The 138,487-nt window shown below is 51.7% G+C and overlaps 6 protein-coding genes across 10 annotated transcripts; 5 read left to right on the top strand and 1 right to left on the bottom strand.

Moving 5' to 3' along the window:
• The first annotated feature begins 29,997 nt into the window (after nt 1–29,997).
• SMARCD3 (SWI/SNF related, matrix associated, actin dependent regulator of chromatin, subfamily d, member 3) lies at nt 29,998–68,256 on the top strand. Of its 3 annotated transcripts, XM_030932492.1 has the most exons (14): nt 29,998–30,103; nt 31,917–32,054; nt 61,559–61,770; nt 63,526–63,568; nt 64,387–64,509; nt 64,627–64,749; nt 65,001–65,096; nt 65,255–65,356; nt 65,580–65,741; nt 66,704–66,801; nt 66,980–67,115; nt 67,481–67,603; nt 67,730–67,831; nt 68,073–68,256. In XM_030932492.1, the coding sequence occupies exons 2-14, from the start codon at nt 32,016–32,018 to the stop codon at nt 68,124–68,126; spliced, it is 1,413 nt and encodes a 470-aa protein (XP_030788352.1). In that variant the 5' UTR covers nt 29,998–30,103; nt 31,917–32,015; the 3' UTR covers nt 68,127–68,256. The 3 variants fall into 3 exon arrangements, with proteins under 3 accessions (XP_030788352.1, XP_030788353.1, XP_030788351.1); XM_030932493.1 differs by lacking the exons at nt 29,998–30,103; nt 31,917–32,054 and adding an exon at nt 54,956–55,264; XM_030932491.1 differs by lacking the exons at nt 29,998–30,103; nt 31,917–32,054 and adding an exon at nt 58,260–58,743.
• A 174-nt stretch (nt 68,257–68,430) lies between these two features.
• CHPF2 (chondroitin polymerizing factor 2) lies at nt 68,431–74,727 on the bottom strand. Of its 2 annotated transcripts, XM_030932489.1 has the most exons (5): nt 74,353–74,724; nt 72,969–73,529; nt 71,610–72,174; nt 70,644–70,826; nt 68,431–69,879 (listed from the first exon to the last, which is right to left on the bottom strand). In XM_030932489.1, exons 2-5 carry the CDS (start codon nt 73,229–73,231, stop codon nt 68,572–68,574), a joined length of 2,319 nt encoding a protein of 772 aa, XP_030788349.1. In that variant the 5' UTR covers nt 73,232–73,529; nt 74,353–74,724; the 3' UTR covers nt 68,431–68,571. The 2 variants fall into 2 exon arrangements, with proteins under 2 accessions (XP_030788349.1, XP_030788350.1); XM_030932490.1 differs by lacking the exon at nt 70,644–70,826 and having other exon boundaries at nt 72,969–74,727.
• Nucleotides 74,728–79,870: 5,143 nt separating this feature from the next.
• On the top strand, nt 79,871–96,385 carry LOC104675406 (ATP-binding cassette sub-family F member 2). The gene is made up of 15 exons (XM_010379954.1): nt 79,871–80,085; nt 80,748–80,947; nt 82,583–82,795; nt 83,469–83,651; nt 83,734–83,905; nt 84,979–85,074; nt 85,892–85,994; nt 88,707–88,802; nt 88,993–89,112; nt 89,202–89,291; nt 89,664–89,774; nt 91,828–91,890; nt 92,125–92,253; nt 92,785–92,988; nt 93,678–96,385. The coding sequence occupies exons 2-15, from the start codon at nt 80,791–80,793 to the stop codon at nt 93,813–93,815; spliced, it is 1,875 nt and encodes a 624-aa protein (XP_010378256.1). The 5' UTR covers nt 79,871–80,085; nt 80,748–80,790; the 3' UTR covers nt 93,816–96,385.
• Nucleotides 96,386–97,391: 1,006 nt separating this feature from the next.
• On the top strand, nt 97,392–100,337 carry LOC104675411 (late histone H2B.L4). Its single transcript, XM_030932921.1, has 2 exons — nt 97,392–97,688; nt 100,067–100,337. Exons 1-2 carry the CDS (start codon nt 97,470–97,472, stop codon nt 100,301–100,303), a joined length of 456 nt encoding a protein of 151 aa, XP_030788781.1. The 5' UTR covers nt 97,392–97,469; the 3' UTR covers nt 100,304–100,337.
• Nucleotides 100,338–102,728: 2,391 nt separating this feature from the next.
• Nucleotides 102,729–117,541, top strand: IQCA1L (IQ motif containing with AAA domain 1 like). Its single transcript, XM_030933282.1, has 19 exons — nt 102,729–102,775; nt 103,389–103,716; nt 104,708–104,827; nt 105,125–105,310; nt 107,745–107,816; nt 109,202–109,407; nt 110,446–110,530; nt 111,025–111,150; nt 111,304–111,379; nt 111,805–111,911; nt 112,696–112,779; nt 112,870–112,925; nt 113,748–113,830; nt 113,983–114,090; nt 114,888–115,087; nt 115,549–115,635; nt 115,925–116,102; nt 116,502–116,740; nt 117,283–117,541. The coding sequence occupies exons 1-19, from the start codon at nt 102,765–102,767 to the stop codon at nt 117,388–117,390; spliced, it is 2,460 nt and encodes an 819-aa protein (XP_030789142.1). The 5' UTR covers nt 102,729–102,764; the 3' UTR covers nt 117,391–117,541.
• A 2,961-nt stretch (nt 117,542–120,502) lies between these two features.
• ASB10 (ankyrin repeat and SOCS box containing 10) lies at nt 120,503–132,329 on the top strand. Of its 2 annotated transcripts, none has more exons than XM_010379952.2 (6): nt 120,503–120,883; nt 121,674–121,941; nt 126,577–127,096; nt 131,353–131,466; nt 131,735–131,920; nt 132,066–132,329. In XM_010379952.2, the coding sequence occupies exons 1-5, from the start codon at nt 120,613–120,615 to the stop codon at nt 131,918–131,920; spliced, it is 1,359 nt and encodes a 452-aa protein (XP_010378254.1). In that variant the 5' UTR covers nt 120,503–120,612; the 3' UTR covers nt 132,066–132,329. The 2 variants fall into 2 exon arrangements, with proteins under 2 accessions (XP_010378254.1, XP_010378253.1); XM_010379951.2 differs by lacking the exon at nt 120,503–120,883 and adding an exon at nt 121,077–121,519.
• The last annotated feature ends 6,158 nt before the right edge of the window (nt 132,330–138,487 follow it).

The following is a 138,487-nucleotide window of genomic DNA, read 5'->3' as shown; positions in this document are numbered from 1 at the left end:
CTAAACCCAGCCCTGTCACCGATGAGCAGTAGTACCTTGGGCCAATCCCACCCCCTCTGGCCTCTGCTCGGAGGTTGGGTGGCTCTAAGGTCCCTTCTGGTGCCGTGATTCTGGCTCTTTGGGGAACACAGGGAGGGGCTTGGTAACTCCCCACAAGGGGACCTATACAGCAGGACCCTCTGCCCTTCGGTTCCCTGGAGGAAGCAGGGTGTGGCCCTACCTTTACCTGCTTATTGGTCTTTCGATCTTTACCTGGTGGGCCTCAGCTGCTCAAGCCTCTTGGCTGACATTGGGCTCAGCTGAATACAGTGAGGCCATTGTTTTCTCCAAGGGACGTCTCAGATTAGGAGCAGAGGCTGGCTCAACCAGCCTTCACTACAGGGATACCTTCCCTACGTCAGCCCTTATCTCGAGTATTGGGCCAGCCCCATCACCTGACCCAGGGCACAGTCACCCACACACCTCGGGGGTCATTACAAGCTCAGTGTTTCTTGCCTCTGAAAGATTCCAGCCCTGCTGTCTCCATCTTTTACAAACCAGATGAAGTTTCATCTCCTCCCTGAAGCCTCCTGGATACTTTTTTTTTTTTTTTTTTTTTGGCAGGGTCTTGCTCTATCACCCAGACTGCTGTAGTGCAGTGGTGCGATCTCAGCTCAAGTGATCTTCCCACCTCAGCCTCCCGAGTAGCTGAAATGGCAGATGCGTATCATTACGCCTGGATAATTTTTTTTTTTTTTTTTTTTTTTTTTTTTTTTATAGAGACAAGGTTTCACCATGATGTCCAGGCTGGTCTCGAACTCCTGGGCTCAAGTGATCTGCCTGCCTCGACCTCCTCAAGTATTGGGATTACAGGCATGAGCCACTGCACCCAGCACTCCTGGATATATCTTGATGCAGCCAAACAGTATCAACTTCTCCTCCATCTCAGCCACAGTACTTATTGCCTGGACTGTATATTGAAGTTCAAATCATATTCTATGTGATATTTGAACACAGCTTCAAACATACAAACCACGAAATGCCACCACCACGTGCCTTGCTGTGGGTCTCATTTCACTCATCGTGTTAAATGATACCAGACTTTTCAATTTGCAGACAGGATATTCAGTTCTGGGAAATTTTCATGTATGTTTACAAATAACTTCCTTCCTATTATATACTCGTTTTCCCAAAACTCCAACTTGGACATCCTGGATTTATCTTCTACTTCTAATTTCTCTCCTGAATTCTCAGAGTTGAAAGTCAGGAAATACATATTGAAAGAATGCCCCAAAATACTCTGTACAATGTAAAATTAGGCCCATTCAAAGCACTTTGTCATGAACTCTGGGGATGCTGAGGGCACAGAGAAGACTCTACAGGCTTCCAATCCTACATATAGATAGATGTAATAGGAAGGCTGAAGGATAAGAGTGGCCTCAGACTTCTCATCTACAACACTAGAAGGTAGCCATGTCTTCGACACTCTGAGAGGGCTAAGTGAAGTGGCTCACGCCTGTAATCCCAATGCTTTGGGAGGCCAAGGCGGGAGGATCACTTGAAGCCAGGAGTTCAAGACTGGCTTGGGAAGCAAAGTAAGGCCCCCAATCTCAAAAAAAAAAAAAAAAAAAAAAAACAGACAGACAAAAAAAGGTTTAGAAAATTAGGCAGGTGTGCTAGTGCACACCTGTGGTCCCAGCTTCTTGGGAGGCTGAGGTGGGAGGATGGCTTGAGCCCAGGAGTTCAAGATTACAGAGCTGTGGGCAACACTGCACTCCATCCTGGGCAACAGAGTGAGATCTTGTCTCTGAAAACAAAAACCAAAACTGAGGGAAAATGATACCTGGATAACAATTACATACCCAGCTAAGATACCAAACAAGTGTTAGGGTAAAATAAAAACAGGGTCAGATATACAAGGTCTCAAAAGTTTACCTCTCAAGCATCTTCTTTCAGGAAGCTATGAAGGATGTACTCAATTAAAATGGGAGAATAAAGCAAGAAACAAGAAAAAAGATCCAGGAACCAGGGGCTGCCATCCAAGACGGAGGCAAGGGCCTCTCTGGGCTGCAGGGCAGAAGCCCCGGGAAAGAGCTCTTCAAAACACTGAAATGAACAGACTATTGGACAGGATTTTACCAAAAGGAGAGTTACACAGCTGGGGAAGAATTTGGTGATAAAATAGCCATAGACATCTGGATGACTAAGTGAAAGAAAGTCCAAGACAATCATGAAATCCAGAGAAAAGAAAAGGGGGTGGCAGAAAGGAAAAATAGTCCTAATATGTAGTCCATGGCTCATTTGCGAACAGTAGTTGCCTAACCCATTAACATCCATCTGACCCCAAGGTAAGAATTCATTGGAGGATGAGGAAGTAGGAGGTGTAGGGGAGGGTGTGAGGAGGAGGTAAGTCCTCCTCTTCCGTAGCCGGTAGGAAACACTAAGGATGGAAATCTGTAGTTTAGAAACATGGAGGCAAAAAATAAGAGCATCAGCTGAAAGAGCTAAGAGCCCCGCTGTGGAGGACAGGAAGTGGGAGAGGAACTGCTTTTTTTCAGACATCTCCCGTAACAACGTGATTCTAAACTGTGTAACTTGTTTGTTTGTTTGTTTACGGGAACACCGATTTGATTTTTTTTTTTTTTTTTTTTTTTTTTTGAGGCAGAGTCTCGCCCTGTCGCCCAGGCTGGAGTGCAGCGGCCTAATTTCAGCTCACTGCAAGCTCTGCCTCCCGGGTTCACGCCGTTCTCCTGCCTCAGCCTCCCGAGTAGCTGGGACTACAGGCGCCCACCACCACGCCCGGCTAATTTTTACATATTTTTAGTAGAGACAGGGGGTTTCACAGTGTGAGCCAGGATGGTCTCGATCTCCTGACCTCGTGATCCGCCCTCCTCGGCCTCCCAAAGTGCTGGGATTACAGGCATGAGCCACTGCGCCCGGTCTTGATGTTTTAATAAAAATACAATTCTACAAAAGGTGCTTAACACAGCCCAGGACAGGGTTCTCAAGTGGAGTCAGCCCTAGGACCCCTTAAGGACGCACACAGACAGAGCCTGCTCCCACCACGCTCCTGCCAGCACCGGGATCCACTGAGAGCCACTGCCGGGTGTCCTTCATTGAAAAGAAAAAAAAAAAGGCCGGGCGCAGTAGCTCACGCCTGTAATCCCAGCACTTTGGGAGGCCGAGGCAGGCAGATCACCTGAGGTCAGGAGTTTGAGGCCAGGCTGGCCAATATGGAGAAACCCTGTCTCTACTAAAATTACACAAATTAGTTGGGCGTGGTGGTGGGCCCCTGTAATCCCAGCTACTCGGGAGGCTGAGGCAGGAGAATCATTTGAACCCAGGAGCTGGAGGTTGCAGTGAGCCGAGATCCCTCCATTGCACTCCAGCCTGGGCGACAGAGCGAGACCCCGTCTCAAAAAACAATAAAAAACAAACAAATAAATAAAAATAAATAAAAAAAGAAAAGAAAAGAAAAAAGAAACATTACACAAAGCTCTTGTTGAAACTGTGTAACTTGGTTTAAATTACAAAAAGCAGGGCCCTAGCGAGTTGCTTGGCCGCGCCGTACGCGCAGGCGCGCGCACTTGCACCCAGCGGGAGGACCCGGCCATCGCCAGGTTGTGACCTGTCATCCACACAGAGCACTTGTTGGGGCCAAGTGGCCTCCAACGGGAGTGGGGGGTGAAAATCCGAGGTGGACTTGGGAGAGCGCAGTTGGCTGGGGTGCTGCGCTGAAGGGGTTTCCAGGGTCAGGGCAGCAGGCGTGGGCCCGTACCTGGCGTGGAGTGGGGCTCCCTCGCCCCTTCCCGGCTGCTGCTCAGCTGCTGATTCCGAGGGCCCCCCGGGGAGCTCCACGGGGCGTCGGTCCCGCGACGGCCACCAGGTGGCGCCAGAGCCCGCCCAGCCGCAGCCCCTGCGCCTCTCAGCCCCGGTGCTCTCCAGCCAAACCCAACCCAGCCCGGGTCCCGGGTCCTGGGTCTCCCGCCCCTCCCTCGGAGTCTCCGAGGGGCGGGAAATGGTTTCCAAAAAGAAGAATTCAAATACATTCAAAAACAGACCGGATATAACGAAGAAGTCAGTCCAATTCCCTTATACCTCCAGCGGAGCCCCGCCACCTGTTTCTCTCTAAAAGCAAATCCCAGACGATCCATCATTGCATCTGAAAATATCTCAGTTCCGAACTCTATAAAATAAGGACTCTAAAAAAATTATAGTCACGGCGAAGCGCAGTGGCTTACGCCTGTAATCCCAACACTTTGGGAGGCTGAGCTGTGTAGATCACCTGAGGTCAGGAGTTCGAGACAAGCCTGGCCATTATGGATAAACCCTGTCTCTACTAAAAATACAAAAATTAGCCGGGCGTGGTGGCGGGAGCCTGTAATCCCAGCTACTCGGGAGGCTGAGGCAGGAGAATCACTTGAGCCCAGGAGGCGGAAGTTGCCCTGAGCAGAGATCACATCACTGCACTCCAGGCTGGGCAAGAGAGGGAGATTCCGTCTCAAAAAAAAAAAAAAAAAAAAAAAAAAAAAAAAAAAAGAGAGAGAGAAAGAAAAAAAAAAATTATAGTCCTTATGTCGTGACCACACACATTGAACAAATGCGGATTCCCAGATCAGGAGTCTGAGCCTGAGACAGGACTAGAATCTGAGCTTTGTGACAAGTTTTCCTTGCAAAGTCTTAGGGTGCTGTGTGCAGAGAAACAGGAGAGACTCCCCCTGAGCTCTGCCCCAGTACTGCTGCAGGGTCAGGTGGAGAGCTGGCATAGCACATGTGGGCATCAGGATGGCATATTTGGGGGAACAGGGGTTTGGGAAGAGCCAGGTCAGATGGAGGGGGCAGGGACAGGCTGGGGAGCCCTGATCCCACCCACACCCTCCCCACTTGAGGACCTCTCTCTCTTGCCTCCAAACATTACTCAGTCAGCTGGACCGTGAGTGGCACCCTGGATAACAGGTCCCTTCTTGGGCTGCTGTGTCTAGTCCCTTGACTTCAATGCCCTTTTTAAGGCTTAAACCTTAGGTCATTGCTCTGTTCCAATAGTTACAAGTGCTCGAAGAACTGACCTGCTCTTTTGGCCCTCAGCTGCCACCCCAGGGCTCCCTCCTGGAGCTATTCCTCCCTGGACTGGCCACAGGGGAGGGCCCCAAGCAGCATGGCTCCTCCAGTCCTGCCCCCTCTCTCATGCCACCTGGGTTTCCCAGCCAGTCCCTCCAAGGAAACAGACAAGGTGGCCATGAGCATGAGTACAGCAGTGCCCACATTCCGGACCACTCTCGCTGTATTTGTCCCCGTCTCCATCAGAAGACTCCACTGAACTCCAAGGCAGGTGGGGACACAGGCTGAGGCTGAGAACCAGCCACATGTGAAAAGCCAGCCAGTCTTGGGCAGAGGATCTCACCTTTCTTGGACACAGATCTTGGAGCCAGGACAGCGGCACCAAGGGCAGGTCTGAGGATTCAAGGTGACATGACAATCTTGAACGCTGAACCCAATGCCTCCCTAAGTGACGTTCTTGTCAAACCAGCTTCTGTCAGACGCTCTCCTCAGACTGTCCATTCTCACTCCGGATCTCTTTTTGTTCACTCATTTATCCTCTTGGCAAATACGTATTGCGCACCTACCATGTGCGAGGTGCTGGGGATGCCTCAGCAATCCAACTGGCACCAATCTCCCCTCACAGAGAAGATGCACTCCAAAGAGGGAAGGGGCCTCACCGTGATGACAGGCAGTGCAGGTGTAGACCATGATCTTGGGCAGGGGTTCCAGGTGAGACGTGTTGCAGGTCCTGAGGCAGGCTCACCTAACTTGCCTAGCGCCTGCCTGGGGAACCATGGCACCTCTCCCAGCCCCTCCAGGTCACATCTCAGGGGAAGGGCGCACTGCCTGTTTCCTGGCCCTTTTTTCAGCGTCATCTCCCCCTCTCTCTCCCTTTGCTGGTTTCCCCACGCCTCTGGCCCACATGGCATAAAACACGGTGTCTTTGGAAGGCTGAGGAGGCTTGCTGCAGGCCTGGCCACCTGGGGAGACACCAAGTCAATCAGATGAACTCTGACTTACCTCCTCGGACCATCAACCATGGCCAGGAAGGTGGGTCACATTGTACCAAAGGCCACTGGGACAAAACTTGCAACTGTGAGGGTGAAGAGAGGAGGTGGGCAAGTTGGGAGCGCTGGGCTCCTGCTAGCTACCACCTCCTAGCCTCCCACCAGATTTTCTCCCCCACCATAGGGGGCCTCTATACATTCTGCAGAGGAGGAAACTGAGGCATACAGCATGAGTGTTTCCCGTGGCTGTTGTAACACATTACCACAACCTTGGTGGCTTAGAAGAGCAGAAGTGTATTCTCTCCCAGTTCTGGAGAACTCTGAAATCAGGGATCCAGGGGCTCTAGAGAGGAGTTTTGCTTCTTCCAGCTCCTGTGGCTGCCAGCTTACCTTGGCTTGTTGCTGCATCACTCCAATCTGCATGGCCAGCATCTTTCAATCTTCTTCCGCTCTGTCTTCACGTGGTCTTCTCCTTGTGTAAAATGTCCCTCTGCCTTTCTTATGAGGACATTTCCCACCACATTTAGGGCCCACCTGGACCATCTGGAACATTCCCCATGTCAAAAGCTTTAACTTAATCGCATCTGCAAAGACCCTTTTCCAATAACGTAATGTTGACAGGTACCAGCAATGGGGACCTGGTGTCTCTGGGGGGCATTATCAGCCTGTGACAGGGACATCCTCAATGGCACACAGCTGATTAGGTGGTGCAGTTGGTGTCTGGACCTGGGTCTGCCTGAGGAACCATGCTCTCACTCAACACATCCTTGTTCCCTTGTGCCCCAGAAGTCTCTATTCAGGGGCCACCATCAGGATGGTTTGTTCCATCCTCAACTCCTGTCACCAAGCAGTCAGGCCACCTGAGTTGAGGATGCTGAGAAAGTTTCACTGCCTTAAGGCGTTTCCCCTCCTGGCCTGACCCAGCACCTGGGCTGTTACCTGGAAGGATGAGATGGCAGCTGCTGTCTCATCAATTTCCTCATTCTTCATTCCGCAGGGATGGACCCACCAAAAGTGGGGCCCTGAGGGCTGGGGCAGAAAAGCCCCATTCTGATTGCACCCCTTGGGACAGGTCTGAAGAAGCCACAGTGGAGTTTTGGGAGAGAGAATAAGAGGACACAGGAGCCTGCCTTGCCCGTCTCCTGTATGTCCAAGAGGAAGCTTTTCAGGCCCACTAGTGTAGGATCAAATGCTGAATTAATGAATCTATTGTTGATCACCTATTGCACTTAATATCACAGGGAGAGACAACCCCACAGGGTGCCCCTCCTGGTGGAAAAGCACAGTAACCCCCACAGAGGTGCAACCAGTGAGGTCCAGGCCTTGGAAACCCTGAAGGACAAATGGCCTGCTTCCTCACACATGCACACACATTCACACATGCACAGGCACACACGTGCACTTACCCTCACACATTCACACATGCACATGCACACATGCACACACACATTCATGCATGCACATGCACACACTTGCACATACACTCACACATTCACACATGCACATGTATACACATGTACATACCTCACACATTCACACATGCACATGCACACATGCACACATGCATTCATGCATGCACATGCACACACGTGCACATACACTCACACATTCACACATGCACATGCACACACACACATTGACACATGCACATGCACACATGAGCACACACATGCATGCACATGCACACACATTCACACATGCACATGCACACACAGGCACACACACATTCACACATGCACATGTGCACACACTTTCAGCATGGACACGCACACATGCACACACACATTCTTGTGTGCATATGCACACATGTGCACATTCACGCATGCACACACATTCACACATGCACATGCACACGCGTGCACATACACTCACACGTTCATACATGCACATGAACACATGCACACACACATTCATGCATGCATATGCACACACACTCACATGCACACACATTCACACATGCATATGCACACACATTCATGCATGCATATACACACACTCACGCAAATGCTCACGTTCACACACACACACATACATGCACACCTACAAGCACACATGCATGCTCACACAGATGCAAGAAATAGGGTAAAAGGAGCTTAAAAGACGGATCAAATTATCTCAATGTGTAAATCCTATTTGAATCTTGATTCAAATAAGCAAGCTATAGTTTAAAAGATAGTTTAAAGTGTATAAGACAACTGGAGACTTAAATACTTCCTGGATATTTGATGAAATGAAGGTATTTTTAATTTTTTAGGTGTGATGATGGTTTTATGGTTATATGTAGGTTACATACATTGATTTTATGGTTGTGTGTATAGAAAACCATAATACATTAGCTATTAATATGATAATAATATCTAATATTGACATATTACGTATTATGGCTTTATATATATTTACACATATATAAAAGGAAGTCTTATCATTTAGGGAGACACACTGAAGTATTTACAAATGAAATAATATGACGTCTAGGACTTTCTTTAAGATAATACAAGAAGGAGGAAGTGCGTAGGAGCATAGATGAAACGAAACTGGCAGTGCCTTGTTGAAGCTGGGTGATGGGTACATGGGGGCTCATTAGACTACCCAGTTAGCTTGTGTATGCATTTCATTTTTTCACAAGAAAAAGTTAAAAATATTAAACAACAAAGGACATAGGATCTATTCCAGGGTTACTAACAACCCGAAGGAAATGCTCCCGTTCCTGTCTTTTCCTCGAGACTTCCTGCTCTGCCTGCTCCCCCAGGAGTGTAAGGTCACCTTCTCACAGGAGCCACTAGGGGGAGAGTGACCCTGAGCAAGGCTCACTAAGGCAGCGCTATAAGTGACACTAGAATCCTGAGGTCCCGCTCATCCTGCTTATGAAAGGATCATTCTAGACTGCAGGGGTAGGGGTGGGGGGTGAAGTCCCTCAGTCACCATTCTTCCATCAGCATACCTCTTCCCCTTCCCTGCTGCTTTTGGCGCCTCCCTGGTAGGAGTATTACTTTTGGAAGAGCACGAAGATCCCAGATAGAGATAGGACTCACTTCACACCTCTCCCTACCTGCTTGGACTGGAAATGATCTGACAGGATCCATTCCACCTCCATGGGTGCTTCTGAGACTCCTGGGACCTTAGACCTGAGGAATTATACAGATTCACCAGGAGCCACCATGAATCTCACTGGGTTGTGATATCCTCAAGATCCTGGAGCTGAGGGGCTCTGGCTGTGGCCATACCCATGATGGCTCTTCAGTCTCCTTGGCCTTCCAGAACAAGGGGCAAGAAATCAAACAGCAAGCACCTGGTTAGAGGCTGAAACACAGTCATTCCGTGGTGTCAAGATGGGGAGGAGACAGAATATGGGGTTCAGTGTCTTCCAGGAGAGAAAGAACATGAAAAAACAACCTATCACCTGAGGATACTGAAGGGCTATGCTGCAAGTGAATAGAGAAGCCAGGGAGGCCAGCCTGAGCAAAGCCGGCAGCCCACCCTTAACTGCACCAAAGTGATTTGCCCGTCTTCCATCTGCCTGCCAATATAAAGTAGGAATACATATCATCCAGAGCCTCTTTTTCACATGCAATGTCCCAAATTCAATCAAAATTACCATCGAGACACATCCTCGAAAAAAATTAGCAAACGATCTGAACACTTGACCAAAGAAAATATATAGACGGCAAATAAACACATGAAGAGATGCTCAAAATCATTAGTCACTAAGAACAATAAAATTTATTTATTTATTTACTTATTTAGTTTTGAGACAGAGTCTTGCTCTGTTCCCAGAGCTGGAGTGCAAAGGCGCCCTCTCAGCTCACTGCAACCTCTGCATCCCAAGCTCAAATGATCCTCCTGCCTCAGCCTCCCGAGTAGCTGGGACCATAGGCATGTGCCACCATGCCTGGCTATTTTTTGTATATTTTATAGAAATGGGGTTTCACCATGTTACCCAGGCTGTTCTCAAACTCCTGGACTCAGACAATCCGCCTGCCTCGGCCTCCCAAAGTGCTGGGATTACAGGTGTGAGCCACCATGCCCAGCCAAAATGAAATTTAAATGAGATATCACTACACACCCACTGAAGTAGCTAATATTAAAAAGACTGACTGCAAATATAGAGCAAATGGAACTCTCATACACTGCTGGTGGTATAATCACATTGCAAGACAGCTTAGCAGCTTGTTAAAAGATAAAACATACACCTACAATATGACCCAGTCATTCCTCATCTAGGTATTTATCCAAGAGAAATAAAAACATATGAAATGAAAACGGAACGGGCATCGTGATTCATGCCTGTAATCCCAGCACTTTGGCAGGCTGAGATGGGAGGACTGTTTGAGGTCAGGAGTTCAAGACCAGCCTGGACAACACAACAAGACCCTGCCTGTACCAAAAAAAAAAAAAAATGTAAAAATTAGCCAGGACTTGTGTGTTGCACCTGTAGTCCTAGCTACTTGGGAGGCTGAGGCAGGAGGATCGCTTGAGCACAGGAAGTTGAGGCTGCAGTGAGCTATGATTAGGCCACTACACTGTAGCCTGTGTAACAAAGCAAGACACTGTCTAAAATAACAATAACAACATAGTTTCACAAAAAGATTAGTACAAGAATGTTGTAGCATTTTGTTTCTTTAATAGCCCCAAACTGGAAACAATCCACACATTCATCAGAAGATAAATGGACAAATTGTGGTATATCCACACAATGGAATACTATTCAGCAATAAAAAAGAATAAGCTATTGATATATACAATTACACAATAAGTCTCAAAATAATTATTCTGAGTGAAAGAAGCCATACCAAAAACAAATGCAGTGTGATTTGATTTATATAAAATTCTAGAAAATGCAAATGAATCTATAGTGATAGTTCAGTGGTTGCTTGGGGATGGTGGGGGAGGACATAGAAAGCAATGGATTACCAAGGGACACAGGGAAACTTCTGTGGGTAGTGGATACATTCATTATCTTGATTGTGGTGATGGTTTCACAATAAATACATATGCCAAAATTTATCAAATTGTATATTTTAAATGTGTGCGGTTTATTACATATCAATCATACCTCAGTAAAGCTGTAAAAAAATGACTAGGCATACCAAAAATCAAGACCAAATGAGAGAGAACAAAGGGGAGAATAGAAATAGAAACAGGTTCACAGATGATCTAGATATTGGGGTTATTAGATGTAGATTTTTAAAATAAATACGTTGACATGGTTTGGGTCTGTGTCCCCACCCAAATCTTACGTCAAATTGTAATCCCCAAGGTTGGAGGTGGAACCTGATACGAGGTGATTGGATCATAGGGATGGTTTCTCGTGGTTTAACACCATCCCCCTTGGTGTTGTCACGGTGAGAGTGAGTTATCATGAGATCTGGTTGTTTAAAAGTGTGTAGCACCTTCCCACTCCCTCCCTGGCCTTGTGAAGACATGCCAGCTTCCCCTTCACTTTCCACCATGATTATGTCTCCTGAGGCCTCTCCAGCCATGCTTCCTGTAAAGCCTGCAGAACCATGAGCCAATTAAGCCTCTTTTCTTTATAAGTTACCCAGTCTCAAGTTTTTGTTTTGTTTTGTTTTGTTTTGTTTTGTTTTTTGAGATAGAGTCTCGCTCTGTCACCCAACCTGGAGTACAGTGGCACAATCTCAGCTCACTGTAACCTCTGTCTCCCAGGTTCAAGTGATTCTCTCACCTCAGCCTCCCGAGTAGCTGGGATTACAGGCGTGTGCCACCATACCTGGCTAATTTTTGTATTCTTAGTAGAAACGGGGTTTCACCACGTTGGCCAGGCTGGTCTCAAACTCCTGACCTCAGGTGATCCACCTGCCTCAGCTGGTCTCAAACTCCTGACCTCAGGTGATCCACCTGCCTCAGCCTCCCCAAAGTGCTGGGATTATAGGCGTGAGCCACCGTGCCTGGCCAAGTATTTCTTTATAGCAATGTGAGAATGAACTAATACATACGTTCAAGAAGACAAATAATTATTAAATAATATTTAAAAATAATATTTTCAAGAAAATGGGAAGGAAAAGGTGGGGAGTACTATTAGAAACCTCAAATCTAAAAAAGGAGAATTTAAAAAACCATAAACTGAAAAACAAAATAGCTAAATTCAAGACTCTAGTAGATGAATTCAACAGCAGACGAGAACTGCAGATAAGAGGCTTTGTTAACTAAAAGTTAGCTCTGTAGAAAATATTCATATTGAAGCACACAGACAAGGGAGAAAAAAGTAAGATACGGAAAACAGTATAACAGACATATGAGACCCAGTGAAACAGCCTAATATACATTATTCTGGTGTCCCAGAAAGACAGGAGAGACAATGAAGCAGGAGTAACATATGAAGGGATAGTGGTCAAGAATGTTCAAAAAATGATGAAAGATTTCAGCCACAGATTTAAGAAGTCCCATATGACCTGTAAGCAGGATAAATACAAAGAAAACCATGCTTGGTTCCACTGTAGTAAAACTGCAAAAAGCCAGAGTCAAAGAGTAAATCTTAAAAAAACAGCCAACAGAAAAAGATATATTACCTTCAAAAATAAAGGCAAAATAGCGTTTTTTTTTTTTAATAGGCATGCCAACAGAATTTGTACCAGGAGACTTGCACTAGAGCAAATAATAAAGCAATTTATTTGGGAAGAAGGAAAATGATACCAGATGGAAGCACAGTAATGCAATAAAGAATAATGATCCCAGGAAAGGATAAATAGGTGGAAAAATCTAAATCTAGATCCTGTAAGGACTAAATGCCTGTCCTTGGGGTACCAAGTAACAGTGGGGCATGAGCTGTTCATTATGGGCTGAGTTTGTCTAATCCACCAAATCATAAAGCTGAATACGTGCAGCTTGCATTGCATAGCAGCTATAAGAATAAGCTCGCTCAGGTCCAGAAGGTACAAAAAATTGCCTGGGTCAGCGGCTCAAACTCTAATGGTATCCACTCCTACTTTTTTGCTACCTCTCCCTCAACTCACAACTATGGCTTCATAGTGAGCTCCCTCTGCTTACTTAATAGACGATGAAGAAAAATCAATCTACTGTTTACAAAAGAGTCATCAGATGGAAGTGTATGACCACTGCACTAAGTTCAACCCAGAAATGGGCCCAGAAGACAGTAGTGAAGGGAAAACCTCGCAGTAGACAAATTTTAGCCAATCTAGTTGTCTGCTTTGCTTTGGAGGCAAGATGACTTAGGGTATGACTCTACACTGACTAATGGGTAATGGGTAATAGATTGTGTGGTTGGTCAGGAACTTTGGTCAAAGCCGGAAGACTGGTGACCAGGAAGTCTGGGAAAGAGGTAATGTGGACAGAAGTCCCAGAATGGGTGCCACGTGAAGGCACTCATGTATCATGCATATTCCCATTAGAGTCACCCACTGCAGAGGAGCTTTCGATGATCTGGCTGATGAAATGATAAATTCCTCCTGTGAATATCAGCCAGTTTGTTTTCCCCCTACCCAATCCTTCCTCAGTATGTACCTACCACTAGGGCTTATATGGATGCCATTACCATTGGTTCCCAAACTGCTAAATACTAGCAATAACCAACATTGAATTCCTGACATTGCAGCATCCACAGGAACCAGCCAGCCCCCTGGAAATAGGTTGATGCTAACTTTGTATCACTCCTTCATGAGGAGGCTATCAATTTGTCGTCTTAAGAAAGGAATCCTTTGGAGTAACTAACAGGATTGTATTATTAAAACAAACAAACAACAACAACAAACAAACAAGCAAAAAGAGTGGAGTCCTATTCCAGATACAGACTTGTTTTCCCTACTTGCACTACTTCTGCCAGTCCCACTGTTTGAAGATTTCCAGAATGCCCTATTTATTGTCATGGTAACCCCCACAACATCATCTCCAACCAAGGAACTCATAATAACAAAAGGCCTGTGGCACTGAGTTTATGTCCAGAGAATCCACTGGTCTTATGCTGTGCCAATCGCTCAGTTGCAACTGTGTGGGTGGATCTGGGAAATGGCCCCCTGAAAGCTCAGTTATGGCACTGACTGGAGGACAGAACTCCGTGAGGCTGGGGTGCTCCCCTAGAGGATGTGGTAGATACTTTAAGCCAATGGCCAATATATGGTGCTGTTTCCCCTATAGTCAGAATACACAGATTCCTGTTCTTTGATAGGGTATTCCTGGAGACTCAATTTATTTGCTCTGATGGCGATGTCGGAGATTTGAAGAGAGTGGAGAAGGCAGGAAACAATCGTTTAGGAGTAGAATGGCTGGGTCATATGGGAGACATATGTCAAGAAGCTGCCAAGCCTTTTTCAGTATTCGCTCTGCATTCCTGCCAGTGCTTGGGTTGGTCAGTCTTCTTGATTTTAGCCAACATAATGGGTGTGGGTTGGGTCCTTTTTTCCAATATTTTTATTGTAGTAAAATACAGATAACATAAAATTTATCATCTTAACCGTTTTTTAAGGCAAAGTCTCACTCTATCTCCCAGACTGGGGTGAGGTGGTGCAATCATAGCTCACTACAACCTTGAACTCCTGGGGTCAAGGAATCCTCCCACCTCAACCTCCTGAGTAGTTAGGACTACAGGTGTGTGCCACCAGGCTTGGCTAACTTTTAAAAAATGTTCTTAGAGACAGAGTGTCACTCTGTTGCCTAGGTTGGTGTCCAACTCCTGGCCCCGAGAGATCTTTCCACCAAGGCCTCCCAAAGTGCTGGGATTACAGGCAGGAGCCATGGTAATTGTTTTCTCTCAACCACTTTTTCTTTTTTCTTTTTTTGAGACAGAGTCTTGCTCTGTCGGCTAGGCTGGAGTGTAGTGGCATGATCTCGGCTCACTGCAACCTCCGTCTCCCGGCCTAAACAATTCTTCTGCCTCAGCCTCCCAAGTAGCTGGGATTACAGGCATGTGCCACCATGCCTGGCTAATTTTTGTATTTTTAGTAGAGTCGGGGTTTCTCCATGTTGGCCAGGCTGGTCTTGAACTCCTGAGCTCAGGTAATCTGCCCACTTCGGCCTCCCAATGTGTGGAATTACAGGCATGAGCCACCATGCCCGGCCTCCATCACTTTTAAGAGAGAACACACCTTGATTTCACTCCATTGTAAGCTGAAGCATCCTACTGGCCAGGTTGGGCTTCTCATGCTGCTGAATCCATAGGTGTCTAAGGGGGTCACTGTACTGCTCAGGTTGATTGATCCCAGTTACCAAGGGGAATTAGCTGCTGCTGTGGAATAGGGGTAAAGAGGGTTCTATCTGGACCAGAGGACTTGCTGGGGTGCCTCACAGTTCTTCCTGTCCAATAGTGATGGCCACAGTGGTAACCCCATAAAGATAGGGCTGCTAAGGGCCAGGTGCGGTGGCTCATGCCTATAATCCCAGCACTTTGGGAGGCCGAGGTGGGCAGATCGTGAGGTCAGGAGATCAAGACCATCCTGGCTAACATGATGAAACCCCGTCTCTACTAAAAATACAAAAGAGATTGCAGCACTGCACTCCAGCCTGGGCAACAGAGCAAGACCATCTAAAAAAAAAAGAAAGAAAGAAAGAAAGAGAGAGAGAGAGAGAGAGAGAGAGAGAGAGAGAGAGAGAGAGAGAGAGAGAAAGAAAGAAAGAAAGAAAGAAAGAAAGAAAGAAAGAAAGAAAGAAAGAAAGAAAGAAAGAAAGAAAGAAAGAAAGGAGGAAAGAAAGAAAGAAAGAGAAAGAAGGGAAGGAAGTGTATAGGGAGAGTGATCAATTATGAGAAGCTTTGGATGCTGTGATAATGTCAGCTATACGAGGCATTGGGCAAGTTACCTAACCTCCCTTACCCTCAGTGTCATCACCTATGGAATAAGGGCAATTATCAGACATACCTTTTTATTGGTAGATAAAAAGCCTCCAATATTTCAATGTAGGTTCTTTCTATTTTCCCTAAGTGTTGGCTGGTCTGAGAAATAAAGAGAAAGAGTACAAAGAGAGAAATTTTACAGCTGGACCTCCCAGGGTGTCATCACATATTGGTAGGATTGTGATGGCAACCCCAAGCTGCAAAACCAGCAAGTTTTTATTAGGGATTTTAAAAGGGGAGGGGATGTATGAACAGGGAGTAGGTCACAAGGATCACATGCTTCAAAGGGCAATAAAGATCACAAGGCAAGGCAAGATTAGAATTACTGATGAGGGTCTATATCCCACTGTGCATGCATTGTCTTGATAAACATCTTAACAGGAAACAGGGTTTGAGAGCAGACAACCAGTCTGACTAGAATTTACCAGGCTGGAATTTCCCAATCCTGAGGGTACTGCAGGAGACCAGCGCATATTTCAGTCCTTATCTCAACCACATAAGACAGACACTCCCAGAGCGGCCGTCTATAGACCTATCCCTAGGAATGCATTCCTTCCCCAGGGTCTCAATTATTAATATTCCTTGCTGGGAAAAGAATTCAGCAATATTTCTCCTACTCACTTTCTGCAAGAAGAAAAATATGGCTCGATTCTGCCCGATCCCACAGGCAGTCAGACCTTATGGTTATCTTTCCTTGTTCCCTGAAAATCGCTGTTATTCTGTCCTTTTTCAGGGTGCACTGATTTCATACTGTTCAAACATACATGTTTTACAAACAATTTGTACAGTTAACACAATCATCACAGGGTCCTGAGGTGACATACATCCTCAGCTTACAAAAATGATGGGATTAAGAGATTAAAGTAAGACAGGTGTAAGAAATTATAAAAGTATTAATTTTGGAAACTGATAAATGTCCATGAAATCTTCACAATTTATGTTCTTCTGCCATGGCTTCAGCCGGTCCCTCTGTTCGGGGTCCCTGACTTCCCACAACACTTTTTGGAGTGCCTGTGAGGATCAACGTAAAGAATACAAATAAAGCACTCAACACAGTGATGGCCACAGCCAGGGACTGACAAATGTGAGCTGATTATTGTTAGGGATGGTGGCTCACAGCAGGATTTTAAGCAAGGAAGTGATCAGGGCCGATTTGGTAGTTCAAGAAGTTACACTGGAGGAAATGTAGAGAAGCGATGAGGTTTGTCAGAGGCCACATGAAGTGCAGCAAGACTAGAGACAGGAATACCAGTAAGAAGACTACTGCACCAGTCTTAGCAAAATAATAATAAATAAATAAAATACAATTATGAGGATCACCCCAATAAGGAATTAAACTAAAAAAGAGGAAGACGGGGAATACAAGAAACAAGAGTTCTGACACAACATCTGGGGCCTATAGATAGTTGTGTTTTGCTGAAGCATCGAATGTGAGGCTGCCCCTCCCCAGTTCCACCCTTCCATTGACTGAGATCCACAGAGAATCCTCCTACATCTCTCTCTCTGCTACCTCCCCCACCTTAATTCCTGATCATATGGCTTTTTATTTTTTGTTTTTTTGTTTGTTTGTTTGTTTTTTTGTTTTGTTTTGTTTTGTTTTGTTTTTGAGACAGAGTCTTATTCTGTTGCCCAGGCTGGAGTATAGAGTCGTGATCCTGGCTCATTGCAACCTCTGCCTCCCAAGTTCAAATGATTCTCCTGCCTCAGCCTCCCGAGTAACTGGGATTATAGGCACACACCATAACACCCAGCTAATTTTTGTATTTTTAGTAGAGACAGGGTTTCATCATGTTAGCCAGACTGGTCTTGAACTTCTGATCTCAAGTGATCTGCCCGCCTCAGCCTCCCAAAGTGCTGGGATTGTAGGCGTTAGTTACCACACCTGGCCAATTCCTGATAATTTGAATGTCCATGTAGAGGATCCTTCCAGGACCCTGGTCTCTCAATTCCTACCCTCCTCTCATCCAATGAGCCTGCACTTTATTCTCCCTTTGCATCTCATCTCCCTAGCCTTACCCTAGACCTCATCATTACTGATGACTGCAGCCTTTCCACACCAAAATCACCATTTCACGCCTGCTCTTCTCCTCAAACCTCCAAAATCTCCTCCCCTATCATCACACTCAGTTGATAATTTTGCTTCCTATTTCACTAAAGAAATAGCAGCTGTCAGAAGAGAACTTCCACACACTCCCACAACTACACCTCACACCCACCTGTTTGGTGCCCATATATAGTTCCTTCCCCATGTTCTCTGTCAAGTCGTCTCCACAGACCCTGATTTCATGAGTCTGAGGTCTACCCGTGGTGATTTTTAAGTGCTCTCCAGGTGATTTTTAATATACATCCAAAGTTCAAAACTGCTGCTATAGATGAATGGCCCCTGCTTTTGTCTCCAGCTTACTCAAGAAAACTGCCCCAGCTATTGTCTTCTCCCTCCCCAGTATCATCAACATTTCCCTCTACTGGCTCATTCCCAACAGCTCACAAACATGCTGTTAATTTCCCCACTTTAAAGAAACCTTTGCAACCCCATTTCTCCCTCCAACTCTTCTTCACAATAAAACTGCCCTAAAGGGCTGTCTCTAGTTGTTGTCTATAATTCCTCTTCTCCCCTTCTGGCTTTGCCCTACAGACCCATCAAAACTTTCACCAAGGTCAACAAATGACCTCCTCATTGCTACAGGCAACAGCCAAGTCTCAGTCTTCAACTAGCTTGGCCACCTGCAACACGTGAAACGGTTGATCACTCTTCTCCCTAAAATGCTTCCTCTAGAGTTGGTTTCTAAGATGCCATGTTCTTCTCTTGGGTCCTTCTCAGCCTTCTTTCCTGGCTTTTCCCTGTATCTGACCTCTTAATGTTGAAATGCCCTAGGACTCAGGCTTTGGGCCTCTTTTCTTTCAATGTTCATTCCCTTGGTGAACTCACCCAGTCTCATGGCATAAACTACCAGCTAAATGTTGACTCCTAAAAGTGGATTTCCAGCTTAAGCTCCAGCCTCCTACATCCAAGTACCAGCTTGACATCTCTTTTGGATGTCCAATAAGCATGTCAAACTTATCCTCTCAACCTTCCTCATGTGAGTAACAGCAGCCCCATGCTTCCAGCTGGGATCAGGCCACATCTTTAGGGCCATCCTACCTTCTGTCTTTCTTTCACACCCATGGGCAATCTGAGAGCAAATCCCACTGGCTCTACTTTGAAAATATACTCAGAATCCAACCTTCTATTCAAAACATACTCAGAATCCAATCCATCTTATTCAAACCAGCCATTGCCTCCTACCTGATTGATGGCACTGTCCTCCTAACTGGTCTCCCTGCCTTGAGTTAAGGGCCATAGACTGTGTCCCTCATAGTCTGTGCTCAGTATGGCAGCAGATTGGCCCACTTACATGAATATCAGATCGTGTCTATCCTTGCTCAAAATCCTGCAATGGCTTCCTATCTGATTCAGAGTGAAGGACAAAGTTTTTTTTTTTTTTTTTTTTTTTTTTTTTGAGACAGATTCTTGCTCTGTCATCCAGGCTAGAGTGCAGTGGCATGATCTCGGCTCACTGCAAGCTCCACCTCCTGGGTTCACGCCATTCTCCTGCCTCAGCCTCCCCAGCAGCTGAAACTACAAGCGCACACTGGCACACTGGGCTAATTTTTTTGTATATTTAGTAGAGATGGGATTTCACCGTGTTAGCCAGGATGGTCTCAATTTCCTGACCTTGTGATCCGCCCACCTCGGCCTCCCAAAGTGCTGGGATTACAGGCGTGAGCCACCGTGCTCGGCCAGGACAAAGTCTTTAAATACCCCCACAAAGCCCTGCACAACCCATCCTCTTCACTGTCCCCTACACATTGAGGCCATTATCTCTCTGACCTCACAGTCCATCAGTCACATTGTTATTCCTTTAACACAGATCCTGAAAATCAAGGGACCTTGTACTTAGTTCCCCTCCTCCCCCTATACTGAACTTTTCAGCTCCCATCCTTTGGTTAAATTTTTTATGTGGGGATAACTGTAGATTCACATGCAGTTGTAAGAAATAATGCAGAGATGTGTATCTTTTGTCCAGTGTCCCTAACAGTAACATCTTGCAAAACTATAGCACAATATCACAAGGAGGAGAGTTGTGTCGGTTTCCTATGGCTGCTATAACAAATTACCACAAACTGGGTGGCTGAAAACAAGATAAATCTATGCTGTCATAGTTCTGGAGGTAAGAAGCTTGAAGTCAAGGTATAGGCAGGGCTGTGCTTCCTCCAGAGACTCCAAAGGGAATCTGTTCCTTGCTCTTCTAGCATCTGGCAGCTGATCTAATCCATCTTTCTGTGCTCCACCTTCCCATTTACCTTTTCCCGTGGGTCAGGGTGTGTGTGTGTGTGTGTGTGTGTGTGTGTGTGTGTGTGTGTGAAATCCCTCACAACACTGGTGATGCCATTTAGTGCCCACCCAGATAATCCAGGATAATCTCCTCTCCAGATCCTTAAGTTAATTATATCTGCAAAGACCTTTTTTCCAGATAAAGTAACATTTAGATGTTCTGGGGATTAGGATGTGGACATATTTTTGGGAGCCATTATCAGCTTGGCACAAGAGTGAAGATTCTGGATGTTTCCATCGCCATGAGAGCTCCTTAGACTGCCCTCTCATAGCCACACCCACTTCCCTCCTACCCCATCCCCTCCTTAACTCCTGGCAAGCATTAATGCGGTCTCCATCTCTCTAGTTTTGCCATTTCAAGAGTGTTATGTAAATGGAATCATTGAGTATGTAACATTTTGAGTTTGGCTTTTTTTCACTCAAAATAGCTTTTTCACACTTTCAGTTAACTCAAAAAATGGAAATAATTTTTAAATTATTTGGGGGTTCCCCTGTGTAGCTGTGTTTTGTTTCTTTTTATTACTCAGTAGTATGCAGTGGTATGAGTGTGCAACAGTTTGTTTAACCATTTACCCGTTGAAGGAATTTAAGTTGTTTCCCATTTTGGCTATTAGAAATAAATCTGCTCTGAACATTGGTATGTAGATTTTTGGGGGAACATGAGTTTTCTTTTTTTCTGGGATAAATGCCCAAGAGTACAATTGCTGGGTTAAGTGCATGTTTGGTTTTATAAGAAACTGCCTAACTGTTTTCCAGAGTGTACCAATTTGCATTCCCACCAGCAATGTATGAGTGATTCAATTTCTCCACATCCTCGCCAGCGTTTGCTGTTGTTACTGGTTTCTATTTTAGCCATTCTGAGAGGTGTGTAGTGTAACAGCTGCTGATGTTGAACATCTTTTCAAAGGCTTATTTGCCATCTGTATGTCCTTTATGGTGTAAGTCTATATGTGTTTTTTGCTCATTTTCTAATTGAGTTATTTGAGTTTTTTTTTAACCTCTGCGTTTCAAAACTTCTTTATAGTCTAAATACTAGTCATTTGTCTGATACGTAGCTTATACATATTTTCTCCTATTTTGTGACTTTTATTTTCATCCTCTGTCACAAAGCAAAAGTCTTCACAAGACACAAGTTTTTCTTTTTTTAATGAAATCCAATTTATCAATTTTTCCTTTTATGGATTGGGCATTTGGTGTCAAGTCTAAGAATTCTTCACTTGCCCAAGATCCCAGAGATTTTCTCTTATATTTTTTCTAAAAGTTTAATAGTTGGTTTTTTGTTTTAGTTTTAGTTTTTTATTGTTTGTTTGTTTTTGGTTTTTTGTTTTTGTTTTTGCTTTTTTTGCAACAGGCTGTCGTTCTGTTGCCCAGGCTGAAGTGCAGTGGCATGATCATAGCTCACTGCAGCCTTGAACTGCCGGGCTCAAGGGATCCTTCCACCTCAGCCTCCCAAGCAGCTAAGACCACAGGTGCATGCCATAACCCCTGGCCAGTTTTTTCTTTGTAGAGATGTGGTCTCGCCATGCTGCCCAGGTTGGTCTCAAACTCCTTAGCCTCCTGAAGTGCTGGGATTATAGGCGTGAGCCACTACGCTTGCCCTACCAGTTTTATAGCTTAATCTTTTACATGTATGTCTGTGATCCATTTTGAGTTAATTTTTGCATAAGGTATGAAGGTTAGGTGGAGTTCTTTTTTTTTCTCCTTTGGATGTCTGGCTGTTTCAACACCATTTATCGAAAGGCTATCTTTCCTCTATTGAATTACTTTGAACCTTTGTCAAAAATCAGCTGGGCATATTTGCATGGGTCTATTTCTGGGTTCTCTGTTCTGTTCCACTGATCTGTGTGTCCATCCCTTTGCCAATGCCACATTGTCTTATTACTGTAGCTATATAATAAGCCTTAACATGGGGCAGAGCGATTCCTCCCACTTTATTCTTCTATTTTTAAAATATCTTAGGTTTTTTAGTTCCTTTGCTTTCCATGTAAATTTTAAAATAATCTCTTTATCTACAAAAACTCTTGCAGGGAATTTTTTTTTTTTTTTTTTTTTTTTTTTTTTTGAGATGGAGTCTCGCTCTGTCGCCCGGGCTGGAGTGCAGTGGCCGGATCTCAGCTCACTGCAAGCTCCACCTCCTGGGTTTACGCCATTCTCCTGCCTCAGCCTCCTGAGTAGCTGGGACTACAGGTGCCTTCTTGCAGGGATTTTGATAGGAGTTGAATTAAACCTGTATACCAATTTTGAGAGAATTGACATCTTTACTGTGTTGAATTTTCCAATTCATCAATATGCTATGTCTCTCCATTTATTTAGATTTTCCTTGACTTCTGTCATCAGTGTTGTGTAGTTTTCAGCATGCAAGTGCTGTACATGTTTTGTTAGATTTGCACTAAGTATTTCCATTTTATTAGACAGTTGTCAATGATATTGTATTTTTAATTTTAGTATCTGCTTGGTCATTGTTAGTATACAGAAGTATAATTATAATAATTTTGTATCCTTTATCCTTTTATTTTTTATTTTATTTATTTATTTATTTATTTGGAGACAAGAGTCTTGCTCTGTCGCCCAGGCTGGAGTTCAGTGGCATGATCTCGGCTCACTGCAACCTCTGCCTCCCAGTTTCAAGTGATTATAGTACCTCAGTCTCCCGAGTGGCTGGGATTACACGCATGAGCCACTATGCCCAGCTAATTTTTGTATTTTTAGTAGAGATGGGGTTTCATCATATTGGCCAGGTTGGTCTCAAACTCCCCACCTCTTATGATCCTCCCACCTCGGCCTCCCAAAGTGCTGGGATTGTAGGTGTGAACCACTGTGTTTGGCCTCCTTTATCCTTTTATATCCTGCAGCTTTGCTGACCCTATTTATTAGTTCTAAGAGGTTTTTTGTAGTCTTATTGGTGTTTTCTGTGTAGACAATCATGTCATCTGCAAATAAGGACACTTTTATTTCTTCTCTATTATCTCTATGACTTTTATTCCTTCTCTTGCCTTGTACTGGCTAGAACTTCCAGCAATATGCTGGAGAAGCATGGTGAAAGTAGACATCCTTGCCTTTCCTCGGTTTTAGGGAGAAAGCATTCAGTCTTTCACTTGTCAACCTAGATAATAAACAGAAAGAGAGACTCGCTGAAAGAAAATGATATTTATTTGGGAATAGAGTACTGCAATGAGAATATGCACATGATAGTAAATTATGTGCATATTCAGGGAAATAAAGGAAGACTAAGGTTTTTACAGGAAAAATGAAGAGAATTAACGTAACTGTTTTGAGATAATTATCCTTGGCGGCAAAAATCAATAACAAGGGTGGCCCCAATCTGACACTGGACAGGCAACTGGCAAGTGGATGTCCTCACAGAAGGATTTGTGTGTGTAAGGTTGCAAATGGCCTTTGTGCAAGGTTGTGGTTTTTGCAGTGTTTTGTGATAGTTCTTGTTATCAGGCATGGTGGGTGAGAATTCTCCCTCAATGGCCTTCCCTGGCTCTGTTTGTCAGGGTTTTTAACACACACGACTCCATTTTGATTCTCATAACTTTCACACACCAGTCAGTGTGATATTAGCTCAAAGTGTTTTGTAGATGCTCTTTATCATGGTGAGGAAGTTTCCCACTTTTCCTATTTTTCTGAGCGTTTTTTTTTTTTATCATAAATAGTTGCTGAATTTTGTTGAACGCTTTTCCTGCGTTGCTCAATGTGGTATGATTTTCCTTCTTCCATCTGTTAATACGGCAGGTTACACTGCTTGATTTTGGAATATTGAACCAGCCTTGTATGACTGGAATGAACACCTCACATATTTTTCTTGGCTGTTGTCTATTTCTTCCATTCAATGATAAGTTCCGACGGGGCAGAAACTTTTGTTCATTTTGTTCAGTGCTGTATTCCAGTGCCTACAACAATGCTGGGCATATAGTGAGGACTCAATACTTATTTGCTGAATAAATAAATGAACAGAAGAGAGGTGAATGGAATCCCCAAGGCTATGGTGAAGGGAGATTTCAGGATGACAGCTGTGGGCAGCCAGTCTGATGGGAGATGTTGATTGTGGAGAAGGCAGTGCCTATATGACAGCAGGTTTATGGAAACCTCTGCACTTTCTGCTTAATTTTGCTGTAAATCTAAAACTGCTCTGAAAAATAAAGTATATTTAAAAAAAAAAAAAAGCTGATCATTAACTCCAGGGAAAACCAAAGGGATCCAGGAAAAATAATACTCATGGTTTACTATCTGGCTCAGCCAGGGGCAGGTCGAGGTTGTGGGGCCGTAAGCTTATACGACTGGGGAGGGGACTATTTAAGAAAAGAAAAACACTAAATAAAAAATTAATCTGATTTAACCTCAGAGCAATTTCTGAACATTTTTTCTTATTTTTTATTTTTTTAGAAATAGGGTCTTGCTCTGTTGTCCAGCCTGGAGTACAGTGGCATGATCAAAGCTCACTGCAGTCTCAAACTCCTAGGCTCAAGCAAATTTTCTGGAATTTTTGACCCAATCTGTGGGGATATTTGAAGGACCATCAGGAATGGGGTGGTAAGTGCTGAAAGTCTTCCGGAAGCAGGACTCAAGAGCTCCAGGAGGTATGGCGCCAGCCAGACAGGTTAAGAGCTTTGCCTGCCAGTGCCCCATGGCCCAGGACAAGCCCACACCTCCATGAGCATCTCAGAGCCTCCGCCTCAGGCGTGCCCCTTGTTGGCCTTATTTCCCGCCCCACCACACTGGTGGGTCCACAGGCACACCATGCACCATAGCAGCTCAGACTGCTCCTTGCAAGGCAGGCTCTCTCCTACCCTTCTTGCCTACTCAATGGCCCCTCAACACTCAGCACCAGGGCTGCCTCTTCTGTGAAATGTCCCCACCCTCCAGCTCACACTCCCTTCCCCAGTGGCTACCAGTTGAGGGGAAGAAGTCTGACGCATGTGGATTTGAATCCCAGCTCTGCCATGTGCGGGTCATGTGGCCGCAAATATGTCACTAGATTTCCCTGGGCTCTGTGTCCTATCATCTGTAAATGTGAATAATAATGTCCACCCTGCAGGGCCATTGGAAGATCAAACACTTGCCACAGAGCCCAACAGGTGGTGGGTGAATTCCACCCTTCTGGCATGTTTTCACTTTTGTTTTTTTCTTTGAGATGGAGTCTTAGGCTGTTGCCCAGGCTGGAGTGCAGTGGCGCTCGGCTGACTGCAACCTCCGCCTCCCGGATTCAAGCGATTCTCCTGCCTCAGCCTTCTGAGTAGCTGGGATTACAGGCATGTGTCACCATGTCCCGCTAATTTTTGTATTTTTAGTAGAGGAGGGGTTTTGCCATGCTGGCCAGGCTGGTTTCAGACACCTGACCTTAAGTGATCCGCCCGCCTCGGCCTCCCACAGTGCTGAGATTACAGGCATGAGCCACTGCGCCCAGCCTTCACTTACAATGTTTTTAAAACTTGGTAGAACACACACCACATACAATTTGCCATCTTCACTGTTTTAAGTGTACAGATCAGTGGCACTGAAGAAATTCACAGTACTGTGCAGCCACCACTGCCATCCACCCACAGAACGCTCCTCATCCTGTGAAACTGAAGCTCAGTGTCCTCATTGCACAGTAACCCCCCTCCCTCAGCCCCTGGCATGTCCCATTCTACTTTCTTTCCTCTGGCATTTCGCCTGGCCTCTGTGACAGCACTAGCCCCTTCTAGCTGGTGTTGCCAATTGTTAAGAAGTCTTAACCCCACCGTAGGTCAAGCGGCATCTCATTCATCCTCAACCCTATTACCGAGGCACATGTTGATAATAGATGTTCGAGGGGAAAATGCAAAATGAACGAGGGAATGAGCAGAGAGAGGATCACGTGTGGGTTCGTGGTTAAAGGCAAAGAGCTTTGTGTCTGATTTTATGTAGCAGGTGCCCAGAATATACTGAAAGTCTAAATGATGACACGAGTGGTTTTTGTAAATGTTTACTTATTTTTTGAATAGGTGAAATATTTGAAATTCAAAAACGTACAAAAGAATACACAGTGGAAAGTCAGTTTCCCCCTAATCCAGTCCTCCAGCTTCACTGGAGGCAACCACTCTGGCCAGTTTCTTCTGCATTTTTCTGGAGGAATGTACACACACCATATGTGCACACACTCACACGTGTGCATGCACATGTTCACAGAGCACACGCTCGCACACTCACATGTGGAAGCATGCTTTACGTACTGTTTGCACATCCTGCTTTTTCTCACTTGACAGATCTTTGGGATCCTTCTAAGATCGGTATATGGACAGTTTCCCTGTTGTCTGATAGCATTCATTGAATGATAAATTTATCCTGTCACCTGTTTACACCTGCCACAGGATTTATGTCATCTGTCACCTGTTGATGACCATTCTGAATTCTTGCTATACAAGACGTGCTGCAGTGAGCAGCCTCGGACACTCACAAATGACTGAATGACTGAATGCCTGAACATGATCCCTAACCCTAGCCCAGTCTAACCCCTGCCTGGTCTCCCTGGCCCCCAATGCACCCCATCCTCCCAGGACTCCCACCTGCCCCCATGTGACCATGGCTTGGGATCATCCTCTTACTCCATGCCAGGCGCTGTGCTGGGCCCTAGGGTGTTTAGGCTGATGGGTCCCGGTCCTGTCCTCATGAAGCCACAGCTCAGAGGAAGAGACAAATGAGGAAAGAGATATTTAGAAATCGAGTTTGAATGCTGGGATAGACCTGCTGCCCTAACTTTATGTCCCTTCCCCAACACCTGGGGAGCCACAGACTTATCCTTGATAACCTTGTCCCCAGTCCAGGCTCCCAGGGCAGAGGAGGAGGAAGGGAGGCTGCGGGGTGTGGGGCCAGGGTCAGATGGGACCGAATGCCCATCTGGCCGCTCTTCCCTGCACTACCCAGGCCAGGCCTGTCTGTCTGATGCTGCCTGTGCCCATTGATTCCCCACTGTGTCTTGGCTGCCTGCTCTCCCTCTGGGCCCACTCTGCCAATCCCCATGTCAGGACCCTGCGACCTCACCGCCCTCCTCACTTTTGAAACTAACCATCTCATTGGAAGGGCTTTTCCACCCTTATTCTGCGAAGTTAGTAGCTGGTGACAGTGGGAGGGGAAGGCAGCGTTAAGCCATTCGGATGGTGGGGAGAGGGCAGACACTGCCTCTATACAGGTTATCCTCTGCCCAAGGGAGTGAAGCCAGCGCTGGCCTCTGGGCACCAGGGTCTGGATTCCAGGAAGCCTTTTGAGCCGCATCAAAACCCACCATTCAGAAGCTCTCAGCCTCTCCCAGTTCACTGGACAATGCTCTTCCCACTCAAAACACCCACCCCATCTCTCCCTTCCCCGCCACATCTGCAGTCCAAGCACTGTCTCCAGGTTTATTTCCTGGGGTTATAAGGCTCTGCACCTCCAAAAACCCCTCATTCAAAGGGAAATGTCTCTGGGAAGGGCAGCAGGGATTTCTCCTTAGCATGGACTCAGGCCCCTTTATGAAAATGGGTACAAGAATCAGTTTTGATGAAGGGCATTAAGTAAGCAAATTTGGTTAAAATGTCCATAGCGGGTCCTCTGAGTAGCCAGAGGTGTAAGAGTGCCTGGGGTAAGGGTCCTGAAGGTAGAAACACAGGCGGCGGGGGAAGGGGCAGGGGAAGGCTGAGAACATCTTCTCAGGGCTCAGTTTCCTTCCTGTTTGATGTCAGCATGTTTTAAAAGGGGAGTAAAAGCATGAATCACAACAGCCAGATGATGGAAGCATCCCAAGTGTCTCACAGCAAATGAATGGATAAACAACAGTGCAGTGGCTCACGCCTGTAATCCCAGCACTTTGGGAAGCCGAGCTGGGTGGATTGCCTGAGCTCAAGAGTTCAAGACCAGACTGGGCAACATGGCGAAACCCCATCGCTACAAAAAATACAAAAACTAGCCTGGTATGGTGGTGTGCACCTGTAGTCCCAGCTACTTAGGAGGCTGAAGCGAGAGGATCACTTTAGCCCAGGAGTCTGAGGCTACAGCGAGCCTAGATCATGCCACTGCACTCCAGCACGGGTGACAGAGTAAGATCACATCTCTAAAACAACAACAACAACAACAACAACAACAACAACAACAGGTGTGTATACACACAGTGGAATACATTTCGGCCTTAAAAAGGAAGAAAATCCTGACTCATGTTACAATGTGGATGAACCTTGAAGACACTGTGTGAAGTGAAATAAACCAGCACAAAGGCACTCTATGAGGTACATGGAGTAGTCAAATTTGTGGACAGAAAGTAGAACGTGGTTGCCAGAGGACAGGAAGCGGGAAGGGGGAGTTGTTGTCAGATGGATACAGAATTCCAGTTTGGGATGATGGAAAGAGTTCTGGAGATTGATTGTACAACAATGTGAATATACTTTACAATACCTAACATGCGCTTCAAAATGGCTAGGATGATAACTTTTACATTATGTTTATTTTATCACAATTAAAAATTTAAAACATGCCGGTTGCAGTGGCTCACACCTGTAATCCCAGCACTCTGGGAGGCCAAGGTGGGTGGATCACCTGAGGTCAGGAGTTTGAGACCAGCCTAGCCAATGTGGTGAAACCCCGTCTCTATTAAAAATACAAAAATTAGCCAGGCGTGGTGGCAGGTGCCTGTAATCCCAGCTACTCAGGAGGCTGAGGCAGGAGAATCGCTTGAACTGGGGAGGCAGAGGTTGCAGTGAGCCGAGATCGCACCATCACACTCCAGCCTGGGGGACAAGAGAAAGACTTCATCTCAAAAAAAAAAAAAAAAAAAAAAAATTAAACAATGAAACATAAATATTTTCGGATGGAGGGATGATAGGAAGGTACCAGAAAGGGAAGGGGTGGAAAAGCTCTGTCTCTGCCTTGGGCCCGCCCATCACAGAGACAAACCCAGGCAGTGCAGAGCCCAGACCCCAAAATACCTGTAAGTGTTGAGGGCGTGGTCTGGCCTGGGGTGTGGCTGGATATCTGGGAAGGCAGAGGTGGGAACCTGAGGGAGAAGGACCTGACTTTGACCTCAGCCTCAGACCATGGGTCCCTGCTGCCTGCCTGCCTCCTACTGGGGGCCTGCCAGGCCCACCTGCCCCCAAATGCTTGGCAGGCTCCCTGCCCGCTGGCTGCTTAGGGAGGTGCTCCCACTTCCTCTGCGCTTGCCTGAGCTCTCTAGAGCTCCTTCATTCTGCAGGTAGGCTGGGGTCCCCCTCTGTGCTGGGCATTGTGGAAGCTGAGCCCTGTGAGACCGGGCCCTGGAAGAGCCCATGAGATGGCCAGAGATGGGCTTGTCTGGCTGGAAGTTGGGAAGAGTCTTCTCCAAGCTGCGAAGTTAAGCATTGATACATAAAAGGGGAAGATTGGCATTAGTGAGAACATGGCCCTGAGGCTTGATGGACCCAAAGCCTCCCAGGGTGTGTGTGGGGGGGGTGGGAGCGGGTATGCACATGGGTGCGGGACCTCATCTATGTAATGTCTGCAACCACATAGAATGATCTGACTCAATCTGTGGGTGAGCACAACTGTTTGTGTGCCTGTGTGTGCGCGCCCACGTGCATGCGCGTGTGTGGTCCTAGTGTAGGTGATGTCTGCGGCCACACAAGATGCTGACTGCGTGTGTGACTCGTGGGCGTGTAGATGCAAGCACAAACCTACGACACATCTGTGTACAGGCTGAAGATCACAACGGGTCTGGCCAGGGCCCGCCGCTGGGCCCGGAGCTGGCCAGCACACCGATGGTTGGATGGGGCGACGCTTCCTGCTCCGGTCCCTAACTCATTATTAAGCTCCTCGCTCTTTGCAGACGCTCCCTGCGCCTCCCCCGCTCCGGGCTGCAGCGGCGCAGGCGCCGGGCCGAGCTGAGCGCCGAGCCGGGAGCGGGCGGCCGCGCTCCGGGCCGGGGTCCCGGGGCAGCAGGTGAGCGACCCGCGCCGCGCGGCCCCCACGGCCCTTGGCGAAGGCGCCTCCCGGCCGCGCTGCGCCGGCGCCCCCGCCTTCCCTGCCTGGCAGTCTCTGTTCGCCTCTGTTGGCATCCTCCTCCTCCCCCCTGCCTGGCATCCCCCTCCTCCCCCTGCCTGGCATCCCTTCTCCTCCCTGCCTGGCATCCCTTCTCCCCCTGCCTGGCATCCCCCTCCTCCTGCTGCCTGGCATCCCTTCTCCCCCTGCCAGGCATCCCCCCTCTTTCTCTTGCCTGGCACCTTCCCCTCACCTGGCACTTCCCCTCCTCCCTACCTGGCATCCCCTTCTCCCTTCCTGGCATCTTCCTCCCCTCCTCCTTTCCAGGTATCTCCCCTACTCCTGACTCTTTCCGTCCCCCTGCCTGGCACCTCCCTCCACCCCCACCCCAACCTGGTACCTCTTCCTCCTACCCCTTCCTTGCACCTCTTCCCTGACTGGCAGACTCCCATTCAGCCCCTCTGTGACACCACCTCCTCCCCATCACTGCCTGGCATCTTCCCCTCCTTCCCTCTCCAGTACCTTCCTATCCTCCTTCCACCTGCATCTCCCCTCCTTCCCTCGTCTGGCACCCTCCTGCCTGGCACCTTCCCCTCCTCCCCCTGTCTGGCACCACCTCCTCCCATTGCCTGTCACCTCCCCCCTGCCGAGCACTTTCTCAACCTGCTCCTGCCTGGCATGCTCTGCTTCCTACTCCCCCTGTCTGGCACCTTCCCTCCTTCCCCTGCCTGGCATCCTCTCCCTCCTTCCCCTACCTAGCACCTTCCCATCATTCCCCTGCCTGGCACCTTCCCTGTCTCCACTTGCTACCGTCTTCCCTGGACACCCCTCTCCTATTCAGGTTGTCCCTCTGTCCCCCACCGTCCTGCAGGGCACCTCCTCCCAACCCTGGACTGGTAACCCCTCCCCTATTGCATCGTCCTCTCATCCTCCCCTCCCACTGTGTCTCCCAGACCCCACCAGCTCTCCCATCCCCAGCACTCCCTGTCTCCAGCCTCCTCCCTTCTCATCCCCTTTCCTCCCAACCCTAGTCAGGGTTCATCCATCGGCAGCAGCCCCTTTTGTCCACATGGCTTAACCAGACCCTGAGCCACTCCCAAGCCCCACCTCTGTCACTCACACCCCACTCCTATAGCACTGCTCTCTTCTTGGCTCCCCTGCCGCACGGTCTGCTCAGGGACTTCAGTTCATACATTGGGTCCTGACCCAACAAGCTGGAGGCCTTCCTGCTCTTCCAGCAGGGAAGGAAGCAGGGCAGGACCGGACAGAGCAGGCACTAGCAGGGACCAGGAGAGAGGTGCCTAGGCCAGCCAGTGGTCATGGAGCAGGCTGACTACCTGCCTGCCACCTCTGGAGTCCCTCCATGCCCCTGGCCTCCAGGACCACCCCGGTTACCATCCTGACCTGTACTCTGGTCTTTGCCTCCAGTGCCCAGCTCTCTCCCTCCAACCATTGCCACACCCCAAAAACTGGCCTCTCCAGTCAGAGTTTGGGCTCTGCCTGGGGTCCCTGCTCTGTCTTTCAAGTTCTTTGTCCTGCAGGACCCTGGGGCCGGTATCTGTCTGCTCCCCGTACATACTGCTCCCACCCACTCCCTGCCTTGTGCCAACCTAGACCCAGCTGGCCTGTGCTGGTTGCCTCTATCCTAGCCCCTTTTTTCTGCACAGCATCCTGGCTTCCTCCAACCTCCGCTCTAGGGAGTTTGGCTTCTTCCCAGCCTGCTGAGGCCTCCTTGAATCTACCTTGGGGCTCAGGGTGTGACCTCTCCTTCCAGATCCTCAGAATGGCCCTTGGTGCTACAGGCGCAGTGGGCTCCGGGCCTAGGCACCGAGGGGGCACTGGATGACTCTCCAGGTGCAGGACCCTGCCGTCTATGACTCCAGGTCTTCAGCACCCACCCACCGTGGTACAGGTAGGTGCCTCCTCCCCTGCCAGCCCAGGAGCAGGAGCTCTGGGCCCCATGGAGAGTCGGCCAGCCCTTGGCCCCTGCTCCCACCACATGGCCCCTCCTGCCCATGGCAGGGCCTCTCTGTCCCTCTCCCCACCCCTGCTGACACCTGTCATTAATGTCCTTCCCTCCATCCCACACTCCCTTTTCTGTGTGCCCTCTCACCTCCTGGTGTCCTTAGGTCCTGCCTCTCAAAGCTGTTCTGAGCCAGGGACAACTAGCCTGAAACCAAGTTTTGGGTTCATGTGAGCATAGTCTGGGCTCTGGCATGCTCCACTTCCTCCCCACCCAGACACCCAGACAACACCCCATCTCCTCTCACTGTGCATGCAGAAGCGTACGCATACGTGCACATGCTCACATGCACACACACCACATGCTCTCTGCGAGCTGGAAGGAACCTGCTGATTCCTTGGCACAGCTTGTGCTCAGAAACCTCTAAAAAGCCTGCAGGGCCCCAGGCAGGGTTCTGCTTGTGGCAGGAGGAAGGTGGCAGTCATCTATTGCACAGCCCATGGTGGGAGCCAACCCTGCCCTGCCCCAGGCAGACCTCTAGCTCTGATGCACTCTGGGGCCATTGCTTGCTTGTAGGGCCCTCCTAAGCCTCCTCCCCAAGGAGTGAGAGGAAGATGGTCCGCACTTGTCTGCATCAGTCCCCACTTGTCCAGAAGGACACACTGAGGCTCTGGGCAGAAAAGTCACCTGCCCCAGAGCCCCACCCAGCATGGTAAGGGGTCGGATCTGAAGACTGGTCTGAGCTCTGCCTGCCCAGCCCCACCCATCATCATGCTGGCTGGCCTCACTGGTGGGAGGCACCTGGCAACAGGGAGGTGCTGTCAGGGCCTCAAGGCACATGGAGCCCAGTCCCTGTCCTCAGGGCCTGCAGCCTTGGAGAGCAGCCTTGGCAATCAGGCACAAAGGGCCACAGACCACACAGGCCTCAGAGCACTGAGGAGGGAGACATCAGGAAAGTCCTGGAAAGGTACAATTGGAAATGACTCAGAGGAGCCTGAGGTTCGGGGAGGCCTGGGGCTGTGGGCAGAATGAGAGTGCTTTCTGCTTCTCCTTCCTCAGAAGTTGGCAGAGGAACTCATCCTCCTGCCAGGCTGCTCTGAAGGCCAGGGACAGCCCTATTCCCCTTCAGACTCCCCCAGTGCCCCTCCTCCTCCAGTGAGGTGCAGGCCTAGGGAAAAATGGGGCAGAGCACCGGCTGCTGGAGAATCTGGCCTGGCCCAGAGGATCCAAGCCACACAGGGCAGCAGCAGGCACCAGTCACCTGGTACCCATCACCAAGGAAACATGCCTGGTGCCGACATGCCCAGCCCCACACCTGAAGCCCTGGGCCACCTGCAGGAAGGTCAAGGCTTCCAAGCAAAGGTCCCACCCTCATCCCCAACACCTCCCCAGCACCTGAGGTGAACTGGGGACTGGTTGCTCAGTTTGTGGTGGTTGGTGTTTTAGCTGAAATTCATAAAGAAAAGGTGTGAGCTAATATATTAAACCAAGCACTCTACAGTTCTGGGGTGGCTGAGGGTAGAGGCCAGGTTGAATGGGGGACAGGCTGATAGGAGGCAGCTAAGCTTCCTGGGGGGTGCACCTGAAATAGTCCCCCACATGGAGAGTCCTCCTGATACTTGACATGCACTGAGTTAGGCCCTAAGGGGCTCCCCAGCAGCAGTTGATGGGAGCCCTGGGCTGTTCCAGACCTTTCCTGAAGGGTCACTGCAGGATGGGCACAGGGGAGGAGGGCAGGGGAGGCCTGTGAAGATTAGAGCTGGGGCCCTGGGGCAGTAGGTCCATCCTTGTGACACCTGGCCCCAGAGTGGCCCTGGCCATGAGTCAGAAGCCCCAGCTCCAAGAGTGACAAGGTGGGCTAAGTTTGGCACTTTATTTTGGAATCACATTAACATGCAATCGGCGGTGTGCGTTGCAGGCTTTTGGCAGCCAGGCAGGCGCTTGGGCATTTGGATACTGACAGGCCTGGTGCTGGTGCCTAGGCATCTGTCCTCACCCCAAGCTGGCGGTGTGATTGCAAGTGATTAGTGAGAATTAAGTGGTGGAGGTAATGAGCTAGAGGTGTCACCGGGAGGAGGCTGAGACACCCCTCAGGGATGAGTGGACTTCCCTCAGCTGTGGCTGGACTCAGAACCATCTGGGGCCAAGCTGAGGCCACCGCCTGCTTCTGACGGGTACTTGGCTGAGGGACATCTTGTAGGGACCATTGCTGTGTCCCCCGGTGCTCCTTGCTAATGAGGGGTGTCAGAATCCTTGGTGACTCATAAAGGACCATAGGGGAGGGCTGATCACTTCGGCCAGGCCCACCTTTTGGGATAGGACGTTCTGTTTATTGACTTTCCAAGCTGTGACACCGATTCTTGGCACCCTACACTTACTTCCAGGGATTTCAGAATGTGCCTCATGAGCATGTGCCCCACACAGGCCTCCTGCTGGAACTTACAAACTTGGACCATCTCCCACGTGAACCTTTTTCCCAGACCGAAGAGCATTCTAGGCAAATGCCCTGGAGTGAGGGACACTGTGCCATGAGGGAGGGAGAGGAAGACACAGTGGGGTGTTGTTACGCTCTGCCTCATCCTGAAAAGGGTTTCAGGTAGTTTTCAAAGATACATATGGTGAGGAAACTGAGACAGAGAGAGAGTACAGAAAACATGGTGTCGCCTAGGATGTGGCTACGGCACCAGATGCAAACCATGAGGCCTGGAGACCCCGATGCAAGCAGAGAAGCAAGCAATTACATGATTTACACTGTGCATAAGATAAAAAATCAAACAACTTGCTCAAATCACTGTGATTTCTGGTCCCGAGCCCTTGGGAGGGCTCTCCTGTATGAGGAAATGAAGGGGATACCATGTGACAGAGTTACGCAATGTTCTCAACAATGTCACAACTGCTTCCTAGGGCTAAGGCAAGGACCAACACAATACTGCCCAGCCATAAATATATTGGTAATATTGCTTAACCCAAACTTAAAATTTGGAGCAACTAGAGGAATGCATTACTACCTTCAGGAAATACCCTCTTTCTCTTTTGCAAGAGACAGGGTCTCACACTGTTGCTCAGGCTGGAGTGCAGTGGTATGATCATGGCTCACTGCACCCGCGAACTCCTGGGCTCAGGTGATCCTGCTTTAGCCTCCTGAGTAACTGGGACTACAAGCGCAAGCCACAATGCCCCTTAGCTTTTGTTCTTTTTGTTTTGTTTTTATTTTAGTAGAGATGAGGTCTCACTATATTTCCTAGGCTGGTCTCAAACTCCTGGGCTCAAGCAGTCCTCCCACTTCAGCCTCCCAAAGTGCTGGGATTACAGGCATGAGCCATCGAACCTGGCCAGGAAATACTCTGTATGTTGATATTTACAACAATGTTTCTGATAAATATCAGGCAGCAGGAAGATTTATTTAAAATTGGAAATTAAGTACAGAGTCACATTCTCCAGTAGGGGTAATATCCTTATAGGAAATAAAGAGCTCCTTCAGCACGTAGGCCCCACAGGTGAGTTTGGGTATGAGGAGGGACCAGCCCTGGTCTTTCCCCACAGGTCCTGAACCCATGGAAAAACAGGCACAGGCATCAGTTAAGTGCAGGGAAAGTCGAGCTGAAGAGAGGCTTGAACCTGAGGCCCAAGTGTAGAGGACAGGTCCTATTCCCTAACCCGGGTTTGCTTACCTGGGCACGGGAACAGAAGGAGATGATCTGTGTCCTAAAGCAGACTCGCCTGGAAGGGGAACACTGGCCACAAGATAAGCAGCTTTGCCTTCAGCACCTTTACCCCACCCGCCCGGGAGAGGATTGTCCGGCTGGCGCAGGCCCTTTCCACCTCATCAGACAGAGCCTCCTCCCACAGGGAAGAAGGGTGGGGAGCGGGCCAGGGTCATTCCAGCATCTCCTCTCCTGGGAATAGAGTACATGTTTCCTTGTGAACATGTGAAGACAAGGGAGTAAGGCCCCTCTGCAGTGGGGTGGACGGGCCACATTGCTGAACAGTGACATCGAGGCTCAGGTCCAGACCTGGAATGACCAAGTCCAACCCCTTTCTTATCTTTCCATTGGAACAATTGCCACATCCTTTTATTTGATTTTATTTCCTAGATGAGTGTCAATTCCATCCGCTTCTGATTTCCCACATCACCGCCCTAGTCCACGCACTATGGTCTTCTGCCGCCATCTGAGTGCCGCATACTCAGCCTTGCCCCTGCCTCAGACCCCAGCCCAGCACTGTGACCAGAATGGGCTTCCTAGACACAAATTTGATTTGTTCCGCCTTCCACTTCCTTGTGGCTTCATTCTTGTGCCCTCACTCAGGGCCCTCACACCTGCTGTTCCCTGCACCTCCGACACCCTTCCCAGCTCCCTTCACCTGGCTAACTGCACTCATCTTGAAGTCTCCACTTCAGTTCCGCCTCTTCCAGGGAGTCTTTCTCCCACCCCTGCTTGGGCGTGAAGGCCCACCCACTCTCTTCTGTCGTGCAGCACCTACCAAAGAGTCTAATGCTGAGCTGTAGGGCTCCTTAAAGGCATGGCTGCATCTGTCTTGTTCCACACAGTACAGAGAAATATTTCTTGAATGAATGAACAGATGTGTGAGGCAGTGGACAGAGAGGGGATGGCTCTACGGATGATTCTAAAATGAGCCCCAGATCCCTCTTGGTGCTGTCAGCCTCACCCTCTCAACACTACCACGATGCAAGGGTGGGCCTTTCTTGCCTGCCAACCTTGTCCTGCTGTTGCCTGAGCTGCCCCACGCCCCGCGCCCAGCAGCCCTCCCTCCTGTAACTCTGTGGTTGGAGGAGTGCTCCGTGCTCATTCCCTCTTGAGTTATTCCCATGGTGAGGGAGAATGTCACTCCCTCTGACCTTGGTTTTGCCTTTTGGAGTTGCAGGGAGAAACCCCTTTCTCCCTCCAAGCCATCTGACCACCTTTCAACATTTGGAGGTAGTTTTCCCACAGGACCTGTGTCTCCGCCCGGAATATCCAGCTCTGGCTCTTTCAAAGATTCACTGCCTTTGTGCCCCCTGGGGAGCATTGGAGATCCCCCACAAGGCCATGGCCCACTCTTGGAGCCACCTGGGCCTGTGCTAGAAAGTGAGCTTTCCCTTTCCAGCCAGACAGATGAGGAAGAGGTACTCAGTTTTCTGAGTGACATGTCTCATCTGTAGAATGGGACATCATGCCCTTCTATAAAGAAGCAACGGTGATGCCAGGCCTTCTGCACAATGTCTGCATTCACTGAGCGCCCCTTGCCACTGCAAGCGTTCACATGGGATGCTGAGTGCTGTCCCTGCTGTAGGTGTCATCTGTGTACCCCAGAGCAACATCTAATGCCACCGATGCCTCCCTTAGTTGCAGGTCCCAGCCTGCCATTCATGCTGCCTGCTTATACCACTGGCCACCACCCAGACACCCAGCAGTCCATTCTTCCTGTTCCATATCTGTCAGCCCCAACATGGAGCTATCTTAGCTTTAGTCCATCTTTCCAGCCCACAGCTCCCATCTAGCCTGGTGCAGTCTGCGGATGTGAGAGGCCTGTCTTATTTGCCTTTCATAAAGTTTTTCGTTGGAAAAAAGAAAAAGTGAGTCAGCAGGGCCCAGGAGAGAGCCCTGTGGTCCCTGGAGATGGCTCAGGGTGGGCTGGCAGCTGAATCCACAGCAGGGGCCTCGAGGGTGGGTGGGCTTGAAGGAGGTGCCAGTGGGTGGGAAGGTGCCCCCCGTGGGGGCCTAAGTAGATGCAAGAGAAGCTGAGCTCCAGTTTCAGGTCTACAGCACCCACTCCACTCTCCCCAGCAGGAAGCAGCACTGTACTTTTGCCTTTTCATGCCTCAGTTTCCCCTCTAACTCCCCCTCCACCATCACCTCACTTGCATCTTACCCAGGCCTCTTCCTTCAGAAGAAAAGTCTGTCTTTGAGACACTTGACCCATTCAGTGGACAGAGATGTCTCCCCCTGCCACCTGCCACCCACCGTCACAGCCCCCACCTCAGATTCAAGAGCAGCTGCCACAAACACAGTGACCTGCAGGAAGTGAAAGAGTGAAGTGGCTGGGGGCAGAGTAATAGCAGCCAGTAGAGACTGAGGGCTCATTGTGGGCTTTGAGAACTATTTCAAGAATTTTAGGCCAGTCGCAGTGGTTCACGCCTGTAATCCCAGCACTTTGGGAGGCCAAGGCAGGAGGATCACCTGAAGCCAGGAGTTCAAAACCAAGCTGGGCAACAAAGTGAGACCCCATCTCTACATTTAAAAAAAAAAGAGGGAATTTTATGTGGTTTAATTTATCCTAGCCACAACACTATAAGGTAAGTGCTGTTATAATCATCATCACTCCAGATAAGGAAACTGAGGCACAGGGCATGAAGGAACTTTCCCAGTGGTCAAGGCAAGAGTCCTAACTGGTGTCTCTCTACCACATTTAGCCCTTAGAAATTTGCTGTGCCTGAACCTCAGGGGCCCTCACAGGGATAAGACAGCCACCCCTTTATTCAGGGTCTCAACCCAGCCCCTCCTCTTTTGCCCCCAGCACTGAGGCTCACAGTCAAAGACCATTTATCATCTCACACACAGCCTGTTCCACTCATTGACTTTCACTGCTGTGCCCCTAGGGGTATTTGAGTTTGCAACTCTAAAATAGAGAATGGGGAGGAGATGTGGCAAATGGGAGGGCTCTCGCCCCTCTGAAAAGGTACAGCCCCTTCTCAGCTCCACCTGATTGTCTCTAAGTGGACTGGTGGTCTGGTCTTGCCAAATTTCTCATTTTTTTTTTAGAGATTCGGGAAATCTGGCTTTGATGCGAAATCTTTCAGTCTCTAAGGTTGGTGTCTAATTAAAATGTTTAGGACACAGTGAGAGCTGAGCAAAACCTGTCTGCCCTGCCCAGTTTGTAACACTCACCTTGAGATTTCCTTGCCTGCCGCTTGTCCCCTTCCCTCCCTTCTATCCCCCAGCCCAGAAAACAAACCAGCATTTCTCACTGAGAACTCAGGGCCCCCAGTTTGAGAAACACTGCATTAAGAATTGCTGTCACTTTGTTTGTTTGTTTGTTTGTTTGTTTATTTATGAGACAGGATCTCAGCTCCATCGCCTAGGCTGCAGTACAGTGGTGCGATCATGGCTCACTGCAGCCTCAACCTCCTGGGCTCAAGCAGTTCCCCCACCTCAGTGCCCCAAGTAGCTGGAACTACAGGTGTGCACCACCACACCCAGCTAATATATTTGAATTTTAGTAGAGAGGAGTCTTGCTATATTGCCCAGGCTGGTCTCAAACTCTTGAGCTCAAGCAATCTGCCCACCTCAGCCTCCCAGAGTGCTGGCATTACAGGCTTGAGCCACTGCACCTGGCCTGCTGTCGCTTTAGTTGGCTTCTTGTCAACTACATTATAATTACAATGAAATTATAAACAAAATGCAGAGTCTTTTCAAAAACTTGAGGACCCTCTCCCACAACAGACCTGGATCCCAGTTTGAGAACCAGTTCTCATAAATCCTCATGATGACTGCTAATGGGAAGGGCGCGGCTGTTGTAGAATCCCTCTCAACTTGTCTGTGTCTTAACTTAAACCCAGAGTACCAACCCCTGAGGACTTCAGAGTACATTTGATAACGAATGGGGGAGCAGTCAGATAGTGACTCAAAAAGAATATGGACCTTATGATCAGAAAACAGGAGTTTGAGCCTCACTTTCGACACTAACTCGCCCTCCAGCTCTGAGTCAGTCTTTAAAGAACTCTCTAGGCCTTGTGATCCTGTCTTTAAAATGGATATAGTAATAGTTATCCCTTCAGCTTCCTGGAGTGTGGAGACAACCAAATTGGATAATGCATGTTGAACTATTTTGTAGGCTAAGCTCCATGAAGCTGTATGTGTTAATTTGGAGGTGTTTGGCAAAGTGTTTCCCTGTATCTTTAGGGCATGATACATAAACGTGGGCTGGATGCAGTGGTGTGCCGGTAAATGTTTAACAACTGGCTCTGGGCAGGACGGGGCGTGGGAGCAGAGTTCCGGTTTGTATCGTTTGCCAATTCCTGTGGTATAAATACCACTAGCTGGGTGCAGTGGCTGAAGCCTGTAATCCCAGCGCTTTGGGAGGCCACTGCGGGAGGCTCGCTTAACGCCAAAAGTTCAAGACCAGCCTAGGCAACAAAGCAACACCCCATTTCTACAAAACATTTTAACAGTTAGCCAGGCATGGTGGCATGCACCTATAGTCTCAGCTACTCAGGAGGCTGAGGCAGGAAGATGGCTTGAGCCCAGGAGGTCCATACTGCAATGAGCCATGATCACATCACTGTACTCCAGCCTAAGCAATAGCCAGACCCTATCTCAAAAAAAAAAAAACCTCCCACAGTGGCTGATGTTCTGACATGACACACTAGCATATTGCTGGCTGGATGTTACTATCATTGGGCAAATTTGCTGAGAATTGAAGAAAGACTAAGCCCCAAAGGGTATACATTAGTCTGGAGAGAGAGCCTTGTCTTGCTTCCTGTCCCTTTCGCAATACATTCAGCAAAGATTTAGATGCAGATTGATGGTCACACTCACTGGATTTATGAATGACACACAGCCAGAAAAGATGGTGAATATTTGGATATTTTGAATTAATATTCAAAAGCTGTCAACATTCACCTTCTAAGAATTATGGGCTAATTCTTAGAAGATGAATATTAACAGGAGTAAATGTTCAGTGTCCCTTCTTGAGACAAAAAGACAACTTTACAAGTAGGGGATAGAGAGACATGTTTTGCATAGAGTAGGAAAAAAAAATTGGCTGGGCGTGGTGGCTCACGCCTGTAATCCCAGCACTTTGGGAGGCTGAGGTGGGCGATCATTTGAGGTCAGGAGTTTGAGACCAGCCTGGCCAACATGGTGAAACACTGTCTCTACAAAAAATACAAAAATTAGCTGGGCATGGTGGCACACGCCTGTAATCCCAGCTACTCAGGAGGCTGAGGCATGAGAATCGCTTGAACCCCGGAGGCGGAGATTGCAGTGAGCTGAGGTCACGCCACTGCACTCCAGCCTGGGCAATAGAGCGAGACTCTGTATCAAAGAAAGAAAGAAAAGAAAAGAAAAAAAATGAGGTTAAATTGACAATAAAGTCAGTTCAAGTCCACAGTGCAATGAGTGATTACCAAAGAGTGATACATTAATGACCATGATGACTTTACTCAGTACTCTGTGACTTAAAGAGAATTTTCACATATGGCAAATCATTACTATTTTGCTATTCACAATAACCCGTTGAGAGAGGTAAGATGATAAATACCCACTGATGAGGAGACTGAGATCAGAGAGGTTAACGGTGACTTGGCACTTTTATAGTCCTGTCAATGGATGATGGAATAAAGGCTCAAACTCAGGCCTTCTGGCCCAGATTCTGCCCTGTGCTTTGCACCCTGCTCAGAGGGCTTGCTTTCGTCGGGCAAACCAGAGGATGTTCCGAGGGGAGGCCCAGGTGGTAGGTGGACCAGCAGGCAGGTCTCATGACGACCACCCTGGGAGTCCTGAAGAGTAGGCTGTGGGGGGGTTGGGTCACTAGGGCCACCCCAACAAAGGACCACAGACCTGGCAGCTTAAACAATAGAGATTCCTGGTCCCAGTGTGGGAGGCTGGAAGTCTGAAATCAAGGTGTCAGTGAGGTTGGTTCCTTCTGAAGGCTGTGAGGGAGGGATCTGTCTCAGGCCTCTCTCCTTGGCTAGAAGTTGAGCATCCTCTCCCTCTGTCTCTTCACATCATCATCTCTCTGTGCAAGTCTCTGTGCCCAAATTTCCCTTTCTTGTAAGGACACCAGTCCTATTGGATGAGGGCCCACCCTAATGACCTCATTTTAACTTGATTACCTCTTTAGCGACCCTATCCCCAAATAAGGTCACATTCTGATATATTAGGGGTTAGGACTCCAACATATGAATTTTGGGAGACACAGTTCAACCCATAGCAGGGGGACTCTGACAGGTGCCTTCAGAATTTGGAGATGTGTCTTACAGAGGAACAAGATGGTCAGAGCCTCAGGGAGCTGATGGGGTTCAAAACCCTGGGCTATCCCCATCACAGGAAGAGCCAAGGCCCCGAAGGACAGGTCGACTCCCTGCCACTGTCCAGTCCTTGGGCTCCTGGGCTGCTGGAACACTAGTGCCCCACCTGGCTCCATGAAGAGCCAGAGGGCAGCCTCCAGCCTCCCGTTCCGGCAGTTACCCTGGGCAGTCAGTATGCCACCTTCCCAGCTAGTACCGGGCCTGGCCCCACGGTCTGCTCCCCCTCCGCCACCACCACCACTGCTGCTGCTCCATGCTGGCTTCCGACGCTGCCTCCAGCAGAGGCTTGGGCCCAGCTCCGCTGGACTCCCCAGAACTCCATGGATCCCACCATTGACCTCCTGACCTCCACATCAGGGAGAAGGAGGTGGCCTGCTGAGGAGTTAGGTGTTTAGCGGGTGATTGTCTCCATCCTCCAGAGGAACTCCCACAGTTCCTACCCTAGGCGCTGGCCTGGCCTGGCCTAATGGCTTCTTGTGTGAGACCATTTTCAGAGCACTCATCTTGGGCTTGGGAATGGCTTACAATCATGCTCTCCTCTTCTGACATCCTGTGCCAAAAGCCACTGCCATCCTGGGGCACTTTCCAAGGCAGGAGCTGACATTAGCTCCTCTCTGTTTCAGGGCAAAATCCTGACTTTGGCCGGGTGTGGTGGCTCACACCTCTAATCCCAGCACCTTGGGAGGCTGAAGCAGGCAGATCACTTGATGTCAGGAGTTCGAGACTAGCCTGGCCAACATGGTGAAACCCCATCTCTACTAAAAATATAAAAATTATCCAGGTGTGGTGGTGGGCACCTGTAATACCAGCTACTCGGGTGGCTGAGGCAGGAGAATCGCTTGAACCCGGGAGGCAGAGGTTGCAGTGAGCCAAGATCACACCACTGTACTCCAGCCTGGGCAACAGAGTAAGACTATGTCTCAAAAAAAAAAAAAAAAAAAAACCTATCTTCAGGAACCTGACCTTCAGACCCAGTGGCTGATCATTGCAGGTCAAGAGAATGGCAGGTGCAGAGGTCCTGAGGTGGGCAGGGACCCAATGAGTTTGAGGACCAGATAGGGACTGGTGGAGCTGAAGGCACCCACAAGGTGGAGTCAGCCCTGTGAGCCCTGGCAAGGAATTTGGATTCTGTCAGTGCCGTGAAACCATTGTCAGATCTTAAGCAAGGATGTACTATGGTCCTCACTGCATTTTTTAAAAAGATCACTCTGGCCATGCTGTAGAGAGAGACAGAATGGAGAGATGGGATGATCAGTGCAGAAGAAAGATGGTGCTGGCCTGGACCAGGGTAGTGACAGAAAAAAATGCAGAGACCAGTGGGCTTGAGAGATCAGATAACAGTGAAACTAATAAAATTTGCCTATGGATTAAATATGAGGGCCAAGGGAGAAGAGGATATTCATAATAACAACCACAGAACAGCATGGAAAATGGCCAGACCCTGGAGTTGGGCTGAGGGAATTGGATGGCTTGAAAGATATGGTGATGTAGATGGGCAGGTTTGAGGTTTGGAGGGATAAGAGGGATATTCTCCAAGGTGGAACCTGGGGAGGGCAAAGACAGGGCTTTGAGGCTGGTGAGGAGGCCTCCTTGGTGAAAGTGGTAGGGCCTTGGTGGACACATGGACATCCTGCCTCTCTCTCCCCTCCCTCCCCAGCTGCCTCCCAGGTTTGAAGTTGTGGTTATAGCTTCAGCCTTGATTTAAATCCCTCAGAACAGCCCTTGGCATTTTTTTAATAAAAAAAAAAAATTCCATTTAGCAGGAGTGTCTGGCACATTCCACTTCTTCCCATCAAGTCTGCCCACAGCCTCTGGGCTAGGATCTAGGCTAGACACAGGCCACCTGGATGAAAATCCCAGCGCCACCCCTACCAGCTCTGCAACCTTGCATCAATCATTTTGCTTCCTTAGGCCTCAGTTTCCCCACTTGTAAGGTGGATTAAGGATTATCCTCGCAAGGTAGGGGGACTGTGGACATGAACTGAGCTTGGAACAAGCAGTGGCTGCTCACAGGAAGAGCCGTGTGTGCTGGCTTCCCTGGTACTAGTTTTAGCCTGCTGGGCTCTGCAGGGCACCTGTCCTGCCCTTTCCACTATTCATGACTCTCGCCAAGATAAAGCACGAGTCTTGGGTGCCTCTCCCCTGACCTTCACAGAGGTGCCCAAGGAGGCAGAGCCCCTGAGACCCATAGCACCCCATACCAGCCTTGGGCATCCTGCCCAGCTGGGGCTTTCCCTGGCTGTGCTCAGGGTCCTGCTTAGGTGTCGCTACTCTGAGACACCTGTTGGGGTAGCCCTGCCCCACCCTGTTAGGGGCCCCTCCTCCCTGCTCCCACAGGGCCCTCTGGACACACCTGGCACAACGGCCTTTATCCATCTTGTCTTTCTCAATGACACCAGGTCTCAAGGGCGGAGGCCATGTCATGCATGTAAATGGGCAGCGCTTCCCAGGAGCCACCCCAAAGGAGGTGCTTACTAAACGCGTAGAGAACAGAAGTCAGAGGAGCGCACGGGGTGGGAGGAGGCCCTGCTTTTCCTCAGAAGCCGTTATCAGCAGTTCCCAAACCTCTGCTTTTCTAAGCCATAACTGGCCTTACAGAGTCTTTTTAAATTTAAGTCCCAAAGCTGGGAATGGTGGCTCATGCCTGTAATCCCAACACTCTGAGTGGCCAAGGTGAGTGGATTCCTTGAGCCCAGGAGTTCGAGATTGGCCTGGGCAACACAGCAAGACCTTGTCTCTACAAACAATTTAAAAATTAGCCGGGCATGGTGGCACGTGCCTGTAGTCCCAGCTACTCAGGGGGCTGAGGTGGGAAGATAGCTTGAGCCCAGGAGGTCCAGCCTGCAGTGAGCTGTGATCACACCACTGCACTACCGTCTAGACGACAGAGCAAAACCCTGTCTCAAAAAAAAAAAAAAAAAAAAAAAGGTTTAAGTGCAGTGGGTGTGCTAACGTGTGGTGGCTTCTGAATGTCTCCCTCCTGTCCTGCAGCCCGAGCTGCAGCCCCCACAGCTCAGTGGCGGGACCACAGGTTTCCCACGGCATAAGCCCCTGCATGCTAACACCACTTGTGGCTGCTCTTTGGCCAAGGAAGGGTCCAGTGGTTTGAGTAGACCCCACACTTCCCGCAGGGCTCCCAGAGCCGCCGTAATTAGCCACTCTGAATGATCACCTGGCTGGCTTCTAAAAGCGGCAGCTCAGCCCTCACCTGTACCCGTCGTGGCATTTGTGATGAGCCTGCCACTGAAGGGCTCTGAGAGCTCCCTGGTTCCACTGTGCCCCACCCTAGCTGGGGGTTGGTTGGAAGCAGGATCATTCAAATCCGGGGGATAAGACAGATGAGCAGCAGCCAAGGCCACAGGGAATCCAGGCTGTGGGACAAGCAGGCAGGACCATTGGGAAGCGGATGCTAACAGCTGCTGCTCATTAAGTGTTGACCCGGTGCCAGGCACTGTGCTGAATTCTGCACATGCTCAACCACATTTTAATCCTCACATCCACCCGTGCATCACGTGAGGGACCCCCAGTTTTGCAGATGGGGAAATTGAGGCTCCAACAGGTCAAGTAACATGATCAGGGTTATGGTCACTCAGTGACTGGGTGGGGTTTAAACCCAGAACCAATTGACTCAAGGGCTGTGGTTCTCAACCCCAGGGCAATTTCACCCTCCAGGGACAAGGGTCAACATCTGGAGATATTTTGTTTGCCACACTGGGTAAAGAATAGAGGCCAGGGATGCTCCTAACATCATACAGTGCACAAGGCAGCCCCCACAATAAAGAGTCGTCCAGCCTGAGATGTCAGCAGTGCCAACTGGAGAAACCCTGTTCTAGAATCCAGGCTAGGAGCCATTACACCGTGGACTGCAGAGACCCTGCCCAGGGCAGTGGGTTCAGGCAGGGGTGGAGAGCATAGCCAGCCTTAGTTACAAGGGTTTGCTGAGAGCAGGCCCCAACATCTGCCGCCTCCCCACTGCCTGCCCCATAGTGAGTCTTCACGAGACTTCTTGGTGCCACTGTAGCCATTTGAGCCCGAGTAAAGTCTGCTGAGTTACCAGTGTGCTGTGTGGGGCCGGCAAGATGCTAAGCTTCCTCTGAAGTCCTTGGTCATGGACAAGCCTCACAAGCCCCATCTCTTCTCAATCCCACTTACTTTTGCCTGGTTCTCCAAGAAATTGGTGGTCCACTCAGCATAGACAGAGCCTGTTGCTGTTCTCATCGCTTCTCCTACCCCTCTTAAGGACCAGCTGGATCCTCTTAAGTTCTCCAAACCTAGCACCAAGTGGCACCAGGAAGGCAAGGCGAGGTGGTAGGGGGCTGCCCCAGGGCACCCCTTGGCTATGTCGGGGTAATGACACGTTCCCAAAGGATAGCCGACTGAGGTCCAGGTAGGGAGCAGGGTGGCGTGTCGCCGTGGGATTCGAGCATGTATAGGAGTTACACTTGATCGTGAGGACCAGAGAAGCCACAGGAACAAGGGGCTTGTTCCAAGTTTAGCATTCATTTTTTATTTTTTCTTGTTTTCGGCTAAAAAGTAATATTTCCACAGTAACAAAGGGAACCTTCTCAAATGCATTGAAATTTATTCCAGACACCTTGGTGGTAGCACATTTTCTAGAATTTGTATTCCCAATGTTTCGAACAATCAGCTTGAGATTTTGAGGGGTGTGTTTAAAAGGATAATTAAGGGTAATTCAGCTTAGCTCTACAGGCTTTCAGGGATCTTGATTTCCTTCTTTAAAAGGCAGGTGTTTGGGGAAGGTGGGGTGTGTGTGTTGGTGAGTCTGTCACTACCACCAGCAGGCAAGCTTTAGCATGGGGACACTGGGGAGGCAGCTTGGGGTAAAGGAGAAAACCCAGGGACCTTGAGGACAGGAAACCTGATTTGCAATCCTAGCCCCACCCTGTGATAGCACAGTGAATTTTGGCAAGTCACATAACTTCTTACAGCCTCATTTTCATTATCTTTATAATGGGTTCCCTGCCAGGAACCTAATAGGGTTATCTTTTGGGATCAGACAGGTTACTGTGTGTGGAAGTGCTTGGTCAATGGTAAAGTCCTATACAAATCCAAACCAATGTTATTACTCCTATGACAAGAAGTCTCGGCCAAGCATGGTGACTCACGCCTGTAATCCCAGCACTTTGGGAGGCCAAAGTGGGTGGATCACCTGAGGTCAGGAGTTCGAAAGCAGCCTGGCCAACATGGTGAAATCCTGTCTTTACTGAAAACACAAAAATTAACTGGGCATGGTGGTGCGTGCCTGTAATCCCAGCTACTCAGGAGGCTGAGGCAGGAGATCATTTGAATCCAGTAGGTGGAGGTTGCAGTGAGCCAAGACTATGCCATTGCACTCAAGCCTGGGTGAAAAGAGTGAAACTCCATCTCAAAAAAAAAAAAACCAAAAAAAACCACCAAGTCTCAGGCTGTAACCTCAGCTGGCATTTGGAAATCTGTGCTGAAGATCCTGAATGGGGTCGGAATGGGCTCTCTTCACCTCCACGCATCACACGTTGGAGGCTCTGCCATGTGCCGGGTACTTGGGATTCGGCAGCAAAGAAAACAGATAAAAAACCCTGCCTCCTTTAGGAAACACACACACACACACACACACACACACACACACACACACAGCCCCTACCTTTTTGGAGCTTACATTCTTTTTTTTTTTTTTTTCTTTTTTTTTTGAGACAGAGTCTCACTCTGTCACCCAGACTGGAGTACAGTGGTGTGATCTCAGCTCACTGCAACCTCTGCCTCACAGGTTCAAGCGATTCTCCTGCCTCAGCCACCCGAGTAGCTGGGACTACAGGTGCCCGCCACCACACATGGCTAATTTTTGTATTTTTAGTAGAGGCGGGATTTCACCATGTTGGCCAGGCTGGTCTCAAACTCCTGACCTCAGGTGACTGGCTTCCCAAAGTGTTGGGATTACAAGTGTGAGCCACCGCGCCCGGCCTGGAGCTTACGTTCTAATGGAGAAAAAAAAGTTAGGCATCAATGTAGGGAGTAGATGATATAGAAAGGTGGAAGGTGTAGGGTCCTGTAGGGAGAGTGGAGGGGAATAAAAGAGATGGGTGTGTGGAGGGAGAGGGCTTGCAGTTTTTAATCAGGGAGACAGACTGTGCCTCATTGAGAAGGAGACATGTGAATAAAGCCTTTTGGGAGGTAAGGAGTCCGCCATGTAGATTGCCAGAGGAAGAGCATCCTGAACTGGCATGGACTTGGAGTTTCCAAAGCACCGCAGGGAGCACAGAGGCCAGGGCAGAGAGAAGGTAGCAAGGGAGATAGCAAGAGGTGAGAGCAGAGGGGACAAGGGAGTAAGGATGAGACCAGATCCTGCAGGACCTTCAGGACCTTGGCCCTTGCTTGGAATAAGATGGAAGCCCTGGAGGGTTTAGAGCAGAGCAGTGCCATAATCTGACTCCCTTTTTCTTTTTTTTTTTTCTTTTTCTTTTTTGTTTTAGGCGGAGTCTCACTCTGTTGCCCAGGCTGGAGTGCAGTGGCACAATCTTGGCTCACTGTAACCTCTGCCTCCCGGGTTCAAGCAATTCTCTTGCCTCAGCCTCCCAAGTAGCTAGGATTACAGCTGCATGCCACCACACCCGGCAAATTTTTGTATTTTTAGTAGAGACAGGGTTTCACCATGTTGGCCAGGCTGCTCTCGAACTCCTGACCTCAAGTGATCCACTGGCCTCCAGCCTCCCAAAGTGCTGGGATTCCAGGCATGAGCCACTGCGCCCGGTCCTGACTCCCTTTTTAAAGAACTTGTTGCCATGTTGAGAACAGACTGTAGGGGCGAGGCTGGAAGCAGGCTACCCAGTAGTTGTGGTTTGGAGCTTGGGCGGCACCCAGGGAGAGGTGAGAAGCAGTGGGCTGCTGGGTCCAGAGCCAACAGGATGTGCCTTCAGAGTGCATGTGGGGTGTGAGAGAAAGGCAGGGGTCCAGGGTGTTCCAAGGTGTGGGCCGGAGCAGCTGGAAGGAGGGAGAAGACTGTGGGTGGAGGATGGGGTTTGAGGCAAATGAGCAGGAGCTCATTTTGGACAGACCATGTTTGAGCTGTCCACTGAAGATCCAGGTGGAAATGCCGAATAGGTGATTGGATAGATGTGTCCAGGGATTGGGAGAGAGGACCGGGCTGGAGGAAACTGTGGGAGCTGCTGACACACAGGTGGTGCTGGATGTGATGAGACCGCACAAAGGATGAGATCTCCGAGGAAGTGAGCGTGGAGAGGTGAGGAGGACCCAGGCCTGAGTCCTGGTGCTCCTGCATGGAGAGGGAAGGAGAAGAACTGGATGGTCTCTAGGGACTGAGAAAGAGCAGCCCAGGAGGCAGGAGGTCAGCCAAGAGGGGGAAGTGTCCTCCCTCCCCGGGAGGAAATGTTTGAAAGAGGACAGAGTGTTGTGACTTTGCCAGGTGCAGTGGCTCACACCTGTAATCCCAGCACTTTGGGAGGCCGAGGCGGGTGGATCACAAGGTCAGGAGTTTGAGACCAGCCTGGCCAATATGGTGAAACCCTGTCTCTACTAAAAATACAAAAATTAGCTGGGTGTGATGGCACATGCCTGTAGTCCCAGTTACTTGGGAGGCTGAGGAGGAGAATCACTTGAACCCAGGAGGCAGTAGGTTAAGAACTGACGGTGGCATTTGCCAATGTGGAGGCTACCGGTGGCCCTGCCAGGAGCGTTTCAGTGGAGCAGCGGGAGCTGCATCTGACGGGATTGGGATTCAGGGAGAATGGAAGAGCACAAATGAGACAACTCTTTTGAGAAGTTTTGTCGCTACTGGGCAGCAAACTGTAGGATAAGTAGGGTTAAGAGAGATTGTTTCAGGAGGCCGGGTGCAGGGGCTCACGCCTAGAATACCAGCACTTGGGGAGGCTGAGGCGGGAGGATCACTTGAGCCCAGGAGTTTGAGACCAGCCCGGGCAACATAGTGAGACTTCACTTCTATTTTTTAAAACGTAATAAAAAATGAAAGAAGAGCGTTTGTTTCCAGTGGGGATGTAACAGAACTTGTGCATGCTGCTGGGGGAACTCCAGGGGAGAGGGGAATGTTGATGAAATGATGGTGTGGGAGAGAATTGCTGGAGCAGTGTCCTTGGTGTGGAGGAGGGACAGAGCTGGCACACGGAGGCACGGCTGGCTGTAGTCGGGAGCACAGATAGCTCATCTGGAGGAACGGGATCAGCTGCTGGCGGGCAGAGGGTGTGGTGGGAGGCTCTGGAAGTTCTTCGGAAGCTTCTTTTTTCTCAGTGAAGGGGGAAAACAGGGGCATGAGCTGGGAGTGAGGAGGATGGAGGAGAGGTTGGAGGTCAGAGGAGGGAAAAGATGCAGAAAACTCCTGTCAGGGTGTGGGAGCAGGCATAGATGTGACTGTGCTGTGGGAAGAGTGGCCTGCCGGGCAGCACGATGCCAACTGAGCTCATGCCAAATCCACAATGAGACTGGGAGGGGTAGCTGTGTGTCTTTCTCTGGCCACATTCAGGTGCATCGTTGCAGGGGAGGAGTTGATGAAGCTGGATTTACCTCTTAAGAGAGTCAAGAGTATATGCAAGGGGCCGGGTGCAGTTGCTCATGCCTGTAATCCCAGCACTTCCGGAGGCCAAGGTGGGCTGATCACTTGAGGTCAGGAGTTCGAGACCAGCCTGGCCAACATGGTGAAACCCTGTCTCTACTAAAAATACAAAAAGTAGCTAGGCATGATGGTGTGCACCTGTGGTCCCAGCCATTCAGGAGGCTGAGGCACAAGAATTGCTTGAGCCCAGGAGGCAGAGGTTGCAGTGAGCTGAGATCACGTCACCTGGGCGACAGGGTGACACTCTGTTTCAAAAAAAAAAAAAGCCAGGTGCAGTGGCTCATGCCTATAATCCCAGCACTTTGGGAGGCCAAGGCAGGCAGATTGCTTGAGGTCAGGAAGTTTGAGACCAGTCTGGGCAACACAGTGAAACCCAGTCTCTACTAAAATACAAAAAATTAGCCGGGCATGGTGGCAGGCACCTGTAGTCCCAGCTACTTGGGAGGCTGAGACAGGAGAACTGCTTGAACCCAGGAGGCAGAGGTTGCAGTGAGCCGAGATCGCACCACTGTACTCCAGCCTGGGTAACAGAGCAAGACTCTGTCTCAAAAAAAAAAAAAAAAAAAGAGTACACGCAAGGGAGGTTAAAATGGTCAATTGTGTTATGTGTCACTGTCAAAAGAGCCAGGAGATTCAATGTGTAAGAGCAAGGGGTGGCTGTGGGGAGGGGTGCAAAGCGGTGAAATGAAGCAGAGGTTCCAGAGGAGTCGCAGGATTTGGAGGTCAGGGAGCTGGACAGGGTGAACTGGAAAAAGGAAAAAGAGGAGATGGTGGTCAGCAAGTGGGGCTCATGGGACTGAAAGTGGGGGGGTGCGGTTGCTGCAGTCATCTAAGAGATGACCTTGGGAGTGGATGGCTGAGGGAACGGGGAGGATCCCTCAAAGGGGAGCTGCCAAGGAACGGAGAGGCCAGAGATGTCCAGCAGAGCATGCAGCAGACTGGACAGGAGTGGTGCTCCAGAGAGTGACATGAGCCAGGAGCCAGAATCCGCACGAATGAAGGCTTCCTCACTGGGGGTAAGATGCAGAGCCAGGGGTCTGGAAACAGCAGTGAGGGGCAACGGGGGCCATACCCATCCTGAGGCCAGTGGTCAAGCCACTGCTGGAAAGGAGCCTGGCTTCTGCTTGGGGAAGGCAAAGAGGATGCTTCCAGAAGAGGTGGAGCATGTTGGAAATGTTCCTTAGGACAGACCACAGAGTAGGAGGGTTTCAGGGGTTGGGGAGAGATGGCAACTGTAGGAGGGTCTAGGGCCTTGTGGGGCTCAAAGTGCAGGAGTTGAGGGGGTCTGAGGATTTCTGTGGTGACTGACCCAGTTGGGGATAAAGGGCAGCATGAGATTGAACCTGGTGCCCTCAAAGCCGAGGGCAGGTGGAGGGCTCCCCTGGCCCCGTGGGTGCAGAGTGGAAGGTGCAGCATCAGACCAGCAAGGACAGCTGGGCGGCGAGTCCACGCAGCACTTCCATGGGGGGTTTATTTACACATCCCACTGCCCACTGCCATTTGATTTAATATTCCCAAAAATTTGTTTAGAGAAATGCAGATGGACTTTTTATAACTATTCAATTCTCTTCACTCCAGTGATACCCAGACCCCAGAATGCAGTGATTGGCAGGAATCCCACTGAACACCTGGTCTGTTCCTGCCTCACAAGTCCTCAGAAGCTTCCCGAGGTGAGGGGCAGGATGCCAGGCCACCAGGATTGTTCTGACACTGTCATGGGGAGCTGTTAGCTGCAAAAGACAGACAGGAGAATTGGAGGTGCCAGAATGGGGCTCCTCTCACTAAGAAAGAAGGGGGCTGGGGCCTGGGGAACATAGGGCACACGTGGAGACAGTTGGCAGGGCGGTCAAAGGCCTCCCCACACCAGGCAGGGTGAAAGAGGCAGGGCCCTGGCACAAAGCCCCGGTGAAGCGGGCAGCACTCTGTGCCTTGCCAGCATTTCCAGAGGCAGAGGTTGGAGGAGAGGCAGCAGCACCCTCATGTCACAGATGAGGACAGAGTTCCAGGGAGGAAGCGGCATTCCCAGGGCCACACAGCCCAACATGAGCAGACCCCAAGTCAACCAGAAGCCACAAGGCTGCCCCCCCAATCCGGGTGCCCAGCTCCCTAGCAGCCAACATCTGGATGCAGCCAGCATCTGTAGAGAGATGGGGAGGTGAGTAGGATGTCTGGGACATGCACTGGGTGACTCCCCTGGCACCTCAGGCATTTGGGACACAGCTGGGGCAGGGCAGGAGTGGGACCTTAGCAGAGCCAGGGTATATTATGGAGATGGGTGGACTTCCCAGCCCTGGCTGCCTGTTAACCAGGAGGCTGGTGGAGCCAGACATGGCTCCCACACACCTGGGAGGAGGAGAGGGGAAGACTGGCTACTGTTTGGAGTCCCAACCACCCTATGAGTCCCGAGGCCATGTGATCCCCGTGTGTTTTTCCTGGGTTTCAGCCACATCTAAGCCGCTGAATCGGGACAGATGTGCCAGGTGTTGATCTGGAGGGAGACGAGAGGAGAGTGAGGATAGCTCTGAGTGACCCATCCCTCCCTCCAGGGGCCATACAGCCAGCAGATCAGGGCACTGCCCAATTCAGGGTCCCTGGATGCATCCCTGTTGCCCACCAGGCAGAGCCACACCCTGGAAGGTGAGAGAGAGGTTATAGCACCCCTCAGGATCCCACGTAAACACTGTCCCACAGCCCAGCTCTGTCCTTGCAGAAATGGGGACCAGGCCTGTGTGGCACATTTTTATGGGGTGCGTGACCTTCTACAAGTGACCACCTCATTAATGGGGGATAAGAAAAAACCTGCTATGAATCCAACATGTGCCTTCCCCACGGGCCAGCGGGAGGCTCAGAGCCCAGCGGCCCAGCCGCACTCTCCTCCTGCCACCAGCAGTTGATTGTGTTGTGTGTGGTGGGAGGGGTGTCAAGGAGCATCCCATTATTAGACTGAGGAATCCCACGCAGGCAAAGAGAGGAAGGAGGCCTCATTCATTCCACTAACCTTCGCATGCACCTGCCTGCCGCACAGGACCCTGGGGACCCCAAGGTAAGGCCCACCCTGCTGGCTGGATGCTGAAGGTGTAGGGGTGAGGGCTCAGCCAGGTGTGTATGACAGGGGCAGAGCCACCCGAGAGAGCTACTCTGAGGGGAGGATGGAGGGAGTGAGTGGGAGGGCCGTGTCCCTGAGGACCCCATAGAGGAGGGGGTGCTGAGCTGGGACCAGGCCTCACTCCTGGTGAGCAGCCCCCACTCACTTGGTGCGGGTCTGCTTCCCGGCACAGCTCCCTGTCTCTGCTCCCTCCCTCTGCCCCCTCCTTCCTCCCAGTCTGCCTTGGTTCCTGCCTCTGGCCTAGGAAATTCTTGGATTTCAGAGCTGGAAGGGCTCTAGGAATGCTCTGACTTAAGCCTCTCCTTTCACTTCTGAGGCCACTGAGGGACAGGGAGGTACAGCGACTTGCCCAAGGTCACACCATTATTTTGGTGTCCTAGTTTTTCTTTGTTTTTTTTTTTTTTTTTTTTTTTTTTTTTGCTTCTATCTATTGCATTTGTCTCTTTCTCTTTCGGGTGTGTTGGCAAAAGTGACACAGAAAGACAAAGTCACAGAGAAACAGCCCCCTTGATAGCAGCAGAGAGTGTCGGGGTTACAGAAACATCCCAACACAAACAGGGAGGTGCACAGCTGCCCTGGCCTGGGAGCAGCATGGGGGCAGCCAGGAGGAGGAGGAGAAAGGTGGCCTTCGGGTCCCCTCTGCTGACCCTCACCAGAGGCGGGGGTTGAGGTACAGTCTCCCCTCCTGCCGTCTCTGGGGCTGGGCCTGACCCCAAGGACTAGCCAGAGGTCCCCTGGGGTGGGGCTTAGCCCCGGCCGGTAGGCTGGATGGCGGAAAGTGGGGCCTGGTTTAGGGATGGCCAGAACACAGAAACCAAGGCTTTGTGGTCCTCAGAGCACCAAGTGGTCTCACTTTCTCCCTCTTTCTCTCTCTCCTTCTCCTCTCACGTTCTTTCTCTCTCTCTCTCTCTCTCTCTCTCTCTCTCTCTCTCTCTCTCTCTCACACACACACACACACACACACACACACAGGCCGCACACACACACACACACACACTCAGGCCGCCCCAGTGAGGGTGATTGTATTCCCCTAAGGAAAGCTTTATTGCTGGGAGTGTAGGGAAAAGGGAGTAGAGGAAAGAGCTCTCTCCTAAGCAATCCGTTCTCCCTCCAGTGTCGCTTCCTTTGTTCCTCCCTTCCCTTCCTCCCTCTCCCCTCGCCAGCTTCTCTTCTTTCCTTCCAGCCCCTTCTTCCATGTTCCCCGGTCTCTCGCTCCTCTTGCCGCGCCCCCGGAGCGGAGTCCTGGTGGTGGGACCTTCACGGAGGGCAGGAGGGCGGTACTACAGCTGGGGCCCGGCCTCGGTGGCCATCTTCCCGCAGGGAAGGAGTTAAGTCTCTTCCCCGCATCCCTCCTCCCTCCGCCGCCTCCCCGGCCGCCGCGGAGTCCTGCAGCTGGGCCCCGGGCTGACCTTCACCGGGAGGGAGGCCGCGGCGCGCATGCCCAGGTTGGGGACCGGCGCGGGCGGAGGGAGGGGCGGCGCAGGGCCGGGCCGGCCCGGGCCCCCCAGCTCCCGGCCGCCGCCCGCTCGCTCGGGCGCGGTGGGGGCGAGGCGGCCGAGCCCGTCCCGCAGGCCGCGGCGCATCTCTCCCTGCGCGGGGAGCGGCGCTTTGCCATTTGGTGCTGGTAGTGCTTCAGCGAGGGAAGGAGCGATGGGGGGACGGCAGGGGGGACTGCGGCTCCGGGCGCCGGGCGGCCGCCCTCACCCCCGACAGGCGCACGGCCTGCCCCAAGTGCGGCGGGAGCCCTATTGCGCTGGGAAGAATCCAGTCTCTTCCCGGGCCTTCTTCCCACCAGCAGGAGCCATCGGCGGCGTGGCACGGCCGAGCCACTTTCTGGGGTTGAGCCATTGGGGATCCTGGCCTTTGTGAGAAGGGAGCCCTGGCCCGGGCCCTCACACTGGCGCCGCCCCAGCTTTCTGGTCTGAAGGCTCCTCATGTCGCCCACCTAAAAGCAGTATGCAAATGTGTCTGGGCCTGCCTTTGGAATGGGGCCCACCACGGGATCTGGAGGTGCTCAAGGTGTGCCTGTGTGTGCAGAGCCCTGTGGCTTCCTCGACCTTCTGGCGCTTGCATTGGTGTGTGTGCCTGGTGTGTGTGTGTGTTAGGAGGGTATGTGTGCACGGGGTATCTATTGTCTTTGTACACTTAAGGATGTCTCCCAGAGGGGTGGCTCAGGAGGGGGTTTATGTATGGACTTGGGTGAAGCTCACTAGCTCCTCCACAGGGGCCTAACCATAGCCCCTGGTCTAACCACTTCCTGCAACCTCTTCCACCACCAAGACCAAGCCCCGGATCTCCCAGCCTGCCTCAAATTTCCCAGCTGCCCAAACTGGAGTGCCCAGCATCTCCTCTGCTGTCTTCTTTTCCTGAGAGGTCTCTCCAACAGTTGAGAACACTGAGCTTTAACAAAGCCTAGAGGTGTCAATCCCCAATCCCCAGAACCTCCGAGGCCTGTGGTTTCCCACGCCCCTGCTAGACTCACCCGTGGTGGGTGGGGGTACCCATGAAACTCACACCATCAGGTAAATGGCAGAGTACCAGCTCCATCCATTGGCTCACTGAGCTTTGCAAGCATCAGGTATCGGGGTATTGTTGAGTTCCTGTGCCCAGGCATGGAGGAAGAGTGGGAGTTAAAGATCAGTCCCTGACCTCATAGGGACTCTCTGGGAAAAAGAGAAGCTAATGTCCATAAAGCACCATGCATGTCAGGCAGTCCAATGCCAGTTCATGGTGCTGGGTAGACGGCAATGAGCATTTGGAGAAGAGAAAAATCTTTGCATACAAGTAGGACCAGGGAAGGCTTCCTAGAGGAAGTGGGGCCTGGGCTAAAGGATAGATGTGATTTGGACAAGTAGAGGGAAGGCAGAGGGCAGACAAAGGGCATTCTAGGTAAAAGAATCATGGGCAGGGGCTAAGAAATGGGAGTGAGCAGGGATTTTGGAGGTTAGCAGGCAGACTGGGCAAGTCACTTCCCCAGGTTCCCAGCAGCTACCTGCATGACCTGTGGCAGACAGAGGCAGGCCACCCACCCATCCCCACCCTGTCAGGGCCCAGCCTCTGTGTGTGGGTGTGTGTGTGGGGGGGTCTAGGCTAAAGTCCTGGGAGAGATTTGGCAGCAACGGTATCTCTAGGTCCCCTTTCAAGCTAGAGGTGGTGGAGGAGCATCCTGGACCAGATGCCCTCCCTGACATTTCAGATTGACAGTGGGCAACCAAATGAACAGTGACAGCCAAGAGCACAACCAGGGCCAGCAGAAATCAGGCTGCAGGCAGAAAAGACCCCTAGGCAAAGGCATTCTGAAGGGTTTAGGGTCAGGGCCCTTCAGTCTTCAGGACCAACTTCAAATAAGTGTTTCAACAAACTCCCCTAGGCACTAGGCTATGGCCCTGCCTTCATCTGGATTCTCACAGTGAGGCCCCAGCAGGCCCCCAAACTTGACCCAAGGGGCCTTGTTCCAAAGCCCACGGGCTCCTCCCCCAGAAGGAGGGAAAAGGGGCGTGGCCTTTGGGGACCTGGGTAGGCCCAGGGCTCCCAGCCTGGGTATGTCAGGATTTGCCCCTCCTCCTTCCGGTCCCTCCTCCACTCCAAGGACTGCCAACTCCTTCCACACGCCCCTTCTGGGGCTCCCTTGCCACCCCATCCCACACTGCAGCCTCAAGATCCCTCTCTTTGGGGTCTTCAGGCCGGCCCAATATACCCACTATACCCAGCCCAGCTGCCCCAACTCCTCTGGGTCCCCTAACCCCACTCCACCCCCACCCCAAGGAAACCAAGCCCGACTTGCCTCGTTCTCTCCACGCACCCACCCAAGCACCCCCCTGGCGCTGCGCCATTCCCCACATTCATTCTCTTCCTGTTCTCATGAACACAATCCCTGTCCCTCTTTCTGAAATACTTCCCCTATTGCCCTCACTTTCTCACAGAGCGGCAAACAAAGACTCACATACCCAGAAATAGCCTTGCACAGAGCTGAAAGGCACAGGCCACGTCCTGCCACACACGCAGGCGCGCGCGCACGGAGGCTGTCGTGGAGGGAGGCACAGACAGGGCGTCTGTCTGCACGCACATAAGCTGACACGCCACAAAAGGGCGCGGACACACACGGCGTGTGAGACAAGGGCACACACAGCTGTGGACGGAGGGCCACGCCGCCGCCCGGGCACACCCACCGCCGCCGGCCCCGGGCAGGCGCGAGGCCTCGCGGGCCGGGCTCCCCCGGTTCCTGCCAGCGAATGTTTCCCTGCTCGGCCTGCCAGGTCTCTGGGGAAAGGGCCTCAGAAATGCAGCAGGAGCCCGCTGGGGGAAAAGTTGGAACTGACTGTTCCCTGCCTGGCGCGGCCGGCGAATTCCCTGACGGAGAAACTATTTGTGGCGAGAGCCGGTGGCCGGCGACCCCCCGCCGCCTCCCCTGGCGTCCCCTCCTCGCGCCGCCTCCCGCGGGCCTCGGCGGCTTCGGGCTGCAGCACTGCTGCCCAGCGCCCGCGGCCGGGCTGGTCGGCGCGCCTCGCCGCTTATCTGCGCTGTTTGGACAGCGGGCTTGGAAAGGCAGGCGGCCCCGTCCCCGCCGAGTCAACAGGCAGACCCCGGGCCGCCGGACTATTTCTGTCTTATCAGTGCAGGAATGCGGCAGCCGCGGCGGCGGCGGCGGCGGCGGGCGGGCGGCGGCGGCGTGGGCCGTGGGCCGTCAGGGCAGCCCTGAAGGGGCCCCCTCCCCACTCCGCTCGAGTAGAAGTGTGAGAGAGCCCAGCAGGACTCAGAGGGGAGAGTTGGAGGAAAAAAAAAGGCAGAAAAGGGAAAGAAAGAGGAAGAGAGAGAGAGAGTGAGAGGAGCCGCTGAGCCCACCCCGATGGCCGCGGACGAAGTTGCCGGAGGGGCGCGCAAAGCCACGAAAAGCAAACTTTTTGAGTTTCTGGTCCATGGGGTGGTGAGTGGGGGAAAGTTAGAGGGGGAGGGCGAGCGAGCTGGCTCGGGCTGAATGGAGGGCTGATCGGGAGGGGCCGGGAGGGCACTCCCGCTCTCCCACCCCTCTAGTGGGGGGCGCCATGGCCCACGGCCCGGCTCCGGGACTGTGCTGGCGCCCTGGCACCCGAACACGTCGCCAGGCGGCCGGCCGGGTCTGGTGCGAGGCGGGGAAGGGAGGCGTTTGCATGGCTCTTGTCAGGGGCGGGGGTGGGACTTGGGGACTCTCCCCCCCTCAACGGAGAGTCCTCGCTGTAGCCGACAGGTTGACTTTGGTTCTTTTCCTTGTGGGCCCAGGTGTTGCCCCTGCCCTGGGGGTGGGGGTGGGGGATGGGGACATGGCAGAGGCTGGGCTGGGCTGTCTGTTCATCCGTTGGGACAGTGTCACTGCTTGTGTCTCCGGAGCAAGGAGCAGGTGACCCTGGAGGCACTGTAGTGGGAAGCTCGCAGGCTGAGCCACCTCTGCATCCCAGCGGGAGGGCGCTGGAGCTTCTGCCTCAGGGTGGGGGAGAGGCCCGCTCTAGGGACTTAGCCCAAGTTAGGGGTTCTGAGGGTCCCCTTGGCGGACTCAGCCACCAGAAGGTGATGTCCTTAACTCCTCGAAGGTGTGAAGGAAGGGCTGGAGTTGGGGATGTGAGGCCTAGAGACCGAAGGGACAGGGGAGCACTGTCCTGCCACAGGCAGGCTGCAAAGGCACGTGGGAGCCCGGGAGGCTGAAGCTGAGTCAGTAGGGCCCGGCTGGGAGGGGTGTGGAGGGGTGTGGATTGGGAGAGAGACAGGGGCTGCGACTCTTGAGATGGGTGAGGGGGTGGAAGCCCTGTGTAGAAGAAGCTGTCAGGTTTACTATGGCCAAATTTGGTTGTGACCCCAAGGAAGGCACCTTCTCAGTAAGACCAGAGTCCCTAGGATTTTGGCCTTTCATGGGGGTGGGGCTGGTGGTGGGCACAGCTCTCTGGGGGCTCTGGAAGCCTCCCTCTCAGGGCCTCTTCAGCAGATGAGCCAGTATCCCTGGCCTTGATAACTGCGGAGAGCAGCTGACAGGAAGAGGGGGCCTCCCTGGAGTGGCCCATCCTCCAACCCCAGGGACCCCTGGGGGTAACTTCCCAAGGTGTCCATGTCAGCTAGCTGAGTTACCAGTCCTAACCTGGCTGCTGGTGGGAGCCCCTTTAAAAAGGCCCATCTAGTGGGGAGAGGCTGCACATGTGGACTTTTTTTTTTATCTGGTCAACTTAGAGCTTCAGTTATTGAGTGACTGTGAGCCCCAGTGCCCCATCTAGCTGGTGGCCAGGCCTGGGTTCCATTCTGGGCCGCTACACTGGAGGCGTGAGTGACAGGGTCAGGTGGGGTGAGGGAAGCAGACACATGGACAGGCAGGTTTCACTGCAGGAGAGATAGGCAGAGACAGCTGCTGACCGAGGGTGGGAGGACATTAGGGTTAGACACAGAGCCTGGAGGGCCAGGAGGGAGAGGTAGCAGTTGGAAGGAAAACAGCAAGCCCAGGGGGCCCCTCCTCATGCCTGGGCATGAGGTGGGTGGTGTGTCCATGTTAACAGGGCCAGGGTCTGCATCCCCTGCCCTCTGATCTTCTTCCTGCTCTCGTGGTTCCAGTCCCCATCCCACCCCACTCGTTCTGTTTCACAGCCCCTGAAACTCACTCTGGCCCTCCCCATCTCCCTTCTGGAGTCTGGACAAGTGGGGTTTGGAACACTTCGCTCGATGCATTTGCATCTCATTTACACCCCATCTGACCACCCAGGGGTAGTGGCAAGGGAAGAGGAGCCGCCTCCTCTCAGTCTCCACAGCCCCCTGAACCCTGACTTCTGATCTTGCTGGGGTGGGGATGGGAAGAGGAGGAGGTGGCTGCTGACCTGGGCAGACGGGAAGGGAAATGTGAGTGGAAGTGTCACTGCCCTGACCCACCTCAGGCCCCCTGGGCAGCCCACTACCAACGCAGCTCCCCTCCTCCCAATCAGAGAATCCTGGCAGGATCTGGGGTGCCCCCGCAGGCTGCCCTTGCCTGCCCTGCCTCCAGCCCTCACCCGGGGAGCAAATTATGAGGGCAGCTTAGACCCTGGGTCAGCGAAGACCCTGGGTGTGGGGACTTGGAGTCAGTCGAGGGGAGTGGGGTTTGGGACCCAAGGGTCAAAAGCAGGGAGCAGAGTGGCTGAGATGAGGAGCTAGTGAGTGCCAGGCAGAACCGCCCAAGAAGTGAAGCCTGAGAAGGAGGAGCAGGAGGAGGAGCAGAAGTCGGAGCAGGGAGCCGCGTACCCGACTTCAACCAAGCTGCAGAGAGCAAAGCCCTGGGCCCCCAGGAGGCAGCCCTTCAGGGGCTGCCCGGGCCTGGATGAGCTGTGTGACCTTGGCGAGGCCGTTTTTCTCCTTGAGCCACAGTGGCCCTATCCGTCAAGTGGGGATGAAAGGACCTGCTCAGACTGTCTTGTAGAGGAGCATGTGGATGTGAACATCTTTGAAAGGTTGAAAGGCGCCATTAATATTCATTTTTGCGGTACCTTCCGCAGCCCCGAAGCTCGCAATGCCCTGTGCGGTGCCTGGCTTCAGTTAGCTTCCTACAGCCAGACGCCAAGCCCCTCCGCCAGAGCCGCGCGTATTCCGGCGCCCCTGCCCCTCCTACCCATCGTTCCCACCCATCGCTCAGCGCTCAGGGTCACCAGCCGAGGGTCTGGTGGGGGAGGGGAGACGCCGGCTCACCGCGCCTGGAGCTGGGGGCCCTGGTCTGACCCACGGGCGCCCGTTTCTGCTTCACCCCCGCCCACCCACAGCGCCCCGGGATGCCGTCTGGAGCCCGGATGCCCCACCAGGGGGCGCCCATGGGCCCCCCGGGCTCCCCCTACATGGGCAGCCCCGCCGTGCGACCCGGCCTGGCCCCCGCGGGCATGGAGCCCGCCCGTAAGCGAGCAGCGCCCCCGCCCGGGCAGAGCCAGGCACAGAGCCAGGGCCAGCCGGTGCCCACCGCCCCCGCGCGGAGCCGCAGGTGAGTGGGAGGCCCGGCGCGGAGGGGGCGTGCAGGGGCGGGCCCTGGGGACCCGCAGGGACCAGGTGAGCGAGTAGCGGGGATTGGAAGAGGTGAGGAAGAATGATTAGCAGGGAGCGAGGCTTCCCGGGTCGGATGCCCTCTGGGGAGGTGGGCTTAGGGGGCACCGGCCTGATTCTTTTGTGTGCCCACGGTAGAGGCAGGCTGTGGCCGTCGGCAGCCGGTACCGCTTCCCTGCACGCTCCCCTCACCCTTCTCCTTGTCACCTCCTCAGTCCCTCTCTCCACCCATCAGGTTCTGGGTGATGCTTCAGTCTTTGGGGTGGGGGCGGGGCTTCCAGTGGGACTGAGGGCAGAGCTGTAGGACTGTGTTGCCCAAAGTGTGGTTCTCCGCTGAGCCTTCCTGGCCAGACCCCGGACTGTTTCAAAGCCACTCCAGATTTTCTCAATGGGACTCTCTGGCCCTGGGGGTGGAGCTTGGGGATTTGCTCTGTGGTAGGTGGTCTCTGCCCAGTTCCGCTCTTAATTCTTAGGCACTCTGGACCAGGTCTGCTCCCAAGCCACCAGGGCCAGCCCATTGCCTTATTTTCCTACAGCAGTTGGTGGCACCCTCAAAGCCCCTGCTGGCTCCTGGCAACAGCAGTGCCCCTCTGGATTTCAGTATTTAGCCAAATACACATGCTTTTTTTGCACAACAGATGGATTTCTATAAAAGGTGTAATATCAATTTTACCTCATTATTATTTTTTACACATCAGGGAAAATTCACCACTTATAGGAATCCCATGATGAATTATTTTGTAGAATGCATCGTCATTTTGTACAGCAAATGGTAATTCCCTGATTTATCTTGTATAAATGGAGAGTTACACATAGATAATCTGTTTAAAACAAACCAGACCTTTAATGAAATCTGCTTGTTAGCCTTAGATTTCTGCATAGGGAGGGGGTAGTGGTTGAGAACACCACACGGGGGCAGTATGGAGCTATTCTCTAGGCTGCGTTTTCATCTCTTGACCCGCCAAGGTTTTTCTGGGGGTTTTTGGGTTAGTCAGCAGCACCTAGTGGGTCAGAAAGAGCTCACATCCAGCTGCTACTACCCTGGGCCTAGTCAATTTGGCCTCAGCCTGAAGTCACACCCATGCACATTCTGGGCGCCTATGGCTGCAGCGTGTCCCTCACCCTGTTGCCAGGTAGTCCCAGGGCATGAGCACTCCTGCTCATCAGCATTCTCTTCCAAGCCCAGGGTGCCTGGAAGGGATGCAAGTCCCGCCAGCTTCACACCATCACCTCCCGCTCCATGGATAGGAAGGAAGTCGTCTCTCTCCCTCCCTCTGAGCTTAGAATCCTTTGGACAGGGCACCCCCTGCTTTCCAGAAAAGGTCCTCAGACCTGGCTTCCCTCTCCATTGTCCTCCCTCATCCCCACCTTTCCTCAAACACTTCTGCAGCTCCCATCTTTTGGCAGCACCACCCCCACCCGCCAGTCCCTCCTAAGTCTAAATTTCTCTGTCCCTAAGGATGTGGCAGGGTAGAAGGGGGCTCCCCGGCCAGAGAATGGACGGGTCACCCGTGTCCTTAGAGAGGACAGAGCACCAGTTCCACACACCACTGTCATAGCCCTTGGGCGGGCAGACAAACGGGCTGTGGGAACCCCAGCCAGGCGGGCGGAGATGTCGGGATAATTTAGCAGGTGGCCTCGTTACTCCCAGATCTGTCGCCATGGTAACCTGGTTTTTTCTTTAAAAAATGTACAGTGCCAAGAGGAGGAAGATGGCTGACAAAATCCTCCCTCAAAGGGTGAGTGTCTTTCACAGCAGCCCCCAGCCCACCCCCCACCCTTTGCTGCTCTGCCCTCCCCTCCCCCCTCAAAAGCAGAGCTTCAGCGTCACAGTCACTTTCACTTTTTGTTTAAAAAAACTCATTAATAAGTGAGGCTCCCTAGGCCAGAGGGAGGGGGTGAGGTGGAGGGAAGCAGCAGAGCCACTGGGGCCAGAACACAGGGGCCTGTCAGGGGGCTGGATCCAAGTGGTACTAAGACAGAGTTGTGGGACAAGAAGGGGGCAAGAGCTAGGGGATCAAAAGCTGCCAGGCAGAATGAAGGGGATAGAAGGTGGCCAGAGATCCTGAGCATCCTAAAGGGACCCAGGTCCAGCTGGGTATGGGGACAGCACAGTTGGGACAGGTGTGGGGGCTGAGCAAGGTGCCAGCAAAGAAGAAAGCACCGCTGTCCAACTGTCCCAGGGATTGAGCCACTACTAGGCACTTTGCAGGGGCCCAGGGGAAGCCCAGTGGGCATATGACACAGAAAATGACAGGATGAGGAGACTAAAGGCTAGTGCTTGCTGGGCTCCACAGTTGCTACCTCCTCCCCGATGATGATACACAAGGCTCTTCCTAAAGGGAGAAGCAACTGTTATCCCTACACAGCAAGGCCCCTACTGCTGGATAATGGCATCCTGGGGAGAGGTCCTGTTCCCACTGTCAAAGCTCCATGCCTAGAAGTAGGATGGCTCCCCCGACATCTTTTGCACCCTAGGATTGCACAACATGCATACATTCCATGGTACAACCCTGGACTTGAGCCTCTGACTCCTGCCCTGCTCCTCCTCCTCCAGATTCGGGAGCTGGTCCCCGAGTCCCAGGCTTACATGGACCTCTTGGCATTTGAGAGGAAACTGGATCAAACCATCATGCGGAAGCGGGTGGACATCCAGGAGGCTCTGAAGAGGCCCATGAAGGTGCCTTAGTTCGGGGGTAGGAAGGGGACTCTTGAGTCGCATGACCAGGATGGGGAAGCAAGGTGGTCGGGGTGGAAGCACACAGCATTTGCCCGGTTCTACACTCTATTTCTACAGCAAAAGCGGAAGCTGCGTCTCTATATCTCCAACACTTTTAACCCTGCGAAGCCTGATGCTGAGGATTCCGATGGCAGCATTGCCTCCTGGGAGCTACGGGTGGAGGGGAAGCTCCTGGATGATGTACGTCCCGGCCCAGGTCTCTCCAGGTGTCCTGGGGTGGGCATGGGCTGCACTGAGAACAGAACAAGGTGTCTGCACTAATGGCTAGGGAGTTAACCCAGGCTAGGGGGGTGGGGGCAGGCCTAGAGACATTCCGGGTGCAGAGGATTTCATCTAAGCCCACTGCCCTGTCTGCTGCCAACTTGGCCTCCTTCTGCTTCTCCCACCCTGTCCCTGTTCTGCCCCCTACGGTCCCTGTTCCTCTCCCACAGCCCAGCAAACAGAAGCGGAAGTTCTCTTCTTTCTTCAAGAGTTTGGTCATCGAGCTGGACAAAGATCTTTATGGCCCTGACAACCACCTTGTTGAGGTAAGACTAAGAGCCCCTCTGCCCTTGAATTGCCACCCTCCCACAGGCCAGAATCCCTGAAGAACCAGCATAGATTTGGGTCAGGGACCGCCCTAGAGTCCTGGGCCCCACCACTCCAGATGGGCCTTTGGGAGACACAGCTCTTCTGTCCTGGACAGTGGCATCGGACGCCCACGACCCAGGAGACGGACGGCTTCCAGGTGAAACGGCCTGGGGATCTGAGTGTGCGCTGCACGCTGCTCCTCATGCTGGACTACCAGGTCTGCACCTGCTACGCTGCCCCGCACACGCCACACAAGGATCTCAGGGCAGGCCTAGGTCTCAAAGTGGTGCATCTTGAGAGACCTCCTTCCCCTCCCAACCCTATCCTTCCCCAGGGGCATGTTTCCTCAATCAACACATCCCCATAGTCCTGAATGGCCTGGCCCTGGGCTCCTTCCTTTCTCTCCCTTTGGTCTAACTTTCACAGTTCCCTTTTCTCAGCCTCCCCAGTTCAAACTGGATCCCCGCCTAGCCCGGCTGCTGGGGTTGCACACACAGAGCCGCTCAGCTATCGTCCAGGCCCTGTGGCAGTATGTGAAGACCAACAGGCTGCAGGACTCCCATGACAAGGAATACATCAACGGGGACAAGTATTTCCAGCAGGTAACCTCTCTCCTGAACCCTGGGATCTGGGGAGCAGGCAGAGTTCTCCAGCAGGGGAAGTACCTCTACCAAGGTAACTACCACCCCTCCCTTCTAGATTCCTGAGTAGCAGAAGCAGTACACAGTCATGGTCTTGGAGCCAAGAGACCGACCAGGATTCTAGTTCAGGCCCTACTGTGGATTAGCTCTGTGCTGCAGTCAATCCATGTTAGCCCCCCCCCCAGGTTAGGAAGACCTGGAAACCCTACAAAGCCAACCGCTTTCTGGAATGTAATATTCTTGGCACTTGGAGTTAGGATCCCAGGTTCTAGTCCTGAGTCTGGACTCTGGGTAAGTGACTCAGCGATTCTGAACCTTGTTTCCTTATCTTTGAAGTGGAGTGAAAATACCTGTCCTATCTACTTTCTTGGGCAGTTAGGAAAATCAAATTGCTGCAAAAATGATTCAGCAAAATTCCACCAAAACAGAGAATATTCTTATTAATGCATTTAAAAATAAATACAGCAGATAAACCTGAGGAGTTAAAATAGCAGTTGATATTTATTGGGCACTTACCATGTGCCAGGCACTGCTCCAAGCACCTTATGTGTATTAGTTCACTGCCTTCCCACGGCAGCCCTGGGAGATGGGTATTCTTTCCATCCCCACTCTAGAGATGAGCCCTGAGGTGTTAACTTGCTCCGGGCTGCATAGTAAGCGGCAGAGGCAGGACTGATACATAGGCAGGCTGACCCAGGGCCTGCACTCTCAACCCCTGCCCCACAATGACCCACCCCCTACCTTGTCAGCCGTATGGGTGGCTCCACTGCCAGACCAGCCCACCCCAATCCCATCCCCATGCACACTAAGGAATCAGACTTCCTCTCAGCGTCTTGCAGCCTTTCTAGAACAAAAGGATCTACAACTGCGTGATGATCTCTTCAAGAAGAGTGATCTCTCTCTCCCCAATTGTCCTGCTTCAGATTTTTGATTGTCCCCGGCTGAAGTTTTCTGAGATTCCCCAGCGCCTCACAGCCCTGCTATTGCCCCCTGACCCAATTGTCATCAATCATGTCATCAGGTGAGGTGGCCCCAGCTTGCTTCTCAGACCAGGGAATGATCTCGTTTCTGCCTTCCCTGCCCCTCCCTCTCCTCCCACTCCCATCTCTTCTCCCTCCCTGTTGGATCTGCCCCAGCCCCGGGGCCCTGAGGCCTGTATGGGGGCATCATGGACACCAAGGGCTGGACTTCCCTGGCAGCGTGGACCCTTCAGACCAGAAGAAGACGGCGTGCTATGACATTGACGTGGAGGTGGAGGAGCCATTAAAGGGACAGATGAGCAGCTTCCTCCTGTCCACGGCCAACCAGCAGGAGATCAGTGCTCTGGACAGTAAGGTGGGGCCCAAGCCCAGAGCCGGAGTGGGACATTAACCCAGAGATGACAGAGTAGACTTTTCTGAGACCAGGGTGTGGCTGCAGATGAGCAGTCTGGGTTAAATTAGAAAATTAAAAAAAAAAAAAAAAAAAAAGGGGAGACCAGACTGTGGGCCAATGGGGCACAAATGGCCCTTCCATGCTGCTTGGAGTTAAACCTCATTCCAAGTTTAGTTCTGCCCATCCCCTCTGCCCCTGGGACTTCAGAGGAATCAGGGGCTCTGAGGGGTTGTCCTTCACAGGCCTCCCCTTCCCACCCGCTTCCTTTCCCCTCCTCTCCCACATCACCATAGCCAGGTGGAAAGCATCTATCTTTCTACCTGCAGATCCATGAGACGATTGAGTCCATAAACCAGCTCAAGATCCAGAGGGACTTCATGCTAAGCTTCTCCAGAGACCCCAAAGGCTATGTCCAAGACCTGCTCCGCTCCCAGAGCCGGGACCTCAAGGTGAAGAGGGAGACTCAGGGAGTACTGGAGTGGAAGACAAGCACATCGGGAAAGACAGTAAACGTTGTACTCCAGGGGTAGGTGAGGGGATTCGGGGCTCAGGGCTCACCCCACGCTCCCTCCCAGGTGATGACAGATGTAGCCGGCAACCCCGAAGAGGAGCGCCGGGCTGAGTTCTACCACCAGCCCTGGTCCCAGGAGGCTGTCAGTCGCTACTTCTACTGCAAGGTATGGAGGGACCCTTGCCCTGAGGCTTCCCCCTCCTCAACTCCAAGAGAAACCTCCCTGTTCAGCTTGTGGGCAGCCCTCACAGCTCCCCACAGTAAAGCTTCACCACACTGCCTCACCATGCAATGGCCCTCCCTGCTCCCAGATGCTCTTCCACGGCAGGCGGTGTCAGTAGGTGGGGGTTGTCCTGATCACTCACCAGGAACACTGACACCTGCTCCTGTTCTCACTTCCTCTAAAGATCCAGCAGCGCAGGCAGGAGCTGGAGCAGTCGCTGGTTGTGCGCAACACCTAGGAGCCCAGAAATAAGCAGCACGACGGAACTTCCGGCCGTGCCCCGGGCCCCAGCGCTTTGCCCCGGGCTCCAGCATCACTCCTCTGCCACCTTGGGGTGCGGGGCTAGATTAAAAGTCATTCATCTGACAGCAGCCGCGTGGTCATTGGAAACTGGGCCGGGGGGGGGGGGTGAAGGGGGAGGGAAGGGGGAGTGAAGGGGGAGGGAAGAGGGTGGGGAGACAGTGGGTCCTTTTGGACAAACTCCCCATACCCTTCCCTTGGATTCTTCTCCTCACTCAATTTTCCCTAGACCTAAAAAACAGTTTGGCTGAAGACACGTTTAATAACATTTTCATATTTAAAAAATACAGTGACAATTCTCTATCTGTCCACCATCTTGCCTTGCCCTTCCTGGCGCTGAGGCAGACAAAGGAAAGGTAAGGAGGTTAGGGCCCCGAGGCAGGCTAAGTGCTGTTGGCCTGCTCCTGCTCAAAGAGAGCCATGGCCAGCTGGGCACGGCCCCCTAGCCCCTCCAGGTTGCTGAGGCGGCAGCGGTGGTAGAGTTCCTCACTGAGCCGTGGGCTGCAGTCCCGCAGGGAGAACTTCTGCACCAGCCCTGGCTCTACGGCCCGAAAGAGGTGGAGCCCTGAGAACCGGAGGAAAACATCCATCACCTCCAGCCCCTCCAGGGCTTCCTCCTCTTCCTGGCCTGCCAGTTCACCTGCCAGCCGGGCTCGGGCCGCCAGGTAGTCAGCGTTGTAGAAACAGCCCTCTGCAGAAGCCTGCCGGTCAAATCTCCCCCCTATAGGAGCCCCCCGGGAGGGGTCAGCACCAGGAGGGGAGGGGGGGTCAGGGCCAGCCCCTGGGGCCCCTGGGGGTGATCTGTGTGGTGACAGGGCGGGATTGAACTCCTGGAAATGAACTGGAAAGAAGGCCTGCCAGCCAGAGATGGCATTCATGCGACAGCGGTTGAGGACTTCGGGCCCAGGCCTCGTCCACACAGTGGTGAGGAAGAAAAGAGTGTCCACAGGGTGCTTCTTCGAGACCACGTCCATGAGTCGCACCTGGGAAGGGGCCTCTGCTCGCACGGCGAGCCAGGCCAGCCTCGTCCCAGGGTACCGTCGCTCTAACTCAGCTGCTGCAGCCTTCACCCCAAGAAATGGGTCTGGAGCTCCACGGCCACCTTCTCGTGGCCCGTAGACCAGCAACAGAGTGAGCAACGCATGTTCTCGTGGCTCCAGGACATTGGCTGCAAAGGCCTCGAGGAAAGCCGGGGCTGCAGCAGCTTCAGCCACCAGGAGCGGCAGCACCAGCTGCACTCGGGTGGCCTCAGTGACATAGGGCATAGGTAGGATTTCCACCCGGCTCAGTGGCCGCAGTAGGCTGACCCTGCGAGCCAGGGCCCGCCGGTGCCCACGCTGTGTCACACATTCCAATAGCAGGTCCAGGGTGTACTCCATGCCCCGTGCTGGGTCGAAGCGCCGGTAGCCGTTGAGCAGTCGCTGCTTCTGGAAGCGCAAGCGGGGTTGATAGCGCCGATTAAGCTGCTCCAAGGCAGTCTCCAACGCATCACCTACATCCGCCCTGCTAGCCCCCTGTAGCGGGCACTTGGGAGCGCCATCTGCACAGGAGAAGGTGTGCTGCTCTGTGAAGTAGTCCCAGCCCAGCACCTCAAAGCGAGAGTGTGGTATGAAAGGAGCAGGGAGCCCAACGGGCCAGCTCAGCCCTGCCTCCCCTTCGGGGGTCAGCACGGTCAGGTTCCGGATCTGAGCCTGGGTTGGAGGGAATGCGCCTCAAGTTAGTGCCAGCTCCAGCTGCCTGGGCTGTGAGATTCAAACAGCTGAGCTCTGTCCCAACTCCATCAACACTTAGTGACAGGTCCCTCGCTAATCACTGAATCCCTTGTACGTTATTCTTCACCTCTAAAATGCAGACAGACAGGAATCCTACTCGCCTTACACAAATGCCATGAGAAGGAGGTGGAAAATGTGCTTTTTGCACAGGTAAAAATATCTTGAAATAGAAGCTCAACAGCCTTTCTCTCCCATACCCAAAGGACTCACATCCTCTTCATAATCACACCCTTGTTTTCATCTATACTCCACCTCTGCCAACCCCGACATTCAACTTGAGAATTCTACCTTCCACCCTTGGGCTTTCTTGGGACAGTTCTAGAAGTTAAGAAACTTCAGAGTTTTTGCCTCCTCAGTGGACAGGCACTATTGAGGAAGAGCTAAAACTATTCTGTCTGAACACTGTGCACAGCTTCCTGATCCTCAGAGTCTACTTGCAAACCCCTTTAGCTGCATTCAAGTTGTCCTGGGAGCTTACCTTATGATTGCTTTGGACCCCCAAAGACCTTTGTCCCTGTAGTTGTTTTAAATGTAAGTATGGTCAGCCTCTTCCTGCCCTGCCATTATACAGGGCCTAGACCAGCCCCACTGCCAGCTGCTCGCTCATTGTACGCCTGGACATCTCAGGCTCTCTCTGACCCTCCGACTGCAGTCCTCTGCCCACCTGCTCCTCTTCAGCTCACCTGCAGTTGTTCTATTTCACTGTAAGCCCGCTCCAACTCCAGAGCGCTGAAGCGTTTGTGGAGCCGGTACATGAGGGTACCTTCGGAGACAGGGTGCACGGCGAAGGCACTCAGGAAAGCCGAGCTCCCTTCCTTTTCAGGGTCCCTATTTTTGGCCAGTTCAAATGAGCGATACTGCTGCCCCTAGAGGGACAATCAGACCAATCAATGACACACACAAGAGCTGCCAGTCCCAAACCGCCCTTAACCATACTCAGTGTTCATGTCTGTTAGCACTGCTGCGTTAGAACAGAGGACAGAGGAGGCACCCTTTCCAGCACCTCGCTTAACCCCAGTTCTTTCACTGCCCACATTTTGGAAAGTAGAAAGTAAGTAGGCAACTAAGGACACTCTCAGTTACTCTCAGTGCACTGTCCATGGGCTAGCCCTGCTCTGCAAGGAGCCATCACAGAAATAACATATTAAAAGTAATAAGGATACTTTCTTCCCCCAAAGATTCCCATTGTTCCTCAAGGGAATGAAAGAGCAAGCCAGAAAATCTTCCCAATACTTTGGTTTGAGAGGATGAGCCACCTCTGGGTTCTTCCACTCTTCTCCAGGACAACAAACAGGGCAGCTCTCTGGGCTGGAAAAGTGATCACCTCACTTCTCTGGGGAGTAGCCATCTCTAAGACATGCCCACACTGCCATAACTGAAGTGCTGATATCGGGGGACGTGTGGAGGGCAGGGGAGAAGGACTGGTGAGTAGGAGCACCCTTTGGTCTTGCTTAGGGGTTCCTAACAAAATACCACTTTTGATAGCCCCAGGTTCTCAGATTGCCAAAGGTGAGCAACAGAGGGCCCACAGGGCGGTCAGTGGCCAGGAAGGAGGAACAATGGCCTCCAAGGTGCTGCTGGGAAGAAGGCTAATCACTCATCCCCCACTAGCTTATCAGGGACTGGGACTGACTTGAAAGAGCTGTCACCTGGTGCTGTGAGACACAGCCGACGCCCAGAGAGTCAATGAGGCAGCGTCCAAGCCACTCGTCAGGACGGGCACTGAGAATGTCTCCTCGGCAGCCATCCAGATGTGGCCGCAGACGAAGCAGGAGACTCCGTGACAACAGGTAGCCAAAGCCCCCATGACAGTACCGGGCCTGCTCGCCTGCGCCAATGAACTCCTCCGCCCGGCCTAAGTACAGGTCTTGGTTGATGCTGAGGTGGCCAGCAAGGGCTGCCAGGCGGGGGGCCTGCACATATGTGTCATCCTGCATGATGAAGAACCAGTCGTAGTCGGCCCCAAAGTGTGTGTGAAGGTGGCGCAGGGTCTCTGACATGAGCCAGGCAGGCCGCTCATCCCCATGAGACACCACCTGCATCCCTGCTGGAGCCCGGGCCCCCCGCTGCCCAGTGAAGTAGAGTAACCGAGGGAAGTGATGGGCCACTGTACGGTTCACAGCCACGGCCAAAGTGGACAGTGTAGCTCGGGAGGTCAGGACAGCCACCAGCAACCGCTCACGGGAGCCCAGCTCTGTCTGGATGTACCGAGTCCTGTGGAGAGACCGGTGTGCCAGGGGTCAACTCCCTAATCTTTAGGAACCCAGCTTGTTCAGTATATACATCCCCCTCTAGAAGTGAGTGAGCTGAGGCTGAGAAGGGAGAAACCTCCCTCCTTGTCAATATTAATTAGGTACTCAACTGAGTATCCACTAAGTAGCTGACACTGGAATTGATTTGGGAAGGGAGGGTGTCTACTATGGATAGATTAGATAGGTTAGATGCAATTCCTGCTCTGTTCAAGAACATGGAACCCTGGCCGGGCGCGGTAGCTCATGCCTGTAATCCCAGCACTTTGGGAGGCCAAGGCGGGCGGATCACCTGAGGTCAGAAGTTCAAGACCGGCCTGACCAACATGGAGAAACTCCGTCTCCACTAAAAATACAAAATTATCTGGGCATGGTGGTATGCGCCTGTAATACTGGCTACTCTGGAGGCTGAGGCAGGGGAATCATTTGAACCCGGGAGACAAGAGGTTGCAGTGAGCCAATATTGCACCACTGCACTCCAGCCTGGGTGACAAGAGCAAGACTCCATCTCAAAACAAAACAAAACAAAACAAAAAAACACAAACAAAAAACACTGAACCCTAATTTAACACCAATGAATGTGAGACTTTCTAAGACCTGAGAAGGAGGGAAAAAACAGGAAGAAACCATGATGGAAAATAAGCCAGAACTGCTCCAAGTCGCCTGACGCCGACTGCCAGCGGAAAGGCAGAGGCAAGGATTTACACCAGCCCAAAACAGGGCCAGTGTCTGGGGACTATGCATACATGTTGCTCTCACCTGAGCACCTTCTTGTAGGGCTTGTTGGGGTCCCTGTAGTAGGGGACAATCCGGGGTTTGAAGTCTTCATCACTTTGGTCTAGCCGAGCTCTCGAATCTGGATTCTGTGGCCCTCCTCGCTCCCCTACAGCCTCGACACAGGGATCTTCTCCCTCCCCCTGGATCCAGGAAACCCGCAGGAGGCTCAGGCTGCACCCCAGAGACAGCCCTAGGATGAGGGGAAGCGCTGGCCGCAGCAGGGCCAACAGGGAGCTCAGCCGCATGGTCGTAGGCCCTGCCAGGTGGGTGCCCAGGAGCACAGCCTCAAGGATCAATGGATTGATGGGTACCAGGCCAGTAGTAGGCTTGCAGTTTTAACCAGGGAACCTGGGGTCAATGAGGCCAATGACAGAGCAAGGCCCGCGGGCTTCCAGGCCCAGCATCCCCAAGAAGATTGCCCTGTCTTCACAACTCCTTCTGCCTGCTCTTCAAAGGTGAAGGTGTCAGATCCAATCCCCAGCCAAAACGGTAATAAATGTAACAATCAATGTCACTCACACTGGGATTATGGTCTGTCTTCCACTAGAAAGAGGAGGAAGTAAAACTCAATACTGCCAAAGCTAACCCAAAAAGGAGCACTACACACATCTGCAGACTGGGCCTAAGTCAACAGATGACAGCAAGTGATTAGGGAAAAGCACACCATCCATCAAAACAACAGCCACCAAACAGAGGAGCCGGAGCATGCTTCTGGCACCGGTTCTCAGGCAGGCTACTGCGGCAGGCCCAGCGGGCACAAGGGAAGGGGCCAGAGCCTCTTTCTACTCTGCTCCCTGCGTGTGAGGAGACGCAATGGCTACAGGAAAGCGGTCAGGAGCCACTCGCATGGCACACACAAGTTCTGCCCACCCGAATGAGGTAGATCGGTGACTCAGCACTGACAGCCTCTCAGGAGCACCATGGCCGATGGAGCCATCTTGCAGGGCATTCTCCTCGGAACCCCAGCTGCTGAGGAGACAGCAGGCGGGACTGGAACTCCTACTGTGTGCAAGCGATTCGGTGCCTGGTTTAACCAAGGCCCCAGCGAGCAAACGAAACAAACCAAAAGCAAACAGAGAGGACAAGCAGCAACTAAAGACAACGCCAGGGTCCTGGGAACGCAAAGAGAAGCGCGGCCGGCTTCCGACAGGACCCCTGCCGGGGTCCCAGAGCCCCTGCTCTACCTCTTGGCGATAAGAGACCAAATCTAGCCCTAGAACGAAGGCCCGACGCGAGTCTTCGCCGTTCGTCTCAAAACAGAAACTGGCCACGTCACCGGGCTGCTAGGAAGGGGGTTCGGGAGTCCAGCTCGGGTCGTTCTGCGAGCCGGGGTCGGAGGTCGCGGCTGGGAGACTGGGGCACAGACCTCGTTCTCAGGCCCGTCGGCGGGAGCGGAGGCCGCGCCAGAGACAGCACCGAGGCAGCGAGGGCAGGACCAGGAGGGACGCCCTAGGCCCTCGGGGAGGGGGCCCGGGTTTCAGGGCCGAGGGCCGGGGGCCGGGGGCCGGCGGACGCCAGATAAAGGACAGCCAGGGGCTACCGGCGTCCAGGGAAGGGGCGGGGCGGAGGCGTGGGGACCAAGAGCGGCGTCCCACACGCGCCTGGCAGGGAGCAGGGACGGGGAAGGGGGAACAGACCCCAGTTCCCGCTGAGCCGCCGGCTCCGCCGCTGCAGCCGCTGCCACCTCACAGCCCCTGTCCGCAGCTTCCTCTTCCGCTGCCTGTCAGTCACCCGTCTCTATGGTGACCGCATCCGGCCGCTCGCTCAGCCCGCGCGCTCTCTATGGTCCCTCCCACGGCTTAACCGCACAGCGCGTAGCCTCGGCCAGGATGCGACCTGCCTGGCTCCAGCCGGCAGCCCCTCAGTAAGACGCGTGCGCCCCCACATAGGCGAATCCAGGCAAATCCAGAGTGGACCAAAGCTGCCCCGGAGCTTGGGCTGAACCCTGTCAGCCCTGGAAAAAGCATACCCCCACCCTTGAGAGCGTTTTTCTCCCAATTGGCTGGGGAATCCCATCAGCCTTCCAGTTGCCTAAGAAATGTTTGTTGTTTGCCAAACACGTACCTAAGTTCCGGGCATCGTCGTGAGTGCTGGGTAAACAAGTGGTGGACGAGATGGGCATAGTCCCTGCTCTCAGGGAACTGTAAGTTGAGGGAGACAGGTAATAAACACACTTGACATAGCAAGAATAAAACAGGTAGAAATCCCAATCTGTGATAAGTACCATTGCAGAAAAGCACAGAGTCCTGTGGAAAAACTAAACAGAAAGTATTAAATTAGATTGGGAATTTGGTAATGCTGAGATCCAAAGGTTCAGGAAGAGTTATCCAGACATGAAGTGGACAGTTTTCCAGGCAAAGAAAAGAGCACCGGAATGTCCTGAGAGAGGAAAGAGATTGGCTTGGAGAAGAACTGGGAAGGCCCAGGGCATCTTAGAGCCTGGTGAGGGGAGAACAGCCCCAAGTAAGGTTGGGGAACAGGGAACAGGTAGGGCATTCGGACCACCACAGTGGTTCCCCAACCAGAATGGCATTCTCCCTAAGGAGCAATTTGGAAATGTACGGGGCAATTTTGTTGTCAAATGACTGGGGGAGAGGAGCCAAGGAGGCTCCCTGTCTTGCACATTGCAAGATAGTATCACACAAGAAAACTGTCCTGATCCCACGCAGCTTTCACATGTCCTACTGAACATTCATATAGGTTAAAAAAAAAAAAAAAAGAAAAACACTGGTTATAATCATCTGATGTGCCTGTGTCTTATATACAAAAACAAAGTAATCTTGTAGGGGTGTGAAATGTGCTGAATTTTTAAGGAATGTAACCACCATGTTAACAGAAGGAAGATTGTACTTTGTTGTGTTCAGGAATTTATTCGGAGTTACTCACCATTTTGAAGAACTGTGTCACTGATAGCAGTGCTATTCATAGCGTTCGGTCTGCATGTCTGCATTTGCACTGCCACAGTCAAGGTGCTCCTATGCATAAGTACAAGCATCTGACTAATTATGCTTTCTAGCATACTGAAATAAAAGTATTATCTTATTATAAAGGATTTCCTTTTATTTCTTCTTTCTGCTTTGATTCAGACACTATAATTTTTTTGAAATTATGTATGTAGTTAGGCTATACCATCTATAAACTTCATTTCAAAATAGTAAACGGGGAGTTGTAAAAATGTTATTAAAATGGAACATTGGGGCTGGTAAAGTTAAGAACCACTCAAGAATATCTTGTGAGTATATCTTATATATATACCATTCTAGGAGTATATAAGATAGAACTCACTGATATATTGCCTATCAGCACGTGTTATCCCTGTTTTAGTCTCATCCTTAGACTGCAACTGAATCTTTTCTCATCAGCTGGCACATGGTAGGTGGTAAATGACTTGCTGGAAGAGACTCTGGGAAACAGCAGAGACACTTAGCTCAAGGTCAGAAGATTTCTACACCAGTGCTGTCCAATACAAATCTAGTGCAAGCCACAAATGTGAGCCATATATGTTGTTTAAAATTTTTTAGTAACCACATTTTTTAGAGTTAAAAAAAGGTAAAATTAATTTTAATATTGTATTGTATTATTAAATATATCCAAATCATTTCAACATGTAGTCAATATGAAAAATTATTGATGAGATACTTTACATTTTTTTGTACGGAATATTTGAAATCTGATGTGTATTGTACACTTAACAGCAAATCTCAATTCAGACTAGCCACATTTCAAGTGCTCCATAGCCAAGTATGGCTGGAGGCTACCATATTCAACAGTGTAGGTCCAGATCCTTTTCAGTTACTAAGTTCCTAGGTAATTCTCCAAGAGACATTTCCTTCCTTGGGTCTCCATTTCTTTGTAATTTAAACAGAGTCTAAGCCAAATGTTCTTGTTTCCAGCACTGACCTGCTGTGATTTTTTTCAAATTTAGCCAGTCCTTTTCTTATCTCTCTTTACTCACCTCCTTTTCTCCCCCATTTTCCCATTTCTCTTTCCCTATTTCTTCTCCCCTCATCCCAAGTTCTTTTCTCTGGCTAAACCCAGGGCGGGGTGGGCAGGGGGAGGGATGGTGGCTCACACCTGTAATACCAGCATTTCAGGAGGTTGAGGCAGGAGGATCTCTTGAGCCCATGAATTTGAGCCCAGCCTGGACAACATAGGAAGACACGATCTCTATAAAAAATTTTAAAATTGTAGCCAGGTGCAGTGGCTCATGCCTGGGATTGTAATCCCAGCACTTTGGGAGGCCAAAGTGGGCAGATCGTTTGAACCCAGGAGTTCCAGACCAGCCTGGGCAACATGGCAAAACCTCATCTCTGAAAAAAAAAAAACCCACAAAAATTAGCCAGGCATGGTGGTACTTGTCTGTAGTCCCAGCTACTTGGGAGGCCAACATGGGAGGATCGCTTGAGCCCAGGAGGTCGAGGTTGCAGTGAGCCGTGATCACGCCACTGTACTCCAGCCTAGGCAACAGAGCTGCCCAGAGCTGCTTGTCACCTTAGTTTCCTAATCTGTAAAATGGTAGTAATACTCACCTCACAGTTTGTTGGCGGTGGGGTGGGGAGGTTAATGTGATGGCATAAATGAAAGAGCATAATAAATACTGTTCTCTGTAAACTACATTTTTAAACGAGGCTGGGAAAGGAGAAGCATATTTCTCCCAGGCGGCACAGGCACTTGAATCTGTTTTTTGTTGTGTTTTGTTTTTTGAGACAGGGTCTTGCTCTGTCACCCCGGTTGGAGTGCAGTGGTACGATCTCAGCTTGCTGCAACCTCGACCTTCTGGGTAGCTGGAACCACAGGTGTATGCTACCACGCCTGGCTAATTTTTGTATTTTTTTTTTTTTTTTTTTTTTTTTTATAGAATAGGGCTTTGCCATGTTGCCAAGGCTGGTCTTGAACTCCTGAGCTCAAAACATCCACCTACCTCCGCCTCCCAAAGCGCTGGGAATACAGTCACGAGGCACCACGCCTGGCCAAATGAGTGCTTTTTATGTGATCCACAATCATAACTCCTTTGCTTCATACAGAAGGGCTTTGCAGTCATTTAACTGTATTCTTTTTGTAACTATCATTCCCATTTTACAGAGGAGAACATGTACTTTGCCCAAGGCCACACAATGAAGCATAGAACTGGGGTTATGCTCTTAATTATGCGATGTCAAGTGAGGTCTCCACCTAGGTACCCCAGCAACACACAAAAGTCACTTCTTTTTTTTTTTTTTTTTTTTTTTTTTTTTTTTTTGAGATGGAGTCTGGCTCTGTCGCCCAGGCTGGAGTGCGGTGGCCGGATCTCAGCTCACTGCAAGCTCCGCCTCCCAGGTTTATGCCATTCTCCTGCCTCAGCCTCCGAGTAGCTGGGACTACAGGCGCCCGCCACCTCGCCCGGCTAGTTTTTTGTATTCTTTAGTAGAGACGGGGTTTCACCGTATTAGCCCGGGTGGTCTCCATCTCCTGACCTTGTGATCCGCCCGTCTCGGCCTCCCAAAGTGCTGGGATTACAGGCTTGAGCCACCGCGCCCGGCCAAAAGTCACTTCTTTTAGGGCACTTAATGTCATGGTCTCAAGGTCTGTTTTTGTTGTTGTTGTTTTGTTTTTTTCTTCTTTTTTTAGAGACAGGGTCTAGCTCTGTCACCCATTCTGGAGTGTAGTGGTTTGATTATAGTTCACTGCAGCCTTGAACTCCTGGGCTCAAATGATCCTCCCACCACGGCCTTCCAAAGTGCTTGGATTACAGGTGTGAGTCACCACACCCAGCTTGTTTACTTTTCACATGTTCCTTCTGCATTATGAGCTCCTTGAGGTCAGGGAGTGACTTTGCACCATTGCAACTCCAGCACACATATCTGAGCCTGACAGATAGTAGGCACTTCGTTGGTGGAGGATATTCTAGGAAAATATATGTTCAAAGGCATGCAGGTATAAAATAGCATGGTTAACCTCCGAACTATTTAAGTAGGTAACTTCTACTAAAGTATTTGAGTTTGAGAAGAAAAACTAGTTCTCAATTTTGAGTCACGGACTGTGGACGAAAAGGTGCCGCATTTGGAGAATATGCTCACGGGGAGCAATAGCTTCCTTTGCTTCCCCAAGTATCACTGATGGTGAGGCTCCTGCTGCACAGGAGCCTGGAGAAGTAACAAAGATCACAAAGGGCCTGCCTTGTACTTGAGGCTAAACATTTGGAGTTTACAATGTAGGTAAGGTGAAGTCCGTGAGAGATTGTATTTATTTTTAAACCATCCAGCCCAAAATGTCATGTGAGAGATTTTAAACAGTGAGACTCAAAGGGAAAGTAAGGGGCCCGTAGCATGGCTAACCAATAACAAAACGAAACTCGGCCAAGGGGCCTTTTTATCTCAGGGCTCTTTCCACGAAACTTGCATGGCTTCAGTGGAAACCTAACAATTCTGGAGTGGGTAGGCTAAGCGGCCGAGGTTCCAAAACAACGTCTGGCACCTTCTAAAAGTTTAACAATGAACCAGCCTCTAAAATTACGGTTTCATGAAACCAAGGCGCTTTCTTTCGTGAAGGAATTCCGTTGGCAACATCTTCGCAGGGATGCCCCGCTTTCCGGGACCCCTGCCCAGCGTCCCCTTCATTTCAGTCCTTCTCCGCTCACCTCCCATTGTTTCGACCTACTCCCGCTGAGGCAAGTTGGGAAGTGAGTTGCACGCCCTGCTGCCTGAGTCGGTTAGGTAGCTCTAAAAACTCGTAACTCCACAACAGCTCAATCGATTTTCGAGAGGTGGGGTAAAGCCTGGAAGGCTCAGCCGGCTTATCCGGCGAGCAACCTGGGATTTGCAGTTTCCAGCGCCCGAAGTGTGCCCGCTAGCAGAGAGCTCTTGGACTCTAATCCCGCCCCTTCCCCGAGCCTCGCGCATCCTGATGGCGTCACGTGGCCCCGCGAGGTCTCTGGGATACATGGTAGTCCTGAAGCCGGGTCTCACTCTTGGCCGCTGCAACTTGAGGACTACACTTCCCAGGAGGCAGCGCGGCGGCGCGCCGAGAACCACCCGAGGTCGTGATTGGCTGGTGAGCCGGCCGCACGCGGAGGAGCCCAAGGAGCAGCTCTGTTGCGACAGAGGCCGAGCAGCAAGGCCCAGTGAGTTAGGGGAAGGGGCGCTGTAGGGAGAGGGTGCCCGCTGGTGATGTGGAAAGAGGATTAGAAGAGGAAGGAGGAACAGGGTTTGGATGGAGGTTTCTGCGAGGGGGAGAATAGAGCTCAGGGAGAGAATCTCACGGGCGGGGTGGGGGAGTACCCCGGGGTGACGAGCGTGGAGACTCGGAGGGGACTCACGCGGGCGAGGACGAGTGCGTCCCGGCAGGAGGCTGGGTTCTGCGGCCGGGTGATGTGGAGAGGGACGACCGAGAAGAGGCCCGAGACGGACGGGAGAAGGAAGCCCGGAAAGTGAGGCGGCCAGCTGAGTGCGGAGCGCCAAGTTGTAGGGAAACCAGAGACGGGGACCTCCGCTGAGGGACAGAACCTGGTTCCCAGCCGGAGGCCCTGAAAGAAGGAGCGTTTCCAAAGTGAGGCAGTTCGTGGGGGACTGGTGCCTGTGGAAAAAGATGTTAAGATTAGAAGAGCGGCTGAGAATCGGCTTTGGTTTGAGAGACCCTGACCAAGTTGGGAGAGACGAGGCAGGGGCAGGCCAGGGCATCAGAGGCTTGATATTGACAGGAAGATTCCTGAGAGGGATGGAGCAGGGCCCAGGCATTCTTACTAGTAAGTTTAGAGTTTGGGGGTGTCTGTTTGCCTTCCTTCAGGCACCCTGAAAGAACAGTTAACCTACCCCTGTGGGTCATCATCATGCCCTCCGACCTGGCCAAGAAGAAGGCAGCCAAAAAGAAGGAAGCTGCCAAAGCTCGACAGCGGCCCAGAAAAGGACATGAAGAAAATGGAGATGCTGTCACAGAACCACAGGTGGCAGAGGAGAAGAATGAGACCAATGGCAGAGAGACCACAGGTGAATTGAGGGAGGGGTGAGTTGGGAATGGTTGCTAAGACTTAAGGCATGCCCCAGCCAGAGTCGGAATCTTGATGCTGGGGGCAGTGGAGAATGTATCTGGTGTCATGCAACTTTTCATGATGAATCAAATCAGTAGAATTGGAATTTGTGCCACCCTATCATTGAGCGAGGAAGCCGAAGACAAGGTTCTCACATACTCAGTGGCAAGCAGAAGTGGGAGTTGCTGAGCTGTCTTGCTGCTCTATCAGACTGTGAGGAGGGGCTCGGTTCCCTGCCCCTTTCTCAGTTTCCATTTCTATGATGGTGGCCGATGTGCCAGGTTCTGTGCTACATTATACGCTTGTCCTCACAGGGGTAGTGGCTCTCCCTACAAGAGAGTAACTTATGGGTTGTTTCATGGGGTTTTTCCTGGGAGAGAGCTCCCTTTCTGTTATTTATATTTTGGGAAATATTTATTATTTCTCAAGTGCTAGACATGGTGCTATACACTGAGGCACTACAGTCTTCCTTCCAAAAACTTACCGTCTAGACGGGGAAACATGGCAATATGCAGTAAAGACTATTCCAGGCCCCTGGCAGTCCAATCCCAGCCCTCTTCCCTGCCCCCTGAAAACTCCCTAAACAGCCTTCTGCTCCATCCAGACTATTTATTATCCCTTGAATAGTCAACCACATCTCTGTTCTTTCACATACTGAATTCTAATACCATCATGTTTTTGCTAGCTACATTTGACATTTCTGTCAAGGCCTAACTCAGGATGGTGAAGCGTCTCTCAGTCAAACCTGACCTCAATATTTCCATTCTCTATACGCTTTTGCTTTCTTTTAGTGTTACTTACCTTTTTATGTTGTATCTCCTGTTTCTTTGTCTAAATTGTGTCATCTTTGAGTGCAAGGACTAGGTCTTGGGTTTTTTATGAACTTCTCAGATAGACACTAAGTAAATGTTTGAAGAGGAAAGGAGAATTAGTTGTGGAAATTGTAACAGGCATTCAGAAGGGGGAGTTCGAAAGCGGTTAGAAGGAGCAATAAAGTCAGGCTGTGGGGAAGTTTTTTTTTTTTTTTTTGAGATGGAGTCTCGCTCTGTCGCCCAGGCTGGAGTGCAGTGGCCGGATCTCAGCTCACTGCAAGCTCCGCCTCCCGGGTTTACGCCATTCTCCTGCCTCAGCCTCCCGAGTAGCTGGGACTACAGGCGCCCGCCTCGTCGCCCGGCTAGTTTTTGTATTTTTAGTAGAGACGGGGTTTCACCGGGTTAGCCAGGATGGTCTCGATCTCCTGACCTCGTGATCCGCCCGTCTCGGCCTCCCAAAGTGCTGGGATTACAGGCTTGAGCCACCGCGCCCGGCCTGTGGGGAAGTTTTATTCCTGGCCACAGCAGTGGAGGACAGAAGTTATGAATGATGGGAGTAAGTAAACAGATATGAAGGGACAAAACAAGGGCAAGAGAGATGATCATTAAAAGGACGGGTGTGAAAACGAGCAGGGTGTCAGGGCGGCTCTGTGTCGGTGTGCACTCTGTGCACATCTGAGTCTGCTCAGCAGGATGGGAACCCAGTCCTTCAGGATCTTCCTCTTTGTGGAGAGCTGAGTCTGTCTCACAGCCATCTTCCCAAACTGCTTTTCTATCCCCAGAAATAGATTTGCTGACCAAGGAGCTAGAGGACTTTGAGATGAAGAAAGCTGCTGCTCGAGCTGTCACTGGCGTCCTGGCCTCTCACCCCAACAGTACAGATGTTCACATTATCAACCTCTCACTCACCTTTCATGGTCAAGAGCTGCTTAGTGACACCAAACTGGAATTAAACTCAGGCCGTCGTTATGGCCTCATTGGTTTAAATGGAATTGGTGAGGCCCTTGGAAGGGGAAGTGGGAGGTATCTCTCCTTGGCTCATCTGTCACTCACAAGTATTTATTAGCACCAACTGTGTTCAGAGCAAAGCGTTTAGAATGTGGGCGGGAGACCAGATACGTCCAGGGGAAAGGAACTAGCAGTGCAGAGCAGTATGTGGTATGTACAGGTTGAGTATCCCTTATCTGAAATGCTTGGAACCAGAAGTGTTTCGGATCTTGGAATATTTGCATTATACTTACCGGCTGAGCATCCCTAATCCAAAAACCTGAAATCCTCCCATGAGCATTTCCTTTAAGCGTCATGTCAGTTCTGAAAAGGTTTTAGATTTTGGAGCATTTTGGATTTTCGGATTAGGGTGCGTCCACCCTGTACCACATGAGTAGTTACAGACAGCAGGTGTTGGAGAAGTTGGTCAGGGGCGTGTGAAGCTGTGGTAAATGAAAAAAGCTTCAGAGAAGGGGTGCAGCAAGAATTGGAGGAAAGTTAGAAAGGAATCCCAAGAATGGGGGCTGGGAAGGTTTGAATGAATAAAGGGAAGAAAGGTCCTCAAAAAAAAAAAAAAAAAAAATTGGATGAGGTCCCAGTTTGGCTGGGGTGGAAGAGCTAGTGGTGAAGAGGAATAGGGGAAGCTCAGTGTACCAAGCGTCTGCTTCTCTCCTATCTCAGGAAAGTCCATGCTGCTCTCCGCTATTGGGAAACGTGAAGTGCCCATCCCTGAGCACATTGACATCTACCATCTGACTCGAGAGATGCCCCCTAGTGACAAGACACCCTTGCAGTGTGTGATGGAAGTTGACACAGAGCGGGCCATGCTGGAGAGGGAGGCAGAGCGGCTGGCTCATGAGGATGGTAGGGCTCCAGACCTGGGCATGGGGGTGGGTGTCCTCCCAGAAAGGCCCCCAGGAGCCTCATGGCCATACACTGTCCACAGCGGAGTGTGAGAAACTCATGGAGCTCTATGAGCGCCTGGAGGAGCTGGATGCTGACAAGGCAGAGATGAGGGCCTCCCGGATCTTACATGGACTGGGTTTCACACCTGCCATGCAGCGCAAGAAGCTAAAAGACTTCAGTGGGGGCTGGAGGATGAGGGTTGCCCTTGCCAGGTGAGTCCCTCCCTCCTTCCTTACCGCCATAACTCCCCCATCTCTCCAGAGTTTAGTGTTCACTCCAGTGGAACTGTTTGGAACAGGAGTCATCGGTAAGTGTCAAAATAGACATGGACATCTGCAATGTAGAGGGGGTTGTTGTGTATGGGTTAGAGAGCAAGCTTCCTGGCTGAAGTGGTAGAGTGACTCAGTTTTCTGTTGGATTCCCAGCACCCAGCACAGAGTTTAGAGATCCTAGGGGTAGTCCTAGGTAAAACGGTAGGGTAGGTCTGTTTCTGTCCTCCCACCAGGATTCCCTTTCCACCCTTTTTGTGCTGTACTCCTGCTAATTCCAGCTGTAAAGATAAAATGTTGGACGGCGATTATGATAGCTATCATTCTTACTCTGTTGTGGCCTGGACTCAAAGTGAGCTTCTATAGACGAGCATTCCCCCAGTAATCCCCCCCAGTCACTAAACAGGTAATTCCTTGCCCCATCATTCTCTGTGAAGGGAATTTATAAGACTTGATATACTGCTCTAGAAAGTTGCCTGCGTGTGCCTTAGAACACGAGCATAGTGGCTCCACATGCTAGCAAGGATTAGCTGTCTCTGGTTCACCCAAGGAGCTTTTAAAAACACAGATTTCTGGTTTGGGAACCAGAACTTTAGAGGAACCAGAGCTTTAGAATCTATCCCTTGCTAGACTCTGGCCACCCTGCCAGATAGGTCTATCTTCAGACCTTCAGACAGGTCTAATTTGTTTTAGCAGTTTATTTCCTCTGTATCTTTTTGTCATCTCTATAGTATCCAACTTCAGTGCACAAGGCTTATCAACTCATAGAGACTTCTACAGCCTTGCCTCAAACTGTCCTTAAATGCTTCTGAGTCCCATATTCTACTCTTTAGTCTCTCCTCTTCGACTCTTGTTTCTGTCCTACTTCTTTTCCCTCTGAAGTATAGAGCCTAAAATTGATTTCAAGACTCAAATCAGGAGCCTACTCAGAATTACATGTAGCAGGCAAGTTGGTCCCTCCTGTGTCACATCCATTATAATTCTGAGGTGCTTCTGTCTCCTTTACTGTCCTTCAGAGCCCTCTTTATTCGACCCTTCATGCTGCTCCTGGATGAGCCCACCAACCACCTGGACCTAGATGCTTGTGTGTGGTTGGAAGAAGAACTAAAAACGTAAGAGGGTGGAATGGGGGATGTGAGTGGGCCGGTCCCAAAGCGGGGAATCTAGAAAATGGATGCCTAGAAGCTACACTGCTGTTAGAGCGGTGAGAAAGGAACTGAAGGAAGGCCGGAGTTCACTTGCTTGGACAAGCAGTGAGCACCTTTAGGGCTGTTTAGGGCTGGCCATTTGTTTGATTGTTTTTCTTTAGTTTGAAATTTATGAGCATTAAAAAAAAAAAAACCTTGTTGATTTTTTCCATATTTCAAATTCAAGATCTTAAAGACATTTTTTTTTTCTTAATTGTATAAAGCAAAAAAAGGAGGTCTTCCATCTAAGATCTTGAAGCAATGACAAAGGAAAATACAGCCAATATGGTCATGGTCCTACGGCTAAAGAACTGAATAAGCTGGAATACTGTACCAATTTTAAAAGAAGGCTTTTAGTGGTACAGTGACTTAGTACCTTCTTTCAAAAAGTAAAGCATTTTGTTTTTTATTGTGTCTTCCCATCTACAGTTTTGGATACATTCGTGGGTGTATTTGTGTACATACACATTTCTGTTTACTATCACTGTGACTACTGTCTCCACTCCATTCTGTTGAAAATTAGAACAGAAGATTGAGGAAACTCAGGCTGTCTCGCCACACTGAAAAATGTCCCTTAGAGTTAGATTGTTAAGTGGTGGCTTAGGTGCTTGCTGACAACCAGGAATTGGACAACACATCTAAAAGGTGCTTAGGAATAAGGATGGGCCTGACTCTCAGTTCACCTGTTGTCAGCTAGTTCCCATGGTTGAGCTCTTCACTGATTGGTTCTTTGGCTTTGCAGTTTTAAGCGCATCTTGGTCCTCGTCTCCCATTCCCAGGATTTTCTGAATGGTGTCTGTACCAACATCATTCACATGCACAACAAGAAACTGAAGTATTATACGGTGAGTGGGCCTCGGCTTCTTTCTGGTAATCTCTGTGCTTACCAAATCTCTGAAATTCTCTTTAAAAAAAAAATAAGAATGCCAGTGTGGTGACTCATGCCTATAATCCCAGCACTTTGGGAGGCTGAGGTGAGTGGGTCACTTGAGGTCAGGAGTTCGAGACTAGCCTGGCCAACATGGTGAAACCCTATCTCTACTAAAAATACAAAAAAATTAGCCAGGTATAGTGGTAGGTGCCTGTAGTCCCAGCTACTTGGGAAGCTGAGGCAGGAGAATCACTTGAACCCTGGAGGTGGAGGTTGCAGTGAGCTGAGATCACGCCACTGCACTCCAGCCTGGGTGACAGAGCAAGACTCATCTCAAAACAAAACAAAACAAAAAAACCAGACCTATCTGTTAGCTCCTTTCTACTTACTGCTATAAAAAGATACGGACGGCCAGGCGCGGTGGCTCACACCTGTAATCCCAGCACTTTGGGAGGCCGAGGCGGGTGGATCATGAGGTCAGGAGATCGAGACCATCCTGGTTAACATGGTGAAAACCCGTCTCTACTAAAAATACTAAAAATTAGCCGGGCGAGGTGGCGGGCGCCTGTAGTCCCAGCTACTCGGGAGGCTGAGGCAGGAGAATGGCGTGAATGCGGGAGGCAGAGCTTGCAGTGAGCTGAGATCCGGCCACTGTACTCCAGCCCGGGCGACAGAGCGAGACTCCGTCTCAAAAAAAGAAAAGGATATGGACAAGGAGTCCTGCCTCCTGTTTTATTTTAATCCCAAAGTCATTGCTTCCAGGCCATAGGCCATGGACTGGCAGCCTGTGCACATGGTGTATGTTTGCCTTGTGGCAAAGAAGTTGACTTTTCACGGTGCCCAGGCAGGCCCTGCTGCCATCTGCCTTGCCTTTTTGTTTCTGGAGACAGAATCTCATTCCGTCACCCAGGCTGGCACGATCGCAGCTCACTGCAACCTCTACCTTCTGAATCCAAGCGATTCTTGTACCTCAGCGTTCCGAGTAGCTGGGGCTACAGGCATGCGCCCCCATGCCTGGCTAGTGTTTGTATATTTAGTAGAGACAGGGTTTTGCCATATTGGCCAGGCTGGTCTTAAACTCTGACCTCAGGTGATCTGCCCACCTCGGCCTCCCAAAGTGCTGCAATAACAGGCATGACCCACCGCACCAGGCCTCCCTCTGCCTTCTTGAATGCTGTCTTAACTCTGCTTCACTGGAGTTAACACAGTTACCCCATCTTCCATGACCACAGGAGGATGGGGATCAGGATCTCAACAGCCCACTGTTGTGCCTGCCTTTTCATTTTATATTTCAAAAAGCATATAAGAAATTAACAATTGATGTCCTCTTCATTCATAGTCATAGGAGTATTAGTTTTTAACATAGCCTTTCAGACACTTCATGTATACTTGCACGCATTTGTAGAAAAGTTCATATATACATATCTTTTTATACAATTGCAGCATTTTTTTTTTTGGTTTTCTTGAGACTGAGTCTTGTACCGTTGCCAGGCTGGAGTGCAGTGGAGCAATCTGGGCTCACTGCAACCTCCGCCTCCCAGGTTCAAGGGATTCTCCTGCCTCGGCCTCCTGAGTAGCTGGGACTACAGGTGTGCGCTCCCATGCCCAGCTAATTTTTGTATTTTTAGTAGAGACGGGGTTTCACCATATTGGCCAGGATGGTCTCGCTCTCTTGACCTCGTGATCCGCCTGCCTCAGCCTCCCAAAGTGCTGAGATTACAGGCGTGAGCCACTGCGCCCGGCCTCTTTTTTCCTGAGATGGGGTCTGTCTTTGTCTCCCAGGCTGGAGTCCAGTGGTGTGATATTGGCTCACTGCAACCTCTGCCTCTCAGGTTCAAGTGATCCTCCCAGCCTCGCAAGTAGCTAGGACCACAGGCACATGCCACCATACCTGGCTAATTTTTATATTTTTAGTAGAGGCAGGGTTTCGCCATGTTGACCAGGCTGCTCCCAAACTCCTGGCCTCAAGTGATCCACCCACCTCAGCCTCCCAAAGTGTTGGGATTACAGGCGTGAGCCACTGCAACTGGCCACAGTTACAATTTTAATAATCATTCTGTAGGTTGCTTTTTAAATTTAGTATGTTTTGGACTGCTTTCCATGTGAGTATATATAAATCAACCACAATCTTCAGTGACTGCACAGTATTTCGTTATGTGTTTATCCTGTAACGTATTAGGCCCTTTCTGATGGATATTTAGCTTGAGTCCAGTTTTTGTTTGCAGATAGAAGCCATGGTAGTCCACTTATGCAGGGTTTGTCAGCTTCTAAATCTGACTGGTCTGTTTTCCCCTCTGGAGACAGCTCTTGTAGTCTTTTGTGGGGCTTCAGCCTCTGGGGGCTGGGAGAGGAATGGGAGGTGGTATTGGAAGGCTCTCAGTCTCATGACGTCTCTATGACCATGATTTTCAGGGCTACTCCCATTGCCACAGGTATCTTTCTGGCTAACCTAAGGATTTGTGCTGGAGCCTGACCCTGGCTGGGCTGAGCAAGGGGCATAGAATTGAAAAGACTCTTATTTGAGGTTAGGATATGCTTCTGTAATGCACTTCCTCTCTTCTTACTGCACAGCCTTAGAGCCAGGGCCAAGTCAGTGCCATCCCTCATCCCCCTAAACTCTGAATGAGAATCCAGGATTGAAACCCAGGTTAAAGCTGCCCGCCTTACCTGGCACATTTCCATGCAGGGTAATTATGATCAGTATGTGAAGACGCGGCTAGAGCTGGAGGAGAACCAGATGAAGAGGTTTCACTGGGAGCAAGATCAGATTGCACACATGAAGGTAGGGAGACTGCCCAGTCAGGCTCATGGCTTCCTGTCCAAAACAAGCAGGGGGCTTGGATGAGGGCATTTGGACAAACTGGGGTGATGGAGGAGGTTGGGAAGAAGTTACGATCACCATTTTTGCCCTAGATTGAAGATGAATTGTTGAGCACCTGCACGTACTCCAAGCTCCCTTTGGTCTCTTTTAGAACTACATTGCGAGGTTTGGTCATGGGAGTGCCAAGCTGGCCCGGCAGGCCCAGAGCAAGGAGAAGACGCTACAGAAAATGATGGCATCAGGACTGACAGAGAGGGTCGTGAGCGATAAGGTGGGGTGTGATTGGGTGGGGTTGGATGGCCTAAGGTGAGATGGATAAGAAGGGAGCCAACTTGATACAGTGCCCTCTTTTCTGCCTAGACACTGTCATTTTATTTCCCACCATGTGGCAAGATCCCTCCACCTGTCATTATGGTGCAAAATGTGAGCTTCAAGTATACAAAAGATGGGGTAAGTTTAGGGCAGGGCATGGGTGGCTGGGGTGTATCTTACAGGGTGAGTGGCAGCTCATGGGAGCCGCTCCTGTCCTGTGCTGACCACACCTGCTAGCCCACGCGCTCTGGGGGATTTTCAGGTGTGGCAGCTGGGATGCCTTCATCCAAGGCTGCTCACAGGCCCTTCTTCGTGTATATGGAAAGAAGACTACTCAGCTGGGTTGGTGGGCGGAGGCAGTGGGGGAGGCGGGGTCTACTATGAGTGCTTGCTCCCACTACTCTTCCTTCCTCCTCTCTTGGTGACTGGGGAGTCAGCGGGCTTGGTCTGCTGGTCGGAGCAAATTCGTACTCTAGCCTTGTGTCCATATCTCTCTCATCCCTACCTCAGCCTTGCATCTACAATAATCTAGAATTTGGAATTGACCTTGACACACGAGTGGCTCTGGTAGGGCCCAATGGAGCAGGGAAGTCAACTCTTCTGAAGCTGCTAACTGGAGAGGTACAGTGCCAAGGTGGGCGTGGATCCTTCTAAGATTAGGCCTTGCGATGGCTAAGGAAGAGGGAAGTGATGCAGCGGCTACTACTTTGGGAGGGCCTGAGTAGCCTGGTGGTGAGTGAGCCATCTGGAGGGGCAGGGCAGCAGACAGGAGAGGGGGAATGTCTGGTTGTACAGTGCTGAGGCTGGGGGCTGTTTTCCTGGGAGAGGGATGTAGGGAGGAGTCTTTTATAGTGTGTGTGTGTGAATACATGTATTTGAGCACATTTCTATTTTTTTTTTTTTTTTTTTTTTTTTTTGAGACGGAGTCTCACTCTTGCCCAGGCTAGAATGCAATGGTGCGATCTGAGCTCACTGCAACCCCCATCCCCCGGGTTCAAGCAATTCTCCTGCCTCAGCCTCCCAAGTAGCTGGGATTACAGGCACGCACCACAGCTAATTTTTTTGTGTTTTAGTAGAGATGAGGTTTCGCCATGTTCATCAGGCTGGTCTTGAACTCCTGACCTCATGATCTGCCTGCCTTGGCCTCCCAAAGTGCTGGGATTTCAGGCGTGAGCTACCATGCCTGGCCCATGTTTCTATTTTCAATCAGAGCATTTAGAATACAAGGACATCTGTGCGTTTTAGAGATGCTGCAGATTCTCAAGTAATGTCATTTCATTAATATTGATGAAAAATAGAAATGATTCCCAGCTGGGACCACTGTCTTTGTGGAGTTTGCACTTTCCTCTTAACGTCTACATGGGTTTTCCCCGGTACTTCAGTTTCTTCCTGCATCCCACAGCTGCGCCTGTCAGGTTACTTGGCATGTCTCAGTGGTTCCAGTCTGAATGAGTGTGGGTGTGTGTGAGCGCACCCTATAATGGAATGGCGTCCTCTTCAGGGCTGGTTCTTGCCTTGTTCCCCGGGTTGTGGGATGGGCTTCGGCTGCCCATGATCCTAAACTTGAATTAGCAGGTTGGAAAATGATAGCATGAATGAGTATAAATTATTGTAAAAGAAAAATTCATAAAGTTTATGATAATCATACAAATGCACTCAGCAAACCAGCCACATTCGTGATTATTTTTGAACTGTGTGGTGACAGGAGGTGCTCCTTACAATTTTTCCTTTGCAAACATTTATTCCTTGGTTTAACCCACCACTCTTACAATTGCCATCGCTCACTGATTCACCAAAAATTGGGTAAATAACTTACCTCATTTCTATTAATCTTTCTTAAGTGTATGTATAGCTCACATGTATTTTAATGTTGAATATTAGAAGTGACTGGGTCTTTTGGCCAGTTGCCGGGGCTCACACCTATAATCCCAGTGCTTTGGGAGGCCGAGGCAGGCAGATCACTTGAGATCAGGAGTTTGAGACCAGCCTGGCCAACATGGTGAAACCCAAAAATGCAAAAAAAAAAGCCAGGCATGGTGGCAGGTGTCTGTAATCCCAGTTACTCTAGAATCTCTTGAGCCTGGGACAGAGAGGTTGCAGTGAGCTGAGATCGTGCCACTGCACTCCAGCCTGGGTGACAGAGTGAGACTCCCTCTTAAAAAAAAGAATCTTTGGATCTTTATTTAGAAGTTTGGGGATCTTTTTTTGTGACCAAAAATGCTACAGGAACCTAATTTTTGTTTATATCAGTTAGCCTGTGGCAAAATTAGTTTTGTTATATGTTGTTTCACTTAAAATGAAACTTTAAAATAGGTTCTGTGTCTAAGAACCTATCGATGACAGTGACAACTTTGAGGACTTAACTGTTTTTAATTTTAGAAAATGTATGTTGCACCTACATCCAAGTCCTTTGTTATACAGCATAGTGCATTCTGCAGTAGACGTTTCATAACTACTTAAATTGTATCTTTGCCTCTTGAGAACATCTGCTTCAGTACATCTTCCTAAATATTTTTAGAGTGGCCAGAATAGCAGTGTGTGAGTTGGTGATGTATTCTTTTTAGGAAGTTGAGTCTTGTTCAGTGTGAACATGTGTATGTTTGCCTGCTCTGCCTATGTCTCTAACTGGGCTTCCTTTGTTTCACGTTTAACTTTTCTACTTTTTTCTTCCTAGTTACTGCCCACAGATGGCATGATCCGAAAACACTCTCATGTCAAGATAGGGCGTTACCATCAGGTACAGGCCTGGGGTTGGGATCCGGGGAATTGCCCAGGGTGTAGGAAAGGGCTGTATCTGGCCAAGTTCCAGCCAGCCGCCCCCACCCCCTGGCAGGAATTCCAGCCTAGGTGGCTCCTACCTGCTTCTTGAACCCAGAACAGGTGCCTGAGATAGAAATAGGAAGTTACCTAGTAGGGTTCTTTTTGAAGCGGGATGCCAGTCACACCCGGGTGGCTTCCATTTTTCCTGTAGCATTTACAAGAGCAGCTGGACTTAGATCTCTCGCCTTTGGAGTACATGATGAAGTGCTACCCAGAGATCAAGGAGAAGGAAGAAATGAGGAAGATCATTGGGCGATACGGTCTTACTGGGAAACAACAGGTCAGTAAAGGAGGGTGTGGTGAGGATGCCAAAAAGCTGGGAGACTGTGACTGGGTGGGTCAAGGGACACTGTCCTGGCAGGCTAGGTTTGGAAGCTGTCCAAACCAGAATCTCCTCCATTTGATTCCCCTAAGAACCTACTACCTTTTCTTTACTCTGTAGGTTGTTATGTAATGGAGCATTTTGAGGGGACAAGGATAGCGTGCCAGTCTCTGACATTGCCCTTGTGCCATAGTGCTTGAGGGCAAAGGAACTTGCAGTCTAGAAAACAAATTTCTGGATTCAGATCTGGAAGGATCCAGTTCATTAAGATTTAATTGTCAAGAGAGCAAGAGGTATGGGCTTAGTAATGGCAAGGGCTTCAGGTTTCCGGACGAGTCTCAGGCCTCAAGAGACTAGTGGGTCTCTCTGAGCCTCACTTTTTGTAAAATGGCGATGCTAATGGAGGAGTCAGGGAGAAATGAGGGAGAGATGAGCTGTGCTGGTTGGTGGGATAATGCCAAGTTATATGTAGGTCATGGTTCTATTCAGGTGAGCCCAATCCGGAACTTGTCAGATGGGCAGAAGTGCCGAGTGTGTCTGGCCTGGCTGGCCTGGCAGAACCCCCACATGCTCTTCCTGGACGAACCCACCAATCACCTGGATATCGAGACCATTGACGCCCTGGCAGATGCCATCAATGAGTTTGAGGGTGGTATGATGCTGGTCAGCCATGACTTCAGACTCATTCAGCAGGTGAGTCCCTGGCCAAGGGGTGAGGCACAGCAGAGAGCTTCTAGAGGGTTGGGTAGGGTAGTCATGGCATGTGGAGGGTGCATAATACCCGCCTACTTAATTAAGAGAAGGGGCTCAGAGCGTAGACACAAGTAGTGAGGACCAGTTCTTATGCCTCTTTGGGGCTACTTAGAATGCCTTAACTGAAACACTTCATTTCTTCAGTAGCTATCTGGAGATGTCAACCAACTTAGCATTTTGGGCCCAAATGGGAAAGGAGTTGGGTAGAAAAACGGGTGCTTTTAACTACTGTCCCAAGATTCTTCAGTCCAAAAATAGTGTTCTAAGAAGGATTTTGATTAGACAGAGAACTACCACAGTCATTGGAGAAAAAGTTGTTGCTCATTCCTCTGAAGCTCTGGAGAAGATGGGAGGTGGAGAAAAGAAGGCTGAAACCTCTGAATAGATCTAGGCCCTGCCAGGGAGCTGACAATAGGAGTGACACAGCAGTTCCTGGCTTGGAAGGCTCCAAACCTGATTATGGTACCCTTGGGTGAGAACATCCCAAATAACTTAGAAGTAGTGAGACAGTGAGTTGGATATGGGTTTGGAGGGTGGAGTTTTCTTCCTAGATGCCCCTCAGGATAGTCTGCTGGGCAGAGGCAGGGACAGTGACTAGCCCAGGATTAAGTCTAGTTTTTGCCCTCTAGGTTGCACAGGAAATTTGGGTCTGTGAGAAGCAGACAATCACCAAGTGGCCTGGAGACATCCTGGCTTACAAGGAGCACCTCAAGTCCAAGCTGGTGGATGAGGAGCCCCAGCTCACCAAGAGGACCCACAACGTGTGAGCCCTCTATCTGGGCTCGGGTCAGGAGCTCCATCTGGGAACTAACAGCTGCTATCCTGACCAGCCGCTCAGGACAGGACCCTGGGGCTACACTCCTGCATTGCTGCAATACTGCTCCCCCAGCCTCTCCCCTGCCCCTCAACCTGCCTTAGCTGCACTCTTTTATCTACAGCTGGACAGTACCTGTCTGTTTCCTGTCCTCCTTCCAGTTACGTCTGTCCATGTCTGGACTCGGCTGGCCGTTCCTTCCAGCCCTTGCTGGTTACTTACTCTGAGTGTGATGCAGTCAGAGGCACTAGCGGGTTAGCCCAAGGGCCCAAGCCCTGGATTTGGCCCGCAGAGGAGCTTAGGATCCTCGTTTTCTGGGTTTTGGTGATGTTGGAGGAGTACCCCCAGCCCACCGCCCCGATTCCTTTTTGCTTCTGGTGTGGAGCTCTGGACCAGGACCTTCGTCCTGGTCAGTTTTTAAATAATTATTTAACAGTGTAACTTTTAGACCTGCGTGACATCTACAAAGCGCCCAATAAAGAAAGGAAGCCACGGTCCCCACCTTCCTTCTCGGGTCTCTGGGGCCTTCTCCCTGCAGTGCCAACATGCACTGCCCTCAGCAGGAGCTGGATCCAGCGTCAGTGTGTGGATGGGAACTGAAGACTAGTCCGCAGGAGCTGGAAGAACGTTCTCCCTTTACTGCTGATTTGAAATTGTACCTTTTCTCAGGCCTGTGATTCACAGACTTTAACATGAATCAGAATCACCTGGAGCACTCATGCGATCAGATTGCCAGATCTCGCCTCAGGGTTTCTGGTTCAGTAGGTTTTGGGGGAGACCAAGAACATGAACATTTCTAACAAGTTTCCGGGTGATGCTGTTGTTGCTGGTCCAGGGGCTGTATTTGGAGAACCACTGCCCAGGAGCGTGGTTTTCCGATTGTGATCTGAGGTTCTGCCCCAACTGCATAGAAGTTGGGCTGCTTGTTAAAAATGCAGGCCAGGTGTGGTGGCTCACACCTGTAATTCCAGCGCTTTGGGAGGCTGAGGCAGGTGGATCACTTGAGCTCAGGAGTTCAGGACCAGCCTGGGAAACATGACGAAACCCATCTTTACACGCCTGGAATCCCACCTGCTCAGGTGGCTAGGGTGGATGGATTACTTGAGCCCGGGAGGCGGAGGTTGCAGTGAGCTGAGATTGCACCACTGCATTCCAGCCTGGGTGACAGAGCAAAACCCTGTCTCAAAAAAATGCAGACTGGCCAGGCACAGTGGCTCACACCTGTATTCCGACTGTAAGCTTATCACCTTGGGAGGCCAATGTAGGAGGATCAATTGAACCCAGAAGTTCAAGACCAGCCTGGGCAAAGTAGGGAGACCCCATCTCTACAAATAATAAAACGAACCGGGCATGGTACCATGTGCCTGTGGTCCCAGCTGCTCTGGAAAGAGGAGGCTCACTTGAGCCCAGGAGGTTGAGGCTGCAGTGAGCAGAGAACGTGCCACTACACTCCAGCCTGAGGACAGACCGAGACACTCTCAAAAAATAAAGATTGCTGAGCATCAGACCTATTGATTAATCACGTTTGGTAGAATGAGAGAAGGGTAGAGATGGCCAGGAGTTTGCATTTTCACACCAACGTCTGTGAACCTCTCTTCCTATTGGGATACAGGAAAGTTTGTATTTTTACCTGTCCACAGCCATAGTTTTCATCATCACTATTGAATTCACTTCCAGCCCAGGGCTCTGCATACCTTGTCTGGGTCTTTTGAACTTCAGTAGCACCTCACCAGTGGCTATCCTTCCTGGTATGGATTCATCACTCTGCCTCTGAAATCAGCAGCCATCCCTATGGGAAGACACAGCCATGGTTTTTCAGTACTCATTATAATATAGCCAGGACTGGCGGGAGCAACTGTCCCAGATGGTGTTTAAACCCCTTAGGAGCTCATGATCTTGTTGGAAAGCCAGTAAGACAGAACCATACAGGACACAAATTAGATGCTAAATTGTGATTTAGATAGGAGACAGAAGTATTCAAAAAGGAGGGAAATTTCTTGTGAGTAGCTGCCCAGAGAGATGGAATTGGTGTGCTCTCACTTGGAAAATGAGTAGGGTCTTCTCAGATGGCCACGAAGTCCAGGAACTGCCCTGGGTAACAGGGACAAGAGCCTCCCGTGAGACACTGCAGCAGAGACAGACGGGAGTCCTCTACCACTGACCCCAGAGAGTACTGGCTTGACTGCTTTATGCCTTAAGTGGGACCTGGAGCAAAATGGCCCAAATTAGTCTGTCCTGAGTGTCCAGAGCCTTGGTTCAGGGGAGAGTGGCATCTGGAGAGTGGGCTGCTGGAATAATGGGAACAGGGAGGGACAGAGTCCCTGCTCCTTCAGCCAAGGAAGTGCTGGATATTGCTAAGAATCTAGATAGTCTCGTGATCTCCAGTCTCCATGCTAGGACAGGAGGTCTTCAGAACCTGGAGGAATGGAAATAGTCTAGTCAGCTTACTTGTCGAGAAAAATGTCAACCTTGGTAATTTAAAGAATGCTTTAAAAGTCCACAAAATACATATTTCTAAAATTAGCAGTGCCTTGTTTTGGATTGAGAAATGCCCTGTTAGTTCTCTTAAGCCTTAGCACGCAGGATGTGACCGGCCATTCAGAGCTGGGTGGAGAGGTAAGTTGATTGAGGGGTTGCTCGCATTAACACAGCCAGCAGGTGATGCTGGTGTTTGGAACCCTTCCCCCGCCTCTTGATTTGAAACATCCTCTTTCTGCCCAAGCCCCAATATGTTTCATATTGCTCCAGGTTTCTTTAATCATAGCATTCAAGGGCCTGAAATATTTGTTCCCCCATAGGTGCTAAGTGAGACAATTGACTTTCCCTTTTGCAATGGCCTTTTCTTCCTTTACTGCTAACTCCCAAGACCCCACGTCTGCTTTTCTGGTGAGCACCTATTGCTTTTCTGCTTCTCGCCTCCTCCAGTGGTCTTCCTCCCTGTCAGCCTCTTCACCACCTGGGGGGCTTCTGCTCTCTGCATCTAGTCCAGGCTCAGGCATTTTGCTCATCTTCTGCCTTCAGTCCAAGCCTCGTTATACTCTGCTCACACTGATTCCACTCTACCTTTCACACCATTTCTTTCTCTCTCATTCTTCCCAATTAAAGAATACATCCTACAAAAATACATCCTACAATGGGTATATGAAGGGTATCCCTTTTGTGCCAATGGCACCCATTTGTGCCAATAAGCGGCCTGTAGCTACTCAAGCCCTCCTCACCATGGGTACCACCACTTTTAGCCCCTTCACCCTTCTCTGGTGGTTTGATGTGAACCAGTCTTGTCTCTTCAGCTCCACTGGGGCCCAGTGGGGGAGGGAACCTGCATTCCTTCTGGAGTCCCCAGCACTCTGAACCGTGCTGGCACCTGTGTGCTTCGTGATTACAGGCTGGTGGGCTGGAGTTGGCCTGAACTTTTAACAAGTGCGTAAATACACTGGGAGATGGTTGGGCGGGGGAGGGGACCTGGTGAAGGGTTTCTTAATTCGGAGGGATTACTTGCTGGAGAGGAAGGAACAATTAGTCTCTTTTCAAGGTTAGCCCAGAGCATGTTCTGGATTGGGATTGAGTCACGCCCCTTACCTCCCACCCCCCCCACTCTCCCAGGTGCATGTCCCCAGCCACACCTGGTGGGGCAGCTGACTTGATAAAAAGTAGCTCCGAGGGGGTGGGCGGGGGCTATTCGAGGAGCAGGAGGATGAGCGCTGAGTATGGACAGCGGCAGCAGCCCGGGGGCCGTGGGGGTCGCAGTTCTGGGAACAAAAAGTCCAAAAAGCGCTGTCGGCGCAAGGAATCCTACTCCATGTATATCTACAAGGTGCTGAAGCAGGTGAGTGCAGAGCAAGGATGTGTGTGGGGGATGCCCTCACAAAGCGCCTTGAAAGGGAACTGGCTGGAAGCGGGGACCCTGAGGTTAGTGTTGGCATTGGGGCAAGTGGCTCAGGCAGGCTGGGCCCGTCTTGAGGTAGCGGGACCTGATTTCTGAGGTCTCTACCTCTCAGGATCTTTGGCACCGGTGATAGGAGACAGTGTGCTCCCTGACACCCTCTAGAAGTTTATGGGAATGATGATGAGAATATGATTAGGTGGGACATAATATTTTTTTTTTTTTTTGACACGGAATCTTGCTCTGTCGCCCAGGCTGGAGTGCAGTGGCATGATCTCAGCTCACTGCAACCTCCACCTCCCGGGTTCACGCCATTCTCCTGCCTCAACCTCCCGAGTAGCTGGGACCACAGGTGCCCGCCACCACACCCAGCTAATTTTTTGTATTTTTAGTAGAGACAGGGTTTCGTCGTGTTAGCCAGGATGGTCTTGACCTCCTGACCTTGTGATCCACCCACCTCGGCCTCCCAAAGTGTTGGGATTACAGGCGTGAGCCACCGCACCCGGCCCAGGTGGGACATAATTAAAGGACGAGGACCACACTTTCTGTGCCAGGCTGAAGGTGATCGGGTGCCAAACACATTATGATACAAAGTGTGTTGGTGGTGACTGAAGAGAGGAGTGTTCGGGGTGAACTGGAGTCTTGGGGAAGGTCTTCTGGACAAGTGGCACTCAGTTCTTTGAGGGGCTTAGGGTTTGTCCATGTTACAGACAAAAGAGCTTGAGGCCCCTAAAGGCTCCATGGGGTTCCTGCATCATGTGGCCTGGCAGTGGCAGTGTCCCAGCTTTCCCTGGCTTTGGGCAAGCCTCTAGCATCCTTCCTGTGTGTCCCTCTCCCCAACACACTGGGGCTGCAGGTGCCCTATATTCATGCATGAAAAGCCGCTTGGAACACTGACAATCAGTTTGTCTGGAGGATCCAAAGCCACTGCTCAGCAGGGCCAAGGCCAGGAGGAAGCGGGGGTAGCCATGTGTTGCCCGCCCTGGGTCTCCAACCTGCTTGAAACTCTTACCCCTCTGTTAGGGCAGGCCCCAGAGGTAATGCCTGTCTCCAGTCCAAATCCCATTAGCAGTTTTAGTGAATTGACAACCTGGGTGCCTGGGAATGTTCTTGTAGGGTTGGGGGTGGGTGGGTCCAGCACTGATATGGGTTGGCTGAAGAGATGCACCAGATGACAGACTCCGGTGCCCTGAAGAAAGTGGGGTAGGAGTGGGTATCACTGAGCCCTGTGTCTTAGTCTGATTGCGAGGGGCAAAAATTGCAACTGATGGCTGAGACCAGGCCTGGACTCGCAGAGGAGAGTGCTGCTGAGGGATAACCCCTTGGCCTCCCGATGTGGGTGAGAGCCCTGAGGAGAACGGGGTGTGTTGACAGCAGAGGGGGCTTGGGCAGAACCAGCCTTGTGCCAGGCTCAGATTTGCTGCTGGCAGTCGAGATAAGAGGTGGCAGGGAGGGTGGGTGGGACAGAGCCTCTTGGTTCTAGTGCTGTCTCCATCTCTGACTCCATGTAGGTTGTGGGACAGTCATTTCTCTCCCACTTCACATCTGACCAGGTCTACCTACTCACATTTCAGGACTGCTGTCAGGTCCCATTGCTTTATTAGAGATCACTTAGTTCAAAAGCTTGTGACAGAAGAGGAAACTGAGGCCCAGAGAAAAGGGCCATATTTGAGGTCGTAGCAATTCACAATACAGCCACAGAACAGGACTCCTCCCTCCTGGTTCGGGGCTGCCACTGTCACATGCACATGCCCTCTGGTTATGTGCTCCACCAAGTTATGTGCACAAACCTTTTGACCCCACAGTCCCACCTCTGGAAATAACCTTCCCTATGCTCACACAAGATTCAAAGATGGACATTTACCATAGCACCATCTAATGACAAAAACAACAAAAAACACCCCAAACCCAAACCCAAACCCGGAATGTTCATGAAGAGAGGAATGGTGATAGGAAGTATGATACATCCATACCATGGAACATATGCAAATGTATCCATGAAACCAGCAAGATGCATGTGTAACTGGTCCCATTTGTTAAATGTAGATTCTTGTGCATGATCATACAGGGAACTTAATCATGTTACCTCTTGCAGTTGAAAACTTCTTTTAAAAAACTTGGATATACCATAGTAGTACAAAGAAAACACAAATCCCTATTTCCATGACTGTTGGCATCTGGGAAGGGGCTGGTGAGGAACCTCCCTGCCTTCTGCCTCTGGCTTCCTAGAACCCCCAGCTCAGGAGTGAGGCTTGCAGTGTAGGCAGAACCCCACTCCCCCAGCCCCTTCCATTAACCGAGTGGTGCTGCCCTCTCTCCAGGTGCACCCTGACATCGGCATCTCTGCCAAGGCCATGAGCATCATGAACTCGTTTGTAAACGATGTGTTTGAGCGGCTGGCATGTGAGGCTGCCCGGCTGGCCCAATACTCGGGCCGGACCACCCTGACATCCCGAGAAGTCCAGACAGCCGTGCGTCTGCTGCTGCCTGGGGAGCTGGCCAAGCACGCTGTGTCCGAGGGCACCAAGGCTGTCACCAAGTACACCAGCTCCAAGTGACCCAGGGTCTGACAAAAATAAAGGCTGAACTGTTTCTGTGCACTGTGGTGATTTGAAAGAAGGGTGTGTGAGGCCAGGGTGTGGTCTGGAGCAAGGGTGTCCTCACTTCGAGGCTACCACAGGTGAAGCAGCACTTCTTCAGATGTCTTAGAAACTGCTTTCTAGGTGTATCCCGTGAGCAACGTGTGATAGCTTTGTAAACATGTGCATGTTCTATTTGGTAGTGAGCTGCAATAGGACCTGGGACTGGACTAGCATCTGGCTTTACTGCCAGCTGATTCCCTCTCTGGGCCTGAAATTCCTCCTTGTGTGGTCCTCTTTCAGGCTGTGGCTTCCCCATGTCATTTCCCACCAACTGTCATTGTGTCCTAGATGACAGACACTATTGTTTGAAGGGGCCGCACAGATCTATTCAAGATAAAAAACTGAAGGGCCAGACCAGCTTCTAAATAACCTGCTGAGATCAGTATGATTTTTCAGTTTCCCCTTTATTTCAGTACAAATCAGTGGGGATGTTTTTGAAATTCCTAACTTCCCCAATTTTATTTGGAAAAATTTGAAACCCACAGAAAAACTGCAAGAAGTACCATGGCCACTCCTATGTCCTTACCTAGATTTACTGCTCACCACTTAACCACTTGCTTTTCCTGTCTCATGCAGCCTCTGCTTATCTTGTGGGCACATGACCCATAAATCCTCTTCCAAGCTTGGACAGGATGAAGGGGTGGGATTTAGACAAACCTCCAATCCTCCTTTGTTCCCTTTGTAATTGGACAGACCTAGCTTGTGGTCGCTTTCATCTCCATGTATTGAAAAGGCATCGCCTTATAGTAAGTAATAGCTGACGTTCAGCGGCAGCTACCTAGGTCATGTGTATTTTCTCATACCTCAAGCCTCACCTCAAGGCTCTGTGAGCTGAGGACTAATGATCCACATTTACATCCACAGCTAGCAAGGGGCAGGCCCAGGAGATCTGGCCCTGAAGTTTCACTCCTGCCCACTCTGCCCTGTGTTCATACCTTGCCCTGCCAGGCATGACCTGGGCCAGCAGGAGCCAAAGCAGCTGGGAGCTTGTTAGAAAGGCAAGCTCTTGGGTCCCCCCTCAGATCTGGAGCAGAATCTGTTCATCTATCTGTCTGTCTGTCTGTCTGTCTATCTATCTATCTATCTATCTATCTATCTATCTATCTATCTATTTTTGAGACAGTTTCACTCTGTTGCCCAGGCTGGAGTGCAGTGGTGCCATCTTGGCTCACTGCAACCTCTCCCCATCCCAGGTTCAAGCTTTTCTCCTGCCTCAGCCTCCTGAATAGCTGGGATTACAGGCATGTGCCACCACGCCTGGCTAATTTTTATATTTTTAGTAGAGATGGGGTTTCACCATGTTGACCAGGCTGGTCTTGAACTCCCAACCTCAGGAGATCCACCTGCCCTGGCCTCCCAAAGTGCTGGTATTACAGGCATGAGCCACTGTGCCCAGCCTGGAATCTGAATTGTAATGAGACCCTCAGGTAGCTCGTAGGCACCTTCGAGTTAAGAGTCCTCCTGTTTGTTCCTCCTTGCTGCTGTCTCCCTTCTATCCCTTTCCCTGGCCCTGTTCCTCGTAGATTTACTTATTCATAAGTCTCTACATGACACTGAGCCAAAAAGCTCACCCCAGCTGACCAGCCTCAGGCTGCTAGTGGTATAATATTTTGTCTTTTTGGAAACGTTGTCTCCTGAACTTGTAGCAGTGATGGGAGGCGGTACCCACAGGTGACCAAGTGAGCCCCAAGCATGCAGAACAGCATCCACTATGCTTTCTAGCATGATCCTTCACGTGGGTCTGGCTCATGGGAATGGTGTGAACTCTTGGCAGGCCCCAAGGAGGCAAGGATGGTTATGCTCACTTTCACCCAAGGGGGCAACTGGGCCTTCAGGGCCTTCTGATTCCAAATCAGTGCCTTTCCCCTCCACCACACGGGCCTCCCCGTGCCATCATCCAGCGAGTGGAGGGCTGTGGGGCTCAGGAGGCATGGGTCCAGAGAGGGAACAGAGGCCGCTCACAGTGAGAAGCTGCGGTGATGCCTTGTTGGGGGGTAATGTCTTTAGGACGGATGTATTCAGAGTGCCAAAGCTTTTAGGAGACTTCAGATAGAGACTTATTTCACTTGTTCCTTACAAGAAAAATGGCCAAAGTTGGACAACATGTTCTGCCCTAAGCTTCCAAAGCTTGCTCTGTGGGAGCCTGAAGCCACCCACCCACAGTCCCTTCAGTGTGCTGCTTCCAGGACGTCCTCCGAGATAATGTGCCCATTCTCTGCCACCAGTCCCCTCTCCTCAGCCCTAGAACACTGGCACAATGGGTCAGAACTCTTAAAACCAGGCTGTTCTGCCCTGTGGCCCTGGGAGTCAGGGAGCCACAGAGGTTCTGTGAATTCCACCACCTGCAGACAAGGGGCAGCGTGGAGGAGTGGGCACAATGTCTGAGGGGTGAGTGAGGGGCTGGAGTGGGGCTCCCAGGGCAGAGAGAGCAAAGGTCAGAGCACCGCCTTGGTCCTGAGAGGCTGGGGCAGAGTGGCAGTTTGGGTGCTGGGCTGCTCCAGCTGTGCTGCTGCTGCTGCCCTGGCAGCTTTCACGGTAGAAACTTCCCTCCGACAGTTAATTCCAGAAGCAGGGCTCTGCTCTGAGGAAGGGACCCTCCTCCACATTCATCCCTCACCCCCACTTCCCACTCACCAGCCCAGATCACTGCAGCATCCATGGGCTGCCCCACACCTGGCGGGCCCCACTGCCCCTAACTCCTGAAGATCCCTTCCTTACCGGAGCCTCAAGCCTGGGCCGGCTTTCCCCCAACCCCCCAAAAGTCATGCCCATTCTCTCTGCTAATCCTATAGCGGAGCCCAATCCCACACTCCCCCTAAGACCAGGTCAGTGTCCACTCATTGCCCTGCGGGCTCCTTACCTCATTGAAGTCCATTTCGGAGCCATGAGTGGTATCACACCTTCTGGTACCCCGAGCCCACACTCCTCAAAAGGCCAGGCGGCTCCGTCTCCCCACTCCTCCGCGGCTCAGAGCACGCGGCGCCCGCCACCCTCTCTCCAGAGCTTACCAGCGCCTCTGGGAGTCCTCCCACGTGATCCTGCAGGAGCTGCTGGACCAAGAGCAGCCTCTGCTCGAACCTGTGCCCTACCGGGAGCGGCAGTCCTTCCAGTACAGGCTCGCGTCGCTCTACCTGCACTACCTGGGGCTGCTGCGCCGCTTCGACACCATCTATGACCAGATGGTGCAGCCGCAGAAGCGGCGGCTGCTGCGGCGCCTGCTGGACTGCGTGGCGGGCCGCGTGCTGGAGCTCAAGGACGAGCTGGTGCGCGCCGACCTCTGTGAAAACCCCTGCCTGGACCGCGTGCTGCAGGATCTCAAGCTCACCCCGGTACGTGTGCGCAGCCGCGAAGCCACGCCCCCAGCCAGCTAGCAACAGGGGAGAGGCGGGGTGGGACCTGCCTTGACCACCTGGGACACAGAGCCATGCCCCGGCCAGCTTGGAGTCGGTTGGGGTAGGGATGGGGCCGACCACCCCCTGCCTACCCGTCACCCCATGGATATCCCTGGTGTTGGGACACCTGCTAGGGAAGGAAGGAAGGCAGAGAAGATCAGAGGATGGAGTTTGGCCTTGTGGGAAGGGCTTCAGGAAGCTTGGCGGTGGGGGTTGTGCATGGAGGTACTTAGGGGTTGGATGGAGTCAGGGTGAGGTCCCCTGCATGACTGGGAAGACCCACAAACCTCAGGGAATTGGTGAGGAGAGTCCTCTAGAGCCTCCTCAAAGTGTGGTCCCTGGACCAGCCACGTTGACATCACAAATGAGAAACTCTGCATCCTTAACCCGCTAAATCTGCATCTGCATTTTATCAAGACCCTCCAGTGATCTGTGTGCACGGGCAAGTTCTAGAAGGCTGTTCTAGAGCACAGAGCTTCTGCAGGGCCTCCAGTCAGGCTCAGGGTTCAGTAACTGCTTCATATCCAAGACTGTCTCAAAGTTTCCCCAACCAGCTGCAGAGTGCACTTGGTGGGGCGGGCGGCCATGGGGAAGATTCCCCAGGCCCTGCCATTCTGATGTAGTAGTCTGAGGAGGACCTAGGAATCTGCATTTAAGAGCTTCCCAGTTGATTCTGATGCACAACCAGGTTTGAGACCACTGCCACCTACCATGATCCTCCAGAATTCAACTCCAGCCAGAGGATGGGGGCAGAAGAAGAGAGGAATGACTTTTGGGGGTATCTGCCCCATTTAAGTTTCCTACCTCAGGACTCTAAAATGGAGGAAAACAGTGCTGGGGGTGTGTAAGTCCCTGAAAATGGTAATGGATTGGCCAGATGGCTCAGACTTTTGATTCCTGACCTTCCTCCCCCAACATTGCTGCAAAGGCTGACCTGGAGGTTCCAATCCCCAAATACTTCCTGCTGGAGCAGTCTACTGCTGTGCGGGAGCGAGGGCTGATACTGGCCAAGATCCTGTCCAGACTGGAACCAGAGTCCTCCCAGAAGGTAAACGGGGTGATGCCCTCCCGGACTCTTCCATACCCCTTCTCCTGAAAGCCTCCAGAATGCAGAGAGGCCCTTCCCTGCCCTCTACGAGAGTGCCCTTTAGGTAATCCCTGGCCTCCTTCAAAGCTATTCTTGTGCTCATGATAACCCTCCAACGCCAAGACAAGACTTGGGCTCCCGGATACTCTGGGAGGATGGTGCCCTGGTGTATCCTTTGATGGCCAGTCTCCCAGCAGCCCACCCTGGATGCAAGCTCTCCCCCATGTGCTCCTGCTCTTTTGCCCCTGCTCTGGCCAGAGCTTTATAGGAATGCACCGGACTGAGGCCATAATTCTAGTGCAAAAGGCAGAGCGGGCCAGGCAAGGCCGGCTTCGAGCCACCTTCATGCGAGAGATTCGAAGAGATGAGGAGCAAGATCGGAGGATTCGGGAGGATGGATGGCACAAGTTCAGTCAGTGCCAAGCAGCTGTCACCATACAGAAGGTAGCCCTAGGTGCCCAGGAAGAGGACCAGGGTAGAGTCACCTCATTCAGGAAGCCTGCTGGGCTCAGCAATTGATCACAGGAGTGCAGGCGCTTGGATTCTGTAGCCCCACAACTATTTATTTATTTATTTATTTATTTATTTAATTTTGAGATGCAGTCTCGCTCTGTTGCCCAGGCTGGAATGCAGTGGCATGATCTCAGCTCACTGCAACCTCTGTCTCCTGGATTCAAGCGATTCTTGTGCTTCAGCCTCCTGAGTAGCCAGGACTACAGTCCTCCGACAATATACCCAGCTAATTTTTGTATTTTTAGTAGAGATGGGTTTCACCATGTTGGCCAGGCCACTCGCGAACTCCTGACTTCAAGTGATCTACCCACCTCAGCCTCCCAAAGTGCTGGGATTACAGGCATGAGCCACCATGCCCAGTCCCCACGACTAGATTCTAAACCAGTCAGTACTTTAATCAGTCAGCAAGCATGTATCTTACTTGTTTATTATTTAATCTACATCTATATTTTCAAAAGGGTTTGCAGTAGGATACCTTAAAAGTCCCAGAAACAGAAGGATCATTAAAATTAGAGAAGAAAAATCCATAATAGAGTAGCAGAACAGAATAGATGATCACTCCAGAAACTCTTAAGACTGTTGAAAATGAGCCACTAAAATGTATCCTGCTGAGGCTGGAGTATTGCTTGAGCCCTGAGCAATGTAGCAAGACCCCATCTCTTAAAACAAGAAAGGATCCTGAGCCTCCTGGAAACTAAGACAGAGGGAAACTTGATCATGATGAATTAATTTGATAACTGATGTGATCTGAGCATCCCCAAACTCTGCGCCTTCCAGGTCACCTTTTAACATGGAAATAACATAATTTCCATAATTTTATCCCCTGTCCCACCTCATTGCAGAAAGCCCTTCTCTGCCTTAAGGTTCCCCAAGCATTCTTACCATCCTGGTTGTCACACCTCTCCTTTGCTCTGGACAGCCACTCTGCACCTCTCTGGGTCAGCCTCTGCTGTCTGCCTTGGCGTGTGAACATGGCCTCTCCCACCATTCCTTAAAATGCTGCTAACACATGCTGGTGGTAGTGGTTAACAGCTTGACCAGAGACTGGAGGAGCCCCGGGAAAATTCCAGTGCAGGAATAGACCACTTTCTGTTCATGCAGGTGTCGCTGCCCCTAAGGCCACCAGCCCTGCTCTGTCACAGAAACCTCTTGCCACCTTTTCTTTCCAGGAAGTGTTGACCTGGGGCGGGCCTCTTTCTCTCTCAAATCAGTCTCCCCCTCCTTCCTCTCTCTCTCAAATCCCAATACCTCAAAAACCTCTGCCTCCTAGCCCACTAGAGAAAACTTAGAACTTCCCACCGAAAGATGAAAGCAGGCAACCATCTAGCAAACAATAGTGATTCTATGAAGATATATCATCTGCAAATGGGATAGATTCATGTGTTAGTAATCAGTACACAGAGCATGTCGGTCTGAGGCAGGATGACTGTGTCAATGTCTGACTGAGAAGGAGGTTCTCGACAGCAGGGCTCACTAAGGCAAAGAAGTCAAGAAGGGGGATAGACCCCAAAGATGGAGTCCTACTTCCCCTGTAGACCAAAGCAGGTCATTTTGTGCCTGTTGCCAGACATCAAGAGTACAGAAATATTGCATGCTGGTCTTAGAGTCATCCAGAGCACTGAGAAAAGGAAAAAACGTATGAAGGACCCAGTCATGGCGGGCCTGGCCTGTGGTGGTCACAGGAGTGGGAGGACGAAGCCCAGATGAGAAGTGCAGGAACCAGCCCCAGCTCCTGGAGGTGCCGGGAGGCAGATGGAAAGCAGTGGCTGACCCGGGCCCTGGCTCTGCCCTCCTCTGCCCAGCGTCCCCACCCTCTGGTCCCAGTAGCACTCAGTGATCCTGGAGTCTGAAAGTGGTTGGGCCTGGGAGAAAGGGCACAGGTCCAGCTCTGCACAGATAGTGTCTTGGGCCTGGGAGAGGTCATGTCCAGTCTCTGGCCTCAGTTCCCTTGGGTCAAAAATGTAGGATTAACTGAGGAGCTCCACAGTCCCTACAGCGCCAATGTCTATGTGCCTGGATGGAGTCAGATATTTATTCCAGCTGCTCTGGGGATTCTGAGGAGTGGGTGTAGGGAATGTGTAGGGTGCTTGAGCTCTGATCTGTCCCTCAAAAGAGATAGCAGATTAGGGTGGCGAGGGAAAGGAAGAAATCCCTGGGGGGCCCTGGCCAGTTGGCTTGAGTGCCCACCTGAAACCACCCTGTTCTAGGCTGTTCCTGCTCAGTGTGCACCTGAGCAGACTTCCCCAGGGCTCCTCCCCACCCCACCTGAAATCTCTAGTGTGACCCTCTCGGACCCTCTCTGAGAGACAGGCTGCTGCAGCGTGGAGAGTGCGTGTCCCATGTGTCTCCTACATCCCTCCGCCAGGTATGGAAAGGCTACCTGCAGAGGAAACGCACTCAGCAGGACCGGCGGACAGAGATGGAGTTCATTGGCATGGTGAGCTCAACCTGCCCACCATGGTGGGGCCTGGAACATAGGGCTGGCCAGGGCAGGGCCCCCACCCAAAGCACAGTCTTCTTCCAGCCCCACTTTGCCCACGGTGCTCTCCACTCAGGCCGGGTGGAGAGCCTGGGAGAGAAAGAGGCAGAAGGACAGGAAAGCCCCCAGGCCATATCCCTTCATACCCTTCTTCCTGTAGAGATCTGGCCCCTGGCAGCAGCTTACCTGTGAGGCCAGGAGGGGTATTGTGTAGAGCATCCTGGACCCCACGTTCCCACCCCCAGCTGGAAGGAGGGGCTACAGGGGTGGACCCCCAGAGGGAAGAGGCCACAAAGCCAGCAGGGGCACCCACACTGCCCCCCTAAGCCTCTGGTAGCCACAGGGAAACACCAGGGACTGTGTTGGGGTAGGGACACACTCCCCAAACCAGGCCTTTCTAGGTCGTGTGCCTGTGTGCATACATGTGTGCCTGGCCAAAGTGAGTAGGCCTGGCTCCTTGAATCTGTCTATCCCCTGTTCTCTGTCCTCTCACCCAGCTGATCTCCACTGACTTAGGAAAGACAGGCCGAGACTGGAGGGGTGGCGGGAGCATGCTCCCTGAGGGAAGGGCTTTGCCCTGGGCAGATCCTGTGGAGGCCTGGCTGCCAGAAGGAACTGGGGAGGGGGCTGGGCTGGGGATTGGAGGGACGGGAGGGAAGGGAGCCTTCCCAGGTCTGGTGACATCTTGGCAGGCTGGGAGGCTACCACTGGAGGTTTGGGGCCTTGGGAGGAAGGAGGGGCCAGGGGCTGCTGTGTGGGAGTGGAGGTCAGAGACTTGTTGAGGGGCCAGAGGGCTGGACCCCCAGGAGATGAGAGCAGGCTGAAAGAAGCAGGGGTTGGTTTCAGCAGGGAGGGGTCCGTGCACAGCAGTGGGTGAGGAATGAGCCTGGCCGCCCGGGCCTATCAACAGTGTGAGCTCAGCGTTTTCAGTAATTGTCTCTGCGCAGAGTGATATTTAAAATACATTTGGGAGCCAATGAGGCGGGAAAGTGGCTGCAAAAGCGGCTGCCAACTCGGCCGCGGGGCGGGGAGTACAGGCGGGGGCTGGGGCCGGAGGCTCCAGGGGAGGGTGTGCTGGGGAAATCGGGCAGGGGCCAGCCCGGATGCATCTAGCAAACTCATTATTAGAGTAATCTACACAGACGAATTCGGCTCCAAACACAGTTTCTTCCAATGCAGGCATGCCCGTTGTTCTGTGTGGGTGTGTGTGCGAGGCCTTGCATGAGCGTCGTGTTGGGGAAGGAGCGTGTACAGGCGTGTGTGCCCGAGGCTGGTGGCTGCATCCAGACTGGATGCTGGTTCCTCCCACTCCTGAGCCCCTCAACCTCTCTTCCACTCCCCAGCTCCCCTCACCCAACCAGGTAGAGCACCTGAGCATCATCTCCCAGGCCTGCCTCTGGGAGGATGTCCGGAGGCTCCGCCAGGTAGAGAAGGAAGAGGAATTCCAGGCGGCAATGGTGAAGGCCCATGATTCTCTGGCAGAGACAGAGGGGCCTGACATGAAGGAGAAGATGAAGGAGCAAATCCGACAGTGGTTTATCGAGTGCCAGTCAGTGTCCTCAGCTGACCCTACCCTCGTCCTTCATTCCCTTCACTCAGGGTCCCTCAGGGCTGCTCCTGCTCCATCCCCCACATGGGTTCTGCCTTCTAGTCCAGATCGGCCCTTTTCTCCTCTACCCCCAGGTCCCCAACACACTGCTGACCCTGTTGGTTTCAACAACCTTGGGCCCCCAGTGTACAGGACCATCTCCACACCTGACTTCCCATTTCCACAAGGGAGAGAAAGTGCCAGAATAGGGTGGGGAAAGCACCCATGGATGCCCCCTGAGTGATCTGTCCTCTTGTTTGTAACAATCCATTCCTCCCCTGTCTCCCTCTGTCTCCCCTGGTCCTTTACTTTTCTCTGGCGTTCTCCATCCATCCATCCACCCACCCTTTTATCCACCTCTCCATCTACCTATCCATCCATCTGTCATCCACTCACCCTTCTACCCAGCTCACTCTCTATCTATCTATCTATCTATCTATCTATCTATCTATCTATCTATCCATCCATCCATCAACCCACCCACTCTTCTACCTACCTCTCCATCTCCCCATCCATCCATCCACCCATCTACCCATCTACCCACCTCTCTATCTATCCTTCCATCTGTCGATCTGCCCATCTATCCACCCACCCTTCTACCCACCTCTCCATCTATCTACCCAAGCATCTGCCCATCTACCCACCCACCCTTCTACCCACCTCTCCATCTATCCATCTGTCCATCCACCCACCCACCTACCCACCTCTCCATCTCCCCATCCATCCATCCATCTATCCATCCATCCATGCATCTACCCACCCTTCTACCCACCTCTCTGTCTATCCTTCCATCTGTCCATCCACCCACCCTTCTACCCATCTCTCCATCTATCCACCCATGCATCTGTCCATCTACCCACCCACCCTTCTACCCACCTCTCTATCTGTCTATCCATCCATCTGTCCATCCACCCACCCTTCTACCCACCTCTCTGTCTACCTATCCATCCATCCATTCATCTATTCATCTTTCTGTTCGATCATCTTATGTTCACTTAGCGATCTTACTGGCCGGTTCCCTGATTATCCAGATGCATCTTCAGGTGGATCCTACTCAATCTTTGCAGACAAAACTCCAGAACAGGTACCCTGTTGGAGGTGAGGCAGATGGTTTTTTTGTGGCAGGTGGAGTCTGAGGCTACAGAGAATAGTGAGTGGGGTGGAGTAGGGAGTCAGCCTCAATGGAGGCAGAGGTGGCTGGCGGAAATGCAAGCAGCTAGAAAGACGGCATGGGGAAGAGGAGCAAGGAGCAGCTGTGGCTGGAGCAGGCATTGTGACTGGGAAAGGAAGGATGTCTGGGTAGACTGCAGTGGCTCCAGATCCCATGGCCAGGAGAGAACAGTGGCTCTGACCAGAATGCTCCTTCTTGGGCACCCTTTCTCCCTGGACCCCAGTGGAGTCTCTGCATGCTCAGCTGTCCCGACCCCATCAGTTACTCTAGGCCTAGGGAATCCTTGGTTCACCCCAGTCGCAGGCCCTGGGCCTGAGAGATCTCCAGCTCTCTTCTGTAAAATCCAGGGCTCTCTTTTGTAAAATCCCCTTGATCTTCTCTGAAATGTCTTGTGTCATTGGTCACAGGTGAGAATGGAACTGGAAATGCAGGTCCAAGAGAACAAAAAAAAGGAACAAGAGAAGAGCAAGGAAAAAGGAAAGGATGAAAAAAAGAAGAATAAGAAAGGAAAGGAAGAAAAGGCCAAGAAGGGGGTAAGATACCTCCTGAATCCATGGCATGAGGGACAGGGAGGAGCAAGGTGTGGGGGAACTCGTGGTAGGAAGATGGGTTCAGGTAAGGTTAGGGCCAGAGTCTGTGCTAGGTAGAGGTGATGAAGTCAAGGTCAAAGGATGTTTATATTCTAGGAAGTGGACACAGTGCTGCAAGTGTTGCCATCCAAATGTATCCCTATGATCAGTGCCGGGCATGAGGAATACTTAAGTAAGAGGGGAGACGGCTGGGGAAGAGTGTCTGTGCTTTGTGGGACCTGGGACCCTGGGTCCTGGAGAAAGTGGGCATCTGCCACATGGACCATGAAGTGGCAGTGTGGGTGTGTAGGCAAAGGGGACAATACCAAATGAGGAGAGGGAGGTATGGTGTGATTCTTTGGGTGGGGGCGTTACAGGTTTGGGTCTGAATCCTGTGGCCACAGGCCTTGGGGTCAAATCTATCTGCCATCTGGGTAGAAACAATGCCAGGCTGGTGGGTGGGGACAGAGTAACCAGCCAGGGCCTGGCTCCTGACCTGTGTGCACACATGTGTCTGTGTATGCACATATGTGTGCATGTGCTTATGCACACGTGCATGCGTGTGTGTATACACCCGGGACTCTGACCTTCACACATCTATCCACTCTCTGCGGTCAGATACATGGAAGAACCAGTGTGAGAGCATACAACCCAGTCAGAATTATGACTCCGAGACCCTCCGGGAGGAGAAGAGGAAGGAGGTGGAGCTGGAGATCCGGATACAGGTGTGAGCGCAGGGTCAGGGCTTCCCTGCAGGCCACTACCCTGTACCCTCCCCCACGACCCACACTTCCAGCCAGATTCAGGCTCCTCCCCAGCCATTTCTCTGCATCTCTTTTGTCCTGAACACCCAACCCCAGTTCCCAGCTCATCATCTGTAGACTTTGCTGCCTCCATGCATGGTCCTAGCTCCACCTGCTGCCCACGTCAGTTCCCACCTTCCTCTGCCTCCCCCTGGTCTCGCTTTCTCCCAGGGCTGATGGAGCAGGGATGTGGAGGGTATGGGTGGGACTCGGAGCCAGGGTGTCCACACCCCACCACCATCCTCAGGAACCCTCTGACAACGTGTCCCACCCATGCTGTGGGCTTCAGGAGTGTTCAATCATGTGGTCTTTCACAAAACCCATGAGGAAAATGCCATGGTTTTCCTGATGGTGTACATGGGAAACTGAGGTTAAGCAGTTATGCAACCGTTTAGGCCACAGAGACCTCAGTGGGGGGATGTTGGGCTTGAATTCCATCTGGGGGCTTCTCGGCACGTTGAAGGCTGTTAAGAGCGGGGCTCCTGGGAGAACAGGAAGAGGATTAGGACTGGGTGTGAACAGGTGGTGGGAGGGAGGGAGGAACACAGAGAAATGTGTGGGAAGGGCTGTCCCTGCTGCCTTCATCAGGCTCACTGGGCTCTTCTGTAAGGCTCCTCCCCTCCTTCCCATCCCTGCCTGCCTGCTCCTCTCCCACCTGTCCTCCCAGCCCCAGGCCACCCAGCCACACCTCAGCTGTCTCCCCTAGGTGGATGAGCTGATGCGTCAGGAGCTGAGGAACCTCCGTCTGGTTGTGGACAAGGAGGAAGAAAGACCCTTGAGGGCTCCAAAGGCAAGATGACGGGCTGGGACTGGGCAGGGGAGGGCACACAGTGGAGGCAAGGAACAGGGCACAATGACCTATGTGCTTGTTTCCAACCAGAAAACACCTGGGAAGAAAACTGGGAGAAAGAAGGAAAAAGATCTGACCCCAAACAGGTAGCAGAGCCTGTCATGCCCACTTTGCATGGTGGTGGTGGTGGAGCAAGTCCCAGTCCAGGACAGGTCCTGCCTCTGCTGCTGTGAGACCTTGGGAAAGTCGCTTTCCCTCTCTGACTCCCTGACCTTGTTCACCAAGTACCTGCCCTGCCAAACTCACATGACAATTGTGGGGATCAAGCAAAGGCACAAGAAAGGGCTCTGTACATGAAATGCAGAGCGAGATCTCAATGAAGTTTATAATCAGGTCATTGCTCTCCACTTCCAGATCCTCCCTCCAACCTTTGCCTTCACCACCTCTGTCTCTGCCAAAGCCATTTCCCCCTGGACTTCCCACTCTAGGGCATTAAGGGACTCGTCAGTGGTCCCTTCCTGCTGACTTATCTGGTAAAGAGAGCACACAGGCACCTTGACGTCAGCTGCTTGAATTTAATGGCTGTCTCTCCCAGGAGCACTCACGTCTTAAATGTAGTTTCTAAGAAGTGGGCAATGCTTAACTCAAATGATCGGATTTCTAATGGTGGATCTTTGGCCAGGGGGCAGACTGACGAGTGTCACAGAGGCCCCTGTCACCCTCACACCGCTCTTGCAGAGCACCCACTGGGGGAGGCTTGCCTCCTAGGACAGTGATTTGGTGCCATACCTGATTCTGCCTGTTTGCAGGCACTGTAGATATTTTTGACCACAGAATGCTGGGCAGGAGAACCACTGATCCCCTGTCTTCATGACAACAGCCCCCCATCTCTGCCTCCATTTCCCTGTGTTCTCACTTGCTAACGTCCCTTGTGGTGGTGGGGGTCTTCCTGTGCCATCCTCTGCCAGGTCTGTGGAGTCTCTGTATGAAGAGCTTGTTATTTCTGGACTTCTAAGGAAGAGTGAGTCAGTAGCATTGAAAGACTACGTAGGTGAGACCCCTCCCAGAATGCCTGCTCCCAGTCTGTGGCCAGGTGCCAAAGCTCCCCTATCCCCCACCCACGGGCCCGCCTTCCCTGTGGCTGATTGCCTGATTGCCACTCGGAGAGGGAGCCTCTCACTCAGTGGCTGCCTATCACCACAGGTGACTTCCTCTATCTTGGATCCGCTCTGAGTTTGGCAAAGAAATTGCCCATGCCATCCCTGTTTGACATACGACAGAATGTGGCTTTGTATGCGGTCCTTCGGCTTGGTGAGAGGCCCTGGGGGTGTGAGGAGCCAGCTCTGGGCAGGCAACCCTCGGGGTCAGGGCTGGGGTCAGGGTAGGGTGGCTGAGGTGGGCATGTCCAGCCTAAGCCTCCAAGCCCCAGGTCCTCCTGCCCTGCCCAGGCCCTGCTGGAGGTCACACCCAGATTGGGCCACCCCAGAAATCAGGTGGGCCCCTGACCTGCTGAAGAGCTCACACTGCCAGCACCTTACTCAATCCCAAGGGACAGCCCAGCGTCTGTCCCACTGCTAGAAGACCCCCAGCCCTACACCCCTGGAGCTGAAGAGCTTTCTGAAGTGGTTTATTCTGTGCCTTCCATTTTTTTTTTTTTTTTTTTTTTTTTTTTTTTTTTTTTTTTTTTTGAGATAAGAGTCTCCCTCTGTTGCCCAGGCTGGAGTGCAGTGGCACAATCTCAGCTCATGGCAACCTCTGCCTCCCATGTCCCATACCTTTCAGTTCCACCACTCATAATCCAGGAGTGGAAGCAGATGGAATGGAAAACAGAAAGGGCATTAGTCGGGGTAGCAGGCTCCCTCCCAGTCCCATGTACAGCTCCTCATACTGGAGACTCCTAAGCCATTCAAAATCTCCTGCTGCCACTCCCGGCTCCCAGGCCTAGGGGACTAGGCAACCTGGTGGTATTGGGGAAGGTAGTATGCCCAGTGATCTGCACCTCCTCTCCCAGCCCCAGGCCCTTGGCCTGACCTTACACAGAGTCATCTCCAGCCCTGACTCCTGCTGCTAACCTGACACCTGGCTCTGGCCCATTTCCTTGCTCTCAGGCTCCCCGGATATCCATGCCATGGCCCCGCTCATCCGCTCCATCCTCCTGGTGGGCCCCTGTGGCATGGGGAAGAAGATGCTGGTCAAGGCAGTGTGCACAGAAACTGGCGCCAACCTGTTCGACCTGTCACCGGGCAACTTGCTGGGCAAATATCCTGGCAGGAATGGGGCACAGATGATGGTGCATATAGTCTTTAAGGTCCGGAGCCCCCAGCTTTTGGCATTTATGGTTCTCAGACCTGTGGCAACAAAGGAGGGTGGGCTTTGAGATCATGTCACCCATCAGCCTACTGGGTATGATTTCAGGTGCTGAACTGGTGAGGTCTCCCTACCAACCCGGGCTTGGAGCTTGGGTTCCCCCTGCAGCCCCTGTGGTGGGGGAATGAAGGGAAAGGGGAGGACATAGAGCAACTTCTTTTCATGGTGGGATGAGGCTGAATATGCAGCCCCCCATGGGGGCAGTGACTCAGTTTACCCTGAGGTGTGAGGTATGTGCAGCAGCAGGCTGGGAGGTGGGACTGGCAGGTGTGGGGAGTGGAGACTGGGCTCCAAGGTCAGCCCCTGCTCAAGGCCAGCCTTCATCCTGGCTTCTGACCAGCAGGGACATGACCCTTCTCCAGAAACATCTAATGTCTGATTTCTACTCTCCAACCCATCCAGGTGGCCCGACTCCTACAGCCCTCTGTGATTTGGATTGGAAATGCTGAGAAGAATTTCTATAAGAAGATCCCCAAAGAAGACAGGGAGGTGAGGGAGTGTGGACGTGAAGGTCATGTGGGCAGGTGGCGTGAGCTGGGGCTGGGCTGGAAGGCCTGGGCTTGTTCAAGTCACTCCAAACCCCACCCACTGGGGCCTTGCACATGCCCCTCTACTCCTCACACCTAGTTTCCTTGTCTCAAAGCAGGATGGGCAACCTCCTCATCCTGCTAGGGCTGAGGTGAGGCTGAGGGTGGGGTGGGCTCTGAGAACTTGGGAGCCCTGTACACTGGGCCACCATGCCCCAGCCCCACCACTCCTCCCTCTTCCCCTGGAGCAGATGGACCCAAAGCGGATAAAGAAGGACCTCACCAAGGCCTTGCGGCTGCTGACTCCTGGAGACCGTGTGATGCTGATTGGGACAACCTCCCAGCCGCAGCTGGCTGAGATTCGGGGGCTGTGCCGGGTCTACGAGCGGATCCTCTTCATGCCCCGGCCTGACTACGCATCCCGCTATGGTGAGGCCTGGGGACACGGGGATGGCTGCCCCTACCAAAGCCTGCCCACCTCCTGCCCCATACCCCACTGCTGCTGCAAGCCCTCACCCCCACAGCCAGATCTTCTGGAAGGGCTGCTGGACAAGCAGCCCAGTAGCCTGGGTCCTGGCTTCGGCTCTGTGGACACAAGCAGGTGGTTTATGTCTTCCGAGGCTCTGCTTGCTCGGGTTGAGTTGGGAGGATGACCCTTGCCTAGTTTGAGATCCGGTACCTTCCCTGGGGAAGGGGAGCTGATGGACGTGGAGCTGCTCCCCGAAGCACAAAGCTCCTTCCAGATCCAGGTGGGGGCTGCTCAGGCCTTGTTGCCCCTCCCTGGTGCCCACTGCCCCTCCAAGCCCCATGTCCTCCACATGCCTGCAGTGCTCTGGAAGCGTATGATAGAGGCCCGGGGCGTCCAGCCAACCCAGCACTTGGACATCAGTGCCCTAGCCAAGGTCTCCGATGGCTACACGCCAGGTCACATTCTCCAAGCCATCCAATCCGTGCTGAGTGAGCGGCGGTTCCTGCAACTGTCCAAGCGGCCCCTGGTAGCCTGTGAGTTCTTGGGACAACTGGCGAAGCTGGATCCAGTATACAGGGAGGAGGAGGAGTCCCTGAAGGTGAGGTGGCAGGGCCAGGGGCTGTGGGTAAGCAGCGCCCTTGGGGAGTCAGCCCACTGAAGCACACCTCGGACCCCTCCCTCTGCTCCCACAAACTACCAGAAGACAATTGGTGGAAACGTGTGGAGCTCAGCTGGGAAGGGAGCAGGAAATCACCAGGAAATGCATTTGGGGCCATCCCACCTCATTTCCCTGAGGGTGGGAGCTTGCAAGGACCACCGAGGTATCAGGAGCCCTTTGTGAGTTCTGGTAACAGCTGCCACCCACCTTTCCCACCCCAGAGTCAGTGCACCCGCCAAGGATGGCCTTGGGAGCACAGGAGAGAGGGCTGCAGGTGTGGAGGGAAGAGGGCTTGCCCCCTAAGAATGGCTGACATCGTACCGGAAGGATTTGGTGGGGAGCAAGGGAAACCCCAGCCCTAAAAGGACCCCCGAACCCAGGGGAAGAGGAGAAGAGGCTGCTGAGGAAACAATCTGTAAAAAGGGGAGGGTGAGGTGAGGATGGGTCCGATGGCCTTACCACTCCTGTGCCCACCAACCCAGGACTGGTACTTCAAGACCCCACTGGGCAAGAAGAGCGTGAAACACAGGATGGACCAGTTGGAGGCTGAGGAGGCCAAGCTGGCCAAGGAGAAGAAGAAAAGAAAGTGATGGCTAAGGCTTGTGGGCACCTGAGATTAGTGGCGTGGAACAGGGCAGTGGCCCAAGGGTAAAGGGATGGGGCAGAGGCATAAATGCCCAGATGACTTGGGGACAAACTCTTCTTGTCCATCCATGTCCGTGTCTTCCCACCCCTCCCTCTGTGTCCCCACCAGTGCCTGGCCCTGTATAGCCCCTACCTCTCTCCTGGGCCCTGGCCCTTGCCAGCTCACTGCCGCCTCCCTGCTCTGGCTCCCAGATCCCTGTCCTCAGCCCCCACTTCCAGGTCTTCATCTCCTTGTCATTGTCCTATCCTGGCTCCCTGACTCTCTTCCTCCCTGAGGCATTTAAGGGAGAAAAAATAGGAAGAGGAGAGAGGGAAAGAGGAGAGAGGGGAGAAGGAAGGTCTGCAGTCAGAAAAAGCACAGTCTGGAAGTTAACCGTCCCTGGTTCTAAACCCACTTGGCACTAACTCCCTGTGTGACCTGGAGAGTGCTTTCCTGTCTCTGGGCCTCAGTTTCCTTACTTATAAAGCAAAGAGAGACTGGACCAGGAATTTCTAAGGTCCCTTTTACCCTAGGGTTTGACTATTCTAGCAAAAGTGGCTGGGAAGTCAGGGCAGGGAGGGTGCTTGGGCAGTGGTGGGGGCGGGATGGGAAGCAGGGCTCAGCAAGGCTGTGGGGAGGTGGTGGGGCTTTGTGACCAGGGCAAGGGCTGCTGGTAGACCCAATGCTGCAGTGGACATGGGAGTGCAGCATTGGATCAACCCAATTTCTCTGAATATTCTTCATCTCTTTCCTAAAGACCCCTCCCCTGGCACTCTGCCTGCCCCAGCTCTGCACTGCATCCTCTGACCACAGCCTAGGGCTCAATGGGATAGGGCCTCCTGCTTCTAGGGTGGGAGTCCATCTGTGGGTTTCCCCTTGCTGGGGAGGGAACAGCTCAGGGGAGGACAGGGTCAGAGAACTTAGGGAGCAGGGGCAACAATACCACCAAGGGCTGGGGAGCCCTGGAGTGTTCTCTCGGAAGAGGCAGACCCGTGGACTATGTACACAGTGTGTGGATGAAGGCCAAGGTGTGTCCACAGGTAGTAAGAGAAAACAGGAGAGCTGAAACTACAAAACCCCTAGAAGAAAACATAGGGGAAATCTCCATGATGTTGGTCTGGGCAGAGATTTCTTGGATATGAACCCGAAAGCACAGACAATGAAAGCAAAAATAGACAAATGGGATTGTACCAAACGAAAAGGTCCCTGCACAGCAAAGGAAATGACAGAGTGAAGAGACAATCCACAGACTGGGAAAAAATATATGCAAATCAAACATTGGATAAGGGGCGAATATCCAAAATGCACAAGGAACTCAAACTACTAAATAACAACAACAAAAAAACCCTATTAAAAAATGAACAAAGGACTTGAACAGACATTACTCAAAAGAAGACATACAAATGGCCAACAGATATCTGAAAATATGTTCAACAGCACGAATCATCAGAGAAATGTGAATCAAAAACACAATGAGATATTATCTCACACCTGTTAGACGGGCTATTATAGAAAACTGAAAGATAAGTGTTGGCAAGGATATGGAGAAAAGGGGACTCTGCACTGTTGGTGGTGTTGTAAATTAGTACCATTTTGAAAAATAGAATGAAGGTTCCTCAAAAAACTAAAAATAGAATTACCTTATGATTCAGCAATCCCACTACTGGGTATATACCGAAAGGAATTGAAATCAGCATGAAGAAAAGATGTCTGCACCCCCACATCCACTGCAGCACTACTCACAATCGCCAAAACATGGAAACAACTGTTGTCCATCAATGGATGAATGGATTTTCAAATGTGATGCATCTGGAGGACATTGTGCTAAGTGAAATAAGCCAGGTGCAGAAAGACAAATACCGCATGATCTTGCTTATTGTGGAATCTTAAAAAGTCAAACTCATAGAAGAGTAGAATGGTTATTCCCAGAGGCTGGGGGCTCAGGGGAGGTGGACAGGGAAAGGGGAGACATTGGTCAGTGGGTATGATGTTACAGGTAGATAGGATAAGTTCAGGTGTTCTATTGCATAGCCAGGTGACTGTAGTGAATAATGATGTATATTTCAAAATAGCTAAAAGAGGATTTTAAATGTTCTGACCACAAAGAAATGGTAAATATCATTTGATAGATGTGATAATTATCCTGATATGATTACACATTATATACATGTATCAAAATATTATAGCCCCATAAATATGTACAATTATTTATCAATTAAAAATGAAACTTTTAAAAAAGCAATTGATTAAAAAAAATTTTTAAGCCAGTGTGAGCCAAAGGGGCAAGACCACTGGGGCTGGAGCACCCTAAGCCCACGGTGGGCAGTGGTGGGTCAGAGCTGAGCCCCAGGGCTTGGTTTCTCATCTTCTCTCTTTTTTTCCTTTTGATCCACACGGCCCCCAAACAAAAGTCAGTGCCTGAGTAGACAGAGACATTTCTCCTTTCTCACTCTCTAGCGAACACCCCAGGTAACCATGGCAGGGGAGAGATGCCACCCAAAGTCATCCAGGGAGATGGGGGGTTGGCATCAAGGGCAGGCATGGGGAGTTTCTGTGGCTGCCTGTGGGTTACGCTGCGTTCCCAATGCACATGTCTATCTTTAGGAGTCCCCTGAGGGGCGCCTCACACAGCGAGGGCAATCTCTGTCACTACTGTGAACTTGTCCCTTGGTTTGGGAGTGGGAAGGTGCAGGGCTAACAGATGACATTTGGAAGGGCAGGAAATATCTGGCACCCACAGGCCTTCCCAGTGGGATCAGAGCCCAGGCAGCTGGAGGCCGATTTGGTGAAACAGAGGAAAAACAAGAAAGAGCTTGAGGTCCTGGGTTCCCGTCCTGGCTCTGCGGCAAGCTCTCTGTGATCTTGGGAAATCCGCTTCCCTCTAATGCCGAGATGACAGACTGGGCAGCATGGTCTGGGTGGTCCTTTCCATCCTGAGGTCATACAGCCCTGGAGTGAAGCTCAAGAGTTGGAGGGCTCAGGCCTCGCTTGTTCTCCTGCCCCTCCCTCATTCCACCACCCTGCCTGACAGCTGGGCCAATCGGGGCTATTTATGGCTTGGCCTGATGTTGTGCTCCCCTGCGCCTCCCATGCTGGGCCCCACCCAGCTCAGGCCCAGCACCCACCTGCCTAGTCCACCAGCAACATCGCTGGGAGTCCTGCTGCTTTGGCTCTCCCAGAATAAGCCATGCCCTGGGGAAAGAACTCCTATCCCCACTGGGGACACCATCTGGGGTGCCTTCCCTCTGCCCCTGCCTGCCGGGTCTGGGGGCCCCACTCCCGCCCAGCCTGGGAGATCCCTCGGCCATCACCACTGCTGTGTCAAGACATGGCCCTGCAGAATGCCCTCTACACCGGGGACCTGGCAAGGTTGCAGGAGCTGTTCCCCCCGCACAGCACAGCTGACCTGCTGCTGGAGAGCCGGGCCGCAGAGCCTCGCTGGAGCAGCCACCAGAGGGGTGAGGGGCATCTGGGGGGTGCTGAGAACCTGGGGGGCTGGGCTGACTGCCTCGGCCATAGAGGACCTAAGGGCTTGAGAGACAGGAGAAGCCCCCAGCTGTTTCTCCCCAACCTCAAAGCTTGCCCAATAGCCTAAACCTTGGCCCAGGAATACAGTCATGTGGAGCCCAGAATAGCTCCTGCTGGATGCGTGGCCAGGTCAGGCTCAGAGCGTGGGACACAGGGGCCTTCTGCCTCCGCCTGTATTTCCCTCCTGCTCTCTCTCTCTCTGCCTTTGGCATATACCTCTCCTCCTCCCCACTCCCCTTTCCCCGCCCACATGCTCATGAGTTGGACTCCAGAAGAGAGCAAGGGGCAGGGAGAGCCCCTAGATGACAGACACCCCCTCTGTGCCAGGCTGGTGGAGAAGCCCAGTAGAGGGTCTGAGGAACACCCCAAGTCTGGCCTGGGACCCATCGTCACCCGCACGGCCTCAGGACCTGCCCTTGCCTTCTGGCAGGCAGTGCTGGCTGGGGACGAGGGCTGCGTCTCCCGCATCCTCGCGGATTCCAGTACTGGCCTGGCTCCTGATTCTGTCTTTGATACCAGCGACCCAGAGCGATGGAGGGATTTCCGCTTCAACATCCGTGCTCTGAGTACGGGCTGGGGCCCTGGGGGGTCTCAGCGGGAGAGAGGGGAGGATTCAGATGGAGCTCTGGGCTCCCTCTTCCTGCCTCTGCCTACCTCACCCCATTGGCTGGAAGGTCTTTGCCTTCCCTGGGATCTGAGACCCACATCTCCCCTCCCTAGGACTGTGGTCTCTGACATACAAAGAGGAGCTGACCACCCCACTGCATGTGGCGGCCAGCCGTGGCCACACCGAAGTCCTGCGGCTGCTGCTGAGGCGGCGAGCAAGGCCAGACAGTGCCCCTGGGGGCCGCACCGCCCTGCACGAGGCCTGTGCTGCAGGCCACACTGCCTGTGTTCATGTGCTGCTGGTGGCAGGAGCCGACCCCAACATCGCTGACCAGGATGGGAAACGCCCCCTGCATCTCTGCCGGGGACCTGGCACCCTTGAGTGAGTGACCCCTCACCCCAACCCCCAGTTCCACTCTGAAGGGAAGCAAAGAGGCCTTCTCAGGGAGGATAGGGGAAAATGTCAGGGACATGGGGCAGAGCAGTCCAGGCTTGGGGCATGGGTCAGGGTGCAATTACTTCCCAAGCCATCCACCCATTGACCCCATGAACTTTGGAGTGGCCTGGACTTTCAACAGTTTTCTGGTCTCCCAGGGATGGATGGAGACTGTGGCAGGGGTGCAGTTGCATGGGCTGCATTGGGAAATTGCCTGGCTCCACTATGGGGAGGTGGTGTTGCTTAAAGTTTTTAAAGACACTCTGAGCTTATCCTTTGTTCCAGGCACTGTGCTAAGTACAACAGCAACTAAGTCCCTGAGGCCCTGCCCTCAGGGAGCTTACTGTCCGATGATCCAGACAGGGAGTAGAGGATGGTGGCCCCAGTGAGGACCTGCCTGGGTCCCTCTGGGCAGGGTCTGGTTCTCCATAACAGGTCTAGAATCTCCATTTTGGTAGGGCACCCTCAGATCATGGGCTCAACGGACTCTCACTAACTAAACTCCCAAGAAACTGATGAATATACCCAAATGTGCCAATGTATCATTTATTGTAGGGAATAGTCCTTTGCAGTGACATAAATAACTGCACCCCATGTGTAAGCAACACTAGAGGATGGGATCCCAATTACAATTTTGTGAACTAACTCTCCATCCTATAGAGGCCCTCTCTCTGCCAACTGCACACCTGCGGGTCTTGTCTCTTGCATGGGAAAGGTGCCAAATTATTGACCCTGAGGTTCTCCTTTCATGGACCCTCTCCTTGTTAGTCTCATCAGCCTCTAGACGATTCCACAGACTTCCTCATACTATGGTTGAAGATGTGTTCTTTACTAGCGTGGCCCAGTGGAAACCTAATGTGAGCCACATATGCAATTTAGAATGTTCTAGCAACCCCATCAAAAGATGACAAATGGCCAGGCATGGTGGCTCACCCCTGTAATTCCAGCACTTTGGGAGGCTGAGGCAGGTGGCTCACTTGAGGCCAGGAGTCTGAGACCAGCCTGGCCAACATGCCCAAACACTGTCTCTACTAAAAATACAAAAATTAGCTGGGCGTGGTGGCAGGCGCCTGTAATTCCAGCTACTTGGGAGGCTGAGGCAGGAGAATTGCTTAAACCTGGGAGGTGGAGGTTGCAGTAAGCGGAGATTAGATTGCGCCACTGCACTCTAGCCTGGGAGAAAAAGTGGGACTTTGTCTCACACACACAAAAAAGACAAATATGTAAAACTAATTTTTAATGGTGGTAAAATACACATGAAATTTACCTTTGTAATCATTTTTTATTTATTTATTTTTTTCTGGAGACGGAGTCTTGCTCTGTCGCCCAGACTGGAGTGCAGTGGCGCAATCTCGGCTCACTGCAAGCTCCGCCTCCCACGTTCACGCCATTCTCCTGCCTCAGCCTCCCAAGCAGCTGGGACTACATGCACCCACCACCATGCCCAGCTAATGTTTTATATTTTTAGTAGAGACGGGGTTTCACCATGTTAGCCAGGATGGTCTCAATCTCCTGACCTCGTGATCTGCCCGCCTTGGCCTCCCAAAGTGCTGGGATTACAGGCATGAGCCACCGTGCCCAGCCCTTTGTAACCATTTTTAAGTGTACAGTTCGATGGCATTAAGCCACATTTGTGTTGTGGTTCAATCATCACCACCATCCATCTCCAAACCTTCTCATCTTCCAAACTGAAATTCTATCCCCATCAAACACTAACCACCCACCCCATCCTCTCTCCCAAACCCTGGCAATCACTACTCTACTTTCTGCCTCTGAATGTGAACACTCTGGGGACCTCACGTAAGTGGAATCATGCAGTATTTGTCCTTTTGTAACTAGCTTATTCCACTTACCATGATGTCCTCAGACTTCACCCATGTTGTCCCATGTTTCAGAATTTCCTTTCTGTCTAAGGCTAAATAACACTCTGTTATATGTGGGGAGCACATTTTGTTTATTCATTAACCCACTGAGGGACACCTGGGTTGCTTCCACGTTTTGGCTATTGCGAATAATGTTGCTATGGACATGTAGGTACAAATATCTGTGAAGCAGGCTAAATTAATTATATTTTATTTAACACAACAAATCCAAAATGTTATCATGTTGACATGTAATCAATATAAAATTGAGGCCAGGCGCAGTGGCCCATGCCTGTAATCCCAGCACTTTGAGAGGCTGAGCCGGATGGATCACCTGAGGTCAGAGTTCGAGACCAGCCTGGCCAACATGGTGAAACTGTCTCTACTAAAAATACAAAAATTAGCTGGACGTGGTGGCAGGCACCTGTAATCCCAGCTACTCAGGAGGCTGAGGCAGGAGAATCGCTTGAACCCAGGAAGTGGAGGTTTTAGTGAGCCAAGATCGTGCCACTACACTCCAGCCTGGGCAAAAGAGGGAAACTCCATCTCAAACAAACAAACAAACAAACAAAAATCAGCCAGGCATGGTGGTGCACACCTGTAATCTCAGCTACTCAGGAGGCTGAGGTAGGAGGATCACTTGAGCCTGTGAGGCGGAGGTTGCAGTGAGTGGAGATCATGCCACTGTACTCCAGCCTGGGCAACAGAGAGAGACCTCATCTCAAAAGATAAAAGAGAGAGAGAGAGAGATAGGGTCTTTCTCTCAGTCACCCAGTCTGGATTTGCAGTGGTGTGTTCATAGCTCACTGCAGCCTCAAACTACCGGGCTCAAACAATCCTCTCGCCTCAGCCTACAGAGTAGATGGGACTACTACAGGCCCACGCCACCATTCCCAGCTAATTTTTTGTGGAGATGGGCCTCACTTTGTTGCCCAGGATAGTCTTGAACTCCTGGGCTAAAGTGATTCTCCACTGCCCCTAGCCGGCTCTGTTTCTGAAGAAGAAGAAGGAGAAGGAGAAGAAGGAGAAGGAGAAGGAGAAGAAGAAGAAAAGGTGTGCATATAACACAGCACGTCTCAGTTAGGATTAGCCACATTTCAAGAACTTGATAGCCACAGGTGGCTAGTGGATACTACTACTGGATAGTGAATGATCCCACATTTTTAGTTCTGACCATGTTCCCACCAGCCTCCCTGAGATCACACCCAGGGATAATCCTTCCTTCCTTTGTGAGGAAACAAATGTATTTTAAAATTATTATGGAGATGTTTAAACGTATAGAAAGGCAGACAGGATAATGAAGTGAGCCCCCACAATCCATCACCCTCTATACCTCCCACTCCCCCCGCCATTTTGAGCTCTTACGATGGCAGGTGTTCGGGGGTTGTCTCACGTGCTGCTCACAATCATCTCGGAAGATGGAGCTTTTATAATTATCTGAATTCTACACAGGAGGGAACTGGAGCTCAGAGAGGCCAAGTCCCGTTAGCCCTGAAGTGAGGCACACACGTTGCTGTGACTCCCTGTGCTTCTTGCCATCTTGGAGTAAATCCAATTGGCCAATTTCAGTCTTTTTTATTTTTTATTTTTCCATTTTGAGAAGGAGGTTCACTCTGTCACCCAGGCTGGAGTATAGTGGCATGATCTCAGCTCACTGCAGTCTCTGCCTCCTGGGTTCAAGCAATTCTCCTGTCTCAGCCTCCCAAGTAGCTGGGATGACAGACATCCACCACCACACCTGGCTAATTTTTGTATCTTTAGTAGAGACAGAGTTTCACCACGTTGGCCAGGCTGGTCTGAAACTCCTGACCTCAGATGATCCACCCACCTTGGCCTCCCAAAGTGCTGGGATTATAGACATGAGCCACCATGCCCAGCCAATCAGTCTTGTTCTTTGTCCCACTGCCCTATTTCCATGTGCGCCCACTGCCAGGCTCCACACTCCTTTCCTCCTCTAGTCCCAGCATGCAGAGCCCCCAAACGGTCCTGCTGCCCCTGGACCCAAACAGCAGCCCTCCCCCTACTAGCCGTATCAACTTGCATGAGATCCTCAGACCTCAGTTTCCTCCTTTGTGGCATAAGTGTCTTAAGAGAGCCTACCAAGGGAATGTAGTGAGGATGAAATTAGCTACTACATGTAAAACCTTTAGCAGGCGCCTGTTCTAACCGCTCATGTGATAACTGCCGGTGACGTTTATTCTCACGGATGATTTAGTGGATTATCCCAACAAAAACTATTTGGATGTTAAAGAAGGACACTGTTGGCTGGGCACAGTGGCTCATGCCTATAATCCAGAACTTTGGGAGGCCAAGGCAGGTGGATCACTTGAGGTCAGGAGTTCGAGACCAGCCTGGCAAACATGGTGAAACCCCATCTCTACTAAAAACACAAAAAACTAGCCGAGCATGGTGGGGGCTGCCTGTAATCCCAGCTACTCTGGAGGCTGAGGCAGGAGAATGGCATGAACCTGGGAGGCAGCGGTTGCAGTGAGCTGAGATCGCGCCACTGCCCTTCTGCCTGGGCAATAGAACAAGACTCAGTCTCAAAAAAGAAAAAAAAAGGAAGGGGACTGTTGATATTGCAGAATGGTGCCGGGATGACCAGTGATGGGCAGGATGGAGGGTGGGTGGGGGGAGACAGAACAAAGAGCCACCCAAGTGTGTTCTTGCTGGGGGTCTGCGCCTGCTTTCCTCCCCACCACCATCTCCCCCCTAATAGGTGTGCGGAGCTGCTCCTGAGGTTTGGAGCAAGAGTGGATGGTCGGTCCGAGGAGGAAGAGGAGACCCCTTTGCATGTGGCTGCCCGGCTTGGCCATGTGGAGCTGGCAGATCTGCTTCTAAGACGGGGGGCATGTCCTGATGCCCGCGATGCCGAAGGCTGGACCCCACTGCTGGCTGCCTGTGACATCCACTGCCAGTCCACCGCCGATGCCGAGGCCACCACGGCCTGCTGCCTGCAGCTGTGCAGCTTGCTGCTTTCAGCTGGAGCAGACGCCGATGCTGCCGACCGGGACAAGCATCGACCCCTGCACCTGGCCTGTCGCCGTGGCCATGCAGCTGTCGTGGAGCTGCTCCTGTCCTGTGGCGTCAGTGCCAATGCCATGGACTATGGGGGACACACGCCCCTGCACTGCGCTCTGCAGGGCCCAGCTGCAGCCCTGGCCCAGAGCCCCGAGCACGTGGTTCGGGCTCTGCTCAACCACGGTGCCGTCCGTGTCTGGCCAGGGGCCCTCCCCAAGGTATGGGGGCTGCAGGCAGCAGGAGGGCCACCATGGTGAGGGGACAGGGAGACCTAGGCCTGTGCTCCGGTTTGCTTTGGAATGTGGCCTGTGCACATAGATTGGTTCCTTCTGTCTGTCTTTCATTCAGCATGTAAGCAAAGCCCAAATAGGGATCAAGGTGAAGACACAGATCAGCAGGAAATGTGTGTGTGTGCATGTGTTCACATGGTGTGCGTGTGTATACATGTGTTCATGCACATATGTGCACATATATACTGTGCATGTGTGATAAAGGTGGACTGGGGGCAGTGGGGCCAGATGATAAAGGATCCAAAAAGACAGAAGGAGTCAGGGTTGACGTGGGTGGTGGGCATTGTTTAAGGGTCTTCATCAGCACAACGAACTGCTGAAAATAGCATTTGAGGAAGCTCCCACAAGCAGTGGGGTCAGTTCAGTGACAGATGCAGGAGAGGCTCCCCAAGGGAAGGGGGCAAGCCTGTTTCAGGAGCCTCAAGTTCCCCTGAAAGTCTGCAGATGGACATGGTCCCACTTTCTGAGAATCTAGTAGGACCCACAGCCCCCAGAACAGCTGCCACTGTCCTGGCACCTGTGAACATGCCTTTCACTGTCAATTTCAATTTATATCCTACTTTATCTTAATTTCCCCTAAGTAGGTTCAACTTGAAGACCTGTGCTACTGATGCCCTGAGAGGGGGCCTTGCCCCATGCTGTGTCGTATCTGGAGGAGTGTAGATAATCTCATGAAGAGCCCTGGGTCTGGGAATGGGGACATCCGTTCTCAGAGGAGATGGGTCAGAACTGAAACCACCCTCTAAGTAGGCAGGTCCCCTCTGGCCCAGCCCAGAGTCTTGTCCCACCCAGCCTTGCCTGTCCGGGGACCACCTGCTATCCCAGCCTCTCCCCTTTGCTCACAAACCTAGAAGCATCTGTCTGGATTCCTAAGCAAGACCAAATAATTAAACAGCCCAAGAGTTCGGCAGATTGGTCTCCCCTTTGGGAAAATACAAGAAAATCAACAATTAACACTAATTAATCTCCTATTAACACTAGATAATTAGGAGACAAGTAATTCCCTGTAATCTGACGGCAGCTCTGACAGCTAATGATTTCCCCAGCAGGCAGGGGAGGGAGGAGAGCCCGGCACAGCGAAAGGGTTTCGTGGGACCCCACAGCCCTGCTCCACCCCTCAGCCTGTCTCTGGGACGAAAGAGGCTGGCAGAGCAAAGTACCCCATTTGTCCCTTTCCATGATCTGCAGCCCTGCCAGCTGAGGGGTTTCTGTCCTCCCTGCACAGAAGCCTCCACCACCCATCTATGATGAAACGCCAGCCCCAGCCGGTTCTCTAGGAGCCACCACTTTGGACTTGGTGCTCAGGGGACCTGGATCCAGGATGTGACTTTGATGCTTGTTCATGTGGCTGTAGGCAAGTCACTGCATGTGATACAGCCTCTCCCTAACAGGATGGAAAACTGTAGGAGAGCACTGGGGAAGAGTCGGAGCAAGCACAGCCTTGACTACACAGCAGGCACTGTTCTAAGCTGTATTTCCTGTTACAGGAGTTTCTCAGTCCTCCCAGCAACCTCTGAGGTCAGTGGTGACTAGGAGTGTAGGCTCTGGAGCCAGACACACTACCTGTGTGGCCTTCGGCAAGTTGCTGAATCTCCCTAGGCCTCAGTTTTGTCATCTGTAACATAGGGATATGACACTATGCCTTCTTCATAGGGTTAGTGTGAGAAGGGTTAATACACATCAAGCCTAGTGCTTAACACTTGTTAGCTAGTGTTGTTCTCGTTATGTAATGTATGAGAAAGCACTTGGTAAGCTGCTTGGCATCATCCCAGTGAGGGTATCGTTGGACACGGGAGTGCAAAGCAGGTTGGTGTAGCCGCACAGGCTTCCTGGAGGAGGCGGGACTGGGATGGGCAGTTTTGAAGGGAAGAAGGAGGAAGAGACAGGTATTTCAGGCACAGAGAACTGATTGAGCCCAGTGCAAAGGTGGGGATCAACATGGGCCAGGAAGGACAGAGATGGGCCTGAGGGGCAAGTGGAGAGGAGAGTTGGAGAGAACCAGCCTGCCCTTCCCTAGCTCGGAGGAGTGAGGAAAAGAGGCCTCCTGGGACAGACTGGTGAGCACCGCTCAGATGCAGGGCTAGAAGCAGAGGGCCCAGGTGTGTAACATGCTTTCTCCAGGGACCCCTGAAAGACCAGGTCTTCTGCTCCCACTGCTCATCGCTACTGCCATTTGACAGACAGAAGGGTCTCCTCTCCTTGCAGACAGAGGCTGTTAAACCCCCACTGTTAGATGCAATTGTGTGTTTGGCCACGTGTAGGTTGTGTGTGAGATACTGCCTGAAAGACAGTACTTATCTGTTTGCAGATCTTAAAAGGCTCTGTGGCCATCACCTGTAGAGATGCAGTGAGAGTGGAGTGCAGTGGAGGAGGCACGAATCTGCTTTAGGTACCAAGTTCAGGCACAAGCGGGAGTCATGGTGCCCGTGTCTGTCAGGCCACTTTTCTGACCACGTGGACAGTCTGTCCACAGGCTGCTCCACTGCATGGCTTGCCCACTTGCTGCACTGGACCACCACCTCAGAGACCTTTCTTGACCACTCCATCTAGGACAGTGCCCTCCCAACCATGCTCAGTCCCCTGACCCTACGTTTTTTTTTCTTTTTCTTTTTTTTTTTTTTTTTGAGACAGGGTCTCACTCTGTCGCCCACATGTGCAGTGGCGCGATTCTGGCTCACTGCAACCTCTGCCTCCCAGGCTCAAGAGATTCTCCTGCCTTAGCCTCCCGAATAGCTGGGATTACAGGTGCACGCCACTACTGCCTGGCTAATTTTTGTATTTTTGGTAGAGACGGGGTTTCACCATGTTGGCCAGGCTGGTCTCAAACTGCTGACCTCAAGTGATCCATCCACTGTGGCCTCCCAAAGTGCTGGGATTACAGGCATGAGCCACCACACCCAGCCCCTTCTTATTTTTCATTGCAGCAGCAGATCTATGAGTGATGACTTCTGTGTTTATTATGCTTTCCTTCTGAAATAGAAGCTCTTGGATGATGAGGACTTTATTTTCCCCACTGCTGAATTTTAAGTGCTTGGCACATAGTAGGCCCTCAATAAATATTTGCCGAATGAACCAATGAAAGCATAAATCTGGCTCCAACTAGATTGCACTCCTGCTCCTATCAAATCCTCTCCTGCTCTTGCAGGCAGTCCATCGGCCTCTGGTTGCCTTGCCCCTTCTCCCTGAATACCCTCCTGGCTCTGGGTTCCCTTGCCTCCAGAGCCCAGTCCTCCCTCTGCGAGTCCCCCACCCAGCCCCACCCCCTCCCTGGCCCGCTCTTGTAGCTGTCTCTACCCACGTTTGGCATTGTATGGATTCTGTGATCTTTTTATCTGCTCAGGAGCTCCACCCACAGGTCAGGGACTCCTTCCAGCCAGCAGAAAACCCAGCCCAGAACCTTGTAGAGGTAGAGAGGAGAGCAGGATGATGGTGTGGTTAAGGGCAAGGGGGCCACGCTTCCAGGCCTGGACTGTGGGAACCACAACTTGGGCAAGTTAATTAACTTCTCTGTCCCTCAGTTTCCCTTGGCTGTAGTGAAGGAAATAATAACACAGGGATATTAACAGTCCATCCCTTGCAGGGACAACAGTGAAGAGTTCATACATGTAAAGTGCTAGAAAGATCATCTGGCCTGAGTTATGCACAACAGAAAGGTTAGCTGCTGTATTGGCTTCCTGGATCAAACGAAGTACCACAAACTGGATAGCTTAGAGCAACAGAAATGGAGTTCCCTTACAGCGGTGGAGGCTGGAAGTTTGAAATGCAGGTGTAGGCAGGGCTGGCTCCTTCTGAAGCCTCTGAGGGAGCATCTGTTCCATGGCGCTCTTGTAGCTTCCAGTGGTTCCCACAATCCTTGGTGTCCTTTGACTTGTACACGTGTCACTCCACTGTCTGCCTTTGTCGTCACATGGCCTTCTCGTCTGTGTCCATGTCTGTGCCTCTGTTTTCTCTTCTTATAAGAACACCAGTCATATTGAATAGGGCCCACTGTAATGACCTCATTTTAACCTGATTACATTTGCAAAGACCCTATTTCCAATTAAGGTCCAATTCATAGGTACAGGGGGTTAGGTCTTCAATATAGCTTTTGGGGAACAAAGTTCAACCCACAACAACTATTCTGGAGCTGTCTGGTCACTCTGTGTGGACTGACTGGGGACCCAACACGTCTTTGCCTCCCGCAGGTGCTGGAGCGCTGGAGCACGTGCCCTCAGACCATTGAGGTCCTGATGAACACCTACAGTGTTGTGCAGCTTCCCGAGGAGGCTGTGGGCCTGGTGCCTCCTGAAACTCTGCAGGTCAGATTCCAAGGCCCTGAACATAGAGCCTCTCATCCTGGCCCCAAGACTCCCACCCGCTAAACCACAGCCCCCATAGAAAGCATCTAAAGACGCACTCATGTCCCAGAAGAGAGAACTTGCAGAGTGAACACTCAAACATTCACTGTTTCTAAGAGGTTCCTTCCGGTAGATGCCCCACCCCTCCCTCACCAGCCTACCCTGTGAGGAGGAGCCGGCACCACCTGTCTGAAGCTGCCCCTCACTGAGCCCCTTGTTCTGCCCCCAGAAACATCAGCGTTTCTACTCCTCCCTCTTCGCCTTGGTGAGGCAGCCCAGGTCGCTGCAGCATCTGAGCCGCTGTGCGCTCCGCTCCCACCTGGAGGGCAGCCTGCCCCACGCGCTGCCCCGCCTCCCCCTGCCACCGCGCCTGCTCCGCTACCTGCAGCTGGATTTTGAGGGCGTGCTCTACTAGGTGAGCCCTGGGATCTGTGAGCAGTAACAGCTGCTTGGGGTCCAGGGATGGGTGGAAGGCAAGAGAAGCATTGGGGAAGGCCTTGGCCAGAACCGGCCTGTCCCCGAACCACCAGAAGCCTCTGAATCCAAACCTCTCCTTCCAGATGACCACGGCCTTTTGAGAGGGCCTGAAAGCAGATGCCCCAGCCTACAGAGGGCGCACCTCTGCACTAACTCAGGCCAGGTAGCCTAACAGCAGGAGGCCCAGCTACGCAGGCAGGTGTGGATGCTGCAATTCCCAGTGCAGAGAAGTGGACTGACAGCGGCCGCCAGATGATGTCTGATGAAGACACACTCCTGTCGGGGCTCTCCTGGGGCCCCCTTCTAGCCTGTGCAAACCCTGTATGTGCATTAAAAGTCTTCAGGTCTGTTTTGGTACTGTCTCCAACAGACCTTCCTCTGAACCTGCTCCCTTGCCGGGCAGTCGGGATGGGCGGACTGATAGGGGCTCCCTGCCTGCCCCACGGTGCCAGCTGCATCACCTTCCCCTTTGGCATCAGCCAGCTGCTAAGAGGTCCCAGGCTTGCCAGCTCCATGAAATGACAGAATGACCACCAGGTGACAACGCGTTAGAAAAGGCCTAAAGGAGGTGCAGGGTGCACATGGAGGCAGTGCAGAGAGTTGGGCAGGAAGGAACAGGAACTCTTGGGGTAGGAAGGTGAGGCAGGAGAGCCACCCGGAAGGAGGGGCATGTGGGGTGGCCCATCGCGGAGGGTAGCCATGGCTCAGGTGAGAGCCAAAGGCCCAGGTTTAGTAAAACAGAACCAGTTCTGCCTATTGCCTGACACGGTAGGTCAGGGAGAACCAGAAGCACGCCTGGTTCCTGCCTCTTTTATGTGCTCTTTCCTTAAATTTAGTTCTGGCCGCAAGAGCGCTGAGTTGAAAGTTCCATGACCCAGGTTCTGGTCTTAACTCTGCCATTAACTTGTGGAACCTAAATCTCTTACCTCTCCGGGCTCACGTTTCTGCGTCTGTAAAAAGAGAGGGAGGAGAGTCCCTGAGAGTCACTGTAGTATCAGGATTTTCAGAACCTGCCAGAGGCCCCCGCAGCCTGCAACCACAGGCGGAGGGCAGGTGGTCGGGACAGGGCAGCCAGTCAAGTGCACCGTGATCCCTGACGTCAAGGGTCGCTGGACAGAGTTCCCTCAGGCGGCAAAGTGCGCACGCGCTAGAGCTCGCGGCTTCCCCGCCAACTGGCACGAGCTAGGCGACGAAGGGCGGGGCCGGGAGGGCACGAAGAGACAGGGGGTGGGCCTGGAGGGCGCGAGACGGCCGGGGCGGGGCCTGGAGGGCGCGAGACGGCCGGGGGCGGGGCCTGGAGGGCGCGAGGCTTTAGGCCACGCTGACCAGGGCCGGGAGTCCTGTTAGGCGTTGAGAGGCGGCTGAGGAGAAGCGCAGAGGAAGTCAGAGGGCCCGGATTCTCACCCTGGCCTCACGGACCTTGGGCTGAGCGGTCTGTCTGGCTTCAGGTGCTGGCGCGCGGCTCGGGGACGCGGGTGCGGTGGGCAAGCGGTGGAGGCTCCGCGCTGTGGAAACCCCAGGCGGATCCCGACCGCACAGACCCCACCTCGCGGGCAGGAAGCAGCTGCCCCGAGGCGTGCGCGGCAACCTGGTGCGCGAGGCCCACTGCTGTTGAGGGCCTGCGGGGCGCCCTGTGGAGACCGCGGCTCGGGTCTGGGTCCCGGGGGACGTCCTAGTGCTCTCTGGTTTGTTCTGTAGCCGTTCCAGGGCCTGAGTCCGCGTGCACAGGGTGGCCGGAGCGCGGCGCACAGGAGGAAGCGGCAGGTGCTGCCGAGCCCGGGACTGGGGGTTGGCAGTGCGAACTATTTCAGATCGGGTGACAGGGAGGGAAACTTGCTCTCTGAGGAGGTGACATTTAGAGACCTGAGTAGAGCAGATCAGCAGGAGTGGCAGGACGGACCGCCCTGGCTGCGGGCGTGGGTCGGGGGGCACCTGCGGCGGTCCAGGCCAGAGGCAGTCGCAGCGGGCGAGATTCGGAATCCTTGGGGAGAACTGGGGGGCCGCTGCTGGGGGGATGTGGAGGGGCTGCAGAAAAGCGCTGCCTGGGAGGACTCGCAGGTTTTTGGCTTGGACTCCTGGTCGGAAGGTGGTGCCAGATGCTAAGGTGGGGAAGACGAGAAAGGAACGGGAAGCAGAAGGCCGTTGTTGGGGAGACGGCACTGGAGCCGCCTAGGAACCATCTCTGAGGCTGTGGCCTGGGCACGGGGATCTGGGCCCACGTCGAGCGCAGGTCATGCAAGTGCGGGCTCGCTGGCGCGGGAAAGAGTTTGGAGCTCTGCTCCCAGGGAATCCCGACTCCCGGGGATGACTTGCCCCAGAGAGTCCTGCTGGTGGATTTTGATGGAAATTCTATTCGATCGCATCCACTTGGTTCGCTGTGTGCTTCCGGATCCCCAGGTTTTAGGTGCTTCATGCCATGCTGGGAACGAGACACGCTCCTGCCCTCAGTGAATCTTCAGTCTAGTGTGAGAAACAAGCGTGTGAACAACCAGTTAGAATACAAAGGGCAATAGGATGAATGTAAGATAAATGTGGGAGCAGGAGCTGGAGGCGTGAAGAGGAGGGCAAGGAATGGGGTTGAGATCTGGGAGGGCGTCCCAGAAGAAGCACCCTCCTCTAAAGTGATAGGAAGACGGGGGAGGATTTCTGGCCACATCTGGAGAGCCTGCGATCATGGGACGCCTTTTTAAGGACGGGGAAGGGAAGAAAGGCGATGTGGAGTGGTGGCTGTGAAGGGGCTGTGCACAACTTCACATACTGTCCCTTAGCGGGGCAATGTCAGGAGGGTCCTCACTGGGGTTAGACATTCAGATTCTTGCGAGCCAGGGCGCTTCCTCCCCAGCCTCCTGGCTGTTGGTCCCGCGGGCCCAGAACCTCTCCCTGGTAATTGCTTTTCGTAATGTGTTTGCTCCAAACCAATTTCACGCCTCCGTGAGGACTCCGCCCTGCACTAGAGGCGCGGACCTCCCCACCACCAACCTACCCACGAGTGAACGCGCGAGCTCACGCATACGGTACACATTTAACACAACAGACATACAGGGTTCGGGTACCAGGGGACGCTAAACATACTTAACCCTACACTCACGCACACTAGACGTTAAGACACTCACGTACGACCCCCCTCCCCAAACAGTGCGTTCACAGTTAAGCACCTAGAGGCGTCCCGCGCGCTGGCCCTTGGAGCCTCAGTTAGTGGTTTCTTTGCCCTCGGCGCGTCTCCTGGACTATCGCCAGGGGGCGCTGCAGCACCCCGCACCTCCTTCGCTGTGCCCGCAGTTGTGCGCTGCTGCCACCAGAGGGTACCCGCGGCCAGACCCGACGCTGCCCACCATGAGAGGACTTTCTCTGGCCAATGAGTGGATTGGAGGTATAGATTTGTGGTCTTTGACTTGAATACTTTGTTTTTTCTCAGCATCCTTGGTGCTAGTTGGCAACACAGATGAGGCCGTGGTGGACACAGGGTAGATTAAAGATAAAATTCCTCTATAGGAGCATTTCCCAAATGTCAGAGAATATGGACAAAGCAGCACTTTAGAATTCTGTTTTGGACAGTGAGACCAGGTACTTTCCCATAATGCGTCTGCTCAGGAATTCAGTGGGAAAACCAGTTTTTTGCTGGTAAAGAAAGGAGCTAGCCCTGTTCAGATTTGACAGAGGCAAAGTCTGCACTTGGTACTGATGAGACAGTAAGAAGTAGTTTTGGAGTGCTCTGGATGTCAGGGAAAAGTAGTCCCTTCCTTTCTTGACCACTCGACTCTTTGTCTATTTAGTGCAGGAAGAACTCGTTTTGGAAGGTGTTTTCTCATATTCAGTTGACTCTTGCCCTTGCTTTTTGACTAGACAAAGTTTTTGTTGTTGTTGTTGTTGTTGTTGTTGTTGTCGTTTTGTTGGTTTTTTTTTTGAGACGGAGTCTCACTCTGTCGCCCAGGCTGGAGTGCAGCGGCATGATCTGTGCTCACTGCAAGCTCCACCCTCTGGGTTCACGCCATTCTCTTGCCTCAGCCTCCCCAGTAGCTGGTACTACAGTTGCCCACTACCACGCCTGGCTAATTTTTTGTATATTTAGTAGAGATGGGGTTTCACCGTGTTAGTCAGGATGGTCTGGATCTCCTGACCTTGTGATCCACCCACCTCGGCCTCCCAAAGTGCTGGGATTACAGGCGTGAGCCACCGCGCTGGCCCTTGTTGTTCTTATTTGTAAGACAGGGTCCTGGTCTGTCACCCAGGCTAGAGTGCAGTGGCACAATCTCTGCACACTGAAGCCTCAACCTCCACAGCTCAAGTGATCCTCCCATCTCAGCCTCCTGGGTAGTTAGGACTACAGGCATGTGCCACCATGCCTGGCCAATTTTTAAAATTTTTTTATAGAGACGGGGATCTCACTGTGTTGTCCAGGCTGGCCTTGAACTCCTGGTCTCAAGTGGTTCTCCCACCTGGGCCTCCCAAAGTGTCAGGATTACAGACATAAACCACTGTACCCAGCCAGAGTAGATATTAATCACTCTCCCTCACAGATGGAGATGTCAAAGAGGGGTCAAGGTCACAGGGCCCAGTGAGGGGTCAGAAAAGGAATTTGACTCCAGGTCTTTTTACTTTAGCCAATACTTCCTTCCATTTACCATGTGGCCTCAGTTCTATGTTCTATGAAAGGGCAGGGAAAGGAAATGGATTGCTGCAGTTGCCACTATGTATGCCAATGTTACTGAATGTCAAGGACTTCACAGAAGTCACACTTCGTATCTCTAGCATGCCAAGGGAACACATAAAGGATATAAATGGGTTATGAAATACAGTATCTAACAAACACAAACCACACCAGGTCAGTAGAAGTACTTGAGGTCTCACTTGCCTCTGTTCAGAATTGGTGGCCCACTGGGATTTGTTGGCACTAAGTTTTTTTTTTTTTTTTTTTTTTTTTGAGGCGGAGTCTCGCTCTGTCGCCCGGTCTGGAGTGCAGTGGCCAGATCTCAGCTCACTGCAAGCTCCGCCTCCCAGGTTTACGCCATTCTCCTGCCTCAGCCTCCCGAGTAGCTGGGACTACAGGCACCCGCCACCTCGCCCGGCTAGTTTTTGTATTTTTAGTAGAGACGGGGTTTCACCGTGTTAGCCAGGATGGTCTGGATCTCCTGACCTCGTGATCCGCCCGTCTCGGCCTCCCAAATTGCTGGGATTACAGGCTTGAGCCACCGCGCCCGGCCCTTGGCACTAAGTTTTAAGTATGTACTTCCTGGTCAGGCCCAGTGGCTCATGCCTGTAATCCCAGCACTTTGGGAAGCCGAGGCAGGCGGATCACGAGGTCAGGAGTTTGAGACCAGCCTGGCCAACATGGTGTAAACCCTGTCTCTACTAAAAATACAAAACTTAGCTGGGCAGGGTGGCGGGCACCTGTAATCAGAGCTACTTGGGAGGCTGAGGCAAGAGAATCACTTGAATCCGGAAGGCGGAAGTTGCAGTGAGCCAAGATCATGCCATTGCACTCCAGCCTGGGCAACAGAGCAAGATTCCATCTCAAAAAAAAAAAAAAAAAGTATGAACTTCCTGTGCCAGCTTGAGTAGAGAATCCACTTTACTGAGTATAGTTCTAAGCAATAAGCTCTTGGCATGAACTAGGTGACATATATCTTGAAGATCATAGGGTTATTTTATTTTTTATTTTTTGAGATGGAATTTCCCTCGTTGCCCAGGCTGGAGTACAGTGGCGCGATCTCGGCTCACTGCAACCTCCACCTCCCAGGTTCAAGCAATTCTCCTGCCTCAGCCTCCCAAGTAGCTGGGATTACAGGCATGCGCCACTATGCCCAGCTGATTTTGTATTTTTAGTAGAGATGGGGTTTCACTATGTTGGTCAGGCTAATCTCGAACTCCTGACCTCAGGTGATCCACCCACCTCGGCCTCCCAAAGTGCTGGAGTTACAGGCATGAACCACCGTGCCCAGCCCAGAGGGTCTTTCAAACATTTTTTAGAGGTCTCCCTCTGTCACCCAATCTGGAGTACAGTGGTGTGATTATGACTCACTCTAACCTCCAACTCTTGGGCTCAAGCAATCCTCCTGCCTCTGCCTCCCAAGTAGCTGGAGCTACAAGTGTGTGCCACCATGCTTGGCTAATACAATCAGAGGGTCTTTTAACCTTGAGTCCTTGACATACCAGAATGTGACAGGTTTCTTAAAGTGTCCTTTTACTGAAGGGACTGGTAGAAGAGTGATGTTTCAATATATATCCTTTTGAGCTTTTGGAATTTGGTACTATGTGATTTTATTACCTATGCAATCAATGAATGCAATTACTTTTAAAAATGGCTCTTCCTTCATGCCTTACTTGGCTGATCCTGTAACTGCTCATACAGGTTTAATTTCAGTTTTGTAGCCCAAAGTTGCCTCAATAATTTGTCAAGTCAATAAGCCCCTGTTATGTATCCACCACTGATAAGCCCTCTCACTTTAAAAATACAATATACTTTTGAAGCTTGGTCTTCCATGTTGGTCTGGTAAAGTGCTTGGTT

This window comes from Rhinopithecus roxellana, chromosome 6 (assembly GCF_007565055.1).
Source record: "Rhinopithecus roxellana isolate Shanxi Qingling chromosome 6, ASM756505v1, whole genome shotgun sequence".
NCBI classification, from domain to species: domain Eukaryota; kingdom Metazoa; phylum Chordata; class Mammalia; order Primates; family Cercopithecidae; genus Rhinopithecus; species Rhinopithecus roxellana.
This window is presented reverse-complemented; position numbering and strand designations above follow the sequence as displayed.

What these genes read in the sequence shown, in the direction of transcription:
- SMARCD3 (XM_030932491.1), top strand. Translation starts at nt 58,666, where the DNA reads ATGGCCGCGGACGAAGTTGCCGGAGGGGCGCGCAAAGCCACGAAAAGC. An exon ending in GCCCCCGCGCGGAGCCGCAG is followed by an intron (nt 61,771 to 63,525) that starts GTGAGTGGGAGG and finishes AAAAATGTACAG; the next exon opens with TGCCAAGAGGAGGAAGATGG. An exon ending in TCAGTGCTCTGGACAGTAAG is followed by an intron (nt 67,116 to 67,480) that starts GTGGGGCCCAAG and finishes TTCTACCTGCAG; the next exon opens with ATCCATGAGACGATTGAGTC.
- CHPF2 (XM_030932489.1), bottom strand. Translation starts at nt 73,231, where the DNA reads ATGCGGCTGAGCTCCCTGTTGGCCCTGCTGCGGCCAGCGCTTCCCCTC. An exon ending in CCCTACAAGAAGGTGCTCAG is followed by an intron (nt 72,175 to 72,968) that starts GTGAGAGCAACA and finishes GTCTCTCCACAG; the next exon opens with GACTCGGTACATCCAGACAG. An exon ending in GCTGTGTCTCACAGCACCAG is followed by an intron (nt 70,827 to 71,609) that starts GTGACAGCTCTT and finishes TTGTCCCTCTAG; the next exon opens with GGGCAGCAGTATCGCTCATT.
- LOC104675406 (XM_010379954.1), top strand. Translation starts at nt 80,791, where the DNA reads ATGCCCTCCGACCTGGCCAAGAAGAAGGCAGCCAAAAAGAAGGAAGCT. An exon ending in CAATGGCAGAGAGACCACAG is followed by an intron (nt 80,948 to 82,582) that starts GTGAATTGAGGG and finishes TTCTATCCCCAG; the next exon opens with AAATAGATTTGCTGACCAAG. An exon ending in ATGAGGGTTGCCCTTGCCAG is followed by an intron (nt 83,906 to 84,978) that starts GTGAGTCCCTCC and finishes ACTGTCCTTCAG; the next exon opens with AGCCCTCTTTATTCGACCCT.
- LOC104675411 (XM_030932921.1), top strand. Translation starts at nt 97,470, where the DNA reads ATGTCCCCAGCCACACCTGGTGGGGCAGCTGACTTGATAAAAAGTAGC. An exon ending in TCTACAAGGTGCTGAAGCAG is followed by an intron (nt 97,689 to 100,066) that starts GTGAGTGCAGAG and finishes CCCTCTCTCCAG; the next exon opens with GTGCACCCTGACATCGGCAT.
- IQCA1L (XM_030933282.1), top strand. An exon ending in AAGAAAAGGCCAAGAAGGGG is followed by an intron (nt 111,151 to 111,303) that starts GTAAGATACCTC and finishes TTTATATTCTAG; the next exon opens with GAAGTGGACACAGTGCTGCA. An exon ending in TGACTACGCATCCCGCTATG is followed by an intron (nt 116,103 to 116,501) that starts GTGAGGCCTGGG and finishes ACATGCCTGCAG; the next exon opens with TGCTCTGGAAGCGTATGATA.
- ASB10 (XM_010379951.2), top strand. Translation starts at nt 121,204, where the DNA reads ATGCTCATGAGTTGGACTCCAGAAGAGAGCAAGGGGCAGGGAGAGCCC. An exon ending in CTTCAACATCCGTGCTCTGA is followed by an intron (nt 121,520 to 121,673) that starts GTACGGGCTGGG and finishes TCCCCTCCCTAG; the next exon opens with GACTGTGGTCTCTGACATAC. An exon ending in GGCCAGGGGCCCTCCCCAAG is followed by an intron (nt 127,097 to 131,352) that starts GTATGGGGGCTG and finishes TGCCTCCCGCAG; the next exon opens with GTGCTGGAGCGCTGGAGCAC.